Source organism: Plodia interpunctella, chromosome 25 (genome assembly GCF_027563975.2).
Source record: "Plodia interpunctella isolate USDA-ARS_2022_Savannah chromosome 25, ilPloInte3.2, whole genome shotgun sequence".
In the NCBI taxonomy this organism is placed as follows: Eukaryota; Metazoa; Arthropoda; class Insecta; order Lepidoptera; family Pyralidae; genus Plodia; species Plodia interpunctella.
The window spans coordinates 5,314,752-5,458,930 of NC_071318.1; the positions used below are offsets into that span (position 1 = coordinate 5,314,752).

General features: G+C 34.3%; 2 protein-coding genes across 2 annotated transcripts; one reads left to right on the forward strand and one right to left on the reverse strand.

Annotated features, from left to right (window-relative positions):
• The first annotated feature begins 7,115 nt into the window (after positions 1–7,115).
• On the forward strand, positions 7,116–121,020 carry LOC128680889 (zwei Ig domain protein zig-8-like). The gene is made up of 8 exons (XM_053764366.1): positions 7,116–7,195; positions 79,690–79,849; positions 101,704–101,837; positions 107,333–107,410; positions 108,610–108,742; positions 112,170–112,289; positions 116,523–116,717; positions 118,427–121,020. The coding sequence occupies exons 2-8, from the start codon at positions 79,762–79,764 to the stop codon at positions 118,558–118,560; spliced, it is 882 nt and encodes a 293-aa protein (XP_053620341.1). The 5' UTR covers positions 7,116–7,195; positions 79,690–79,761; the 3' UTR covers positions 118,561–121,020.
• A 13,809-nt stretch (positions 121,021–134,829) lies between these two features.
• LOC128680823 (uncharacterized) lies at positions 134,830–141,460 on the reverse strand. Its single transcript, XM_053764259.2, has 2 exons — positions 140,763–141,460; positions 134,830–140,057 (listed from the first exon to the last, which is right to left on the reverse strand). The coding sequence occupies exons 1-2, from the start codon at positions 141,065–141,067 to the stop codon at positions 135,848–135,850; spliced, it is 4,515 nt and encodes a 1,504-aa protein (XP_053620234.1). The 5' UTR covers positions 141,068–141,460; the 3' UTR covers positions 134,830–135,847.
• Positions 141,461–144,179: the final 2,719 nt, after the last annotated feature.

Genomic DNA, 144,179 nt, shown 5'->3' on the forward strand with positions numbered 1-144,179 from the left:
TTTTCGCAGCTACTTGCTTCTGGTGAAGGAAAACTTTGTGAGGAAATCTCTGCGCACTGGTAGACTGATAAGTACAGAGATAATGGAGTGGTTCCATTTTGTACTACACGCCATTTTTTTATTTTATGTAGCCCTCTGGTCCCACTGCTGGGCAAAAGCCTCCCTTCTTATGTTTATTTATTTATTCAAACTATATATAGATATGTACAAAAGGCGGACTTAACGCTAAAAGGAAACCTTCAGGAAAAATTATTGATTATTGTAAGGTCTTAACGCTTTGCACAAAATAAATATTATCTATACTATTATTATAAAGAGGTAAGCGTTTGTGAATTTGTATGTTTGAGGTACTAAGGTAATCTCTGAAACTATAGAACAGATTTCAAAAATTCTTTCACGATTAGAAAGGTAGGTACATTATCCAAGATTGCTATAGGCTATATTTTATCTCAAAATTCCTACAGGAGCGAGCCCCGGGTATCATATAGTTCCTAAATAAATTGATGTATGCTATGGTTCAGGTGAACAAAAATTTCATTCATTCATAATTTCGTTCATTCGTTCCTTCATTCATTTTCTTGTTTTCTGTTTTATATTGAAATATTAAACTAGTTACCATATCCAATCCATTCATTATCATGTACATTTATTATGAAAGTCCGTACGTAGCGTTATAATGACCTTAATAAGGATATGATTATATCTGAACTCATAGTCTCACCATATTATAGTTTTGACTGCTATATGTAAATACACAATTATTGACATTATGTAAATGTTTTCAAAACAGTGAACATTTTTATATATGAATTAGGATTAAATTTGTAATAATAATAAATCTTTATTGCAGACACATAGATCCATAAGTATAATAAAAGATAAATATAAAATTAAAAATTAAAATAGTTACTATTACAATAAAAATATTGTAAAAAGGTACATTTAAGTGGCGGCTACAGCCAGCCATTGTCTTATAAGTGTCAGAGCACACCAGTCTTTCAGCCAGACTCTTTACTATACTGTTTTTACAAATGGCAATCCCGGACATAAAGTTAGCTACACGCAGCCGATGTATGGCATTAAAAGTGTTAATACGCGCCTCTGTGAACATTCCCGAGGCGCTGCACCATGGTTTCAGTCCCATATAATGAAATTATTACAAGTCATACATGTCTGGACCATAACGAACCGGAGCGGAGTTTTAAAACAATCATTTCTAGCGCGATTCAGGACATCGTAAAATGTACAGCGCCATCTATGATAGAAAAACTCAAACTAAATCAAACAAATATTACCATAGATTATTTATTATGCCAGCTCCACACTGTCGCCGAATTCAGACACATGCCGACGCGAATGCGTGAACATTGCGTAGTTAGTATAGGTGCTTTTATTTACCGCAATAAAAAACCGGCAATGTATACCGAATCCGCCAATGTTTGGCAGACTGTTCGAAGACAGTGTGGAGCCGGCATAATACCGCCATCTATGATAGAAGGACTCAATCTAAACCTAACAAATAATTTTAATAATGTATTTTTAATACAATAATTTATCTTAATATTCGTTTTCCCTTTCCCCAAACATTTTGTATCGCGTGTTATACCCTCATTAGTGGTAAGGTATGATTTTGATGTTATCACCACGTAATTATAATAATTGTCACCGTAGACTTTACACATTATCTTTATGAACAAAATATGTATAGGTTTGTAATTATATTTTTTATTTTGCTTAAACATGACTGTGTGGCGTGCAGGCAACAATAGTATCGCTAAGGAGGGTTGACGTCGAGCTGGCAGCCGGTTTTAAAATTTTCCAAATTTTTAATTAACTTATCTCTGATTTTTTACGCTTTGTCGTAAAGTAATCAATGTAATTAATATTTATTGATTTTTTTAACAAAACTATATTAATATGTTTGGAAATATTGAAAAACTCCTATTTGCTATGTTTTCCTTGGCCAGTCGTAATATAACAGCCAAATCAGCATAATTCAAAGGTTTATTTTTAATACGGTGTCTGGGCTACGTGGCATCACAATCAACAATGCAGCTAAGAACATCACTTACCATGTCCAATCATTCGAGTTCGACGTAATATATCTTTAACATGCAAAGATAATAAATGAGTACTTAAATTTTTGTATCCTGAAATTCCAAAAATCTATAAAAAAAAAACATTTACATTCTTACAAGAGCGGAGTCTGGGAGCTATTAGTTGAAATATTTGGTTGAATTTGCAATACTCTCGAAATTTCCCCAAAAATCTCGTTTCTCATAAAACCTTCAAAGAAACGTGTTCTTCTCATAACATGATGGCTTAGTTAATTAAATTAACACGGAGAGGGGATAAAAACAACATCAATCATCTAGACTGGGGAAGAACGTTGTGTTGACAAGACACCAGACCTTAGCAACCATTTTAGTTAACTGTGTTTTAAAAGGGCGTTTATTGGACTATGTTTAATTAAAAAGTTTTTCGATTCTTCAATCCCAACTAAGGATTTTGAGGAATTTTGTTGTTAATTTTTGGTGATTTAAATACTATACTATTACTAAGTGAAGCAATTTTTGATACATGCAATATATAAAGTATAAATAAGTAGTAACTAGTCAAAATGTATGTGTAACCAACTTTAAATTTAATTAAGAATTTATAAAATGTAAAGAAAACAAAAATTCATTTAAGTCAGATTGAAAAAAAAAACTTTTCACTTGCATAGTTTTTAAAAATAGTAATTTTTGTCATGTGACCTCTCCGACTAACACTGTAACAAGACAGAATATTATTTTTTCCAAGTTCAGTGGGCCGGTCGTAAAATAACAGCCGATACTTCAAAATCAACGGTATCATTCCGCGAACCACGGGTTTTTCAAAGCGCCACATCCGCTAAAGAAACACATACGCTGTATATGATAGAAACCTATCTTTGAAAATAACAATGAGGTGAAAAATTCTGGATTCGAGCGGGAATTGAACCCGCGCCCCTGTCTATCCGCTCGTCTGTCTATGCTCACATCGCCCTGCCTATGCTCGATACCAGAATTTTTTCATCTTATTATTATTTTCAAAAATAAAGTAAAAGCATGTGTGTCATGTATAACAAATCCATTTGAAAATAAACCTATCTGTACTATTATAAAAATTCAATTTTCACGGGTCTCCTGGAAATAGCTATATAAATAAGTACCTTTCTATGTAGTACCACGTCAATGGTCAAACCGGTGGCGGCGTCGTGGATCGGGTCGGGAGGTTCCCTCTATTGTGGTTGAGCTTCGCGATGGCTGTCACGCGTCACCTCGTGAACGGGTGCTGCCGGGGGAATTGGTCAGCTCGATCTTTTATTAACATTTACATATATATATATATTTCCTTTCATCAGCACTTGATCACAATCATAATATGTTTCAGTATACCTTTTGACCATGTACTTTATTGTGTACTTACATTGTTATATTACTGATAAAAAATTATACATAAATTTATATTTAAAAAATGGTAAGCCCTTCTGGCATAATAGGGACCAACACTGTTTCAATGAGTTTCTTTCGGCATTTCTTTTCAGCAGTGGTCGTTCCGAAATGCTAGTAGTTTGTAGTTTTGGTAAACATCATTTAATTTAGAACATGACGTGAAAAAGTGCCTGTGAAGGCCTAATTTCTGAATAAATTATTTGATTTGATTTGTATTTAATATCCTATTTGTAAGTTTCATATTTACACTGTTATATTGTGTACGTAAATATATAAGTATAAAAATGTTTGCGTTCATGTTTATTTTTAATTAATCCCTCTATCAATATCCTCTTTGTAACTCAATAACGATCTCGGTAAACAATAGGGGCGGGGGAGGGGGGACAGGTCTTGTCAACAAGATTTTCCTGTATGTGTCGATGTTAAGTATAATAATCAATTTATCAATTTGGGGGCTTTCGTCTTGTGGAGAATAGAGATACAAGATATTTTATGTGTGCATCCATCAAAAACTTCTTTTCTCAATAATATGGCAGGTGACCGAACTCTTTGCAATAGCCCATTCTCAGTCCATCCAAATTTCATTCTATAGACCAGTACTTCTATCCATTATTCAGCAATAGTTCACACTCCCGCCGAGACCTGCTCATGGGCATATCATTTTATTGGTATATCCGCGAGCGGGTTTTGGCGGGAGACCTACACAACATCAAAACTCTCCAAAGGGCCTCTACGTGTTGGATCCACGCAAGCCTCTCAAAGGACCGGATTTGTAGTAATAATAATATTATATCTATGGCGCGAAAAAAAAATCCCAATCGATGTTAAATCCTATGGAAAAGGCTATATATATATATTATATATATATATATATATATATATACACATATATATTTTTATTCAATTTAATTATTTTTTATTGTTTTGTGGTAACATGCTCCACATTGATTTATTTTTACATAAATATTGTTAAAACATTGAAACACAGTTTTTAACGCTATCTGCTATATAAATTACATTAGCTGTTGCCCTCAGCTTCGCCTGCGATATCCTATTTTGTTTTAGATCTTCTTCTTAGCGCAATGAATAAAATTAGTGAAGACAAAAAAGATACCATCAGTACAGCACTATCGATTAAAATATATGACAATTGTAGCTGCGTCCCGGGGCTTCGCTCCCGTGGGAATTTCGGGATAAAAAGTACCCTATGTGTTAATCCAGGTTATGTTCTACCCGTGTACCAAATTTCATAACAATCCGTTCAATAGGTTTTGCGTGAAAAAGTTACCAACATACATATATATATATATATACAATAAAAAATCAAAATCAAATAATTTATTCAGAAATTAGGCCTATATACATACACACACATCCTCACAAACTTTCTCATTAATAATATTAATATAATAAATAAATAAGGACAAATATCCGACAATAGTTAAACCAAATGCCCCAAAGTAAATTCGAGACTTGTGTTATGGGATTCTAACTCAACGATGCTATTCTACTAATATTATAACACGAAAGTTTGTGAGGCTCACAAACTTTCGCATTTATAATATTAATATAGACTATCAGATACTTTATCAGCAAGTATAAGACCCTTAGAGTAACATAGGCCTATACATATTTCATCGAACTGGGCGAAACAAATTCTCTCTCTTATCTGAACTCTTTTCCGGTTACTTCCTCAGTCGTTGATCGTCGAAGCCACGTCCACTTTCCTACTTTTTCGGCGAAAAAATTGTTTGTATTAAATAATCGAAATTTAATTACTTATCTATAGAAATTTAATACCACCAGCTAAAGCCTGTTGACCAGTGAGATACTAGACACTAAACACTTTGGGACCTCGTTAAGCGAACCCAGCTACTAATTTCAAGATCCTTGGATAGACCACACAGGAGGATAACTGACAGAGACAAATCATTATCACAATAGCTGGAACAGTCATGAGAGCATCAGGAAAATGTAATTACGTGATTGTTGATTGAACTTGGGTAACATGTAATAACGTTCACGATGACTGAAATTTGATAGGTAAACTATTTTAATAACTGGTTGAGTGGTACATTGGAAAAATTGTGTATGACACATTATACACCACATATCATGGTGTGTGTTTGTTTATTAACTGTTTAATGAGTTAATTTCAGTTCCATCAATTTAAATATAATGTACAATTATTTATTGCGGGTTGTCCATTACCAAATTAAATTGAAATATAATATTTCAATGTTGCTTAAACAGCAATTAATTTTTGCAATGCAACGAAGATGAACACGTGTATTTTTGTAATAATATAAGCGGCTAAGTACGAGTCGGACTCGAGCTCGAAGAGTTGCGTTTATATGAAAACGGCAAAAAAATCTCGTTTGTTACCCTTTTCAGTATTTGTTATATTCTAATATCTTATTTTTTACCTCTTTAAATATTTGTATTATTCAGAGTTTTAGTATTTGTTGTCATAGCGGCAACTGAAATACATTATCTGTGAAATTTCATCTGTCTATCACGTGTCATAAGATGCAGTACAGTCTGGCGACAGACGGACAGATATACGGAGCCAAGTAATGAGGTTTCGTGTTACCCTTTGAGTATGGAACGCGAAAAGTGAACAGATGAATGTAACTGTGACTCTGTTGTTTAGATACTTTATGATTAGAGGTAGTTAGTGCCGCCATAAAGTGTTCGCACGTTATGGCTTGTCGTGAGTGGATAATATGGAGTTAAAACTTGAACCATAGTTAGTATCAACACTGTATCAAATGTGATAAAATTTTAATTGCCCAAAGTGCAAAAATTTAACTTCGATATGCATTTATCTGATAATTTGACATAACCTGTCATTATGTAATTTAATTTTAGACTAAAATGATAACTCACATTTAACAATTCATATAATGACATAATTTTTTAAATGTACCTTCAAAGTGGAAATCATTTGAGACATTTTATTTATCAATTGCCTGAAGGTACAAAGGAAAAATCACGTGATGTTAATAAAAAACCCATTCATAAAACACAAAAAGCAAGATCTAACAAAATGCCAGCGAATTTCTGGATACGCCAATACAAAAAGTCCCTCCACCGAAACAGGGGAAATCATAAAAAAAAAAATAATGAAAAACCCATTTGGTAAATTACCTCTTTTGTCGTCAACACATCGGATTTATAATCTCTACTCTCACATAAGTATTTAAATAGCGCCAAACACGATTTTTCAGATTTCGAGCATGCGCCCTGAAATTCCGTAGGACCGTCCCGGTGACTCACACGTCGACAACCCTAGGTGTTCGGACACAACTACACGCGCAATACTGTATCTCGATTGCGCAAAATCACAGACATCCCCGTCTAAATCACTCACACACCGCCATTACTGTGTAAATACGTTCGTTTAGGAATAGGGTTGGCACACGCACACATAGTCACTCTCAACCCTGGCGATACTGCGTACGTTAGTTTTGCTCTGGGTTCCGTGGGCGGGTGACGTGCGTCAGTGAAGCTGTTTGGCGTATTGTGAATTCGCGTGTTGATATGTTAAGTGTTACCAGTATAGGAGTAATTACAAAACGTTATTAGTAAAGTTTTTTCATTGTGATCGGGTAAACTTGGATTTTTCGTAGTGAAGTGTTTTGTTTTAATACTTTTTAAGTGGAAGTTAGAGTTTGGGAAGAAATAACTAGATAAATGTTAAAGGATATATTTATGAGGTAAGATAAAATTAAGTTTGGATGTTTATTGAAATTATAAACATTAACGATTTTCTACAATGAAATTATTCAACTATTCATTAAATATAGAGAGAAAAATTATACGTATGAAAAAATAAGTTTCGATCGGTCAAAGTATAGAATTTAAAATATTTAATTAAATCTTTTGCACTTGTTTTCTTTATTAGAAGCTACATAATAAATACTTTTGATTAAATGGGACTACATTATATTTTATCATCAAATAATGATGTCTAAAATGACATAAATCGAATAGAAATCACTAAAAAGTTATGAATTTTTATTCCATCGTTATCGAGTGGCTCTCATTTGGACTTAAGTGATTTCGAAAAATATTGCGTAGGATAACACTCAAATTATAATTATATACTTTAAAAAAAATATGATTGCGTATTTTAACCTTTATGTTTTATGCTAAATGCTTTGAAGGGTTGAGTGTACGAAATTGATCCAACAATTTTTAGAGTCGGTAGTCTAATGATAGATATAGATAAATAGAAGAAAATGGAGAAAATTCTCCAGAGAAAACGAGATTAGTACAGAAGTTAGAAGAGTAGATTGATTTGAACAGAACATAACAAAAATGGTAGGTTAATTTGTAATAGTAAATAAATAAAAAATATTCAAAATTATATAAATTGTAATCAAAGAGTTTGTCTTTTAAATAAAAAATATTATACAAGAAATTAATTTAAAAAAAATATTTTTTTTTTACAATTTTTATTGTAATACAAATTAAACAATTTTTAATTTGTTGTCTCGCACTTTCCTTATACGAAAAATAGAGTTCATAAAAATATTGACTGATATGAAATTAAACTAACGTAAATTTAGACAAAAAAAAAATCTTATTTTTCTTTGTACGAAGTGTATGAAGAGCAGTCGCTGCAATCTGTACGAACTCGTCTCTTATACATGCACTTTCGATTTCCGGAGAGGACATTCAGGAAATTAATCCATTTTACTCCTGGAATTTGACTGCCTATAGAAATTCAAGGCTTTTAAACATTAAGAATTTGTGTGGTAACATTTCATTTTATAATTCATGCTCTTGATATTTTGATCTTTGATTAATATATATGTTTTGATCTAAAATATTGTATCGTTGAATTGGTATCCCACCTTGAAGTAACTTTGGGGTTAACTTAATATGTTTATTTAAATTTTGTAGTTTGTTGCTTGTAAGAAATTACTATTTAATATAAAAATTGACGTGAAAAAGTGCCTGTGAAAGTCAAATTTCTGAATAAATGATTTGAATTTGTACAATCCGGTATTTTTGAATGAGACCTTAATGTATTTTAGAATTATGAAATGGCTCAGTATAGAGACCTTTGGAAGACAGAAGGGGAGGCCTTCACCCAGCAGTGGGACACAAAATACAGGCTATAAAAAAAAGTATTATCAAATGCAGATACTAGAGGCTAGATGAGGGAAAAGAAAGTCAAGATTTATAGACGTAATTAATGACGAGGCACAGCTCATGTCTTATAGGGAGGTAAAATCTATGGAATGTAACAGCGTAGAATGGACAATAGTCTATTCTACGCTGTTACATACTCCATCGACAAGAACCTAGTGTTGAAATTTATTGATTGAAATATATATATATATAATAGTTTATACATATAACCTGAATATACTACAAACTCAGTTAGAATATTAATTAAAATCCATCAAAATATAGAGAATTGTATTCGAGAGATCATTTGGCCTAATTCATTCTTTCAGAGTATAATAATCTACTTAGTTGTCTACGGCTTTAAAATTTTGGGCTATGATTAATTTTCACTCAATCCAATACTATATTTTTCATTGAATAAATTTTGTAACATCAAGTGAACCGCGTTCTTCCGTTGCGTCACGATAAGGTTTGTAACATTGTAATTCAATTTTAGAATCGCATGTAATTTTTTTCCCAATGTAGTGTTTTCAGTTACTTACTGGAAAAAATGTGTTCCAGTTGATCGATTTATTACAAAGTAAATATCAGATAAGACAACAATATTGACAAATATTTATTTTGATGACTATTGAAATGAATCGCCCTTATATTAATAGAAACACCAGTAAAATTACTGTGGCAATGATAATAACTTCAAATATATGACTGATAAAAAATGATACATAAAATTATATTTAAAAAATGGCATCCATTCATCCATCCTTCATTCATCCCTTCCGGCCTGATAGGGACCAACACTGGTTCAATGAGTTTCTTTCGGCATTTCTTCTCAGCAGTGGTCGTTCCGATATGCTAGTAGTTTGTACGTTTGTAGCTTTGGTAAATATCATTTAATTTAGAATATTATGTGAAAAAGTAACTGTGAAAGCCCAATTTCTGAATAATTGATTTTTATTTTGACAAAAATAAATTCGTATAGTTTTTAACTCGTCCAAACACTCCGTAAGTGACACGAACAAGTGACGTTAGAACATGCTAAAATGTACGCAAATAAGATATGTTTGTTCGACAGCTACATTAAATATTACTTTTATAAAGTTGTGACAAATTTGTATTTTTCATGTTGGTTGAGTTTGTTAGTATAATGTTATATTTTATGAAAATGAAGTCATCCCATCAACTTTAAGTCTTCGTATTATGTACTATGATTTTTCATAAAATTATAATTAAAAAAATATGCTATCAAAATACAGAGATTTTAGAGAAATTCCGAAATAAATGACCATTTACTAATTCAACGTGTACAACGAGTCTTTAACCTTTCAATAAAACCAAAAAGGTCTACCTAACGACCAGTGTACATACAACATCCTGACCCGTCGACATCAATCCACGTTAATAAATACCCCAATAAAAAACCGGGTTATTCTGTATGAGATCGTGTGGTCAATTGATTTTTTCATAAAATCACACCATTGGTATACTTCTACCTATGTATAATATGTGTGTTTATGATATTCTGTCTGATTTATTGAATTCTCGTGTCACAATTCTCATGTCAGATTTGCAACCATAATACTTGTTAAGCTAGACCGATTTTGATGAAATTGTATATGTATAGTTCAATGGGTCTGAGAATATGTTATCTATTTCTTATACCACATTTAGAAACATACGTTGTATCTTCTGTCGACTGTACCATAAAAAATGGTGTGTGTTCACATGGTGAGTGTATTAATTTTCGATTAAATTAAATTTCGGTTTTTAGAGGTTAGCACAAAAATTCGCAACTCCAACTAAGGTCACAAGTGGCATAATAGTATCACAACTCTATCTAAACTATAAAGGGATAATTCACACAGATTGTTTGAGGTTTATGTTATGGTATAATCAATTTTACTATATTCTATAACATTATGTACGTCATCATCCAAGACCCAGGTCAATCTGAAAAAGATCATTTTCCATCATGACTCGACCGGAGTTCGATCCACGGACCTCCATTGTAGCAGTCGAGATCGTCGACTGGTAATATTAAAGACGTGAGACTGTATATAGTATCATTTATCCAGTTTCGTGTGGTCTCGCCGTGAATAACCCAAAAAACCCAACGGCTTCATCCAGATCATATCCTATTTAAATTAAAAATTAAACGGGTGTAGATTGAAATATTTTTGGAATTTTCCGTCGACAAACAAGAGGTTTTATTATTTGAAATATCTGTCAGGAAAACAATGTGATTTGGGCTTTACAATTAAGGTCTTGATTCTTGATGTAATCGGGTTTTATAGACTGTCTAATATTATTTGAATTATTTGCTTAATTCAAATAATATTAGATTCGAGCGGATAAGATATTTTTTACGCTTAGAAAAATATGTGATTCGCTGCTTTACTTTCGTAGAAGAATGTCCATCCTTTTCATTAGAATCCGTTCAGTGATATTGTGTGATTTTGTAACAGAATAAAACATGATCTCAATCTACTTCTCTCTCTTTCTAATCATTATTTTTTTTTTAGAATTATTTATTTCTATCCATAAATCATTCCCATATTTTAAAAATTATAATCTCAAGAATTATTTTCTCTAATAATCACAACGACGAAATCTATACTACCTATTATTATAAAGAGATAAGTGTTTGTGACTTTATATATTAAGGCGGGTAATCTTCGAAACTATTGAACTGATTTCAAATCTGTTAAAATTGACCATTAGGAAGGTACGTTATCCAAGATTGCTATAGGCTATATTGTATCTCAAAATTCATACTGGAGCGAAGCCCCGGGCAACATCTAGTGAATAATAAATATGTCTCGTGGACCGAATACCGAAACCGAATATTTAGTTTAAAAATGTGTATGTGTTTTATTATGTTTTTTATAAAATCATTCAAATTCAAAGTTTATTTATTAGACAAATTAAAAAACCCCCGACTTTTTATATTCATTTCGCTACAACTTTTGTACGGCTGAACCGATTTTCATGAACCATGGCTAAGAATACTCGGGTTAAAATTATTTATGACACAAAGAAAAACTAAACGAAAATAGGTTCATCCGTTTGGGAGCTATGATGACACAGACAGATACACAGACAGACATGTTAAACTTATAACACCCCTCTTTTTGCGTCGGGGTGAAAAATAAGGCTTTATGACCCCATTTTATTGGGTTAAAAATAAATTATTCAAATACCTAGCTTACTAACGACCATCTCCTGTAAAAGACAAAGAGCATAATCGGAAACCAATACTCGGAATATCGAGGGCACTTTTTACTGGAAAAGCAATCTGAATATTTAAATCTAGAGATATTTCCGCAACAAGGGTTAATATGCTCGTGTCATTTCATTTGCTTTGTATATGATCAATTACTGAAATATCACAAACTCCAAAGCTGTTGAACCTGTTGTATTTCAGGTTGTAAAAACATGTGCTATGGTATATTATAAAATATATATGTATATCTTTCGGATATTGAAATTTTCAGAGTTTTCTTAACTTATTTTATTAAAATTATTATCAACATGGCTCGATTTTTTGAAACCAAAAATAAGGTGATAAGTTGATATAGGTATATTAAAATTTTTAAAAAGTTATTCTTTCAATTTCAAATTCAAATTCAAAATTCTTTATTCAATTTAGGATGATATACATCACTTATTGACGTCAAAAAAAAAAAAACTTAAACTAAGTCTACTGCCGGCTTCCAAAGCGCAAGTGAAGAAGAAGCGGCGCAACAAACTTCACCGCAGCCTTTTCTCCAAGGACGTCAATTAACAAATATAGGTCTTATATTTCTATAACATTATGTACGTCATCATCCAAGACCCAGGTCAATCTGAAAAAGATCATTTTCCATCATGACTCGACCGGAGTTCGATCCACGGACCTCCATTGTAGCAGTCGAGATCGTCGACTGGTAATATTAAAGACGTGAGACTGTATATAGTATCATTTATCCAGTTTCGTGTGGTCTCGCCGTGAATAACCCAAAAAACCCAACGGCTTCATCCAGATCATATCCTATTTAAATTAAAAATTAAACGGGTGTAGATTGAAATATTTTTGGAATTTTCCGTCGACAAACAAGAGGTTTTATTATTTGAAATATCTGTCAGGAAAACAATGTGATTTGGGCTTTACAATTAAGGTCTTGATTCTTGATGTAATCGGGTTTTATAGACTGTCTAATATTATTTGAATTATTTGCTTAATTCAAATAATATTAGATTCGAGCGGATAAGATATTTTTTACGCTTAGAAAAATATGTGATTCGCTGCTTTACTTTCGTAGAAGAATGTCCATCCTTTTCATTAGAATCCGTTCAGTGATATTGTGTGATTTTGTAACAGAATAAAACATGATCTCAATCTACTTCTCTCTCTTTCTAATCATTATTTTTTTTTTAGAATTATTTATTTCTATCCATAAATCATTCCCATATTTTAAAAATTATAATCTCAAGAATTATTTTCTCTAATAATCACAACGACGAAATCTATACTACCTATTATTATAAAGAGATAAGTGTTTGTGACTTTATATATTAAGGCGGGTAATCTTCGAAACTATTGAACTGATTTCAAATCTGTTAAAATTGACCATTAGGAAGGTACGTTATCCAAGATTGCTATAGGCTATATTGTATCTCAAAATTCATACTGGAGCGAAGCCCCGGGCAACATCTAGTGAATAATAAATATGTCTCGTGGACCGAATACCGAAACCGAATATTTAGTTTAAAAATGTGTATGTGTTTTATTATGTTTTTTATAAAATCATTCAAATTCAAAGTTTATTTATTAGACAAATTAAAAAACCCCCGACTTTTTATATTCATTTCGCTACAACTTTTGTACGGCTGAACCGATTTTCATGAACCATGGCTAAGAATACTCGGGTTAAAATTATTTATGACACAAAGAAAAACTAAACGAAAATAGGTTCATCCGTTTGGGAGCTATGATGACACAGACAGATACACAGACAGACATGTTAAACTTATAACACCCCTCTTTTTGCGTCGGGGTGAAAAATAAGGCTTTATGACCCCATTTTATTGGGTTAAAAATAAATTATTCAAATACCTAGCTTACTAACGACCATCTCCTGTAAAAGACAAAGAGCATAATCGGAAACCAATACTCGGAATATCGAGGGCACTTTTTACTGGAAAAGCAATCTGAATATTTAAATCTAGAGGTATTTCCGCAACAAGGGTTAATATGCTCGTGTCATTTCATTTGCTTTGTATATAATCAATTACTGAAATATCACAAACTCCAAAGCTGTTGAACCTGTTGTATTTCAGGTTGTAAAAACATGTGCTATGGTATATTATAAAATATATATGTATATCTTTCGGATATTGAAATTTTCAGAGTTTTCTTAACTTATTTTATTGAAATTATTATGAACATGGCTCGATTTTTTGATACCAAAACGAAGTTGATAAGTTGATATAGGTATATTAAAATTATAAAAAAGTGTTATTATAGGTTATATTCTTTCAAATTCAAATTCAAAATTCTTTATTCAATTTAGGATGATATACATCACTTATTGACGTCAGAAAAATTACTTAAACTAAGTCTACTGCCGGCTTCCAAAGCGCAGGTGAAGAAGAAGCGGCGCAACAAACTTCACCGCAGCCTTTTCTCCAAGGACGTCAATTAACAAATATAGGTCTTATATTTCTATAAATATAGGTCTTATATTCTACCCGTGTAGGTACCAAATTTCATAAAAATCCGTCCAGCAGATTTACGTGAAAGAGTAACAAATATATACAAATACATCCTGACAAACATTCGCATTTATAATACTAGTAGAATAATAAAGTAGTGAAAGTTGGAATTAGATTCTGTGAAAACCAAATAAGTGAGTCACGATGTTTTAAGAAGGGCCCTCAACCTAAACTTTCTCAGTAATGACACACTGTCTATCGGTGAACACCAAATTCAGTCAAAAGGCTTGGAGTTTATCACGTTCATACAAACAAAAGCGACAATATAATGATTTAGTTCCCGGGTTCGAGCCCCGGTTGGGTAATGATGGAAAATGATCTTTTTCTGATTGGCCCGGGGTCTTGGATGTTTATCTATATAATGTATTTGTTGTAAAATATAGTATCGTTCAGTTAGAATCCCATAACACAAGTCCCGAACTTACTTTGGGGCCAACTCATTGTGTGTTATTTGCGCTTATTTCTCGCTTATGTCTGTCTGTCTGTCTCGAGACTATCTCTCGTTAGACAGTTACAGCACGAATAAAAGCGCATTTTTATGCCGTAATTTCAAAATGTTCGTACGTGATCTGCTGAAATTTTGCACACATAACGCTATGGTATGTTACTTAACAAACAATTAGGTTTGTGACCTTCACGGTAGCTGAGTTTTGGCCGAAGGGTGGCTATTTTAAGGGACACCTGGGTGACGCGTGCAAAATGAAACCCTTTAGATATAATGAAACCTCATTTTTAACCCCCGACACAAAAAGACGTCAGGAACATGCTTGTTAATTTGTATAATTTGATCGGTCTTAGTTACATGAAACCATATTATATTATGTTAATATTATTAGCTAGTTATGTAATTATTTACAACAATAACAGGTTCATACAATTACATAAATCTTTTGAAGTATTATATATTCCTTGCATGGAATGGAGCAGAATATGGAGTGCAGCCAAATCGCTAAAGACAATAATAGTCAAAATTAATCTTAATCCCTGCTTTATATAAAATTGATTAGTTAATAACCACGGCTTTGCATGGTTTAAAATGTTATTTGTTAAAAGTCGTTTTGTTTCTATTACTATTAAAAAATCGCAGCTTTACGAATGGTTCGCGACATTTTTCAGATTATCCCCAAATTAAATTATGTAATTGTATTATTATGAAATTATTTCTCGGTATTATTATATCTATATTCACATTTTTTGGAGGTTAATCGGATTTCTATTTTAATTATAGAATAGAATGGAAATACGTTTATTAAAAAAAACTACAGACACACACATAATAACCAAAAAAGAAAATTAAGATAAAATAAAAATAAAACGTGGGTAAGTACAAAAAGTGACTATGTGTGTGTGTGTGCTGCAGTAATCTAAACAGGCCACAACTCAGTGATGTTATTACTCTAGGAGCAAATATACTGATTTTCAGTTTATCTATATATTATCGTGGCACGTTTACGTAATACGAGTATCGATTCAATTTCTTGGGACCAGACCGCAGCAGCAGAATGAAAAACTTCACGGGTCGATGCACATGTCAAAAGCAGAAAAATATATCTTTTTGTTCGTTTATTATTTGACTCCGACATTGATACCGTTGGAGATGTCCATTTTAAACCCCCGACGCAAAAATAGGGATGTTATAAGTTTGACCGCTAAGTGTGTCTGTCTGTCTGTGTGTGTGCCACCGTAGCTCATATACGTGTGTACCGATTTGGATGCGGTTTTTTTTATAAGAAATTTGTATGCGGTGGTTCTTAGGTATGTTTGATCAAAATTGGGGTTCAGCCGTTCAAAATATATAATAGTTCGAATATTGAAAGACGTGGGATTTTTTAATTTGTCTAACAAATAAACTTATAGACAACTAGATGTTTCCCGAGCTTCGCTCCGATGGGAATTTTGAGATAAAATTTAGCCTTTTGCAATCTTGGATAATGTACCTTTCTAATGGTGAAAGATTTTTTGAAATCTAGTTCTATAGTTTCGGAGATTACCCGCCTCAAACATTACAAACTCACAAACACTTACGTCTTTATAATAGATTATACATATAGTATAGATTGTCTATGTAAAAAGCGTAATTGTATATACTTACAACGTACGCCGTTGTAAGTTTATAAAATTACGCTTTTGACATGACTGCCCAAAAAAAGGAGTGTATGTTTACAAGATTCATTTATTTGTATGTGAGTTTATTTGTTCTGTCATTTTTTTGCACCTTATGAGATGTTTATAACTTTTGGATGTTCAGAATGTATCAGTATATTTTTGAAATTGTCTATCCATAATTTTGAGGCAGGAAATCTAATTCTTGCATTTAATAGAAGCATTATCTGTGGTGGATTTTAATTGGCTGTTCGACTAGGTAAAAAAGAAAATCTTTGAAGGTATTTAAGTATACAAACATGATAATTAACTCGTCACTGTAATTAATCAGTTTTATTGATCACGTAATTTACTATTGTTTGCTCTCATTAAAGTATAATATAATAAACGCATTTTGACACTAAAAATCGTGACGTCATAACACATCTTTGTCATACAAGCTATATTATATTAAAAAAATTGACATTAGAATGTATTAAAGTTGTGATTTGACTAGTTCCCACTAGTTCCCATTCACATTCCCATGTTGCCAACTCATATTTGAAAATATTACGAAACGCCTCGAAGTGTTGCCTTCGTAGAATATTCCTTTTATATATCAAAGGCAATCACATAAATTCTAGTAATATTATGAATGCGAATGTCTGTGGGGATGTTCGTTACTATTTCACGCGAAAACCACTAGACGGATTATTATGAAATTTGGTAAACGAGTAGGATATAACCTGGAATAACACGTAGGGTACTTTTTATCCCGAAATTCGAACAGGAGCGAAGCCTCTGAAAAGAAGACAAAAAATCGGTAGTAAATGTATTACCTACAAATATTAAAAGTTAGGTAATTTACAAGTATCTTAGTTACTGATTTATGTCGATCTGCAGAAAAAATAACACGGTCAACGAACCAGCGTAATCCGATAAAAAAAGGAATATTTACCGTAAAACTGTCAGCCTGGTTTTTATCGTGCCAAAAACATTACTCCCGATTCTTGGTACAGATAAAACTTTATCAGCGATTTTATTGTTACCTCTACAAGATATAAAATGTTTTACGTCTTAACTTCTGTCAGTCTGCGTCAGGAAAAATACGTTTCTGTGCGAGCCATGAAACTGAATAATTGTCTAGAAATCGGAGTTAAAGGAAGACTTGGAAGTCTGTCATTTTACAAGCTACACCTGCCCATAATATATAAGTCTAACCTCTTAATATAAAAGTAAAACTTGCAAGAATTGATAAGAGACAAATAGTGGTGCCTATTTGTCTTTTATCAATTCTTGCAAAATTTACCTGCTTCCTCTTGCTATGCAGAGTTTGGTTTCTCCAAGTAGCTTCATTTTTCATGCGTTATTATGATTGGTAAATATGACCAATTGGTGCATTATTCCAAAGCTACAAATGACTAACATTTCGTAACGGCCACTGCTGAGAAGAAATGCCGAAAGAAACTCATTTGAACAGCGTTGGATTGTATTTTTTTCTCTGTTCAAATGCCCACAGATCGGTTTATACAATGTTTTCATTTTCTATTGGCATATTCTAAGGTGATACAAAAACATGTTTTGATATAATTTACGTTTGTATGCATATAGTGAATATATTTCAAAGTAAATTGATTGATTGAAACCCAACAAAAGGTCAAAATCAGAGCGAAGCGAGCGACATATAAGAAATATTTAATTAAAATTGTAGAAAAGTTCATTAAGTATTGGTAAGCTGGTGTCGTGGAACATTTTCCCAGTTGCGTCAGTCAACTTTGACGTTAACTTTAACATGTGCTGAAAAACGAAAAGTACAACATTTTACCTAAACGACAGCCGGCGCGCAGGTTAAAGTTAGTGTCAAACTCGACTGGTGCAACTCACCCTAAATACGTATGGATGTCATTCCTCATTCATCCGAAAGAATGCAATCATGAAATCGCTCTTTATTTCAATTCAAACGAGCCATTAAGCTAACATACGCTTCATCAAACAGATTTCATTCATGTTCTAACATCAAATAGAACAATATTTGTACAAACTACATTATTTGCATAGACAATGCGCTTTTGAAATCCTACAAAGGGATATGATGAGTATTGTTTATCTATTCAGACTGTATTAAAGGTATTCCAAGAAACGAAACTAAAGTAATTTTAGAATGAAATCACCATTACGGCCAGTACTATATTGGAAGCGGTGGTGGTGTAATGGTTAAAGACCTGTGGACCAAACGGTCTCAGTTTCGTATCCTACTCGTGCCATATGAATTTGTATACCAATCTGACTCATTTAGTAGTTTTCATAAACCACAACTTGCTTTGAGTGAAACAATAATATCGTGAGGAAACCTGCACACTGGTTGACAGTTTAGTTCACTAGTGTGTATGAGACTACCTGCCACTAGATGGAGGTAAGTAAAAGTCATGTCAAATGCCTTTAGGCGACTTGAATTAAATCCGACACCAGTATTAGCAATAACACACTCGATATAGTACAATATTCGAGTGGTTTGTATCTGTTAACTTTAAACTGCGCAGAAATATGAAAAGTCCGCCATTTTTATCTAATCAGCGGCAGCGCGCATTTTAAAGTTAACGTCAAAGTTAACTGATAGTAAATTTTTTTATTGACATTACCATTTGTGTAAATTATCATAAAAATCACAGTTGTTCTATGAAAACTATCATACATGAGTCAGATTGGTATACAAACTCACCTGACCCGAGTAGGATTCGAACCTGGGACCTTTCGAGCACCCACCCGTTTCAAAAGTACTATATTATGATACGTGGACGTCACAGTTGACGCAACCAAAAATACGGATACTTAAGAGAGTATTCTTATCTATATACAAAAGCGGGAATGAAGAATTTTCACCGCGGTTCATATTAAGCTGGTCTACGACAGGGTTCGCCATCAATCAAATTAATTTTTTATTCAACTAGTACTTACAACACTTATTGATGTCAAAAAATTACTTAAAACGTCTACTGCTGTAGCGATGCAATAACTTCGCCTTTTGTTCAAAGACGTCAATTAACAAATGTAGGTCTTGATAAGTATATTATAGCGTTTACATAATAATACATAATTGTATAGTACTAATAAAGATGAAAAATAATTATCTGTCCGTCTTTAATTTGTATGTGTTCTTGAATGCGCATACGGCTATGAAGCCACGGAGATACGCGTAAAAACAAACTTTAAAATTTTGAAAACTCGTCTCTGATATTATTACCCTCTTTGGCAATGTTAGCTATCAACTGTCAAAGCTATGTAAAGCTTTGGCAACTAATAAGCATACCGAAAAGACAAGGAGTGATTTTATTTTAGGGCGGGACCACACGCTAGGATTTTTGGAACTATTAATAAAATTATATTAATATTTTGTAATTTAGGGGGAAGTATGAAGATATTTTTTTAGAATATAAAAACTATGATGTTCTAGTGATTAGGGGCTCGCCTATAGTTGAAAGGTTCCAGGTGCGAATCGATTCCCACTTGACAAAAATAAATAAAAAGGATAAGGACAAATTACACAGATTAAGCTAGCCCCAAAGTAAGTTCTAGACTTGTGTTATGGGATATTAACTCAACGATACTATATTTTATAACAAATACATTATATAGATAAACATCCATGGCCCGGGCCAATCAGAAAATTATCATTTTCCATCATTACCCGACCGGGGATAGAACCCGGGACCTAAAATCATTATATTATTACAAAGAAGTCCCCCTGTCGCTTCTGTTTGTATGAACGCGATAAATTCCAAACCTTTTGACTTTTGTACGATGTTCACCGATATACGGTGTGATTCTTCGGTACTTAAAACATCGTAACTCGGTTATTTGGCTTTCACAAAATCTAATTCCAACTTTCACAATTCTTCTGGAGTTCTCACTGAATCCCAATTTATAGAATTTCAAGAAGTGGGCCCTCAGACAACACGCACATTAATTTGTTATGGTTTCACACTAGTGAAAGCCGGATTCGCTAGTTTAATATATATTTTAGGAAAGGTTGCCCCACCCTTATTCTTGACATAAAGAGATTTATATCTCATTTTTGTGTGACAGTCATGACACCCGGTTCCGGGTAATACGTAGGGAAGAAATAAGAAACATATCGATACATTATCAAAAGAGAATAGTAATATGTAGGAAAGAGACGGAAAAAAGGTTCAGTTATTATCTTGATACGTGTCAGCTTATCTGTGATATCCCTTTAGTAGGAAAGCGTTGGGTTGATATTTTGGTGGCTACTTTAACAATATGGAACTCAAATTCAAATTCAAAATTCTTTATTCAATTTAGGATGATATACATCAGTTATTGAGGTCAAAAAATTACTTAAACTAAGTCTACTGCCGGCTTCCAAAGCGCAGGTGTAGAAGAAGCGCCGCAACAAACTTCACCGCAACCTTTTCTCCAAGGATTAACAAATATGTGTCTTATACATATATTAAAAATTAGGAGGACGAATTTACATCATTATTAAAAATGTCAAAATTTGAATGAATAAATAAAATAAAAATTGTATTTCCAATAAAAGTATTGAAAATTGTCCGTGAATTTCTCACTGGAATATGGATTTTTCCGGGATGAAAGGTACTATGTACTTAAAACTATGTATATGAAAAATTTCAAGAAGATCGGTTTAATACATAAAGCGTGAAGAGCGTGCTTATTTTCGCATTTATAATATTAAGTAGTTAGTATTAGGATTGTGATGAATGAAGCGATTGTGATCCAAGGTCTAGGGTTCGAATACTACTCGTGCCATATTATATATAAATATCTGCTTCAAGATTCTACATACTTACATATGTTGCAAGTCATATAAAAGCTTGTTAAAATGTCTTTCTGGATCTAAATAAGACTCAGGTTGAAGAAATATAAGGGAAATTGCCGCATCGCTGTTTAATATTTTTAAACCCAATCCCGTTGAAAGCATCTGAAATAAAAATAAAATTTAACACAGTAATCAACTTTTGAAATGTTGGTGCACTATTGTTCGATTTTCAATATTTCTTTATGGAACATAGTATAAAATTTTATATCTTATACAAAAATGGATTAAATTTTGGGTTGCATAAAAGTTTTACATGTTTTAAAATTTTAAATATTACGAAAATTAATTTACGTAAATTTTAAAACATATATTTTGGTTTATTATCTTGATATACAATATCGGCATCGGAAAATAAAATATGTTTTTATACACTGAAATAAAATTTTAGTGTTTAAAGTACTATCATACTTTCGGATTATTGGAGTGTGCAAATCGTTCGTTGTTCGTTGTACATTCGTTGTACTAATATAGTCGCTAAATAAAATATGCTATAAAATAAAATAATTTATACGAAACTTTTGAACAAATTTGAATGAAAAGAGAAAGTATCCAAAATTTTTGTCACGCGCAATCATCATCTAATTGTGAACTTAAAAGCTTTTAAAAATATAAGTAGACAATCTAAAAATCAGTCTTAAATTAGTTAAAAAAGTGTCTTGTTCAAAGCTATCGTATTCTGCCGAGTGTGCCCTGCTAAGGGCAGACACAAGGACAGGCGCTAGGTATTTGACCTTCAAATGCACTTTGCAATGCGTCTGCGCTGGGTTGACTCAGTACAAATCATCAAAATTGTCAACGGTATCAATCGACCAATTCAAAATATTAGGTCGATTGATCCTGCGGGTTTAAAGGTGGGATTAATCGAACAAAGAGACAAAACAGTAGTTTAATTTACAAGCGTGACTTAAATTGCAACTGAGCTAATAAAACGAAGGATTTCTTTTGAAATATTGTTGCTTATCGATAGAGTTTCGAGATAGATAAAGAAAATAGCAATTCTGTCGATGGTCGATAGTAAAAAAAACATACTATCGAAACTTTCTAGCTGTACTATCGATATAGTATGGCCTTTTTTGAATGAAATTATCGATTGTTAAATAGATAGTTCGGTAACAGTACTTTGAAAGCACAGTGGAATTTATCTTGTTACTAAAGCACATTTTACCAGATAAACCTCAAATTGCAATAGACGTAAGGTAGCCAATGAAATCTAAATCAGGTTTGTGGGAAGTCTGATTGGCCTAGTTCTTGAGAAAGAGAGTCTTAACGAACACACTGTTCGTATTTCGATATTGTTGCGCTAAAAGTTTTAAAATATCAAGTAGTTTTTGACTCGGGTTAACGATGCTCTCAAAAAACAAGGCTCTAGATAAACTAGTTTTTACCCGCGTCTTTACCCGCATGATTTTCGCTTCAGTGAAATATTTGGACTCTTCTAGTTTACCCATACAAACTTTGAACCCCATTTTTACCCCCTCAGAGGATGAATTTCCAAAAATCCTTTCTTAGTGCACGTTCTAGACCACATAAGGAATATACGTGCTAAATTTGAAGTTTCCAGACCCAGCTGTATGTTAATATGTCAGTTAATTAGTCATTCAGTGTCTTCTTTTATATATACAGATGGACAACACTCAACGGCCAACACAAAGCATTGAGCTTGTATCGCGAGTCCAATGAAAACAAACACAGAGACGAGCACTGCACGCCCAATATTTGCCCTCGTTGAGAATCGGAGGACTTACAGATAGCTGACGGGCGGATTCAGTCACGTCTTTATCTTTTACGAGTTAGACAGAGTCGAATCAGAGTTGCTAGAATCAAAAATCAAACAATAAGTTGCTTACCTATTCTTAAATATTATGTAATAAAGTCCTCTGCTGCATCTGTCTATCTGTTCGCGATAAACTCAAATACTAACAGCACCGATTTTCATTTGGTTTGCAAAAATATATAGTGTAATTTCTGCGGAAAGTTAAGGTGTAATTTATTATGTTTCTACCCAAGCGAAGACGGGACGGGCCGTTAGTTACTAATAAGAAGTATATCAAGTAGAAAAAGCAGCTCAGACACTTTACGACTGAGGAAGTAACCAGAAAACACACATAAGAGAAAACAAATTGTAATTTTTGTAAATATACAGCCTATTGTCTTTCGTAAAGGGAACTGAAGATTTTTCATATAAATGTTGTCGATATCCATATACGATACGTTTTCACTAAATCTCATAGTAACGTGCGTACTGCGACTTTGCTATTTACATATTACCATCGAGTCGATTCGCAGTGAGACGCAGCTAACCAATCACAGTGCGCCATTGTGACGTACGACAACCACACTGCAATGTGATTAGTTATTTGCGTCTCACTTCGCATCGATTACGTAGTGTTAAAGTAAAATGAAAACCCGTACTTGTCTCGAGAGAAAATAAATATGTCTCTGTCATATTTTATCTTGTACATAAAGGTGCACGATAGCAAGCAATCTGTATTTATGACCAACAAGGCGATCTTGAAGCTTTTATTTGGCCTCTTAATAAAATATCTTCAGAATAGCCCAAATTTATAGCCCAATAAAGCTGTTACACGTCACATAAGCAATTTAATCTGCGCTGTGTGATGGGTGAATGATTTGCGATAAAATAAGATTAATATTTGGTATATGTCAGCGAGGATGGTTCAGACTTTTTTTGGGTGAGTTGCACCAACTTTGACGTTAACTTTAACCTGCGTGCCGCCACTAATAAGACAAAACGGAGAGTATCCTACTGAGATCCTAGTGAGAAGTATGCGTGTGTATTTATTACCCTTTCACACAAATATAGCGTACTGGATTGTTATGAAATTTGGTGAACGGGTAGAATATAACCTGAAATAACTCATAGGATACTTTTATCCCGAAATTCCCCGGGGAGCAACGCCCCGGAGCGCAGCTAGTATTGTATCAATTTTGAAGCAAATATCTAGTAACTGATTGAGCTGAAGTGTTGTGTTGTGTGTGTGTGTAGTTTGTAGTTTGTGAGAAATTACTAGTCTAATTCCTGATTAAATGATTTGAATTTGAATTTGGATTAGTAGTATGGCACCGCTGTCTAAATACAAGAAATATCAGTCATCACCCAAAACTAAAACTAAGCCACAAAGAAGCCTATAATAAACAAGAACAATCAATATCGAACTAGGGGCGAACTCTGCGAAATATTCGCAACTACACCCACTACACATTTCATTTGCCACGCACCGCGATCCGTGAATGCCTGCAAATGTTCCCGGTTTAGCCCAATTTATGGGGGGACGTGAGCGGATTTCCACGAAAACTTTCGAAGCCATGGCCACCTGCAAGTAAGTGGAGAATAACGAGTGCATAGAGAAACCACTCTGTTACTAATACATACTGCACTAGAACATTTATAGCAACAAAAATTTGGTGATTCAGCTATTTTAGGGCACACCTACGAAGACAAGGCGATTGATTCGCCAGTCCATAAATTGACCATCTAACATCTTGGACCTACACAAATGCTGAAAATGTATTGTTGACAAAATATCTTAGTCTTGGCCAACTTGTAAACGAGCAACGATTCCAATAATTGAAATTTTTTATTTAATATATTTTCGCCAATAGTGTATAAGAATCGGAAAACAATTAATTGTATAATTATTATTATTTTCATTTTAAGGTAATTATTTTAATTTTATTGATTGGATTATATATATTCGTCGCGCCACGTTACTGATTAATTTAATTTTGTTATAATGAGCCTAGTGTGAGATCATATGCCTCTGTGATATTTATAAATCATACTTTTGAGTAAATACTTTAATTATTTATTTATTTAGTCTATATAGCGGTTATTGACCGAGAACATATCGGTATATCCCCGAATCCGGCCTTATGCCGGATACCGAGAATAAACGAACATTGCGTAATTTTTATGATTCTTATTATTTACTTCCGCAAGGAAAACCAGCAATGTACGTCAAATACGCCAAATTTTGTCGACATTTCTACGAACGTTCTCAGCGGACGGGGTGTCATTTTTATTTATTTATAATTTTAAACTTTATTGTTCTAAATAAGATCATACCTATAAACAAATGGTGAACTTAATGCTCAAACATATTCCCCAACAAACTATAATATTAGGACAAATTCGGATATTAGGAAATTATGCGACGCAAAAAAGTGACATAATATAATATCGTCAAAACATTTTATTATCATATTTGATAATAAAATCTCGAGTGAGAATCGAAAAGTGTGAATCTCGCTTAGGTAAATATTCAGTATGGATTCTCGTAAATAACGTACGAAGCTTTATTTCTATACCCCGATGTGTATCTATACGGGCCCATTGAAAACTTTTCCTGTATCGTCCTTGACGAAAACATTTTACTTCGCAAACTGTGAATAGAGTTATGACGCGTATTCATGTATCGGCTTTCCATTAATTTCGATTCCTTTTCTTTGTTTTAGACTGCAATAGGAAGGGCTTTGGAAAAGGTCTTACTTAAATTTGTTGTGATACTTTTTTGCCCTTTTCGCTGTGAACGTGTGAAGTTTATTCACTTGAAACAGTTTTGAATGAAATGAATTTTTTATGTAGCTCTCAGGTCCCACTGCTGGGCAAAAGCCTCCCCTCTTTGTTTCCAACCACTTCTATTCCTCGACAGTTGTTGCCAATCCTTATCGAAAGCCGACAGTTCGTCAGACCATTGCACCTTCGGCTTGCCTTGCGATCTTTTCCCATTAGTCGGGACCCAGGTAGTAACTCTTCTGGACCATCTTTCCGGCGCCATGCGGCTCACATGACCCGCCCAATCCCACTTCAGTTTCGCAGACTTTCTACCGACGTCAGTTATTTGTGTATTATATACAAAGCCTTATAATAAACTGAAAAGATAAGATTAATTTGCTAGTCACCATAGCGGATATCGGCCAGGGTTATATAAATACCTTCCCACCAAACCGATGTCTTGTAATGTAACCTTTTAAAACGCGAATCTCGACTAATATTATAGTTACATTTATTTAATTACTAGCTTCCACCCGCGGACTCGCCCGCGTTAATTTCCAAAATGAAAGACACCCTATATCCTTCTCTATACTTCAAACTATAAGTATGCAAAATTTCATCAATATTGGTTAAGTAGATAGAGCGTGAAGAGGTAACAAACAAACAAACTTTCGCGCAACAGATTATAATCAATTTAAACACTACAGTTACATAAATCTCGATTTTTCTTCAAAATCTGTTATCATTCCCGTATATCTCGATTTTTCTTCAAGATTATTTTGTGTAATCTGTTATCATTCCCGATGATAACATTTCATCGCAATCATTTACAGTTTATGCAATAAATTTTTGTCCATTTGTGTATGCGACAGCGCTCAATTAGGACATTCTATAGTTTCAAAGCAATTCAGTGCAGTTAATGAATATAGAGGACTATGGCGGCCCGAGTTTAGAGTAATGCTCAGTATTGTGGTAGACCAGTGACATTCTGAAGCAGTTAAGTTCAATTTCAGTCCATAAGGTTTAATTTTGATGTTGGTTACTATAAGATAGACGGATGAAAATCTTTATTTGTTACTATACTCGTACAATACAATAACTATAAAAGAAATACAGAAGAGAAAATACTGAAATAAATAAATGGTAATAAATAAATATATAAGGACAGATCACACAAATTGAGCTAGCCCCAAAGTAAGTTCGAGACTTGTGTTATGGGATACTAACTCAACGATACTATATTTTATAACAAATACATATATAGATAAACATCCAAGACCCGGGCCAATCAGAAAAAGATAATTTTCCATCATGACCCGACCGGGCATCGAACCCGGGACCTCTCGGTTAAGAGGCAAGCACTTTACCACTGCGCCACCGAGGTTGTAGACTTAAAAATTAAGTACAATGACATGTTGACAAAACTAAATTACAAATTTAAGAAGAACCGCCGACGCCGAAGTTGTTACTCTCCTGTCTCGAACTTACTTTAGGTCTAACTCAATCTGTGTGATTTGTTGATTTGTTGTATGGAGTAAGTGTAAATAGATATATATGTGATATCGAAACGCCTTGTATCTAAGAAAATCAGGTCAAATCTTGTTTATTTTTCGCCATCTTTACAAACGGTCATGCTAAGCGATTCTCTGATTCGAAGATATCCATACATCAGGGAACAAAGGTCTGATGAATGATGACCAAAGAAACTGGGTCGTAACAAAAACAAGGGTGGAAAGGGAAGGAAATCTGACCGGTTTTGGGGGAGTAAACAAGCGTAGTCATTTGCGGGTAAGGGCTAAATCCATTGACGCGTAGATACGACTTTCCTAAAGCATATATACGAGTATTTTTAGGATTCATTAACTTAAAAGTAAAAAAAAGGCTCATAAAACCATGTCTGTCTCTCATCGGAGCGATTTCCCGGTACCTTCCTCAGCCGTTGAGCGTCGGAGCCCAGGATCTGCTTCCCTACTTTTGCGTCTCCACTTCGCACGTTCGTCGGCATCCCTAGTTATTCAGACCAACGTCACCCAAAGACCAAAATCGTATCTGAGCTATAAACAAGGTACGACGCCCTCACCACGCGAGATTAATTTACACTTGGCCAATTGTTTATACAGGGTTACTGGTATCTAACGCATAACCTTCCAAAGACGTGTAAGGTACATAGAGAGTAATCTCTTTTGTTCTACGATTTTTATCTAAACGTAAATACAAAAAAAAACTTTTTTTTTTGGTTTTAATGTCATTTCTATAAAACGTTATTTCTATGTTCGATCCCGGTACATAATGCTACTGTACTGTCTTGTGGTGGTCTGGCTATTACATAAAGTAAAGATCTGTATTGTATGTTTTTTATCTGAAAAAAAAAAAAAACTACGAATCACGAAAAGTCGTAGGATAAAACTTGTTTTGATGTACAGAAGTTAGTATTTAGGAGGTTATGCGTTAGATATTAAGACCGAAACAAGTGATAATAAGATCTACTATTGAAAAGTTTTGAATTAAAATTAGTAGTCGCTAAGCAAAGTTTCGGATCAATGGAATCACACCTTAATTATCTATAGCTTAGCTAATAAAGAGGTAATTCTAGTGAATTTTAATTATGCTGGATTGCTTCCACAAACTTCAATTATTATCCGTGTTAGAAGGGTTTCATTAAAACAATACGGTAATATGATTTTTTAATTAAATTACGATTTTCATTTCCACGATTGGTAATAAAGTTTCAATTTAATATCTTATAGAAGTTACAGCGTTAAGAGTTAAGAAACAAACAATGTTACCTTACATTTTATAATAATGTTATTTTAACTTCAATCGATACATAGATATATAGATATACACCATGTACTATTGTACGAGTATTACATACGTCATTATATTGCTAACTAGGATTAAGAATATAATAACTTGTTATGTAAAGTATGTTGGATTAAAAAAAATGTCTTAAAACAGTAGGCTGTTTTTTTATTTGTTTATTCCAAAGAAATTAATAAATATTAATTTTAGGATTCTAATTTCAAAAGTTAACGTTTTTCTCGAAATACAATCTTTCTTATCGAGTGTGTTATTGCTATCAATGACGTCAAATTAATTTAAGTGACCTAAAGGCATCTGACTACTATCTATTGCCATGCAATCAAGGCGTATGTACATTACACTAGAAAACGATATAGTCAAAAGTGAGCAGGTTTCCTCATGAATCCTATATATTACTAGCTTTTGTCCGCGGCTTTGCCCACGTAAATTTTCTCGGATGTAAGGTACCCAATGTCCTTCTCCATTCTTCAAGCTACATGTATGAAACATTTTAAGAAGATTGGTTGAGTTGATAGAGCGTGAAGAGGTAATGAACGAATGAACGAACGAACGAACGAACGAACGAACAAACAAACAAACTTTCGTATGTATTAGTTAGGAAGTTACGATAAGTCATATTGTTATACAAATACATGTGGCACAAGTAAGATTCGAACTTGGTACATATTCGGTCAGCAAGCGTTTTAACCGAACTATCATAGCTTCAAAATACAATGAAAATCTTTATCAAAACAGATGGGTAGCAAATAATTAGCGGCCACATAAACGCAAGTCGATTTTAACTCCCAAAATTGAGGAATGCTGCCACACATATCCGTGAAACAGATGTCTGTGAAATTATGGCGCCTATTATCACTAACGCATATTGGGCCCGAAAATTTGAATATCAATGACCGCAGTCAGCCCTCAAACAAAACATCGTGTACAGAGACAAAGCAAAGGTTAGAAGTGACCATCATAAATTAAGCATATTCTGCCTACTATCCTACTAATATTATAAAAGCGAAAGTTTGTGAGGATTTATATTTGTTACTCTTTCACGCAAAATCCACTGGACGGATTGTTATGCAATTTGGTACACCAGTAGAATATAACCTGGAATAACACATAGGGTACTTTTTATCCCTAAAATCCCACAGGAACTGGAAGAGGGACTCTTCAGTAAAACGTGCTAGATTTTGCTATTTTGATCTGCACTTAATCGCCCACGTCTTGCGGAAACTGGCAAATTGCGTCGATATCAAAGGTCTGGCCACGAGCCTTTTACCCGATCCTGGAAAATCTAAAAGTGCTGAATTGATGTCGTCCAGAATTTGACTGCAGAATACAGTGCACAGTGGAAAAGAGAAAATATAACTCACTCAATAAAAAGAAAGACTTAAAAATCTGTAAAAAAGAGAGACGACACAAAAACGCCCTCCGCTTAAAACTATTGCGAATCCTTAATTTTATTATGAAAAAAATACATCAAATTATGAATTTTATGGTGTAACAAATAGATCAAATCAAAGCTTGGTCATTGGCTGAAGTATAAACCGGTAAAACGCTCAAATAAGAGAGAGATATATTATATGTAAGTTATTTATTTATATAAAGGATTTAACATACAATTTAAACAAAATGCCACTCCGAATGGTAGCCGATGTAAAAATGTCAATACTCTAGCGTTCATCTCTGAACATTAGTAAAGTTATGTGAGATAATAAAATAAAGTGTTTATTTTTAATAATCACTTATATCATATAGCTTTATTTCTGTACTATTTCCGATTTATGCCTCCACTAACAAAGGCGGCCCTAAAAGGCCAATCGATGGCCCAAACAATCGTCGGCGTATATAAAATATACATTGAATATCTATGTAGCATATTGGCCAATATTGGCGCGACACAACTGTCTCGGTTGTTCAGTTTTCATCCCATTCCATACTCATCACAATCGATATATTTTTTTCTTCAACCGTATTTTCAGTATTCTCTCTTTCTCTCATTCACGCAAATTCTTAGTTCCAACTTTGACTCATACACTCAAAGGTGTATGAAAAAATATTGAACTTTTAAAAATTTGACTGGCCGTCATTTAACGATCGACCACCACATACCTAACATCAGTCTACTTTTGGAATGATTTTGTTGCTTATCAGCTGTTATGGTATTTATTTTTTTAATGACCTTGTACGACATCCACGGGTTTTTTTAGAAGTTATTTTTGGATGAGTAAAGAATACAATAAGAAAATAAAAGTAATAATTAAATTACTTTTATCAATCCTATGACGTTTTATCTCATATTTTTATTTTCCTGAACTAGTATTCCTAAATCAACCGCAATATATTGAATAAGGAATATGCCATAGGATGAGTTCGGAACAACAACAAGCCATCTGTCTATGTGCAAACTTTCGTTATGATTATTTACAATGGCTTAGTTCTTTAGCTAATATCGAATAAACGTAGGTAATATTATGAGATCTCAGAGATTGTAATAAGAATTAACTTGACAAAGTTTTGCCTTACATTATTACACAAGGTTACTTGTAAAATATCAACAACTCGCAGGAGAAGCTAACATTATAAACAACAACAATTGTTTAGCAATAAAAATTTGAGTTTTGAAAAATCCAAACTTTTTTACTACAATAATATTTCTTGATTTTGCATTTCAATGGGTAATTCCAATTTTACGCAACTATGCAACGGGTTTTGATGAAATTATCACTGTAATTTAGACAATATTCCCATTTAAAAGGTTTATATATACCTCGTGTGAAGTGTCGCTAGTGTAAAAGTTGACTAATCTCGCTCAGAGTTCCGAAAATCAAATATCCATTTATCTTTTTGTTTTGATTATTTACTAACGGCCCACCCCGGCTTCGCTTGACACTTCAGGAATAAACACTACCTATCGGTGAAAACCGCATGAAAATCCGTGCAGTAGTTTATGAGTTTATCGCGAACAGCCAGACGCGACAGAGGACTAGGTTTCATAAAATGTAAGCTTTCCGTTTTATTAAATTTATATTCAGAAAACTTAGATATCATTAGTTAAAATGTAATATCATTAGTTGAAATAAAAACTAAATAATCTAATATTATTTTATTAAAGTGTAAAATGAACAAAATATAATATTATATTTCACAACAAATCACTGAATCAGCCGATTTATTCATCTAGTTCTGTTATATTCGTTTATTTCAAAACTGAAACATTTTACGAAACCAATTTTATCCACAAACTCATTCGTTTATTGTAAATATTTCGGCAGTTTTTTATAATGATCCGATTAGAATGAGTCTGTTACATTTTTTTTGCAAACATTGTAATTATTTGAAACTATCAAATTCAACAAACGCACCGAAAAGTATTTTAAAAACAATTCAGCTTCGGGGCTCACTATGCAACGAGGAATTGCTGCCAGCATTCTTGGATTCCTGCCTCGTGCGGACGCGCTGGACGAAATCTAATTTTAATATTTCTTTAACTGAAATTAATTTAAAAAATGTCGTAATAGAAACGATTACAATATTTAAATCAATATATCGAATTGCTTTCCAAAATCATCACACTTCTTAACCTTCACTGTATATGCAACAACTTGTCACTAGATGGCGGTAGGTAGCCGTGAAAGTCATGTCACACTATAATACATCCTTCCATACTAATAGGTATTATAAAGAGAAAAGATTTTGATTTTTGTTTGTAAAGAATAAACACAAAAAATGTGAAATTTGAAGAAATTTTGTATATATAGGTATTATACAAAACGTTCGGGAGTAACATATAGGACGGGCCGCTAATCTATATATATCTATCTATATGTAATTTTAATAATTTGTTTTCATTAGTAGTTGTCGACCTCGGTGGCACAGTGGTAAAGTGCTTGCCTCTGAACAGTGAGGTTCGATCCCCGGTCGGGTCACGATGGAAAATGATCTTTTTCTGATTGGCCCGGGTCTTGGATGTTTATCTATATATATATATATATTTGTTATAAAATATAGTATCGTTGAGTTAGTATCCCATAACACAAGTCTCAAACTTACTTTGGGGTTAGCTCGATCTGTGTGATTTGTCCTTATTTATTTATTATTTACTTAGTAATATTTATTAGTGTTAATTTCTTTTAGTTGTAAAATGTTAAACATATTATAGTCAGATTGATCAATAAATATTAACTAGGTATATCTATACTAGAGTTAAGCGTTTGTGAGTATGTATGTTTGAGGCGGGTAATCTCTAAACCTACAGAACCGATTTCAAATATTCTTGCACCATTAAAAAGGTACATTATCCAAGATTACCATAGGCTATATTTTATCTCAAAATTCCCACGGGAGCGAAGCCCCGGACAACATGTAGTCTATACTAATATTATAAAGAGAAAAGATTTGTATTTTTGTTATTTTGTTTGCAATCAAACTCAAAAACTACTATGCAGATTTTGTTGAAATTTGGTTTACCCTCGAGCGAAGCCGGGGTTGGCAGCTAGTATTTTATAATTCGGTTGTTGTAACAGACTGATACCTAAAAGACGAGCAATAACAGATTTAAACATACCCGTCTCTGATGCAAATGAAGGATGTAAAGGGTTGGTCCTCAGGGCCATCAGAGCTAATCTCGGCAAATAGATCGTTATAGGCTGAATTCCTATCACAAAATGTTGATTAATTTCATGGCAGTACAGTTTCTATAGAACCTTATGATCATAAGCAATGATGGTCCAAGGTTGCCGTTTGCGCCGGGTTGACGTCAGGCAGTCCCCTGATTGCAAAATAAATATAAAAATATATATCAAACAGATTGAGCTAGCCCCAAAGTAAGTTCGAGACTTGTGTTATGGGATACTAACTCCACGATACTATATTTTATAATGAATAAGTACATATATAGATAAACATCCAAGACAAGGATCAGAAAAAGATCATTTTTCATCATGACCCCACCGGGGATCAAAACCTGGGACCTCTCGGTTCAGAGGCAAGCACTTTACCACTACCACCGCCACAGAGGTCGTCAAAAAAATCACAGCCATATTTTCAACATTTTAAATACATATTTAGTAAGTACAAAGCCGAACACAACCAGGAACAAGTGGAAATTAAAGAAAGCGTCTAGTCCCCGCCCTATAATAGGAATATTCTTGCATGAGAACGGTAATTTGGCCCACCTGATGGTAAGTGTTCACCACAACCTATCAACGCCTGCAACACCAGGGTTGTCACTTGGTTGTCCTAGGATCTTTTGCCACAGTGCCCTGTAATCACACCGCACTCTCTCGCCCTTCAAACCGGAACACAACAATGCTAGCTGCACTGCTGTTAGAAATATATGAGAGCGAGGTACTAATACAGACGATCTTTGCGCTTAAGTCTACTCTAATCTGACATTCTGTGACTAATCAGAAAAGTTAAGTGAAAAAAAATCACAATCTAATGATGGAACCAGAGCTTTTGTCATTTTATTCTGTTATCTATATTGTAATGGTACAAACTTCAACGAGTTTTCTGTTTGTGACGTACTAAAAGTATTACTTTTCGCGGCGGCGAATGACAAAAACATTCAGAAAGTAAATTAAAGTTTTTCCTTATTAAAGTAAGTGGAGCCATTGCCTGTTTACTGTTGGGTTCTCTTTAGTTTCTCAAAGGAAAATGTACAATTTAGTTGGCATTGTATTTTCGTAAGTTTTTTTTTTACTTTATTTTATACTTTATCGCACAATATATTTTTCGTGTGTTCAACATTTCAGCTACGTAAATTGACAGATATCCTAGTCTAGACAAAACTTGTTTATGTATATTAGCATCTTATCCAAGCATTCTAGTTATGACGTCAAACATAGAATATATGCCTATAATTCTTAACAAAAACTTGTGACTTCACAGACGAGCGACATGGTTCAACCGCAAGTCTTCAACAGCAAAAACTTCGACGACAGTTTCTAATGATAGTTGCTGCTCGTTTGTTTAGTACTTAAATATATTAGGACAAATCACACAGATTGAGCTAGCCCCAAAGTAAGTTCGAGACTTGTGTTATGGGATACTAACTCAACGATACTATATTTTATAATAAATACATATATAGATAAATATCCAAGACCCTGGCCAATCAGAAAAAGATCATTTCCATCATGATCCGACCGGGGTTCGAACCCGGGACCTCTCGGTTCAGTGGCAAGAATCTTACCACTGCGCCACCGAGGTCGTCAAAAATAAATAATTAAGAGAAATATAATGTCTTTTTGTTAAAATCTAAATTTTTATTTAAATTAAAGAAACTCGCATATAAAAATTCAACAAATATTCGATTAGTAGACAATCTCGAATTCGAATTCAAAATTCTTTGCATGATTTACATCACATAGTGACGTCAAATTTTTACGTATAACTTAAGTCTACTGCAGACTTTCAAAGGTCAGGTGAAGAAGAAGCGACGCAAACAAGCTACGACTTGTTTTGCTTAAATTAATAGTCGACTTGCAGTGCAGTTAAAATGGTTCGTCTGCAAGAGGCTTTAGATGCGAAAATATACCGATATGATTTGGCTCCAAGCCAAACCTGGCTTCTGCGAGCAAGATTTATACCCTTAACGTAGTAGGCGTTCTTCAGACAACACTTTAATAAGCCTTATAAAGATCATAGCACACCAGACCTCTCCCATCCGGCAAGATGAATTTAATTGAAACTGAACTCTAAAGCGTCCGCGGTAAACACAATTTACATTGACAACGAATTAGCGTACTGCTCGCTGTCAGATCTCGTCATGTCAATGCAAAGTATGTCTAAAGAGGACGCATTAAAACTCAGTTTCAATTAACATCATCTTTCCGGTTTTGTGCGTTGTACAATTGCGATAAGACCTCAAAAGCCATAGCCAACTTCCTCACTTATCTTCTGAGTTTTTGCAACACTATCAGATTTATTCAAGTCGCCTAAAGGCATCTGAAATGCCCACCTACCCCGCCATCTATCGGTAGATAGTCGGGTACATACTAGTGAACTAAACTGTCCACCAGTGCAGGTTTCCACAAGATGATTCCGCAAGCGGTGGTCTATGAAAACTACTATGAGTCAGATTGCTATACAAACTCATTATGACACGAGTAGGATTCGAACCTGGGACTTATCGACCACAGACGGAACAACTTAACCACTGGGCCACCACCGCAACTTTACAACAATGGGTTGACAACAAGCAGTCCGTCAATAGTAAAATATGTCTTCAGCGGAAGAAATAAAGATCAGTTTCAATGAACATATTCTTTTTGCAACGCCATCGTACTACAACCTTTATTTAAGACGTTTTTCAGACAATACTATAATATAAGCCTAATAATTCTTCTTTTTAACTTAATTAACAACTGTTAAAAAGATTCTTTTAAAGAGTTTCATTTCATTTATACAGTACTAAGTACGAATAATATTTCACTTGGTAGATTAGCTGGACTTGGTAGTAGCGGTGGTGGTGTAATGGTTAAGACGCCCGCTTGTGGATCGAAAGGACCCAGGTTCGAATCCTACTCGTGCCACATGACATTGTATATCAATGTGACTCATAGTAGTTTTCATCGACCACCACTTGCTTCCGGTGAAGGAAAACGTCGTGAGGAAACCTGCACACTGGTTGATTCTTATTAACTTGTGTGTGAAATGGAGAAGGCAATGGCAAACCACTCCATTAATAATGCCAAAAAAGTTGTTGTGTGTGTTTCATTCCACGTAATGACCACGACCCTCAGCCATGAGGAATACGACTAAGAAGACTAAGAAAAAAAAGAAGAAGATTAGCTTATATTTTCTTATTATAGCTTGTTTTTTTTTTGCTTATTTATACAGATAATGTTCGCTTTTTTCAAACAATCAAAACGGACCAATAAATTGGCTACTTGACTCCTAACTAATATTATAAATGCGAAAGTATGTTTGTTTATTTGTTAGCTCTTCACGCTGTATCTACTCAACCAATCTTCTTGAACTTTTGCGTACATGTAGTTTGAAGTGTGGACCTTTCCATCTCGGAAAAATAACTGTTCCCGTGGGAAAACACGCGGGCGAAACCGCGGGCTAAAGCATAAATTGAAAAACCTTAGGGGGCGAGTTTTGTAACATTATTGTATGACGAACTTATGTGAAATAATATTGATACATTTTATTAATTAGGTAATTTACTAAAAAAGCTACTATATCAACGAATTGCAGGGGGATTAGCATTTTTGTAAATATTGTTTATATATTATTTTGGAAGTATATTTGAGTAGTGTATATATTATTTTTGACAGTTTGTTTATGACAGGAAATATATTTGAGTAGTGTGCATTTAATTTAATAATTCGTGAAAATATAAATATCTGTATACTAAATTTACATTTATATGATTACTGGCAGCCCGTCCCGGCTTCGCTCGGGTAACATAATACATTATATACGCCTAAACCTTGCTCAGGAATCACATCTATCTAGTGGTGAAAACCTTATAAAAATCATGCAGTGCTTTAAGAGTTTATCACGAACAAACAGAATGTAAGGTTATTATTTATGTAAGGTTCATATTTCGATTTAGTTTTTAAATATATGTGTAGTGTAAGTTAATGTACCAAAATCAATTATACTTTTTTTGTCTTATAGAATTTTATGAACAGATACATATATCCATAATTTTTCAGCACTGCCTTAAAATATGGGGTAAATTTAAACCGTTATTGTTTTTCAGATTAAGACTTCGACATAAAACGGTAATAAACTTTTTATCCCCGTTAAGTTTTAACGATTCTATCTCACAAACCGTTAATATCAAACTTGGGGGAGAAGCGGTGCCGGTTTAAGAATTACCGAAACCCTGGGCAGAATTTATACGACGCGCCCCATATCTGAATTGTTTCAGCGAATGAGTTATTAAGTCAGGTATGTAATACAGTAAAAATAGCAAATGAGACATTTTTATTTACATATTAATGATTTAAATATTATATAATAACGCACGCCCATTATATCCAATTCATCTAAAATTCTAGGGCAACTATTATTTTTTTTACCTTAAAAATTACCTTTTTCGTACCAGTGAGCATATCTTTTCCATCAAGCCTCTCTCTCTCAATGAGTGTCATATTCAGTCTTCTTAATTGGAGTCAGTTTTTCTTACTTTTTCTCCCTTTGGAAAGCAATTGTCAGATTATGAGGCGGCCGCGTATTGTGCAACCAAAAAAAAAAAAAACGGGTTGCACTTCGGTAGCAGAAGTGAAAACTTGAATATTAACGTTGTGCATTTTTGAAGTCTTACGAATTTTCGATCAGGTCACATGTCCCGAAATTTATCATTCTTTACCCATCACCAAAAACTGCACAACGCCGCTAAAGAAGTTTCCACTTTAAAAATTAAAATGGGGGCGCCTTTTTGTATCCCGCGCCCTGGGAGCGATCACCCTTTTTCCACCGCTAGGTATTGGTAAAAAGTTGAAATCTTTTTTCATTATGTGCTATTAGGCAACTCTTTAATTATGAGATCCGAAAGTTTATTTCAAAGAAAATTTCACTCTTTTTCGGTAGTATACTTTTGTTCATAACAAGCGCGGATTTTGAATTTTTAATGAATTATCTTGATAATAATACTCTTTATCGCAGAGAAAATTTTAACTTGGGATTGTAATCAAATTTTGAATAAAAAATTATATAATTAGTTTAGTAAACTGTTCCTCGATTGTTTCTTCAGTAAACGAGTGTAGTCTGAACGTGAAACGATTTCCTATTTAATATTTGCACGACCTTTAGTATCTTTTTAAGAATATTGACACGAATGTCATCCTTGACAACACAAAGCCAGCACTTTTTGGATTTCCTCCATCTGCCAGGCGGAATCAAAAAATACAACACGTACAAATGGAGACAAAATAGAAAATATTTATTTAAATTCATTCTTAATAGGACACCGTGTGAGGTATCATAGTCTTTTTCCTGTCGTGGATCGTGGTCATTACGTGGAATGAAACACACACAACAACTGATTTCTTTAATGATAGACTCGGATAGAATTTAGTGCTAGTATACATTATAATTCTTTTTTTGTTTTGTTATTTGTAGTGGATAGCATGCTCCTCTTTATTTATTTATATTTGCATAGGTACACAACATTCAACATCAACATTCGGTAAAACATGTATGTTTATCAATTTGTATATTTGTACTCATGTTTTTGGCAAATAAATGTTTTCTTTCTTTATAATAATGACTCACCAAGTAGTATATTCGATGTGCACAGGTCGACAACGAAGGAACGAATGACGCTTGGACGTCGCGCTCTTAGCTTTAAATAGTGAGACGTAAACAACAAGATGGCGCCCGACCGAGTGTCATCGTTTTACAATTTTATTTGTAAGTAAATTTGAATTAGATTTTATTACCTACATTAAGTTATGGCAGATTATGGTATTTATACAAAAATATATAATATATACAATACATGTATATGCTAACAGATGTAAAAATCGTTATATAAATGTTAAATTAGCTCTCTAGACCATATTGCCGTGCCTATACTAGGCCCATAATATTATACTGTAAAATGTTTTTCACTACCAACAATTATATTACTTATCTGAATAATTAATAATATGGAAATGCTTAAAATAGTGCAGTTCTGCATTCCTAATAGATACGTGGAGCTTCGAAGGCAGCCGTGCCTATTGGTGGTACCTCAGAGGAGGACCAATTTGGTGAACAGGTCTCCGCTGGCGCGCGCCATACGCACTCTCAATGTGATCGCGGACAGGATAGACATCTTCCAGTGTATTCTGTGTGAATTTACAAAGATTGCAGTTAGGGTAATAAGTTATAGTGCAAATAATTGAATTATATTTAATATTGCTTTTTCTGTTGCATTTGGGTTTAAATCTGTAAAAATAGAATAAGTTTGGATAATAAATAAATAAATAAAAATGATGGAATGCAATAAAATGTTTGAATTTTAATTTAAGAACCCGGATTCGATCGGAACTCTTTCAGATTGACCTGAGTCATGTGTGTTGTATAGTTGAGTTAGTATCCCATAACACAAGTTCGAACTTACTTTAGGGCTAGATCGATCTGTGTGATTTGTGCTTATATATTTATATTTATTTATTTACTATTTTTGCTATGTGGGCCGGAGGGGATGTCCGGATGTCCGTCATTGCTGGTCGAGCCCACCGCTAGGAGCAATCTATTGACAAATACATCAGTCACGCGGTGGTGCATAAAATAGTGGATATATTCAAGTGTGTGAGTTCACAAAGGTCAGGTATTTGTGATCTGTTATGTGTAAAAATAATTTTGGATTTAAGTCTATATCGCATTAGGTGTAAACCTGTAATGTTAGATGTAGGTATGTAATAAAATATTTTTTTTGCTTATTATTATACACGTAGTTAATTTTATTTGCGACTAGATAAATAAATGACTATATTAGGACAAATCACACAGATTAAGCTAGCCCCAAAGTAAGTTTGAGACTTGTGTTATGGGATACTAACTCAACGATACTATATTTTATAATAAATACATATTATATAGATAAACATCCAAGACCCGGGCCAATCAGAAAAAGATCATTTTCCATCATGACCCGACCGGAGATCGAACCCGGGACCTCTCGGTTCAGTAGCAAGATGTGGTCCGGGACTTCGCTCCCGTGGGAATTTTGAGATAAAATATAGCCTATTTTATAACAATTATGGATAATGTTACCTTTCTAATGGTGAAACAACTTTTAAAATCGGCTCGGTAGTTTCAGAGATTACCCGGCTCAAACATCAAACTCACAAACGCTTACCTCTTTATAATAGTGATCAAACTTTGTGCGGAACTCTATTTTTGTTAATAACGACAAAATTGCCCAAAAATGTGATTTTTTTTGACGTGACAACGTCTTAAATTAGGTTGCGGCTGGGAGTCACTTATGAAAAAGTGTAACGCCCGGTAACGTTACGATGAGTCACCGAACGAGAGAGAGGTCCGCCGAATGCCTTGCGTCTCTCTCCCACTCAACTATGATCGGTCTGCCGCGCGCGTAAAAAGACGTTGTCACGTAAAATCTTCGCCCGTAAAACCGACTTTACAGGCAACCATTTTTTTATATCTTGGTAAGAAGTATCAAAGATGCCCGTCACAAAATTTTGTCCAATCGCCTATGATGGGTTACACAAACAACCAAACCAATTAAATTCAATAACATTGCGGCGAAACAAAAACTAATTCATTACCCGACCATAAGCCCTAAAATTGATATGGGTATCGCTGATTCAGTAAGGGTTAGTCCTCGCTTATATCACCCTGTATTAATAGCTGTAATTTATACATATAATATATACATATAATTGGGGTAGGCTTTGGCCTGAAGCGTTTTGTTGATGTAAGTTATGATTTGTTACGGCATTTGGCGCCAAGTTATCATAAGTGGGATGTAGCTTATGTAATCTGACTGTACGATATAATGTAATAAAGTATGTAATGAAACTAACTAAGTACTCGAATATATAACATACAGGTTATTTTTTTGCACTGCACAATTTTTTTTTGAGTCAGATAATGTAAATATAAGATAGTTATTCAAAACTGGACTATTACAAGATCAGATTATCGTTTCAAATGAAATCAAATCAAAAATTCCTTATTTTCTCTCATCATCATATCGAGTGTGTTATTGCTAACACTGGTGTCAGATTTTATTCAAGTCGCCTAAAGGCATCTGACATGACTTTTACGACTACTTTTGTACCTCCATCTCATGGCAGGTAGTCGCATACACGCTAGGGAGGAAACCATGCCTAGAAGAATCGTGACCACTTGAGATTTCTTAGAGAGAGAGAGAAACAAAACCGGCCGCTTGCTGATTTCATTCCTCCTTGGGAATGCTATCGTTGCCTACAGCTGCCTAGGCTGCGTGTCCCTTAGTCGCGTACGACATCCACGGGATGATATGGAGTGGTCCTATTCTAGGGTGGAACCACACGCCACCATCTGAGATGTCTTATCTCACAGATTTGGAACTCGAAACGTCTGATAAATCTCTAAAGTTTACCATGACAAAGTGGCTGCAATGAATTTTGTCTGTTATCAATATAATACTTTGAATCTTGATAAGTTATCGGACGCTTTTATTTAGGTTTCAAGTTTAATCGATTAGAAAATACAGACAGTTTGACAGTTAGACATAAAGTACGATTATAGAAAAAGCGTGTAAACGTAAGCATGTATGTATGTTTGTTTACTCTTTCACGCAAAATGATTGTTATGAAACTTGATACACGGGTAGAATATAACCTGTACACTTATTGCACTTTTTATCCAGAAATTTTCACGGGAGCGGGAGCAAAGCCTCGGGGCGCAGCTAGTGATTCATAATTATAAAAAGAACATATACATACTACATACATTAATTACGATTTGTTATTTTTCCATACTATTATTATAAAGGGAAAATAATTGTATTTTTGTAAAAACTCGAAACTACTTGGCCGAATTTGTTGTTATTCGGCACAGAGATATGTGTAAACTTCAGGAATGACATAGGCTAATTTTTATTATGGTTTTATTCGAGCGAATCCAGGGCGAGCGGCTAGTTGTAGATACATTCACTACCAATCAGTAAATAAAATAAATAAATATATTAGGACAAATCACACAGATTGAGCTAACCCCAATGTAAATTCGAGACTTGTGTTATGGGATACTAGCTCAACGATACTATATTTTATAACAAATACATATATAGATAAACATCCAAGACCCGGGCCAATCAGTAAAGGATCATTTTCCATCATGACCCGACCGGGGACCGAACACGGGACCTCTCGGTTCATAGGCAAAAACCTTACCACTGCGCCACCGAGGTCGTCGGTGTCATTTTACAAGCTTTTAGTCAACTTGCAATGTATATAAATATATATACAAACATAGTTACACTGCGAGAGCATGGCTCTTGAAATCACTATAACTAAAACCAACATTATATAAAATGAACAATACTTAAATGGATCTACAAGAGGCACTATATCAAAATTTATCATCCGCGATATAAAATTGTATTTGGCACAATGTTGTAAAGGATGTCTTGTGAATTTATGAAAGTATCCGTTTTAGAGCCACGGTACACTTAACTTCACATAGATCTACAAAACATCATCGGAAACTCGCCTTTATTCCCGACACATAAAGGTGTATATCCAATAAAATGACACGTAGTGGTCTGTAGTATAAAATGAAACGTTATATTCTTTATTCGAGCTCAAATGCAGTACAAAATTGTGTATGAAATGTTTGCACTTCGTGAAATTAAAATTTATAGAGACATTAAAAGTGTTAGATTATTATATTTGTAGGATATATTATTGGAATATAATAATATTAATACCACGATATCTAATTAAACCTTAAGACATATAATAAAACTGTAACTGGGCCTATGAGGAGATTTTAAAGAAAAATAATTAAGGATCCCTTTTAGGGACTAATAGAAGCCAAAACCCTTTTTTCCAATTTTTGTCTGTCTATCGGTCTGTATGTTTGTTCGTGCATCACGCAAAAACTACTGCATGAAATTTGATACGGTTATACTATGATAATTTAATTTTTAAATCAGATTTTAATTTAGACCATTCGCTATACATATATATTTATAGCGAATGGTCTAAATTAAAATCTGTTAAAGGTTAAATCGCGATACGTTGTTTATAACCAGATGTAATGACAATTGACATTAATAATAATTTACGAGCAGACGCTCGCATTTAAATAAATACATATTTTATACAATAAAAATATTAAATTAAATGTCAAAGATACAGAGCAATCTGGAAAATATCCTCCTTCGTCGTGACCAGGGATCAAAACCAGGACTATGTATATAACTGTCTAACAAGATGACGTAATTGATAACAGGCTGCGTTGAAGTTTGTTGCTGACTCACGCGTCAACTCGTGAACGGGTGCTGCCAGGGAGAACTGGTCAGCTCGATCTTTTATTAATCTGCATTGGCATGAATATAATGTTGCCAGAATAAAAATGAGTTGATTATTTATTTATGAGATAAGGGAAATAGGCCTAACGAGGTTATTACAGGTTTTTTAAAAGTTTTTTGATTCCTGTATAAATTTTAACCCCCAACCCAAAAAGGTGGGTGTTATATGTTTGACCAGTAAGTGTGTCTGTCTGTCTGTGCATGTGGCACCGTAAGTCATCGACGGCGGAACCGATTCGGATGCGGTTTTTTTTAATTTGATATTTGATCAAAATCGGTTTAGTCGTTCAAAAGTTGTAGCGAAATGAATATTGAAGGTCGGGGTTTTATCCTACGGGGACTTAAAAATCTAAAATTTTACATTAATATTTGATATCGAAAGTTCCCAGGTTCGAATACTTCTCGTTCACCTGTTGATGAGATTTACGGTGCCACGTACACAGACAGACAGACACACTTATCGGTCAAACTTATAACAGCCCTCTTTTTGCGTCGGGGGTTAATCAGATTGCCTGCCACTTTAAAGTAATATCAGCTCAAAAGGCCGACTTAACATCCGGTTTAGCACAAGTTGGCTCGTGCACTGCCCTACTTGGCTGATGTAGCTAATGCCATGTTTCCCTTTGCTGCCCAATAGCTGTGCTATACGAATGGTAGTGACTTGGCTCCTCTTTCACTTGTTATGAACTTGATGTGTTCATGGTTGTGTCGCCTTTCGACTTTGGTAAAGGTCAATGGTTTGAATTTGAAGAATCGACGCGTAGATATTTTCCGAATTCGAATACAATACAATTTACGAATCTTTCATAAATAAGTGTTCTTTTTTTAAATTGAGTTTGCGACCAGTGGCCATTTTTGTATTTCGAGGAATCTCATTGGTTGATTGCATATTTTATACACAAGATAGACCTAGAATAAATCACATACCACCATTACTCATAGTCTATGCTCGCTGTAGCAATAAATTCCAGCCAGTTAGTCTAGCTAGACGAACGTATTTTAGTCTTTCCATTAGTGATGGTGATCGGAAATCCGTTGTCGATATTTCATCGATAGACTATCGATAGTTTAATCTAAAGCAATATAATTTTGATAGACTATTTATTTATCTGTACATAACATAATATAATTGTAAGTAGCTTATATCATTTAGCTATAGGAATAGAACTTTTTGTACGTTCATTTCATGTTTCTTGCTCGTAAAAACAAGGTCGAATATAAACTAAACTATTATTATTAATATAAGTAATTCCGAAGTTGCTGGCATCGTTTTGATGATGAAAAAATTCTGGGAATCGAGCGGGAATTGAACCCGCGCGCCCCTGCCTATCCGGGACAGTGCTCTTGACCACTGAGCTATAGAGACCATGTCAGTTCGGCCGAATTAATTCATCTCTTTCGTCTTACCCCGACGTACAGTATTTTCATTAGAGAGTAGTAGGTAGTCTTAACTAACATTTTTCATCTCATTCTTGTCATCATCTCATTCTCGCAGAATTATTCAAAATTTTTACTAAATATAATCAATTACTACTATCGGATTATTATTTGAATTGGCTCTAGTATCGATATAAAAGATTTCTTTTTCAGATGAAAATTATCGATTGCTCGGCAACACTACAAAGCATAGATTTATCTAACATATTGTCCATTTTGATTTATTTGACGTAACCAATCCTGTGCAATACTGGACTATTGAATATCCATTTACTGGTAAATTGAATTCTGTGCACTACCTACAATTTATTTTTTAAGCTTAAAATTTTGGTTATCGTAAAATAATCAGCACATGAACACAACTTATGAAAATACTAGCGGCCAAGTCCTGGCTTCGCTCGGGTAAAACCATAATAAATTCTACATTTAAACCTTCCCTTTGATAAAAATTAGCTATCAAACAAAATAAAAACCCATCCAAATCGGTTCACCTGTTGCTGAGCTACGGTGCCACGTACACAGACAGACACACTTAGCGGTCAAACTTATAACACCGACGGGCGTTATTGCGTCGGTGTTTAAAAATAGCGAAAATTCGTGTAGAAAAATTTACTTCAAGTCTAAGAAAGGTCGAGATTTATCCAAATAATAGTCTTGTTTGTTACAACAACAGTGTGGTGATATCCTTTATTTATTTGCACGCAATTGGGTAGTGTAATGATCGTAGTGTGAAATATGGCAGACACTTCAGAAATAATATCTGAACTACACCGAACAGGGGGCGATAGAAGATAATATTTTGAATCGGAATTATTCGCGGAATCGGAATTATGAGAAGGTTTTTTATTTGTAATTTTTGTGTTATTTTAATTTTATGTATTTATAAAATTGTCTGTTACTATATAAATAAATGTATAATTTTTGAATGCTAACTAATATTATAAACGCGAAAGTGAGTTTGTTTGTTTGCTTGCTACTTCTGCACGCTCTATCTGCTCAACTAATCTTCTTAAAATTTTGCACACATTACATATTGAAGAACGGAAAATGACATATGGTACTTTTCATCCCAGAAAAATAGCTCCTACCGTGAGAAATAACGCGGGCGAAGGCGCTGGCAAAAGCTAGTAAGATATATAATAGGCACTTTTTTATTTGGAGCAAAATGAAGATAAAGTAGGAACGACGACGAATCCTCGGCTCTTTACGGAGAAGTGAGACAAAGCCAGTTAGGCCACGCAATTAATTTTTCAGAATAGATTAAATTATATTAATCAAATTTCGATTCAAATTAGATTTTAATGTGAAAACTTAAACAAAATTAAAAACTTTAAATTCATTCCTATTTATTATTTCAGGTTATATTCAACCCGTGTTATAACAATTATAATTAATTAATTAATTAATTAATTAATTAATTAAATTATAATTATAACAATTGCTCCAGTAGATTTTGCGTAAAAGACTAACAAACATACAGACATCCTAACAAACTTTCGCATTTATAATATCAGTAGGATTTTTCGAAAGCTACAAACTACTGGTAAATATTCTAGTGGAGTCACGACCTAAAATCTCGCTTACAATGATAAACAGATCGGGGTAAAATTTCCTTGTATATTTTTGCCTTTGTGTGTCATTAACTATTCAATGGATCGTGACGTGACCTTGTGTTTCATTCCTCTTTCGTGTTTACGTTCTAAACTTGGAAAACAACTGAAGATGTACTTATTAAAAAAAAAAAAAGCGATCGAAAACAAATTTTGTTTTTCAGGAGAGAAATTAACGCCTATTGTTGTAGTTTGGATTTGTCCAAATTGAATTCTGAACGCGGTGTTGTGAACCCGAAGACCAACAAAGAGAATTTTCACGCCAAATTTCAAATTATATAATACTAATTCTAACAATTAACAATCCTAACTAACATTATATATATATAGAACATTATATATTACTATTAACATTATACTACTACTATTAACATTATATATATATATATATATATATATATAAGAGACTAACTTTCGCATATATATATATATATATACATATATATATATATATAAATGCGAAAGTTAGTCTGTTTGTTACCTCTTCACGTTCAATTTACTCAACTTCTTGAAATGTTGCGTACATGTAGTTTTAATAATGGAGAAGGACATAGGGTACGTTTCATTACGCAAAAAAACTTTTCACATGAAAAAATTACGCGGGCGAAGCCGCGAGCGAAGGCTAGTTAATTGTAAAAATATTATAAGTGAATGGAGCTAAAACACAAGTCTATGATGATTATTCTGTAAATTATCGTCTTTGTTATATTGTAAAATATTTACAATATAATAAAGACCATTGCTTTTTAAAGGGTTGAATTGCGTGAAATGAAATTTATTTCGAACCAGTCGTGATCGTGAGGCCTTCCTAAACAAACTTACTAATGGAGTTCGATGCAAGTTACAAGCTGAAGCGGCAACGACTTTATATAGACTAGTTTTCGCGCGCGGCTCCGCCTGCGTTTATTTCCTACGAGAGCAGTTACATTTCCGAGATGGAAGGTACTCTATGTCCTTCTAAGTACATCAAACTACATGTATGCAAATTGTCAAGAAGATTGGTTGAGTAGATAGTGCATTAAGAGGTAATAAACAAACAAACTTACTTTGGCACTTATAATATTAGTTGTGATTCCGTTTCCTTAGTAATTTCGGTACTCAAAACACAAAAGTTCTGACTAAACGTCAGCGGCGCGCCAGTTAAAATCAACGTCAAAATTGACGTTACAACTTATCTTTAACATATAATAACATTTCGAAACGGCCACTGCTAAGAAAAACTTTCAAAAAATCTTCTTCAAATTTAATAATGACATATATTTTCATTGTTATATGTAAAAGAACAAAAATATTCGGTCACAAATTACAAATAACTCGTGAAAATCTTCACATAATATTTTACAAACCGCTTAATGCTTTCACTTATGCCATCCAGACAGTATTTCCAGCAAAGAGTTATTGAATTACCCGATCTTGGGAGTGTGTAAATTGCCAAATTTATCGGCGACTGTGTGTCCAAGCTCAAAGTGGTCAACACCAAGTTGCGGCGTTTCAAAGCGGCCATTTTGTTTGTTTTGGCGGAAACTCAGCCTGACAGGTTTTCAGGGCAGTTTCAAAATTGGTTTTCAATCTCAGCAGTTTAAAAGCTAGGTCTGATTGCGTTGTGCTTCATTGCGACGTCTGCACAGCGCGTTGTCCGTCCGTTTGTGTTGTGTGTTGTTTTTGTTTTGATAACGACGTACGTCAAAACTCCGTCCAATTTCTGCGTTGATCTGTCGACGTACGAGTAGTGATGGAGTCGGACTTTCAAGACTAGAGCGATCTAGCGATTCGATTTTAGCAAAATATTATTTGAATTTTTTGCAAGTTTAGAAAAATGAAAACTTACAAACCTAGTTTTGAATGGTGTCAATAAAATACTATTAATATTAATTAATATTAATAATATAAACATCCGAGACTCGGGCCAATCAGAAAAAGATCATTTTCCATTATGAACCGACCGGGGATCGAACCCGGGACCTCTCGATTCAGAGGCAAGCACTTTACCACTGCAAAAAAAAATCATAAAGTTATTTTATGAATTTTATTTTATACTAAATCTAATTGGGACGTGTTATTTTATATCCATATAGGTTATAAAAAAAACATAAATGTATTCACATAACGAAACAAGATAATCAAATTTCACTTTAATCGATCAATTTTAGTATTTCACAGTAATTTTACTACTTCTTTAACATCCTCGAATCTAAAACAGAAAAACAATTAGAACTTGTGACGTCCGTCTGGACATGTAGTCATATATGACTACATACTTATGACGTCCGTCAGGATATGTAGTCATATATGACTACCCACATACTATACCCACCTACTACATATATGACCCGCGCGTCACCTTTTAAATCGTATGATTGAAACGCCTTATGCCTCCAAAATTATTGTCACTTGTACTCGCTTTCATACAAGCAATATATATTTTTTGGAAAAGAAGAATCTAATTTGACTTGGTGGCAACTACCTACCCTAGTATAAGACCTATATTTGTTAATTGACGTTTGAAGAAAAGGCTGCGGTGAAGTTTGTTGCGCCGCGTCTTCTTCACCTGCGCTTTGGAAGCCGGCAGTGGACTTAGTTTAAGTAATTTTTTGACGTCAATAAGTGATGTATATCATCCTAAATTGAATAAAGAATTTTGAATTTGAATTTAAATTTGAATGTAACAGATCAAATTTTCAAAATCTTTTGACTTTGACCCATATTTTCACGTGTTTACATAGTGTTTACATTCACGATGACCCAGAAGAAATCGGCACAAACAAATGCTCGTAAACCTACATTAATCCAAGTTTTAACCTATCCAAGTCGGTCAACAAATTTTTATTTGTGTACCGAAAGACTCCCTCAGGCAATTTTGTTGACGATAAAACTTTTCTCAAGGTAAAAGGGCGAAAAAATAAGGATTTTTTTTTCATTTCTATTCGTTGTTATGTCTATTATTATATGAAGTAGGCAATTACATTTTATTCCTTTCTTTTTCATGTGTTGCATTTAATCTGGTTGTAACTAGATTATCCGCCTGTTTCCCGCCCTACAATAGGACCAGTCCATATGCTCACGTGTATAGGAGGCATATATGTCGTACGAGGCGACTAAGGGATAACCTTGGCAGCTAACAAAGAAATAATATTCCCAATAAATTTATTTACAAAAATGTCATTTTTGCCACAAGCTTTTAATGTCGTCAGAGAGATGTTGTGGCCTTTAACGCCTGACAAAAAAAACATGACCGTGCTGTAAACCGTTGAGGAGTTCCTCTTATTCATTTGGAGCCGATCCGGGCTGCACCATTATGTAATTTTTATCATAATAATGCATTGTCATGGAAACTGAAGCGACGTGGGAAATTTCAACTTTGTAGCTCAACTGGAAGTAGGAGAAATCTAACTTGCAAGATTTTATTACAGACAGACAACGGGACAGGTGAAACTAAATAAGTACAAAGCTTGTAAAAAGGATTGACGTCATCACAGCCGAATTTCTGGTATTATAACGTGTTTGTCCGATAAATAACATTACTAAACAGTTACCCTATTGAAGTGGTGGTGGTGTAATGGCTAAGACGCCCGCCTGTGGATCGAAAGTTCTCAGGTTCGTATCCTACTCGTGCCATATGAGTTTGTATACCAATCTGACTCATATATAGTAGTTTTCATAGACCACCACTTGTTTCCGATGAAGGAAAACATTGTGAACCTGCACACTGGTAGACAGTTTAGTTCACTATTGTGTATGTGACTGCCTGCCACTAGATGGCGGTAAGTAGTCGTAAAAGTCATGTCAGATGCCTTTAGGAGAGTTGAATAAAATCTGACACCAGTGTTAGCAATAATACACTCGATATGTTGATGAGTTACCTTATAGTAAATCTTTAACCAAGCAATGAACGCGCTCGACTAGAACTTTATAATTTCTTCACAATCTGTTTTCAATCTAAAAGCAAAATCTGTTGAATCCTTTAAATCCTCGGATGAAAGTTTGAATCCAAGTATAAGACAGGCTTAGGTACACGGCACGAAGTTCCTACACACAGTCCGTATCAGAACACTTGCGCGAAATAATTTGGGCGAAAGACACATGTGCGAAAGACATTTGCGCGCAAAGACACTAGCGCACAAAGACATTTGCGCGCAAAAGATACATGCGCGAAAGACTTTTGCGCGCAAGACCTATGCGTAAAAAGCAAAAAAGTGGTTAAGGGATGACTTTTTGAAAAAATGTTCCTTACAAACGTTGCTTCCCTTGGACGTATCTATCCACTGAGGTAATAAAAAGGGGGGGTTATAGTGGCAAGATGTATTTTGAAAAAAAAAATCAATCAAGTCTAAACTTTTTATGTTTTCAATTGGATTCTCAATTATGACACCCGAAACTGACTTGCAGGTGGCTTTCACACATGATTTTTGCGCGCAAATGTCTTTCGCGCATGTTTCTTTGCGCGCAAGTGTCTTTGCGGGCAAAAGGATTCACGTAAGAGTCTTTCGCGCAAAAGTACCAGATCCCACACAGTCAACAGCACATCAACCTAACTAAATTCATAGCAAACCCACCCCTATTACCGCGGCACAAAGATCCATATTGAGCAATTGGACGTGCTGTCTATACGTATATACTATATGTAGTCCATTTTGTGATGCTGTTTTTTTTAGTCTTTCAACTAAGTAAGTATTTTAGTGTTAAGTTTTTAAAGCGCTTGTGATTTTAAAAACATTGCTGGATTTAAATTTTTACTATTCTAATAGTTATTTATAAATAGTATTTCATTAGGACTCTGCTCACAATCATAACCTGTTTTGATATACTTTTTAACTATGTACTTTAATATGTTATTAGAAAAAATATGCAAAGAACATGCGAAGATGAGAGAGAGAGAGAGAGAGAGAGAGAGAGAGTTCTAAATTACTTAATTTTCAATTAAATTCAAAATAACAAACTGTACTCCAATATTACAATACAATGTTACAATACAACACGTGGTCTCTCGACGTTCAAGTTTGGAACTAAAGTGTAATATTATTGTAGAACACAGATATCTGAAAGAAATCATGTAGAAGTGGCAGCGAAATTTTAAATTCATAGAAGTAGCAACATGACATAATTAACCGCCATTTAAAACCGCTGAGGCATTGAGACGTTATTTCGTGCGTTCGCTCATAACATATTATCGTCAATATCTCGGGTTCTAAGCAATATATCGCGATGAAACCTATACCAGATTTTAAATTAGACCATCCGTTATACATCTGAGAAAACCGCATCAAATCCCATCCAGTAGCTTTTACGTTTTGCGCGAACAAACAGTTAAAAACATAGCCCACTTCACTGACAGTTTAATAATGTGTAGTATATATATATATATATATATATATATATATATATATATATATATATATATATATATATATAGAACTTCTGTCAGATTTAGTTATTTTATTCACATTTCTGTGTTGTACAATCTGTGTTAGACTATAATTGTTGCTTAGATATACCTGTTACTAAATGAACAACTGTAATGCTTCATTTTGGTTCCCGAAGGAGATTTCTTGCATATCCTAACAGTTACTACCAAAGTTTTGTTTGGGAAACAGCTTTTGAATTGTTAATACACTACAAATACAAGTATTCATTTCGTACAGTTAACAGCACATCAACCTACTCGAATTCATTGCAAACTCGCCGCTATTAGCGTACCATAAAAGTTCATGCCGTGCAACTTAACAGACTGTACTCACTCAAAATCAATTAAATCATGTTCATCACATTGTTGAGCAGACCACCACACAAAAAACAGAATTTTCCATTTAAAATTTGAATTATGGAACACGCAAGTCATATGACGTGCAGGCCACCTTATTAAGATATATTTTTAATCAACACTGGCTGTTCAGAAACAGAACCGCAGCAGATGGTATTTGTTTTTTTTTTTTTTCATTAAATTATTTTTTACATGGTCAAATTTTATGAAGCCGACCAATGAATTCTATTTTTAAAATTCACTTTCAATCAACCTGTCATATCTTCAAAATCGCCTATATACAAGAAAGAGATGTGCAAATGTAATACATGAGAAGAAACGAGACAGAGCGCTGACATCTTTTGTCCCTCATCACGTGCCTAGCCCAATATACAATTTTATATGAGTTCAGCAGGATTGGGCCGGAAAGTTGTATGGAAATCTTTCATCTCATTTGGTTACACTTTTTCTTGGTCTTTAACTTCAGTCCCTTGATCGGGATGTAATTACTATGAGTTTTTCCTGATCGAAAGTGGGATTTTGCACCACTTTCCTCATAGATCAAACGAAAGTATGAGAAATGAAAAATATTTTCCTCCACGTAACTCAATGGAATGAAACACATCACCCTTACTCTTTTTATCCAAACAAACAATTTTCTGCGCGCCCGAGTCTAATACTTGTGTCAATATTAATTTAGGCAGGTTTACTACATTTATGTTAGGGCCCTTTGTTGATTTTCATATTTCCCTTAACATTTTTATACGACCGTTTTTCAGGTGAAAGAGAAATTTTGGTCTCCATTTGATTTTACAACTTTATTATTATATTGACAAAATTTAGAAGAAAAAATATTTTTTCAAATAACACATTCGAAAATTTGAGCATAAATTTAAATGAAAAAACGAATGCCTTAATGTTTTTAAAAAATAATATCGAATTCCGAAATGCTGACTGGTAAAATCGCGGGCTCAATTTCATTGAATTTTCTTTTTATTTCAAAATGATAAACGATTATTTATATAGAATGAACTGGCCGCTGAGAACTATTGTAAAAAAAAAATATAAAAATATACAGCTCACAATGTCAATTATAGCTGTATGGGCTTAGATGCCTTTCCATATATGGATGAACTAAATTAAAAAAATATATATGCATTATAACATTTATAATGTAACTGTATTTTTTCCTTTCTCGAGAAATTGCATTGAGATGATTTTTGGTGCTTTCTTATTTTAATAATCGAAGCTGAATTTATCATTAATATTATTATTTTAATATGTAAAGATAAGGATACCATCCAACATCGAACATCATCAAATGTCAAAGATCAAACGTATATACTCTGTGATTGATGAGTGAGCGTTTTACTTTTATTTTCCTAACCTCAAAAAGAGCAAGGGCGTGCAAATTGGATGTGTATGTGATAAATGACAACTTTGACCTATTAACCGACGACACACTCGTTTCATCTTCGTGTCTTTTTACCCGACTGCCCAAAACAGGGAGTGAAATGTTATCTATCATTTTTATAAGTGCACACATATAAACGTAGATTAGAGAGAGAGATACAGTGAGAGAGAGATAACGAAACTTGGACAAGTTTCATTATATTTCTCTCTCTCTCTCTCTAATATACGTAGGTAAGTTTTCGGTTTCGTTCGGAGCTGAGGCGTCGCGAAGCTACGTCAGCGTAAAAATTACCGTGAAATTTTCTGGAATCGGCTGTGATTACGAAACCGGGCGCTTGCCTGACGCGAACTCTTTTTTGGGAATGCTATTGTTACCTATCAGATACTGGTCGGTATCGTAAAGTCGAAATCTAGGTTTAACTGAAAATAAGTCCGGTACACCTAGATACATAGATAAAATAAATATATGTATATTCTAGATGAAAGTAGGTCAAGTCGAAATGATAAAGAATAAAAACTTAGGAATAGCCGAACAATAATACCTATTATTGTACTGTACCTAGATTTAGCTGGCTATTGACCTCAATAGCCAGCTAAATCTAGGTACAGCTGCACTTCGAAGTTTACCCGTATAAAATACCTTCTTGATTTTTTCGAGTACCATATAGACACAATGATCGAATGAGTTTCTTTAGGCATATTCTAATAATATCTTCTAGTCGTTCAGATTTTGCAAGTACTTCGTAGCTTTTAGAATAGATAATTAATTTAATATTAAATTTGATGTGAAAAATAGGACTATTTTTAGAAAACAAGATATAATATTAGGTCCTTACATATGAAACTGGCGTTTGTTATAGAACAAAAAGTCGAATATTTTTTTAATATAATGTATTTATTTAATCAAAGTAAGAACCATTATTATATATGCTCTTTTGTCACCTCATAGGTAGTTCATTGATCCCTTTATTAAAAGAAACATTCGGACGGGAATCAATAAAATCTTTGAAGGAGGTTTGGACTGCCCTATCGGAGTGGATATTTTCCCTTGGAAGAAGTTATCCAAATTTCGAAAAATTGGTAATCTGTTGGAGCAAGGTCCGGGGAGTACGGTGGATGTCTTAGACATTCCAATTGAAGCTCCTCTAATTTGGTAGCCGTTTGTTGTGCAGTGTATGGTCTAGCTTGTCGTGAAGCAGCAGTGGCGTGGAGCGATTGACCAGCCTCGGTTGTTTAGCAGCTAGCTTTTCCATCATAGTTTGCAATTGCTGACAATAGTCGTCTGCCGTAATCGTCTGGCCAGATTTGAGAAAACTGTAATGAACAACACTGGCTTCCAAGTAACTGTTTTTGGGTAAATTTTCGCTTGGGGCAGGATTTGGCTGGCTGACCAATGTCCAGCTATTGCGATGAGCGTTTCCGATTATCGTAGAGTATCCACTTTTCATCACAGGTAATGATTTGATTTAAGAACCCTTCATTATTGTGCCGGTTAATGTAACGCAGCAGACGACACGCGTTTGCTAGTTTGCTTCACTCAATTCGTGAGGTACCCACCTTTCAAGTTTCTTAATCTTCCCAATTTGCTTCAAGTGGATTAAAATAGTTTTATCACTAACACCGAAGCCTGAAGCTAACTCGGACGTGGTTTGCGATAGATCCGCTTCCACAATAGCCTTCAATACTTCATTATCAACTAGGGTCTCCGGCCGTCCACGGGGCTTGTTCTACAGGTCGAAATTTCCAGAACGAAAACGTTGAAACCAAAAGCGCACTGTATTTTCTTTTGCTACACGACCTCCATACACATCATTAACCCTTGGAGCCGTTTCCGCAGCACTGGTGCCACGGTGGAACTCGTACTCGTAAATAACGCGATATTTCAAGTGTTCCATTTTGTAAACTGAGTGACGCAAACAGAAAAATCAGAAGAAAAAAAAACAAATAGATGACGATTAACAAAACACAAATACACGTGTAAATAGCTGTATAAATTTGAATTCGGAATTCCTAACCAAAGAGGAAAAATTTGTGATTTAAGTGGCCAGTACAACAAAGCGCCAATTTCATATGTAAGGACCTAATATTTATCACGTGAAAAATGTTTTATTTTTAGAAAATTAGATATTTATCACGAAATCTAAACTCATTCAGATAAAAATTTGATTTTGCCTTCGTAATATTATTTTGTGTATTTAAAAAGTATTTATCGCATTTTTTGTGACGATAAAATCTTAAGAGACCAGCAAACCAATCACTCAAATTGACTGGCGTCTCAAAATTTCAATTTCGCGGAGACTCCCGGCCGTTGACGGCTTATTGCCATTCTTTTTAATTTGTTTTCGTAAGTCCAACGTTTTCCTACAAATCAATCATAATAATTTTATGTCCTTTTCTGAGAAAACAGGTAACACAGTGGATGATATTGATTAATTAGAATGTTTCACCGCGTGATAGGAGAGCGTTAGGAATGATATTGAAATTTGAAAATATAAATAAAATATGATAGGTAACAGACAGTTGTTATAGGAAATGGCATTATGCGCCAATCTTATATAATATGGGATTTGTTAAAAAGAAGATCTTTATTTTTTTTTAAATAATAATGAGATGAAAAAATTCTGGAATCGAGCGGGAATTGAACCCGCGCCCCTGCCTATCCGGTGCCCTTGACCACTATTGAGACATGCCAGTTCAGCTGAATTAATTCATCTACTTACGTCTTACGCCGACGTTCATTCTTCATTCGGCCGAACTGGCATGGTCTCTATAGCTCAGTGATCAAGAGCACTGTCCCGGATAGACAGGGGCGCGGATTTGAATTTGAATTTGAATTCATTTAATTTAGAATATGACGTGAAAAAGTGCCTGCCCAAAAAATAACAAACATTTTGAAAGACAATGAAGTTGATGACACGCCGAAATAGGATCGCTGTTAGCAACGTTCGCTTTTTATCAGATATTATTTGCAATTTTGTGTAAGTTGTTGCAGCGGTGGTGGTGTAATGGTTAAGACGCCCGCCTGTAGATCGAAAGGTCCAAGGCTCGAATCCTACTCGTGCCACATGAGTTTGTATACCAATCTGACTAATGTATAGTTGTTTCCATCGACCACCACTTGCTTCCGGTGAAGGAAAACATCTTGAGGAAACCTGCACACTGGTTGATTATTAACTTGTGTGTGAAATGGAGAAGGCAATGACAAACCACTCCGTTACTAATGCCAAGAAAGTTGTCATGTGTGTTTAATTACCCGTAATGACCACGACCCTCAGCCATGAGGAATACGACTATGAAGATTTGCAATGTTAGAACAAATGCGATGTTTTAACATTCTTGAGTGTGGAGCACGGTAAATACAGAATTATTTCGAGTATATAGAACTTTTAATTAAAGATCTGTGTACTGTAAACGTCGTTTAATTATGTCTGTCTGGGCGTAGTAGACATATACCTATATATACTAAGTCTATGTATAAATACGACTTCATTAAAAGTTAATAAGTTGAATCAGGTTTCAACTTGTTAACATTTAATCTTTTGTTATCAGGATAACATAAAACTTTTGTACATAAATTTATTAACTTTATCGAATTGCATGATAATAACTTAAGAATAAATTTTGACAAAACCAATTTGATATACTTTTTAGTCAAAGATATTTTAGTATGAATTAATATTTTACGGTGGTTGAAAATTTTTCATGTATAAGTATTGTTTTAAATTGACTTTCCAAATTTAAATGTTCGTATAATGATCCAACAGCATTGAATTATCACAATGATCTTAAATATATCTATTTTATCTAGAGCATGCAATATTCTATACAAATGTGTGATGTATACTGACAGTAATATGTAATCAAAGACATTATATTGTGTTGTGCAATTTTTTAATTTAAAATAGCGCAATTAATTTTTTTTACAGTGTTTTATTTGGGCAAATGTAACATTTTTTTATTTCTTGTTTCAGGTATAATTTAATCTCATCACATCATAAATGAGGATATACAGGAAGATATTATGGTATTAATTCGTAAAAATATAAATGTTTGATATTTTTGTCTGTAATCAATTACGATCTTGTTAATTTTTAATTCTAAAATCTAATTTAAATCTATAATCTTCTAAAAATCATTATTTTAATTAAAATTTAGTGTTCTCTCATGATTATAAAAAAATAACTATTTTTTTCGAATTAAATAATACTAATATAGACAAACAGGCAAGACATTTTTATTTATTGTTTTAAACTTTTTGTAAAATATGTTAAAAATAAAATATTTTAGAATAGCTTTTTCTTTAAACAGAAAATAAATTAATATGCGTAAACTATCTGAGGTATTTAAAAATTACATTTTCCAGTCTTAATAAACATTTAGTAAGGCAATCCGATAGGTAATAGATTCTAAGAATCCTCTCTTAACAATTACATATTTATCACATATAATTTTGAATTTAATTTCAGAATATTGCGCTAATTACGTATAAAAATAAAGTTCATATAAATTATGTTCTGCGTTTGACAGCCCTAAATTGTTTCTAGAAATTTCTAAGGAAAGATTCCGACGGAAAATATTGTGCTCCAATTTTGTTCCAAGTTTAAAAATATTTTTGTTTCATAAAATTCAATGTTCATTATTCTTAGATTAGACGGTAGTTTAGACCCGGGTTTTTTTCTTTTTTGTCGATTATTGGAACTTTAAACCTTTTTGGATATTTTTTTCTTCTTAGCGTGTTGACTTTGCGATGCGCTTTATACACACTTAATAATTTCATAATTGGTATAGATCTATTAATACTTCTGTTACCATTATATATAGGTCTAAGACTGTACCTATATAGTTTAAATAGTATTTTAAAAGTTCTGTTAGTCTAAAGATTTATATGTACTTAAACTGCCTGCAACTTGTGGTTCTGCCCAGAATAGGACCACTATCCATCCATGGATCTTATATTAAGTGACAAGGTAACATAAAGTCTTGGCAGCTGATAGGTAATTACATCATTCCCAAAGAGGGTTGATGTCAGGCAGATCAAAATCACAAAAAAAAACTTCAAAATAAAGAATGAATTTGGAACATCACGAACACGAATTAAAGCCAAAAAAATAAAAATATTACGTTCCAATTTTTAAATTTAAAAGACTTTAATAAAAAATATTATTATTGTTCTAGAACGTACTGGCAACACAACATAAATTGTACGTCGTGTACAACATAATGAATAGTTTAACTCCCCTGGTGTAGGAGGCAGGTGGTCCTGCGAGCATCATCAATTTTGCTGTATTGCTGGCAATGTTCCAGTCTTTAGATATTCGTGCATGAAATTTAAATGTATTTGATAACCTGATTTTAAGTCGGGAAATGATTTATATTTGGAAATAATTTAACAACAACAATTAAATTTAACAGCAATAAACTTTTATTGCTGAATCACGGCGGCGCTGCTTTCGATTTCATTTGACAGAAAATTTAAATTATTTATATTTTCAATTTTGGACACCATTTAATTATAAATAGATTTCTCAATTTGAACAAGAAACCGGCAATTTGGCTTTATAATATAATTATTATTACTAAATTCACTGGTCGAAAACAAATTAAAAAGTAATTCCCACGCAATAAAAAAGAAATCAGTATTCTCTATTACACATTACACGTAACATTCCATTTCAAAAACAGAACTGCCAATTGGAATTTCGAATATAAGTGAGATGAGAATTGATAGCAACCGAAAATGTCGGAAAATGGTCTCAGATAATATTTCTTCCTTACCTTTATCATATTTCTAGGATATATTGTGCCGACGCGGCGACGTAACGTGTTTTCTGAGAGGAAATGATGTATGCAAGTGATAGTTTGTTAGAAGTGTTTGTTTTACCAAGTTTTAAATGGGGTTCGCTATATTATGGCTGTATTTTCGTGGGGAAAACAAACACATGATTTTTAAAATATTTTATTTAGCTTGCAATGTATGTAAGTATGTATTTTATTTTTATTTACCATCGCCTCTATTTCGACTCGCCCTATACATAAATCTATTGTTAATCACCTCTCACCCATTTATATTTTTTTGTGGTTATAATCATAAACGCCCAAGCCCAATGTCCCCTTCGCTAAGTATTTAAGTACTCAATTTCAAAACAATACAATACAATACATCACACTTTTATTTATTTTATTTTTTTAGTTTACTTGGGACAATAAAAGACAGTACCATTTATATATTCATAAGTAAATAAATAAATAATAAATAAATATATAAGGAAAAATCACACAGATTGAGCTAGCCCCAAAGTAGGTTCGAGACTTGTGTTATGGGATACTAACTCAACGCTATCATATTTTATAACATATACATATAGAGATAAATATCCAAGACCCGGGCCAATCAGAAAAAGATCATTTTCCATCATGACCCGACCGGGGATCGAACCCGGGACCTCTCGGTTCAGTGGCAAGAACTTTACCACAGCGCCACCGAGGTGGTCATTATATTATTACAGTCATCTCAATGTAGGTCATAAACCAATATAGGTAGATCATAGCCTACATTTAGAGGACTGTACAAATATAGGGACCTATAGATATATAGTAGCTTTTTGTGGGGATTAATTTGTCAAGTTTTGGGCACCAATCTTAGAGGGGCTAAAACCCGGGTCCAAAATCATCTACATAGTTCAGTCCAATAAATTTTATGTAATTCTTCGTTCGTTCATTGAATTTCTATTAAATTACAAATCACATAGTATAACTTACAAATTATAGTCCTCGTATTGAATACAATAAATAATACACTACAAGGACTTAGAAAATATAAGTATTATAAATAGCAAGATGATGAAAAAAATTAAAAAAATAAAAAATAAAAAAAAAATAAAAAAAAATTAAAAAAAATTAAAAAAATTAAAAAAAATTTAAAAAAAAATTTAAAAAAATTAAAAAAAATTAAAAAATATATATGTGAAGACCGAAAAGTTGCTACTTACAAAATATGTATAAGTAGTAATACAAGTTTTACTATTGTAGGATGGCCGGGAACATGGCAAATAAATTTAAAGGTTCATTGGGCATATTTGAAATTGTCAACTATTCCCGCGTTACACAAGTGAAATGTACTTAGATTTACTTGAATTTTCTAATAACGAGTGTTATGTAATGAATATGCGTGATGATAAACAATTATTCATTATAATAGAGCTGAATTAGACAAATTTGCGGGACGAGACACGCAGCGGTAAACAGCAAATTGAACTAAAGATGAGAAAAATGCCAATTTGAATCATATATGTTTACCAGTCTTACAGAGTACGCGATAAAAAATTACTAAGATTTTGCTATGAAATTCACGCGGGCGAATCCGCGGGCAAAAACTAGTTAAATAATAAAACGTACTTACATTTCAACAGCGTTTATTCTCCTTTCTTTTCTTAACCATACAGGCTCACCAAAATGGCGGCAAATTTATCACCGGTCATAATAACTACTTTAAAATATATACACAATGCGACCAGTCCGAATTAATCATACAAGTAATATATTATTTATTTATTTATGTATTAATACAATATTAATTTATTGTGTTTAATATAATAATAAGCATGAGTTTGTTTTATAATATTTAATTACCTTTATATATAATACGGACGTTTTAAACTTAGAGACTGATAAATTAAAAATGTTTTACGCCTTCAATGTGTCGTGTTTTCATTGAAAATAGACCATGTTTTGCTACGGAATAAACTAACTTCATATTCAGCTATCAGTACTGTTTTACATAATAAAATAACAGCATGCTTATAATTCTATGGATAACCATCGCAAATTCAATCACTGTCTTGTATGAATGATAAAATAGTGAGAATACAGAAGTTTAACTATGACTAGATCGGGCGAAGTGGTCACGAAAATGGTTGGAAAGCGAACTCTGGGCGAGCGAACGATCAATGGCTTAGTAATAAACGCGAAACCGAAAAACTGAGAAAAGGAAGTGAGAGACAGAAGTAAAACTTTGATTCAGCACTCAAGACCAACCACAGTAAAGGCCAATACAGTTTAGCAAGGCAATTTATTATGTTTATAGTAAACTATCAATATATTTTTTTTTACAACGTCGGTGGCGCAGTGGTAAGGTTCTTGCCACTGAACCGAGAGGTCCCGGGTTCGAACCCCGGTCGGGTCATGATGAAAAATGATCTTTTTCTGTTTGGTCCGGGTCTTTGATGTTTATTTATATATGTATTTATTATAAAATATAATATCGTTGAGTTAGTATCTCATAACACAAGTCTCGAACTTACTTTGGGACTAGCTCAATCTGTGTGATTTGTCCCAATATATTTATTTATTTATTTTCTTTAGTAGAAGAATATGCAGTTAATGAAATAAAGAATGTGTAGGAGATGGTAAAAACTATTGTTAAATGTGAATACAAGGATATCGTTCTAATAATACAAATACGAATAGTTTGTGAGAACGTATGTTTGTAACTGTTTCACGCAAAATCTACTGGACGGATTGTTATGAAATCTGGACCACGTATAACCTGAAATAATACATAGGGTACTTTTTATGCCGAAATTCCCACTGGAGTGAAGTCCTAGAGCGCAGGGAGTTCTACGTAGTTGTCTTTGTTTATAGTAAAAAATTACTGAATAGTATTTTCGTAATTTGCGTATAAAATAGGTGGAAGTAGTACTTCTGTGTTTTTTTTATTTTTCTGCTAAAATTATCATATTTGTCGCGTGTCCGATTTAGACGCTGATAATTTTAATGTTTCCGCGAATATATCTAATATACCTAATTTATAAGGTTTTGTCAGCAAATGAATTTGAATATTTTAGAATTTTAATATAATGCACGTCTAGCAGAACAGGAATATTGTTTGTCCCTCTCTCTTATTTGAGTAAATGTAAGTATACTATTGGATTGTTTTCGACTTAAAGTTAAACGGTATTTATAAATTTCCGCTGCAGTTTGCCGGACGCCTGCCTGATGTCAACCCTCTTTGGACATGCTATTGTAACCTATCAAAGCTGTCAAAGCTTTTTTATTCCTTAGTCGCCTTGTACGATATCCGCCTCTGCCTGGCAGTGATTACTATTATTTGATCACAAGATCGAGTGTGAGATATTAATATGTTGTTAAAGTGTTGAATATTTTTGTTAAAATGATACGAGTGTATACACTTAGGGCGAGGTGCACCAGTCAACTTTGACGTTGACTTTAACCGAGAGCAGGAAAACGGAAAATACGCCATTTTGTCTAAACGTAGGCGGCGCGAGGATTAAAGTCAACGTTAACATTGACTGATGCAACTCACCCTCATCGTAGAATATCATTTTGAATACTACCATGTCATATTTTTTTAATTTACATCTAAATGTGTATGATAACTCATTTAGATAGGTAATCAAAAATGTCTATATTAAGGAAATCGAACCGAATTTCATAAAAATATATTATTTTTTAATCATTTATCATCATCTTTTAACAATTGAAATGATACCACATGCTTTTACCACTTTCTGATAACGTAACATATTGTAATCTGACAGATAAACTAAGCGCTTGATATACATGCCTGATGTGATTGGCCAGTTTGTGTTGTCAAACACTTTTGAAACACAATGTTAAATGCTATCTGTTTGTTAAGTTACATAATTATATAAGTTAGAAATTATAAGGGCAAGTTACAAATCATACCACTTGGTTTAACCACTTTCTGATAACATAACATATTGTAATCTGACAGATAAAATTAAAGTTTGGCAAACTGTACACTTGGAGGTACCGGGTTAGATCCCCGGTCAGGTCACCATATAAATAAATATAAATATTATAGGACAAATCACAAAGATTGAGCTACTATACTAAATCAACGCTACTATATTTTATAACAAATATTATATACAGATAAACAACCAAGACCGGGGCCAATCAGAAAAAGATCATTTTCCCATCATGACCTGACCGGGGATCGAACACGGGACCTCTCGGTTCTGTGGAAAGCAAAATTTACCACTGCGCCACCGAGGTCGACAAAGAAAATGATCTTTTGCAGATTGATAAAATAGTTTTTACTAAAGCTTTTTAAAGTCGGTCAGTAATTAAACAAATACAAATAAACACGATCGATAATAACACTAATACCTACATCAGACATAATACAACATTCTGTTGGCTTCCACGCGACCCAATCTCAACATAACATGTAATTGTACAGTTGTAATTTTACAGCTATACATTAAGTATCGCTGAACAGTGAATACCGAGAAGTTCCCTCATTGGTAGCCGATCTTGGTTGCACCATTAGGTCATGCTTATCATTATAATTCACTGTCATCCAAACTAAACGTATTAACGAAATTTTATGTGAATCGGTTGAAGTTTATTAGCAGATTTTGTTTCGAAATTTGAGTTGCAAGAGTTGTATCTTTTTCTTTTTCTGCCTGCGAAAGTCTATCTGTGGGGGATGAAAGTTTGTATGAAAATAATGTTTAAAAGGGGACCAAAAATCTAAATAAGTCATTTTTATACTAGTAATTAGTAATCTGGCATAGGTATTATTATATTAATCACAAAAAGTTTAACTATACTATCACAAGTAACTATTCTACGTTGACGAAGTCGCGGGTGAACAGCTAATATAAAATAATCCGATAATACACACGTTAAATTTGAAAAGTCTCATAACACTTCATTTCATTTAACTTGAACAGAAACTTCGTCAATCCAATTCCATTTCCGGATACCGTTCTCCGCTCATTCAATTTCATTCACTCATTTTCATTCGTTCATAAATGCTTTCGGTTCAATGAAGGCATATTTGATTTTCTTATTTCGATATGTTTTTGTTTCCATCTGGATGTACATATAACTGCATTTAAATTTACATATACAAAAGGCGCGATTAGCAAAGTCATGTCAGATACTTTTAGGTGACTGAAATAAAATTTCAGTGTTAACAATAACGATAAGCAAGCTGCTATTGGACAATACAAACCATATAAACTTTCAAATTGGTTGGTAACTTTGTATAAATACAGACTTTCATTATGTCAATAACAAAACCCTTGATCCACTTTAATATTCCGCGGTTCAAAGCATAATATGTGTTGCTAGAATTTAAAATAGAAACAGAAATAGAAGTGTCATTCAGAGTATTTTACGAATTTTAATAGAGAGAGAGCTCTGAGCCTTTTCCTGGTTTTTTCTGCAGCCATTGAGCATTCCGATGGACAATGGCTGCAGAAAGCAATGCAAAGCAAAGCGGACCCTGGGCTCCGACCCAGGGTCCGCTTTATTACTTTTTCGTGTCCACTTCGCACGGTCGTCGGCATCCCTAGTTGTCACACCACGCACGCATATCATCTGTGACCACATCAAGCCTACATTGAGTTTGAGCGGGTATAACACGAGAATAGCAATGGGAGCAGCATATATAGACATTTGTTAAATACTATTCAATATACTTGTACAAGTTGTATTTTGCACTCCGGGAGTGCCGGCAGAAGTGAAATTTGAATGTTAACGTTGTGCATTTGTGACTTATGTCTTAACATATTTACCCATCACAAAAAGTGCACAACGCCGCTAAAGAAGTTTTCACTTCAAATATATCTTGTGTCTACGCCAGTCCCGCCCGCGACCCCTCGCGCAGCAGCCAATGGCTATCGAACACGACAATTTAAATTTGGTTCCTGCGCGCGCACCACAAATCTAGTCTTTTTCTATTGTTTTTTTCCCGTCATTCGATTTCTGTTTCAATACACCAATTTGTAAGAACAAAGAAAAATATAATTATCTAATTCTTAGCTCCAAGTATTTATTTTCACTACCTATTAGTTCCGCAAAGAACATTTTGCTTTAACTTAAAATCAGAATGCGTATCTCTCATTTTCGTTTTCTTCGGGGCTGTGAAGTCATATTTAATGCAATTAAAGGAAAAGAAAATATTATATACTTTGAAGACCAAGGTCGGCACAAAAAATAATAATGTTTAAAACAATAATTTATAGTTTACAACTTCGTAGAAACAGCGATTCCTGTTCTGTCACTATAAAAATCGGTAAATCTAATATCAATCCTTACGTGACATTATCATCCACAGACAGGTAATCACGTCGAATTTAGACACACCACTTCTATTGTCTTAACGTTTTCAATTCTACGCTTGCCACATTATTTGCTTTCACCCGCTGTTTTTGTTATAAAATTCAGGTGAGATGGAGCTCGTACGTTGAGTAAATCCGTTGTATTTTTGTAACTCACATCTGAATTTGTTACGTTTATTTATGGGCGTTTCTCGTTTTCTAATATTGTCTTTGGATATTATTTAGGTGTCTATGGTTTAAAGTTTGTGTGAAAATATATTGAACGAAATAAAGAGCTTTAGTTTTTACTCAGTAGCTATGGGTGGTTTGCAGAGTGTTTCGACCGCTGCGGTCGCGCTGTCAGTACAATTTTTCAAATTTTAACAACACAAGAATAAGTTTTAATATATGACTGTACATTAATTACTCTGTACTGTAGTAATGTCAATTTTATGAATGATTGATTTTGGAAATGATCCCTTCCTCACGACGCGAGTTTAACATTTTTTACCCATCACAAAAAGTGCACAACGCCGCTAAAGAAGTTTTCACTTCGAAAACTATGTAATTAGAGAAAAAAAAAACATTTTGATACTACACGAATATTTTCAACCACTGTTCCCGTTCAAATAAGATTTTCATGCCCAATTATGGCCCCATTCATCAGTTAGAATTAAGTATTCATTAGCGAGTTGAGAGCAAATATTTCTTAGGTTTTTTGTTAACTTCCATTAAAAAAATATATTAACCATTAAACGTCGTCTGTTGGTTGATTTGGATCTTAAAATATTTGCACGATATTTGGAGCATCTGGGAAAACGCTCATATCACATAGGTACATGTTTTAAATATATGAATGAAGTTATTCTGTTTTCATAAAATCATCAAAATTAACACAACAACAAAGAAAATTGGATTTTATGTAGAACACATTATATTGTAATACTATTTTCTGCTATTGTAATCTTCAGATTTCTATGCAACTTGTGTAATGTTGGAACAAAATAATTTATCTTTGTAATGTATTATAATACCATTATAATTATATTATGAAATTCTATGAAATTTGTTGTTTTCTTAATCACTGTGCAGAGTTTTGTTTTTTGTTATATCAGTCATTAACTTGATCCATGTCACTATCTATTTACCAGACTCTAGTAACAAAACCCATCTTTTACTGTAAATAGCGTGTAACCTATAATATTCGCATAAAATGCACTATCTAGCAAAATATAAATCTTTGGCATTACGTAATAGAATTCATCAGCTCTTAAAATAATGACGCGAGCAATTTGCGGCCTAATTTCGAAGGCGGAAGGTAGAAAACCCTATAAAAATAATTCAATTAGGAGGACGCCGGGAATGAAATTGAATTTTCATACAATTAATTAAATTGCTAATCATTAATTAGAATATTGTCAATCGTGTCAACATCTTGACGTCAACAAGCCGTGTTTTGCTACACACTGTCGCGGAACTCAAAAACATGCATTAAAATGCATGGATAGTGCTTAGTTTGTGTGAGAGCTTTTATTTACAAGCAATTGACGACCTCGGTGGCGCAGTGGTAAAGTGCTTGCCTCTGAACCGAGAGGTCTCGGGTTCGATCCCCGGTCGGGTCATGATGGAAAATGATATTTTTGTGATTGGCCCGGGTCTTTATCTACATATGTATGTTATAAAATATAGTATCGTTGAGTTAGTATCCCATAACACATGTCTCGAACTTACTATGGGGCCTAGCTCCATCTGTGTGATTTGTCCTAATTTATTTATTTATTATTTAATTTATGCCGATTACATTACATACAAATATCTGCTTTACACTTTTATAATTATGATTCAATTCTAATATTTTATGACTGTTGACTGTTGAACTACAAATTCTTCATTCTTCATAGTCGTATTCCTCATGGCTGAGGGTCGTGGTCATTACGTGGAACAAAACACACACAACAACTTTCTTGGCATTATTAATGGAGTGGTTTGCCATTGCCTTCTCTATTTCACACACAAGTTAATAATAATCAACCAGTGTGCAGGTTTCCTCGCGATGTTTTTCTTCACCGGAAGCAAGTGGTGGTCTAGGAAAACTACTATACATGAGTCAGATTGGTATACAAACTCATGTGGCACGAGTAGCATTCGAAACACAGGCGAGCGTGTTAACCATTACACCACCACCGCTTCTACTACTACAAATATATTGACGAGAACAAAAAGTCAACTCAAAGTTGAAAAATCTAAATTAAAACTTGAATTGTCAAGGATTTCATTCGGGGCTGCGACATCGCGAATCCCGGGGTTAGCGTACAAAAATTATTAATCATTTTAAAACATAATTTTACAAGTAGACGCTGAGAAATTGCCAGACATATGATTGATGGCAGCGCTGAAGCTCAAAACCGATTCGGATGCTTAATTTTTATGTCACCAGATGTCGCCAATGTCACAAGTTGATGGATCGAGCTTAGTGCCCTGAACGGCAAAGAATATTCTGACATGGGTCCTTAGTTTGCATAACATAATGGGATTTTAGCATAATACTAGATAGGATTTAAGCATTGTTAGATTTGTTTTTTGGTTGGCTGAATGTTTAAGGCGTTTAACATAGATTTATATCGTAGTCGTAGGCGTAATAAATTTATTTGTTAGACAAATTAAAAATAATAACTTTCAAATTCAAATTCAAATTCAAAATTCTTTATTCAATTTAGGATGATATACATCACTTATTGACGTCAAAAATTACTTAAACTAAGTCTACTGCCGGCTTCCAAAGCGCAGGTGAAGAAGAAACGGCGCAACAAACTTCACCGCAGCCTTTTCTCCAAGGACGTCAATTAACAAATATAGGTCTTATACATATATTAAAAATTAGGAGGACGAATTTACATCATTATTAAAAATGTCAGTTTGTGTTTTGTTTATCAAAATTTGAATGAATAAATAAAATAAAAGTTGAATTTCCAATAAAATGATTGAAAATTGTCAAACAATATATATATATAAAGCTAAATGTACACACGTACGTAATAATATCATAAACCAATTACGTATGTTATGAGGATACTGCACCATGCTTGGGCCAAACATTATTGTCGTTCACATAATCGTCAGTCTTGTAATATGCCTTTTTACAAAGTACTTCTTTTATATAATTTCTAAATTTTTTGTCCGGCAAATCAAGAATCCATTTAGGCAATTTGTTATAAAAACGTAATAAACAAATAAAAACTTTCAATATTCATTTCGCTACAACTTATGAACGACTGAACCGATTTTCATGAAACATGGCTAAGAACACGCGGGATAAATTTATCTATGACACATTTTTGTGAAACTAAACGAAAATCGGTTCATCCGTTTGGTAGCTACGATGCCACAGACAGACACGTTAGACTTATAACATCCCTCTTCTTGCGTCGGGGGTTAAAAATATATTTTGTTTGACTTATTTTTTAATGGATTTGGGTAAGATTTCTCCGTGAAATCCGTGCTTTTTTGTTTAAATAATTAAGACTGTATGTCAGCTAAGCTAAATATTGATTTTATTTCAATAAAGTTTTTACTTTTTACCGATATAGCTGCAAAAGAAAAAAAAAACAAATAGATGAGAGATCGAAGCGAAGCCCCGGCGCGTAGCTGGAGAGTTTTTTCTTACTTTTCCTTAAATAAGCTTCGAGAATCTGGCAAAAACCCTCGAGCAAACATTGTAATATTTCCACTATTATTTTCTCATATATCGTTAAAATTCTCGAGTGTAAAATATTCAGTCGTAAATAAAAACCGTCGACCCATTTGGAGTGTCTCCAAACATGAATAAAATAAGGGATCGTTATGCAAATTTGTTAGGTTTCGGTTTTATTTTTGGTATACATAGTGTCGGTTAGTATTCTCTCAATAGGCCACCAAAATATTACCAAAAAAATTATTCCTTTTCGAAAAGTCATACAATGATAGAAATCATCAGATTTGAATCGCATTAACAATGAAAAAGTTTTTTGTATATAACAAAAAAGAAATCACATTTCTTAGAACGTATTTAGACTTGACAAAAAGCCATTTACTTATGACGTAACTGGTAGGAAATTAACTTTTTTCCCAGATCGTTCCCAAATCGTTAACAATCAGTTTGCCTTTGCAATCAAACCATACCAAACTATAACTAAATATGTTTCCTAAATATCAAATAATAAAGTAAAAATATTATAAATACTGTTTATTTGTTCAAAGCTCACAATATTGCGATATCGGAAAGTATTTAACGATTATTTTTGCAATTTGTATAGCTACACTTTTTCTTGTCTTTGCGTGCGCGTTTGCTGGATTCTTGACGGCCCAGAACAGAGATGGTTGGCGGAGACGGAAGGAGGCCTATGCCCAGCAGTGGGTCACGGAGGGCTGCAGATGATGATGATGATGATTACTGGAATCAGGTGGACCGATGCCAAGATAATTTCTGTTCAGACGGGGTATGCTCAACGACTTCAAAAACACATGTGACTGTATTGTAGGTAACCCAGCAAATATAAGCTCTTCTGAGTGCCCAAACACCTGCACTCAGGCTGACCTGTAATTTTTTGAGAATAAATTTAAAAAAAGAAATACTAGAAATCCTTATCTTGACGAGTGACAAGACTGTGTGTCTATAAATACCTACTAAAACACTTCTTACATAACTTAACAAAACTGTAATTAAGTCTTCCCGTGCCTAACCAAAGGTGCCTTTGGGAAAACGAGGCCAAAAAGTTAATGAAAACTTCGCCGTCACGTTTTTATATTCAAGAATTAACACTTTTTCACCACGCTTTAGAACATCGCATAAAATATACGTGAAAAGAGCCATTACAGCTTCCAAGTGGCCATGTTTGAAGGTTTGAGACGAGACTGCCATAATAATTACGAAAAATTTTCTTGAATAGTAACAAAGTTTTGTGCAGCAGTTTCTATAAAAAAGGAAATTACTTAATGACAAAAGCAAAAATTCAAAAGTCTTAATTTATTTTCCAGTTTTATAGTATGATAAAAAGTGTATATACTATGCAGATGTAGCATATCCCCCTTTGATATTTGCATCGCACTTACATAGTTAGACATTTTGTAATAAAAAATTAACACTAGTTCATGATTTTTATAACCCGTTTATCCTTTTACTAATATTATAAATTCGAAAATAAGTTTGTTTGTTTGTTACTTCTTCACGCTCTATCAACTTAACCAATCTTCTTGAAATTTTGCATACATGTAGTTTGAAGTATGGAGAAGGATATTGGGTTCCATCACGGAAAATTAACGCGAGCGAAAACGCGGGCAAAAGCTAGTTAATTACAAATGGTGATTTTCAAATGGAATATCGGTAGCACGATACAGAGCAGCGCGGGAAGAGCGCGAAAGAAGGCGGGAAAAACAACAAACTTGAAGTTTGACAGTTCTCTATTGACAGAATTGGTTGTGTTCTATATTTCAACAGAATATAATATATTTTTATCAGAAAGTGATGAAACAGATCCTAAAGCAAAAGTTTTTATATATCCACTAAATAAATTAAAGTATAATACGATAGAATATACATCACCAACCTGAATGTTACCTATTTCAACTTTTGAAACAGATGCAATATTTATAAGAATTCCTATACTGCAGGGAATTCTTATGAATAATGTATCGATACATAGAATCGGTGTAAATATCGATATCTGAAGTTTACTCCCCTTACCCCGTGTCCATCAGGGGTGGGAAAAAAATATTTCCCAAGGCTTTGTTGGGTTTCATCATGAATAAATTCAGCTAAAACGACTTACGAGCAGACCCTTTTAAAGGCGAGAATATACTAGAGGCATTTTTTAAGCAGGCAAAAAACCCTATTGATATTACAATGTATTGAAATGTTTGAATTAGTTTTATGAATACAAGCTTCTGTAAGGAAGAAAACACTTCCAAAGACATTATTAATGAAAACACGAGTATTATTGGAAGAAAAGTCGACCATAGTTTCGCTTTCGCTCGGGCTCGGAGAGGTTTGTCTAACTCGTGCCAAATTTATCAAAATCAGCTCAGTAGTTTTTTCAGTTCAGTTCAAACAAAAATACAAATGATTTCCGTATATAGTATTAGTATGGATATGGATAGTATGAAAGTATGGATTGAACAAATAAACCATTTCAATAATTCACTTCCAAAGAATGCGACAAGTTGATGCACACCTTAACATTTCCTCCCAATAGCATTTTCTATGTGCCAAGCCCTTGAGCGGGATACTGAAAGAATTTATAAACAAAGCGAATTCTGGCTTATGCTGTTGATTAAATTTCGTTAGCCCATAAAGATTGGATGTTGGAAATTGAAGAGATTTAGACAAACAACAAAATTGTGAAACAATTTTGACGAACTCATTTTGATTATAAAAGACTTTTTTTGCGCCACACTGTTGTTATCTTGTTCGTCACGAACAAGATGGAGCGACGATTCAGAAAGAACTTGGTTGCGCAAGATAGAGAGAAATAGAAGGGGATAAATATATAAATATATTAGGACAAATTACACAGATTGAGCTAGCCCCAAAGAAAGTTCAAGACTTGTGTTATGGGATACTAACTCAACATTACTATATTTTATAACATATACATATACAAATACAAGTACTTTACCACTGCCCCACCCAGGTCGTCATAGACTCTGAAGGATGGGAGAGACCTTTGCCCAGCAGTGAAACAATAAGACAATAAGGGTTAGCAAAAAAAAATCTTTTTTTATTTTAGCAAGCAGGCAAATAAGCTAAGCTATCAACGCCTGCAACGCGCGTTGCCTACTTTGTGGCCTAGTGTCTTTTCCCACAGCATCTTGTAAATTCATTGCCTCTCTCGCCCTACAAACCAGAATACAACAATGTAAGCACCGCTGTTTGGCGCCAGATATATAAAAGAGAGTGAGGTACTTAACCCATGTAGATGACATTTGCACCAAGGTCTAGAACTAAAACACTTACTTCGCTGTTTTCTAAACTTTATTTAGATTCATAAATTAACGATGTAACTCTGATAAGTTTTCAGTAAGGTAAACTAAAAAATCAAATGTAATGAACTTGATGAACCGTTTGCGTGTCTAACTGGAAATCCAGAATCCTTTTGCTCTGTGTGAATTTGGAGCATCGAATTCGACTTTAGGATATAAAATAAATTAAATTTTATTAATATCACAACTGACCTAATAACCTGGTATTAGGGCAGTTGTGTTATTAATAAAATTTAATTTATTTACACAATTATCTAAATATCTAATGCATTAGTGTTCAATTTTCGAGTAGACAATATAATACGAGTAGAGAGTAATATTATAATATCTAAATAAAAAGAAAAAATATATTAGACAAACATCGAAATAGGATGTTTGAACTCCAAAGTTGACCTAAATTTTACCGATTTGGATGAAAAACACAAGACGTTTTGTATTTATAAAACCAAATAGAGGTTTAAAATGTAAAATATTCTAAAGTTCCTAAGAAAATAAAACGCCAAGTTGCAATTAGTAAGTAAACACAATTTGATAGAACGCTGTGTTCATATCTACCCTTGAAAAGATTTGTTTTTAATCAAGTGAGTCCGTCACATCAGCTTCTAAATGTCAGCAAATCTCAACATAACTATCATTGACGTTTATACATTTAACTTAAGCTTCAAGATGAATATCAGTTCTTGGTTAAGTCATGCTGAGTCAAATGTATTTGCCAAGAAATTTCAGATCACTTTAAGCGGATACATTATCAAGACATATTGTGCTTGTATCTGTTAAATGTTAGGGATTTTTAAAATTGTTTGGACATTGTGCCACTGATTTCTTGTGCACTGTCTTAAATAATTTAGGGTGTAGAATCACGATTAGAAAGATCAAAAAGTTTTATAGTTAAAATGTTTATAAAAATCTTTTATATCTGTTCTAAAAAAATTGATTGAAATTGAAATAATGTGTACATATTTTTTTAGTTGTCTATCGATAATATTATGTGTGTGTGGTCTGAGGGCCCACTTCTTGAAATTCTAATAAATTATTCTTGGGATTTAGTGAACATTTCAAAAGAATTGTGAAAGTTTTAATTAGATTTTGTGAAAGCCAAATAAGCGAGTTACCAAGTTTTACGAAAGGCCCTCAGTCCTCATAGTGTCGTCTGAGGGCCCATATTATCGTTCAGTTGTTCATACACACACATTTTATTAAATAAAATAAAGACGATCACTGGTCAACTGCAAGAGATCCTTCATGGGATAAGTTCATCATTGTTTGTGTTATTACATTGTTTCTATTTTTCATCTATTTTAGCATATACATCGTGTTACGACTATCAGTGAGACAATAACATTATCTTCATCAAGATTCGTCCCGCATCAGAACTCAAAGCCAACTGTTACCAAATATATTATGAGATACAGAACTATTGGTACTATTGACGTTTTATATACAAAGAAATCTATAACAAAGACGCAACGCCAGTAATATTATTTACCATTTACTTTCGGTTGAAAGATGGCTAACATTATTAGATAATATTATTATTTGTTTAACTTTTTCAATTCGTCAAATATTTTAGACTTAAACATGCACATTTTTGTTATCTATATTTTTTTAATTTACAATTCAACCAATTTGACTTGAGATAGCAACACTGGTACATTTTGAACAAAGCGTTTCTGTGGCATAGTTATCGACAAATTAAATTAGTAACTCTTCACTCAGATTGATCTATATACCCAAAGATAAGTCTCAGGATACACAAAATTTTAAACCTACGCCCTTTGGGTGCAAATAAACAGTAAATCAGCTCTGACAAGCATTTCTAACTAAATTAAAGAACAAATGGCTTATATCATTATTTACTTTTACTAAACACACGATAACTAACCCTCCACAAATACTGTATTGGGAAGAACAAACGAGTTCTCGTAAGGGTACATTTGCACCGAACGATTATAGATCAAGAAAACGGAGCATTCCAAGAGCATTATTTTATTCCAGCATCGTTTACATCAAATAAACAATGAACTAAAGTATTTTTAGGGTTCTGTACCTGCTGAGCGGCTGCTGACCTATGACTCTGCTCATCTGTCTGTCCGTCTGTTACGTTACCAGGCTATATTGAGATACAGCCTAGTAACAGACGGACAGACAGATTGAATGATGGAGCGTGATTGGTTAAAAGTTAATTAAAATTTTCACAGATGATGTATTTACAAATACAAAAAAAAAAATCTGAATAAAATTAATACCTATTTACGAAGGTTCTTAATGCCGTTTTTCTCTTAGTCCAACTTGTACTTGGCCAGTTTTATAACAATAATTCTTCCAAAGTCCAACGGCTAATTTACACCAAACAAGCGAATTTAATTTTATTCCTACTCTGGCATACACACAAGAATAATAAAGTAATTCGTAACACAGTCTCAAGTATCATTTACATCAAGTAAACGAACTTAAAATATTCCAATAATCTGACAGCATAACAAAAAATGCTCGATATCTGTTTACACCAAAAGAAACTGCAGAGTGGGAACAAAATGAGCATTCACTCGTTTGGTGTAAACGCGCCTTAAGGCGAAAAGAATGACTAGCTCTAATACGACACGAAAGAGATCAATTGTGTGATCTAAATCTGTTTTCTTCTATTGCCCTGATTTAGTTTTATCACCTTCAACAAGAGATATAGGTGCTTTAGCTTTATTGCTTTAAGTTCCTTTCATCTTCTCAACAGTTTTGACATTGTTAGTATTTAATATCCGAATTAAAATAATCCAATAGATTTACGACTACGGGACCTTATTACTAGGACTCCGCTGTCCGTCTGTCTGTCCATCTGTCTCCATCACATACTCCCAACACGATAAACTCATGAACCGAAATAGTTCCATAATGGAAACTGTCACAGATTATAAAGCTGGCGAAATACCAAATGCTAACTAACTAAAATAAATATTTAATGGGCTCTCCACAATAACAGCCGTGATTTTTTTTCATTTTTATAAATTATTTCGACCAATCTTTTTGAATTGTGCAAAAAAGTTGAAATAAATAAAATTACAGGTACGGAATCCTTCGAGCGCGAGACCTCGACTCGTATTTGCCCGGTTTTATTAGTTTTACAAACTGGACAACTAAAAAGGAAACAAGAATAAATATCCTATTCAATTTCTGCAACAGTAATACTAGCAATTAAAACGGTTGCGAAAGTGAGAATAACAAACTGTCCTAAGTTTACTTTGGGAGCCTTCAGAGATGAAAGTTCATAGCGGCGCTGGGCTGGAGTAACAGTCATTTGTTTTTTTGCTTTGTGCACCACCGTCTCTTGTGACCGACTCTGGTGTAACATTTTTTATATAACTTCAAGGCTTTGCTTTTAGATTGTACATATTTTTACAAGCTTTTATTCAACTTGCGATATACTGTGTACATTCGGGAGGAATCTTGCAACTTTTTGATCTAGTACTATTATGATAGGACCGATAGTGTGGGTTTATTTCGATATTTCTTCTTAGCAACGGTTGTTTCGAAATGCCAGTAGTTTGTAGCCTTTTGAGAAATGTTATACTTATTATTTAAAATTTTAAAGTGCCTGTGAAGGTATAATTTCTGAATATAATATGTTTCAACATCGTATTAATTTTGAAAGGGCGTATCTTCAATCGATTGAGTTGTTTCTTTTTTGCATATAGTTTTAGTTTCGATGATAATATATTTATTGGGATAATTTCTCTGATAACGATCAATGCTCGTGTTAAAAATGTATTTCTTTATTTTTTTTTTAATTCACGAGTATACTGGTTTACTTAAAGCAATCAAGAGACAGTTCCAAGATTATATCGTCGTCGATAAAAGTCGTACAAAGTATTTTTCAACAAAATCATATACAGGAATATGTCATGAGTAATTTTGAGAACCTATACCTTGAAGAATTCTGTATTAAATAAATTAATATATATATTAGGACAAATCACACTGATTGAGCTTGCCCCAAAGTAAGTTCGAGACTTGTGTTATTAGATAAACATCCAAGACCCGGGCCATTCAGAAAAAAAAACATTTTCCATCATGACCTGACCCGGGATCGTAACCGGGACCTCTCGGTTCAGAGGCAAGCACTTTACCACTGCGCCACCGTGGTCACCAAAACTATTAACTACATAAAGAACAGATGTAAACTATCATGTCCAAAGAATAAAACGTAACATTATTTACTGAAATTTTCAGAAGAATCCGATTTGCAAATATCCGAGACCCTTTTCTCTCATTCGCATAAGTAAATGCATCATACGCTTGGCATAAAGAAAATTCGCAAGTTCTACATAATACCATCCCCTGTCGGGTGGCTGGGTAGTAATTTTTTTTTCTCACAAAATTCTATGTCAGAGACGCGTTGGGAAAGATTTCATCTTCACATTTATATGTAATTTTTCACTCCCGCTTTGTCATTAGAATCAAGGCCGGGCGTTTTATATGAAGAGAAGAAGTAATATAGCGTTATGTAATAATATATTGAGGCCACATGCTTCCAGAATTTCAGCTTGTAAAATGTGTAATTCCAGCGGTTTAGCCGTGCAAGCGGAACAGACAGACAAACAGACCGACAGACAGACAGACTAGTTAAAAGCATCTTCGAAAATAAAATTTAAAAACTATAAGTGAACCCGTTATTTACTTAAGATTTTTTTAAGCTTGTTAAATATATTTTCTTTAAAAAAAAATACAAAAAAATATCTTTAAAAAGAAAAGACAAACCGATATTACCGCGATATCAACTTAAAACAAATTGAAAACTGAACCCCACATTAATTTGTTACACCTTCTTCTTCATAGTCGTATTCCTCATGGCTGTGGGTCGTGGTCATTACGTGTAATGGTTTCATTACACGTAATTGTGTGTTTACACACAACAACTTTCTCGGCGTTATTAATGGAGTGGTTTGCCATTGCCTTCTCCATTTCACACATAAGTTAATAATGATCAACCAGTGTGCAGGTTTCCTCACGATGTTTTCCTTCACCGGAAGCAAGTGGTGGTCGAGGAAAACTACTATACATGAGTCAGATTGGTTTACAAACTTATGTGGCACAAGTAGGATTCGAACCTGGGACCTTTCGATCCACAGATGGGCGTCTTAACCATTACACCACCACCGCTTCACGCTTGTTATACCTATCCCACAAATTAAAACTCTTAGGGGATGGTTTATATGACATATCCGTAATGACCCTCATTAGGCAATGTTGAGTAAAAGCCATTAGTCCGATACACTCAGATTACAGAAAAAGGAGATGTTAAAATAGGTTACAAAATGAGCTGTGACGCTTCGAATCCCGCGTACACGAAAAAACCAATCTTACTATTTTGAAATTTGGCTAGGCTTTTACAACCGGTTGCCTGTCTGACATCAACCCTCTTTGAGGATGCTATCGTTGCCTATCAACTATTAAGGCATGTATCCCTTAGTTGTATTGCAAGACGTTCACAGGAGGATTTGCAGTGCTCCTATTTTAGGGCGGTACCACACGCCACAAATATGAGAAGATACATTAACACTAATGAAGAACATAATTCCTGTCTATAGCTAGATGAGGCGAAGACCCGCGAAAGATTGAAGGATACTGATTTTGAATGACTGTTACAAATAGCTCATTTCCTAATTACTATTCTGTGAATACAAACACTCAATGGAAATAGGTTATTCTCATTTACTCGACCCGGAATAGCATTATCCTTTCTTTATTTTGGTAGATGAATGAGCCACTTAAATACAAGTTCATTAATCATTTCCTTCATCTGTGCCACGTGGTTGTGCCCGCATTTTCATACATGTCAAACAAGAACGAATTTTACTTACAAAAAAAAAATGAACTGACTGAAACTGACAAAAGAAATAAAAATTCGAATCTAGAATACCTATTTGAGCATTGTAACTTTTTATTTGATTTTTCTATTTTTTTTTTAATTGTGTTCGATCTACACTCGCATGCAAGCGTAAATTGAGGACAGAATATCAGTTTAAAAATTATGAATAAATTTATCAGTGGCCAGTGTTCAAAATTCACATTTTACCAGTCCTAAAAATCAAGCATATCTTTTACTCCAAGCATAACTTTTCCATGATTTTAGACTTCGTATTTTGCGCCTTCAAACACTGTTGCTACAAAGAATACTCAGAACACATTAAAACTTGCTCGCTCTAAGGATATTTTAATGGCACAGCCTCTTTGTGCCCACAACTTGCTAATTGAGAAGTTTCCTTTCGGATGAGCAAGCGCCCTAAAAATTTAGGGTTGTATATAACTTTGTTGTTTATTTCTTAAACATAGTAGGTACATCCTATTAATATTATAAATACAAAAGTTTGTCAGGATGTATGTATGTTTGTTTTTCACGGAAAATCTACTGGACAGTGTTATAAAATTTGGTACACGGGTACCTGGAACAACATATAGGGTACTTTTTAAGTCCAAATTGTTATAACTAATAATAAGGTTTTTCAGATAAAATCATGTATCTTTAAATGGCTTTAATACAAATTTTTTATTGTTGATTACTAAAATGATTTGTGTGAAATATGGACACAAACTTAAGTACTACAATTTGTATGCTTAGATGATGATTGTGACCCGGGGTTTTAATTTATCTCGAGGATAATTTAGGTGTGTTATGTTTAGATATGGACTGGCCATATGTAGGTATAAAAATGACAAAATATTCTCATATTTTTCAACAACGAATTATTTTTTTCCAGAAAATGCATCTTCGAAGAAACCAGTGTCCAGAACAGATGAGCCAGTTGGAATGGCCTGGTCACCGCTGAGCCATGCCGCAGACCATGTCAGTCAGCCACCGGCTCCAGATCGGGCTGCTTCTCGTGGTTGTGGAGCTCGGGTGCCTCAATCAGACTCAAGGTTAGAAAACAAAAACTTCCTATAAAACTTGTCCAGTGACCGACCATTGCAATGATTTGATCGTGTTCAACCGACCGTTGTATTGTTTGATTTCTATGTTACTCTTTTCTGCGCTGTTCTATCTTTCTCCCTCTTTTATCTGAGTGTGTTTGAGACAAAAAACGAACAGATAAATGAGACAGCAGCAGCAACAATAGCTATTATTGCATCGATAGCAATGAATATAATATAAAAATTTGACGGCATCGGTGGCGCAGTGGTAAAGTGCTTGCCTCTGAACCGAGAGGTCCCGGGTTCGATCTCCGGTCGGGTTACGATGGAAAATAATCTTTTTCTGATTGGCCCGGGTCTTGAATGTTTATCTATAATATGTATTTGTTATATAATATAGTATCGTTGAGTTAGTATCCCATAGTATTATACAAGTCTCGAACTTACTTTGAGGCTGGCTCATTCTATGTGATTTGAGGTATTTATATTTCATTTATATATTAATATTACCTATATATTTTTATTTCAATTAAGAATTCGTTGTTTTTGAATTTTACAATCAATTCGTTGATTACGTCATAAAATGTAACATTTTCCGTATTGTGTTCACATATTTTATTAAGTGAAAAACTGATCTGGATTCTCAATTAAAACTGATTTATAATCTGTGTTCGTAACAGAAAATTGAAAATTATAACTGCGACACGACCTAACGTATATTGTTGGGAAACTGAACTAGACATTCAATTTGCTTTAACGTTGTATACGGAACTAAAATGCTTTTTGTGTACTTTTTAATAGGGATATTGACAATATTTAATAATGAATTTATTTTTTTGTCAAATGGCAGGTGGTCGTTCCGAAATGCTAGCAGTTTTGATAAATATTATTTAATTTAGAATATGTCGTGAAAAGGTATTTGTGAAGGCCTAATTTTTGAATAAATGATTTAGATTTTTTTGACAAAACGTCAGAATTATATTCCACAAAATAAAAATAAAAAACCGAGCATAGAGCATGTAATTCTAGTATATTATTTTCTACTCTTAGTACAAATACCTAACACAGTGTTGATTAATCATTGATTAACCAAGAGTGGGTTCACCAGTCAGTCGTTATTGTGCACTTTAACCTGAGCAAAGTACGCCAATTCGTCTAAAATTCGGTGGTGCGCCGGTTAAAGTTAATTATTTACGTTAAAGTGACTAGTGCAACTCGCCCTAAGAGGTCGCTGTGACAACAGTTATATTTAGTTAATGGATTAGCCAGCCGAGTGATAGGCGTAGTTCACCACAAAATTAATGGTTCGTCGGGTCAGAGAATCAAAGCGTGTGACGTCATTTACTATATTTTGTCAACCATACGTAAATCTATACAAATTCATTGAAAATTCAGCCCTATTACTGCAGAATTAAATTCCATGCGGAGTTTGTTTAGGAAAACTATTATTTTAACTACTATTAGATTTCTATACAAACGTGGCTTATGTAGGATTAACGTGGATCTTTTTGATGACAGGCGGACATATCAACCACTGAACTATTACCTCGGTCGAAAATTTCAAATTGACGAAACGAACAGACAAACTTACATAAAGATTGGTCAACAATAAACATACGAAACTTGGACAGCTCAAGGGAGATCAAATTGACGTAAACAGACAGACAAACTTACATAATGTCGATATAGGTAGATTTGGTGCATACCCGTAAGAGCATGTTCCCATTGCTCCGTCGTGCTCTGTTGTTTTCTAAAAGCATTTGACACTGATATGCGTTGACAGAAGGATTTACTATTAATCTTTATTAAATATATAATGTTTCTTATAATACTTGGTCGAAAATTATACAAAACATGTTGTGATTTTGTTCCAATGCTGATAATTAAAATATACGATAATAATTTTAAATCATTCATTAATATCCATTTAACATAGACACCGGATATGTTATTATTTATTCATTAAAATATGAATGCATTTCGTTAAAATAATTTGAAATTCTATTTTTAAAACAGCCAATATATATATTTTTTTTTTTTAAATTTTAAAATGTCAATTTATTTTTCTTTAATATCTGCGATGTTCAGACAAAGCCCACGCACAGTTTCCTCTAAGACAGTTTTTTTTTTTGTTCGTATCTCTTTCTCTCTCACTATATGTATTAGCTTTTGCCCGAGGCTTGAGTTTTCCATACTTCAAACTAATTGTATGCAAAATTTCAAGAAGATTGGTTGAGTAGATACAGCGTGAAGAGGCAATTTACTTATTTTCGCATTAATAATATTAATTAATTTAAATAATTGACTCGACCAATTATAATAAATTTACAGACAAATTCAGAGGTTATAATATTTTAATTCAACATCATATCTGCTGTAAGAAAATTTTACTAACTTTTAAATTTAATAAAGCCACAAGAAAATAGAAAATGTTTACTTTCCGCTTGCAACTGAATTTTGCTATTAATCAAACTTTGTTTTCATGTGTTTCAAAATCAAGTTACATTGAGCTTAACTTGTTCTACGCTAACTACGTAAGTTAAAGTAGAATTTTAACTGGATTCATATCCAGTTAGTTGAAATATTCATATGAATTTTGAATTTTAACTATTATTTTTATATTATTTTATAAGTTTACTATCTGTTCGATTTCGGTCATGTTACGTCATGTTCGGTCGGTTTGTACATGTTATAAAATATAGTATAGTTGAGTTAGTATCCCATGAAACAAGTCTAGAACTTACTTTGTAGCTAACTCAAACTGTGTTAATTCTCCATGTATATAGATAATTAATTATTATTTTTTTGGAATAAATCTTGTTTTGTTGAAGAATTTCGACGAACCTTTTTTTGTATCAAGTAATATACATAACTTGCAATACCTTACTTAGGTAACTGTTAAATTAACTGTTCAGTAAAAATCAGTTGGAGAAAATTAAAACTGATAAACTATTGTAGACTTATTGTTGATCTACATTCGCAAAGCCATACTGTGAAGTATTTCAACGCCATTCTGTGTGAAGTATTGGTGAGTTTACATTAAATTCAAATTTAGTTTAATTCTAGACTGAAAGATATCCTTTTCTGGGATAAATCCGCCTTTCTCCTCTCATTTATTATTGTTTTTTCTACATGTAATTTCTTTAAAGAGTTTACAAAAAACGTACCTAGTTAGGTTACAAAAATTTCCAACGTTTTGTTCATTGATTCTTCGAACAATATAAGATTTTTCTTTTTTTGTGAAATTTCAATTGGGAATTCCCTACTTGTTTATTGTTAACGGCCAGTCCAAGCCTCTATTTTGCAAACACGAATCTTTTTTGCAAAAAATATTTCTTACATTAGGGCCGATTTACAAATGCAAATAAAAGTGTCTAAGCGGCTAGCTAGCAAAGGAAGTGGGAGGCCTTTGCCCAGCAGTGGGACACTAGGGGAGGCTACATAAAGAAACAGCTAGCATATGTAACTTTGCCTACGTTCACTTTAGTAACGAAATTACCTAACCAGTAATATTTGTCGCTGTCTTTCTATGACTTCACTGCGTCGGAGTCCAGCGGCCGTAGCCTGGCTCGCGCGATAGATAAGAGTCGCATCGCTTAAACTTTTTAAACTCACGCCATTTCTATCTAATTTGCCAGCATGGAATTTATCTGGGTGTCGAAAATCGCAGATAAATTTAAGCCATTAAACTGTCAAAAGTCGATAATTTCTCTTCAAAACACGGCAGGTATCTTGTAGCCATGCTCGCACTTGAGACAAATAATCGCGGTCTAAAATAAAATTGGTGAAGCGGTGGTGGTGTAATGGTTAAGACGCCCTGCCCTGGTTTGCCTGTGGATCGAAAGTTTCCAGGTTCGAATCCTACTCGTACCACATGAGTTTGTATACCAATCTGACTCATGTATAGTAGTTTTCATCGTGAAAGAAAACATCGTGAGGAAACCTGCACACTGATTGATTCTTATTAACTTGTGTGTGAAATGGAGAAGGCAATGGAAAACCACTCCATTAATAATGCCGAGAAAATTGTTGTGTGTGCTTCATTCCACGTAATAACCACGACCCTCAGCCATGAGGAATACGACTATGAAGATACAATTACAGGTCGATTGCAAAGTTTAAACCAATGTATAAAACCCATGCTCACAACGTTAGAGAACGCGGAAGTGCGATAAAATCATAGGATAAAACAGTTGTCGCGCGAGCCAGGTTCCGCTAATCATCAAACATCATTCAACAATAACATAGGCCTCTCCTCGGCACGTCATCATAACAATAAATTAAACTGGAAAATGACTTCAGTCAACTTTTACTTGTGTTTCACAGTCACTTTTCGTCTTCGACTTGATCCATGAAGTAAACTTTCCAAATTGTACATTAATTATGAATTTACTTAGTTGAGTCGACAAAAGATTTAGCGCATTACAAAGTTTATATAAATATTGAATAGGCGCAAAAACATTCATTCAGTTTATACGCAGAATAATTAATTATTCAACGACTTTTGCGTATACTCAAATTGGATTCCTTCATTCTATTTTTATATCGTTCCTGTCTTTGTCTTGAGGCGACTTGAAAAAATCTGACACTATCAGCAATAACATACGAAAACGGAAGAATGAAAGCAGATTTCACAAGCGCGATCACGTAGTGCGATTACCAGAAAATTACCGCTTGATCGTCAAGGATGATACGCTGTGGTGGTGTAATGGTTAAGACGGCAGTCTGTGGATCGAAAAGTCTCAGGTTCGTATCCTACTCGCGCCATATAAGTTTTTATACCAATCTGACTCATATAGTTAGTTTTCATAAACCACCACTTGCTTCGGTGAAGGAAAACATCGTGAGGAAACCTGCACACTGATTGACAGTTTAGTTCCCTAGTCTGCATGCGACTACCTGCCACTAGATGGCGGTAAGTAGTCGTAAAAGTCATATCAGATGCCTTTAGGTGATATGATGAATGGTCTGACAACCGAAGACCATGCGAAGTTGAATAGAAAAAGTTTTAATGATAATAATAATAATTATGTCTTTAAAATGTTTAATTATTACAATTATAGGCATTTGGCAGATGAAAAGTTAGGAACAGCATTCCCAAAGAGAGTTGACATATTAGGTCGTAAAATCACTGATGAATGTTCAAAAGTTTTAAGGTTTATTTTTTACCACGGTCTTTGCACCTGCACAGCTTCGAATACAACCAAATGACAGAGGGAAGTCTCATCTAACCCCGAGGAGTTAAGATATGAATTATACTTGACTAGACCAACTTCAGTCCCGTAACTGTCCAAGTTAGTCTTGCAATTAAATCTTAAACCCAAGCACCAAGTTTCTTGCCTTATACGTGACCCTTGATATCTTGAGTTATATGTGATAGCTTACGTGTCCAGTAATATGTAGTGTAGGTCATTATATTTGTGTTGCTACTAGCTCTTGCCCGCGGCTTCGCCGGTGCAACTTTCTCACGCGAAAAGTGACTTTTCCGAGATAAAAGGTAAAGGTACTCTATGTCCTTATTCATATTTTATTTTATTTATTTATTCAATACATAATACAGAGATACTCCAATGCAATATAATTGGAATTGGAATTATTAATAATTGGAAAAAGTATTCGAAGCGCTATTTTTATATAACTGCTACAGTCACACGCTGTCATCCCACAAAACAAAAAATAACTACTAAATAAAAGTATGTGTTACTTTTGCAATTAACATCATTGCCATTTTTATTTAAGTTTGTCGTTAAAAAGAAATCATTTAAAATTATAATAACATTTATGAATCAATAAGGATCTGAGGTGATGTTAATAAATTTAAAATCATCGACGTTAATAAATTTAAAATCATTTGACGACCTCAGTGGCGCAGTGGTAAAGTTCTTGCCACTGAACCGAGAGGTCCCGGGTTCGATCCCCGGTCGGGTCAAGATGTAAAATGATCTTTTTCTGATTGGCCCGGGTCTTGGATGTTTATCTATATATGTATTTGTTATAAAATATAGTATCGTTGAGTTAGTATCCCATAACACAAGTCTCGAACTTACTTTGGGGCTAGCTCAATCTGTGTGATTTGTCCTAATATATTTATTTATTTATTTTATTTTTATTTATAAAATCAAATCTTTGTATCGTTGAGGAATTCTTCCTAACTTATATAATAATATTAATATTATAAATGCGAAAATAAGTTTGTTAGTTACCTGCGTGAAATTTTGCATACATTTAGTTTGAACTACCGACGGAGAAGTGCATATGGTACCTTTTATTCCGAAAAAGGAAAAGTTAAATAAATGTGGGGAATTCACGTGGGCGAAGCCGGGGGCATAAGCTAATTTTCTTATAAATTCTAGGTGCAATTAGGTAGACGATTTTCAGTGTTGAGTGAATCAAATAAAATCCTCATTTCGAGTCCGACCGGCGAACGAAATCCTGTAATTAGGCAGTCGTCAACTTATGGATTGTTGTGCTCCCATGATTATTGTTTCAACATAGAATTAGGGTTGATTGAACTGTCAAATAAGTGAAGTATTGCTTTAAAAGAGATTTCCTTCCGCGTACTCCGAGATTGTGGAATGAACAACCTGCCGTGGTTTTCTCTAAAGACCACAATATGGACTTCTTAAAAAAAGTGCGTGAAAAGATTTATTTAGGGCCGGCCGCGCGCGTGTGACACTGGTCTCTGGTGTTGAAGGTATTCATAAATTGCGGTGACCACTTACCATCAGGTGAGCCGCATGCTTATTTACATGCTCAGTATTATAAAGAAGTTATTTGCAGAAATGTTTTTGCCTTTAGCCTTCAGCTTTTTGCCTAAGCTTTTATTGTTGTCAAAGAGATCTTGTGGCATTTAACGCCTGAAAAAATAACCATATCTATTAATCGTTGAGGAGTCTCGTATCGGATAGTCGGGAGCCGAACCTGGGTACATCATCATGCTTAACATAATTATGTATTGTCATGGAAACTGCAGCGTCGTCGGAAATTTGAACTCAGTAGGACAACTGGAAGTAGGGAAATAGAACTTGTAAGATTTGGTTACAAACAACGGGACAGTTGAAAGTAAAATAAAAGTTAGTAAAAAGGAATAAGAACAGGGTTTACAGCTGACAAACAACTGTTGTACGGCATTAGCGGTAATAGAGGAAAAAATGCGAAATTTATTGAAAGTAAATATTACCAATCGAGATAGATCTTTTACGACTACTTACCGCCATCTAGTGGCAGGTAGTCGCATGCAGACTAGGGAACTAAACTGTCAACCAGTGTGCAGGTTTCCTCACGATGTTTTCCTTCACCGAAGCAAGTGGTGGTTTATGAAAACTAACTATATGAGTCAGATTGGTATAAAAACTTATATGGCACGAGTAGGATACGAACCTGAGACTTTTCGATCCACAGACTGATCCCTCAGGTGCAGCCATCAAACAAGGCGTTTTTTATATTATTTTTTATATTATTATTTTATAATCGATTGATGGCTGCACCTGAGGGATGGACAACCTGCGGTGCACTTTTATAATGTACTTACTGACCTATCTCATTTGTTTGTTAGAAACTGTAAATCAATGCTTTTTTGTTTCAAAAAGAAACTGTCAAAATAGTTAGTTAAATAGTAGAAAAGTTTAGTTTAGTTTAACACCAACAATTTCAGAATGCCGACTCCCTGTCACAATATTTTTGTTACACTAGTGTGAAAACAAAATATTTTTTTTTCTGCAAAGTTACATTAGTGACGCACAGAAGAATTTTCTCTTCACAGTAACATTTGTACTTCAAGATTTTTTTTTTTTATTTACTACTTTCAAACAGACACATAATAATTTTCTTCTTCAGTAATAAAACTGAAGATGTCTTTTCGTCACAGTGTTTTGACGTCAAAGACAAGTATTTTCGCTCAGCGCCGAGCTAATTCAGCCAGTTTTTAATTTCCTCCAAGCTGTGTCGCTCATAACCTTTATTTCTGTGCCACCTCCATCCAGACGTATCCGTGTCGTAGCGTTTTAATGAAACGCATTAATAACATCTGTGCACGCTAAAATGTCTTTTGTTTCTTGTACGATTTTCCTGGGGAATATAAAGGATACAGAGCTAACACTTTACGTGAACGAACATAGTAATTCATCCCTACGAATCCCACTAATATTATAAAGGCGAAAATTTGTGAGTCACGCTCAAACGGTTGGTGAATTTCGGTCGGATGAGCTTATATTCGGTAAGAGATGGACAAGGGAAAGGTATTTATGGGAAGAGAGTAGGAGTGTTCATTCCCTAGCAGTAGGACATGCAATAGATATTAAACTAATAAATAAACCATTAACTTGCTTCTTGCTTGCAAAACTTATGGTAGGTCCAAAACTAGGTAGGTCTACTAGTATGTATGCATGTACTGCCACAAGATGGCGGTATTCAGGTATGTATTTTCTTAACTTTAATAGAACTTGATAAGAAAAAAAAAACGTAATAAAATTGCAAACGAAACGCCGAATAAAAGTGTAAGTAAATAAATTTCGCGGAGAGTTGTCGTGATAGTCTAATATTTTTTAAGTTTGTCTTCTGTCATGGAAACATTTTACACTTTCGGATCGCCAACTTTAGTCACCATATTCAGTTTATTATAAACAATTCATAATTTTAAAAGTTTTATAATAGTACAACAAAAAGGAAAGTTTAATTTTAAATTTAAAAACAGAACTTGTTTGAATTGTTTAGATAATTTCAAAATTTTTGTCACTCTGACTATATTTGAATTAGTGATGTTGGAAATGAATATGTAGATACAGTATCACATGTTTATCCTTTAAACAGAGTCGAAAGTTACGAAACTCACATCTAGTTTAGCTATACTGGTGTAATAAATTGAGATTAAATGTAAATAGTGACAACCCATCGACTTTGAGAAAAAACTCTTCTTTTCCTTTTCTCCTTGTCCTTCCTTCTTCCTTTCCCCCTTCTTCTGATCTTTTCTTTGAAATTCAAACTCGCAATTCGCGACGATTCGATACATATTCGAATTCAATCAATACAAACATCGATAAATAAATAAATATATTAGGGTAAGTAACACAGATTCAGCTAGCCCCGAAGTAAGTTCTAGACTCGTGTTATGGGAGACTAACGATACTATATTTTATAACAAATACATATATAGATAAACATCCAAGACCCGGGCCTATAAAAAAAAAATATAATTTTCTATAATGATTGACACGACCGATTTTTCTTATTTTAATTTAATAATTGGACAGTTTTATTATATGTATAGATTTATTATTAAATACTATTTACAACTGATATAGTGGCATATCAACACAAGCTTACCCGCAAACCACACATTATAATATATGAGATACGATCGCTCTCATCTCAAACGCCCATATCCTGAGTTCCGTTCAATTTATTTAATCGTTCCTAATTGTTACTTGGCAGATCGTAAATGCAATTAACGTGTAACGAAACGTTTCTGAGGGCTTGAGGGTGTTACTGATGGGGTCTGTTTGGGGCAGTACGGTGTGAATTGTATGACTGCAAGAACGGATATGGTGTCGCGTGTGTTACCACTCATACGTTTCGTAAATAGCTTTTGATTACGATTTTGTTCGATTTATCAATTAAGCCTAATATTATTTAGGTTACAACAGTGCTTGTATTGTTGTATTCCGGTTTTAAGGGTGAGGACAGGTGTTAATTGGTTGTGGTTCTTCTTCTTAATATGTCGACTCCGCTAAATTTGTATGGACCAATATGACGCCAATAAAATGGCATTATCTGTGACGAAATATAGGTCCTTCAGTGTGCAGGTGCTGTGGTGAGTGCTTAGCATCATGTGGGCCGCATGTCTGCAGTATTAAAAATGGTTTTCAATCACCTATCTCGACTCAAACAATCCTACGGAAAAAAATAAGAAAGAGAGAAAAATAGTCCGTGATCCTTGTCATGTACGTGTTGGAATCCACCAGGTTAATCGACCTGGTTGATTGCAACGTACACACATATTTTTACATTAATTTTGGAATAGTGTTCAGCTTGGAACAGATCATTACATCAGATTACCAATAACTTGATAAAAACATTTTTAAACCAGATTAAAAAAATACCGGTTTTTAGAATGAGGGCAGATATTGATAGGCTTTGGTGATCTTTAATAACCAGGTTCATCGACCTGGTTGATTTCAATATACATTTATGGAAAATTGTTCCGCTCGGAACGGAGCAATTACCATTGACTTGGTTAAACCGTTACTAAACCAGATAAAAAATACCGGTTTCGAACCATCTTTTTTTGTTCACACCAAATTTTTTTATACATTCGAATTACGTATTTTAGACACAAGGAACTTCCTCCCCTATAATCCCAGAGATCTTTATTCGATTTCCAGTGCAAATATTTGTCTTCTTTTCGCAGACATTTGTTTGCGGTTGTCTCGGTTCGATTCCGTTGCGGTTTACTATATGTTGCGGTATACTATATGTTGCGGTATACTATATGTTGCGGTATACTATATGTTGCGGTATACTATATGTTGCGGTATACTATATGTTACGGTATACTATATGTTGCGGTATACTATATGTTGCGGTATACTATATGTTGCGGTATACTATATGTTGCGGTATACTATATGTTGCGGTATACTATATGTTGCGGTATACTATATGTTGCGGTATACTATATGTTGCGGTATACTATATGTTGCGGTATACTATATGTTACGGTATACTATATGTTGCGGTATACTATATGTTGCGGTATACTATATGTTGCGGTTTACTATATGTTGCGGTTTACTATATGTTGTGGTATACTATATGTTGCGGTATACTATATGTTGCGGTATACTATATGTTGCGGTATACTATATGTTGCGGTATACTATATGTTGCGGTATACTATATGTTGCGGTATACTATATGTTGCGGTATACTATATGTTGCGGTATACTATATGTTGCGGTATACTATATGTTGCGGTATACTATATATTGCGGTATACTATATGTTGCGGTATACTATATGTTGCGGTATACTATATGTTGCGGTATACTATATGTTGCGGTATACTATATGTTGCGGTATACTATATGTTGCGGTATACTATATGTTGCGGTATACTATATGTTGCGGTATACTATATGTTGCGGTATACTATATGTTGCGGTATACTATATGTTGCGGTATACTATATGTTGCGGTATACTATATGTTGTGGTATACTATATGTTGCGGTATACTATATGTTGCGGTATACTATATGTTGCGGTATACTATATGTTGCGGTATACTATATGTTGCGGTATACTATATGTTGTGGTATACTATATGTTGCGGTATACTATATGTTGCGGTATACTATATGTTGCGGTATACTATATGTTGCGGTATACTATATGTTGCGGTATACTATATGTTACGTGTACGTATGTGTTAAAATATACGATAGAAGCTTAGGACAAAGCTGTTAGGAATCATTTATTTATTGTTGGGTTAAACGAGACTGTGGGTTGATGAAACATCTGACATGGAACTGTACGATTAGATGATGTAACTTGACGATCTTTTGATGACCTCCGTGGTCATCATGCCGGACTGCTACAGTGGAGGCGTTCGATCCCCGGTCAGGTCAACATGGAAAATGGATATTTCTCAGATTGACCTGGGTCTTGGATGTTTATCTATAGGTATTTATGTATATGTTAGAGAATATAGTATCGTCGAGTTAGTATCCCATAACACAAGTTTCGAACTTACTTTGGGGCTAACTCTATCTGTGTGATTTGTTCCTATGTGTTTATATTTATTTAAAAGTCACGAGCATCAAGTATATATTCAATTTGAGCTATAATTTAAATAGCTTAATTTGTGGCGTCTGTTATTGATTGCACCTTTTTTTACCGGCCGCCTGCCTGATGCCAACACTCTTTGGGAATGCTATTGTAGCCCATTAGCTGTCGCTATCCACGGGGGCATGTGGAATGATCCTATTCTAGGGCGGAACCACACTCTGTGATAGAGTTGTAATCGGTTACATACGCAGTAAATGTTAAACTCGGTTGCTCCAGTTAATTGTACGTTAGCTTTAACGTGCACACAGCAAAGTACGCCATTTTGTCTTATCGATGGTGGGAGGTTAAGGTAAACGTCAAAGTTGAGTGGAGCAACCGAGCCGCAGTTGTTACATTTTCTGCTAATCCTAGCTAATATTATAAATGCGAAAGTAAGTTTTTTTGTTACCTCTCCACGCTCTATCTACTCAACCAATCTTATTAAAATTGTGCATACATGTAGTTTGAAGTTTGGAGAAGGACATGATGTTTCGTCCCGGAAAATAACTGTTCCCGTGGGAAAACGCGGGAGAAGCCGCGGGCAAAAAGATAGTGTTAACTAAATAAGTAAGTCGGTTAACAGAGTACTTCAACTTAATTCAAACAGGATATCATTTCTCGCTCTAAGGCGTCATGGGGTGAATCAAATTAGATTCCATCTCAGGCACTCTATCTCAAAGAGATTAATTATTTCACAACCACAAGAGTGTCACAAAACTTTTCTTTCTTACTCAGAATATTTCACGGTGAGAAACTCCTTACTTATACGTCTGTGTCTACATTGGTTCCGTATACCAATCACATAACATTTTAAAACTTAACATGGCATATTTTGGCGTGTGTTCCCACCCTATAATAGGGCACAACGGTATAAGGCATACGCTTTCACTGTGCAATGCAATAAGATATAAACGGCAAAATATTATATTTTAAAAAATTACAATTTTTTTAAGAAAAATTTTAGCTGTGTACGGGCCTTAACTCTTGATGGCGTACGAAGGTAACGACGCCTATTCTCACGTATACACACACACATACATAACACAACATATGGGCTACAATTTACATCAAAAGAGGTCACACGACTTAATTTTACGTCGCTTAATTTTCTTGATTAATATTGACATTGGTGAATGATAACGAAGTGTTTAATGTACTCAAAGTACAGTCGACAGTCAAATCTAGATGTCAAATTTATAGCAAACAAACCTTTATAACTCCTATAAAAAGAGTTATAAAGAGAGTTCAAGTAGTCTTACTTGAAATGCGATCAACTGTACTCGAAATCATGACTTTAATGTATTCTGTTAATGATAAAATAATTTTAATGGACTCGTCTCATAATTGTTGCTCGAGACGTGATATGTCAAATATATTTTACATTACAGATGTCTGAAATGTCTACATATTATTTCGGCGAATTGGAATGCATTAATTAATATTTTTTTTCTAGCTAGCTTCTCTAGCTTCTAAACTAGCTTTTGTCCGTGGCTTCGCGCGTATATATTTCCCGCGTCCGCTCATAACTTTTTATTGTCAACTAGCTGATGCCCCGCATCTTCGTTTGCGTGGCCAAACAACTTTTGTTAAGTCGTTATTTCTATATTTCCTATAGTTTAGCTGTACCATCATGGGTCTACATCAGGTGTTCCAGATCTTCGATTTTTATATCTCGACAGAAAATGCTCATCAGGCTAAATAACTTTTGTTAAGGCGTAATTTCTATATTTCCTATAGTTTAGCTGTACCATCATTGTTCTCCATCAGGTGTTCCAGTTTTCAAGATCATTTATACCTATATGTTGTCCAGGCTTAATAGCTATATAACAAAAAAGTTTCATTCAAATCCATCCAGTAGTTCCGAAGATTAGCGCGTGTAAACAGACAAAGAGACAGGCATACAGCCAAACAGACAGAGATTTTTTTCAAATTCTTTCTCGCTTACTATGACTCTATCGCCTAATTTTCTTTTTATGTAAATATATTCAATGTACAGGATTTTTTTCTACTGTATGTATATAATAAATATATGTATTGATTGATATTAGTTACGACAGATTTGAAGAAAATATTTATTTACTCTGCAAATCTGTGTTGGAGTCAGAGGATTCATCTTACCAAATTTCATCTGATTTGGCGCAGTAGATTTGGAGCAAATTGGTTGTGACAGACGGACGGACAGACAGACAGACACGAGTGATCCTATAAGGGTTCCTTTTGTTATTTTTATATAGGGAACCCTATACAGGGTTACTGGTATCTAACGCATAACTTCCAAAAGCGTATAAGGTATATAGAGATAGTCATCCTAATAAAAAAAAAACCTTTTTTTCTTTTAATGTCGTTTCTATAAAACGTTAACTCTATATTCGATTCCGCTACATAACGCTCCTGTACTTTCTCGTGTTGCTTGGCTATTACATAGAGTTAAGATGTGTAGAATCGCAAATTAGATTGTATTTTTTTTATATGAAAAATAAAATAATCACGAAAAGTCGTAGAATAAAAGTTGCTTGTTTTGATGTACCCGAGTAATCTTTAGGAGGTTTTGCGTTTGATAGCTGTAGCCGTGTATGTGTATAATATCAAAAATTTACGTGAAAGCGCGCCAACACGTATTGTGTACCTATTTATGGGAATAACCATCTGCCAGGTGGCTATCATGGCCGCGATAAGAAATATAAGCACATTCAATAAAGACTAAATTACGGTTTTCAACGGTGTTCGGCCTTTATGAGGAAAATAAGGGTAACCGTACATCCAAGACATAAAAGTCGCATTGTAACGACGTTTGTCGCAATGAAAAAGTAAATGGAATTATTGTGTGTGGGTAATCATTTTTAACCCCGACTCAAAAAGAGGGGTGTTAAAAGTTTGACCGCTAAGTGTATCTATCTGTTTGTATGTGTACATGACACTGTGGCTCATCAACGGGTGAACCGATTTGGATGTGGTTTTTTATTTGATAGCGAATTTTTGTGCGGTGGTTCTTAGATATGTTTGATCAAAATCGTTTTAGCAGTTCAAAAGTTGTAGCGAAATGAATAATATCGGGGTATTTTTTATTTAAAAAAAAAAGGAAAAAAATCCTAACAAATAAACTAGTTTATATCTCAAGTTACTACAAGTTTATAAACATATTATTAGCTATTCTAAGTTTGAATTAAAATAATCGGTAAATTCAGTTCTGCTTGACATAATTAGGTTAAATTATGTCAAGCAGAACTGAATTTACCGAATATTTTAAATCAAACTTGTCTAGATTTTGAGAAACCAAAAAAAAATTTTTCGCTGCGAAACTTGCTTTCGGTGATGAGTGTTTCTGTGAACTGTAGATAACCAGTTTAATGGAAAAGGGGTGAAAATTACTCCATAAGAGATCCAATATGTAGTCATGAACCAAACTGAATTACAAACTTGATCAAAATACGTTCAGTGCTTATTTAGTTAGGGTGTAACTGAGTAAACAACACACGAACTTTTCCATATAAGTCCCTAGAGATAAATTTCCTACATCGTATTGATCTTTAACAGTTTTCTGTGATATTGAAAATTTTATTTTGTTTCGTTACAAACCTATATATGAAATAAAACTGTGAGTGAGCTATGTTTGTACATACATACATACATATGCACAAAATAAATTATGTGACACTAATAAGCCAACATATTTTTTTTACAATTTTTGTCTGTCTGTCTGTATGTTTATTTTTTTAATTTGTTATTAATATAATTTCTACAATAAACGTGTCGTTGACATGAGCTTTTTCAAACTTGCTATATGTACTTAAGCGATATCCACAAGGACAGTGGTTCCCAATTCATTGCGTATTCTTCCGCGACATTGCTCTTCAAACTTTAAGACGACATTTTGAATTGGCAACGTCTGTACATGCTACGTGCCAGTGAAGATGTCAAGTGAAATTGAACTTTGAACGTTGTATTTGAGAGATGAAATTTGCTTGATTTTGTAAAGTGAAGCTACGCACGGTAGCATTGGCAACTTTACAATAAGGTAACGGTTATACACAAAGCTAAGCTAAGCTTAGTTCGGTTGCTAAACTTTAATTGCTTATATGTTTGATTTTGTTAGTTCTATGCTCAACTTAGCTGTTTATGATAGTTTGAAGAATTATATTTTTCATAATATAATTCCACTACCTTATAAAATTCTGTCAAAATATACTTTACTGTTCTTTTGTTGGAAACATTTAAACCAAAAAGACGTCATTTTCACCATGAAACCATAATATATAATGAATGGGTCGAGGAATGAAATGTTTATTCGCTTGAAACATAGTAGAAATATATATTATGTATAAATTGATTTTGTGAATTGCATGTTCCGCCAGAAGTATGGCATGTAAATCTAAATATACTTATGTTTAGCACAATTGAATAGGCGTTAATTTAGAAATAAAGTTTATTTTATTCGCTAAATATCAGCACTCTACTAAATCTACAAAAAGCCTTATCCTTTACTACTAAAAGCCTGTATCCTGAAGAACGCTATGTTGGATTTTTACGACACATACTTGACCTAAAAAAGTTATTAAGAGGTAATAAATAACAGACAATAATGGAATTCTATTGAATTCTATTGAATTCCATTCTTTTTAATTTCACAGAAATATTATTTTATTGAAAAATAACACAGTTACATAAAATATAACAAACATTATTGTCATGTAAAACTACAAGAAATTCAATGTTAAAAGGCACAGAATATGTTATGGCGTAAAATTATATTCTCGCTTAGTTATATCTCTCTTATCAGAATTATTTTCTGGTTTCTTTCTCAGCCTTTGAGCATCTGCCCTGGTTTCCAGTAGTCTCTCACAAAATTATATAACTTAGTCTAACTTCAACACACCACTGGAACTACACCTTAACAATCAAGACGTGATTCGTATTCAAACATCGTCCCGATACCGCGAGTATTTCACTCGATGCGACTAAAATCATTACTGGAAGGTGTCGAAGTTAGCTTGCGGTCGGCCTTACTCCGTGAGTTGGGTGAGACGATATTAGCAACTATTTTTAGAAATATTATGAGTAGGAATAAAAATAAATATTAGGAATAAAATGGGAAAAAGTATTACAATACTTAATAATATACATATTATACACAGGAAAATATAAATATGGCCATTCCATATTCCAGTCCTATTTTAGAACGGGACCTTACGATACCGTAATATTACTCGTACATACAGAAATACGTAATATGTATTCGTAGATATATAAAGATTTTTCAGACAAAAATAAACAAAGTCGAAATTTTATATTTTGTTATAAATTCCTTATTTAACTCCACACAATACCATATGCAATAATATTGGTTATATACCTGTAACAAAAAGACGGGTATCAAAAACAAAATGGCGCCTTCGAATGGGCATGTTGTTAATGGGTCACGAACTTGTACCATCTCGAAAATAGCCCAAAACTATATTAATTTATTGAAATAACCCAAGAAACCTCAATATAGACCTTTCATTGTCCATCTGTGCAAATTTCACACACAAAATTAAACTATAAACCCTTCTTTTAGAATTTATTTTTGAGTATAATTAAAGGGTTAAAACGTAATTGAAATGCATGGAAAATTAATCTATAACATGTTGTAGTAAGGTGCATTTTTGAGCGGAACAAGCGGTTTAAAACATTATCATAAAAAGCAGTAAATGAGATGTGAACCTAGCGATTCAAGCGAGCAATCTACTAAATGACGGTGGTTTGCTGTAAAAGGACTTTGCTAGGCGTAGTGTGGACTTCTATAATTAGACATGTTATAACAGCTGAATATTAGTGCTTTGGTTATAATAAATATGAGAATGATTATTATTTTTATGTATGATGTTAGGTACGATAAACTTTACACATGTTTGAAATAATATTAAACAATAATTTGATCTAGAATATATGGTTAAATCAAAACTTTCCTGTTTATTTTTCGGTTTCTGTACAAAAAAATAATAATGAAAAAATGCAACCCTGATAGGATCACTATCACGCCAGCAACGCCCCCTGATCTCCGAAACTAGTTAACATAAAATTTTGAAGAAAAAAAAAAGTACAAAATATGCTTCATAATCATCGCTTGTAGATTACAGAAAAATCTATAAGAAATTTAAACATTGTACGTAACCTTCTTCACGCGAGTTCAATTCGCACTTGATCGTTTTTTTTTTTTTTTTTAATATGCAAAGTACTTGAAAATTGCAATATTTTTTTTAGGTTAGTCGAAATACTGGCCATTTCGATCAACTTAAAAATAATATTGCAATTTTCCGAAGGCATTATCATCATGATATACTCCGGACAAACCATCCTAAAACGCCGCGTCCAATCCAAAGGGCTCAAGGCTTAAAAGGGTTGGCCGAATGACGTGCCCTAAGTACGCACTGTCGACCGCACGTCAAATTACTCTGTACTCATCTCTATGGTGTGATAATAGAGGCGAATTTGCCATGATTTGTGGACAGGTTGTATGAGCTGTCGACTGTACATCAGAGCCATTGTGGGTAATTTCTTAATCAGCACACCTTTTGTAGGTTTAATTGCGAATTTCGAAATTCACTTTGAGCTCAAACAGCATTTTGCAAATGGTTGAAAAGTAGCTAACTACCTATTATTTTGTGGATTAAATTCCAGTTAGTAAACGAGGAAATCCTAAGAACTATATTTTAATTATTTTCGCATGTATAAATTGCATTTTTCAGGTAATTAATTTTCGTTTTTTTATTTTAAGACACAGTTTTTCAAAACCTCTGTGCCAGACATAATAAGGGGCAGAGACTTTGGAACAATTTCGGATCAAGCTTATTGTGGAAAATATTACGTGTTTAAAATTAACGAAGTATGTTGACGATATTTTTTGGTTAATAAATTTTTATTTTATTTTTTAACATTTACTGTACAAAATTACAAAATATATATACAAAATATATTCTCAAATATTTAACCATACAGAGATAGCAATATTGCGACGAAGTTCGAGTATAAGGTGTATTTCTTTTTCCTGTGATATTATCAAACTCAAAACTACTGCACGGGTTTGATGTGATATTCACCATTATATAGGTGTGTTTAATGAGGAACCTTCAGGTGTATATTATCAGTTTTTACCTGACCAAAGCCGGGACGAGCCGCTAGTAATATAATAACCGACAGAACCTTTTTTTTCCTAAACGACAAAAAATATCAAGGTTTTTCAAAAGAAACAAAACGTCTGACCTCTCTGGCTGTTTGTTCCGCTTGTCTCCGAAACTATTACAGGGTTGTTAGCGGACATTAAATATTTAGCATTTTAAGAAAGTTCGTTCCATTTTCAGATTCTCTAGGGTTGGGATGAATCCAAAGCAAACAATATTTGAGTCTAATTTAGACTTAAATTTTGTTTGCTTTTTTGCAATAACTTTATTGTATGGAAATAAGTATAAATGTACAGTGGAATGTACGCATTTAAAATAGCAATAAATTAAAACCTTATATTATTAATTTAGTGTCTATTTTAGGGAAAGTTTAATTTAGTATATTTCGGTTTTAGTTTTTATTATAATTATTTGTAATGTTTCATTGTAAAAAAATCCTTTTTTTTTGTTAGCCTGTTGTCCCACTACTGGGCAAAGGTACTTTACTCCTCTATACTTTTTCATCTGGCTAGAGCCATGACAGTTTTTCACTTTCGAAGTTTTTCAATTTTATTGAAGTTTCATTTAGTTATTAAAAAAAATGTTATAATGTTTTTTAACAAACTAAATTCTTACATAAATATTTACATTGTTCATTTAGTAGTTTATTCAAAATCAAATCAAATCAAAATCAAATCATTAATTCAGAAATTAAGCCTTCACAGGCACTTTTTCACGTCGTATTCTAAATTAAATGATGTTTACCAAAGCTACAAACTACTAGCATTTCGAAATTACCACTGCTGAGAAGAAATGCCGAAAGAAATTCATTCAAACAGTGTTGGTCCCCATTATGCCAGAAGCGCTTACCATTTTTTAAATATAAATTTATGTATAATTATTTAAGCACGCTGTTTTATTTGTTAAATATTTCTAGACTTAAACTATTTAGAGTAAGGTCTTTGAAGAAAATTCTATAGTATGTTTCCTGTTTCTCCAATCGTGTTTAGTATACAGATATGATAATTGTCTCAATATTGGAAAACTGTAAAATATTACAAAATTTATATTCAGTATCTCTGTTTTATATTCTTAAAACCCATTACACTATTAAGGCATTATTACACTATGAGTCTATTTTGAAAACAATTTTAAAATGTGAAAAAACATAAAGCCATCAGTTTGAATAACAATAAAATTCCGGAAATAATTTCGAAGTAGAAATTCGGACTAGAGTCTAAATTTTGAGACTAAAGTCTCGAGTTTTCCCAACATTACGTTACCATTAGTTAGGATTGCTCCTTTTAAAACGTTAAGAAGCTTACAGAGCTATCGGGTCAAGTGGCTTGCACCGGCTTCCTCGTAAGCTGGTTATGTTATTAACCCATACGGGTTAAAGTACACACGTACATAGAGAGATTTAAATGAAACTAGGGCTTTATCGCAATTACATCTACTCTTGTGTATAATACAAAACAAATAAATCTTATTAAAAAAAGCAATAGAAAAACATGTCGGGTCTTGAATCAGATTTCCGCCGAATGCCGCGTGCCGTCGGCCAATCAAGGCACAGCATTAGTGCTGTGACCACCCCGTAGAGATGGGACATCTAATGTAGATATTGTATTCTTGTCATTTTCGCGTTTAACAGTACTGAATATATCATGTGCAATTTTTGGTATTTCAGGCTTGTATTCTAAAACAGCAACGATATGGCAAAGTCGCTGGAAAAATAAAACTTGAAAGAATAAAAAAATTTTAGAATCTTATCTTAGCTGCGGAACGTAGCATACAGAGTTCCTGGTATCTAACGCATAACCTTCCAAAGGCGCATAAGTTACATAGAGAGTAACGACTTTTGTCTTAAACATAATAAATCCAAAAAAAAAATAGTTTTAATGTCGTTTCTATAAAACGTTAACTCTATGTTAGATTCCGCTACATAACGCTACTGTACTGTCTCGTGTTGCTCGGCTATTACATAGAGTTACGATGCGTAGAATCGCAAATTAGTTTTTTTTATATATGAAAAAAAACTACGAATCACGAAAGGTCCTAGAATAAAAGTTCCTTGTATGTATACAACTAGTGTCTTTAGGAGGTTCTTCGTTTGATATCAGTAATTCTGTATAAGCATACTTTGGTCACATCAGACGAAAAGGACTGTAATGCTTGCTAGATTACGACTGCGCCTGATTCACCGTCATAATAGAATAGAAAAAGAATAAGAATTATTTATTCCTCGAAAACAATTACATTCATACAAAATAGTAAATGAAACACAAAGCCGCTGCTGGCACGCCGTATAGAGGATATGCGGCTCGCAGAAATATTTGCGAACGAGCAGCGAGGATCGCTTTCTCCTCCAGCGTTAGATTATTGTTATGCTGGTCTAGATCGAAGGGTAGTAGAGGTGAACGTAAGTAGTGCTGTTCCGCCAACAGGCCTGTGTCGTGAGCATCGAATACAAATCGTTACATTTAATAGACAAAAACATGGCGCGACAATATTTAATGTAATAAAATCTAATAAATAAATATATTAGGACAAAACCCCCAAAGTAAGTTCTAGACTTGTGTTATGGGATACTAACGTTATTATATTTTATAACAAATACATATATAGATAAACATCCAAGACCCGGGCCAATCAGAAAAAGATCATTTTCCATCATGACCCGACCGGGGATCGAACCCGGGACCTCTCGGTTCAGTGGCAAGAACTTTACCACTGCGCCACCGAGGTCGTCAATCAAATCTAAATCAATAAATCAATCAATAAATTAAGATAAATGCAATTCAGAATCACATAATAGTAAAAATAGAAAACAGTAAATACATATGCTTTAAAATCAAATACAATACTAGTGTAACCCTGTATATCTATTTGTTTGTCTTTGTCTCAGGTACTGCTCACTATGGCGAGGACAGTGTCGGCTCATTCCCGTACTTCGAGTATAACGTGCCTCGAAACGTGACCACCGTGGTCGGTCAGACTGCGTTTCTGCATTGCCGGGTTGAACAACTGGGAGACAAGGCGGTAAGACATTCAAATAGAATCCTTATGTCTTTTACTGTAAGGTTGAATATCGAATATGAGTGACACAGATGTTCCTAATGTAATATAAAACAAATGCATTGAGCGGAAACCATAGATAAAATAAATATAATATGGCAGAAACGCTATATTTTTGACCTAGATAAATTTAAAAAACCGATAAAATACAGAATCAGTCATATTAATTCCTTTATCGAAAATTCCCAAGTGACGATACATGAGATTTTTTTATCTGTTCAAATCTGATTTTTTTTAATTTATTTTGAGAACAGAGACATTTTTTTGACTAATTATATTATTGTTATTATTTATGAGTAATTTTATGACGTGATAGTAGGCATTATGCCAACGAATTTTACCAAACAGGACTCCTTAAATATCTCTTGGATATCTATACTTATAATAAAACTTGTAACTGGATTACCTATGTCGTGTGTACATAGAAGATATTTACGAAAATATAATAGGAGAATACTATTTAGGGTCAGTAGAAGCCGAAACAATGTTTTGTAGAATAAATAAAAATAAATAAATAAATTAGGACAAATCACACAGATTGAGCTTGCCCCAAAGTAAGTTCGAGACTTGTGTTATGGGATACTAACTCAACGATACTATATTTTATAACATATACATATATAGATAAACATCCAAGACCCGGGCTAATCAGAAAAAGATAATTTTCCATCATGACCCGACCGGGGATCGAACCCGGGACCTCTCGGTTCAGAGGCAAGCACTTTACCACTTCGCCACCGAGGTCGTCTTTTGTGTCGAATTTTTGTCTGTCTGTATGTTTGTACGCGCATCACACAAAATCAACTGGACGGATCTGAATAAAATTCGGCACAGAGATAGATTGTGATCTGGATTAGAATATAGGCTCCCAAAATTCTATCCCAGGGGAAAAATAGGGAGTGTAAGTTTGTATGAAACTTCGTTATTTTTGTAGTAACACATGTATATTTTTTATATTATACAAACTTTTATATAACTGGCAATGTATGTTCGGGTGGGATCTTGTCACTCAATTTTGAAGCAGACATCTTAAACCGATTGAGCTGAAATTTTATAAACACGTTTAGTTTGGACGACAATGCATTATTATGATAGGCAAGACCTAATGGCGCACCCAGGAACGACTCTCGACGAGGAAACTCCTTAAAGGTTTACTGCACCTGCAGATCTAAAAGAAAGAAAATGCTTGTGTCAAAATGTAAAAGATTGTCACACAATAAAACCAATTATGCGTATTTTTCTTATTGAAATTAAGTATTTTTTTCGAATCTCATTAAAAAAACAATAACCACAGATATATTTTTGAAATTCCAACCTAAGGATGAACGTTAATCTAAAATTATACGTGTCTTGCTTCTAAATAACGAAGTTTCATACACGCTTACATTCCCTATTTCACCCCTTTGGAAAAAAATTTCGGGATAAATAGTAGCCTACATTCTAATCCAGGTAATCTATCTGTGTGCCGAATTTGAGCGATGCGCGTACAAACATATAGACAGACAGACAAAAATTCTAAAAAACATTGTTTTGACTTCTATAGACCCTAAATAGTCCTCTCCCATTTATTTTTCGTAAATATCTCCTATGTACAGGCTCAGTCCAGTTACAGTTTTATTATAAGTATAGATATGAATCCAAACATTTCACGATTGCGTAGCAGTAAATTCCTATTTTATCACTCACAAACTCAAAATTAACCTAAAGGTTAATTGAAATTGATTAGCTCACCTCGATTTGTATTCATAATCCGTTCTAAGATGTGTTACAATAGACCCTTCGGAATTGAATCACAGACGCCTCAATTTAAATGGGACGAATCGAAGATATAAAGTCGACTGCGAATTATGAGTAGAGACCCGCTTTAATATTTTTGTTTTGTATTTTTATTACTAGGTATATACCTTTAAAAGCGATGGTTCAGTGATTTGGACGAAAATATCTCGAGGAAGCTTGCACTTTTTAACTACTTATTTCTCTTATGCGTATGCGCAAAACTATGTATAAGTATAATTAAATATACATTTAATTTACTGTAAATGAGCTATATATTTTTTAATTTGTTTAGCTATGATAAGTCCCACTGCTGGGCAAAAGCTCTCTCTTTCCACGCGTCCCTTTCAAGGAGATATTAAAGAAAATTAATTATAGGGGTATATATTTTTTTAAATTTTTGTCTGTAAATACTAAATGCAAAAACTAATACATGGAATTTGATGCGTTTGTTGTTGTTTATTGATTCACAGTTGTATAGCGGATGATCTAACTTAAAATCTGGTATAGGTTTCATACGACACGTTGCTTAGAACCCGAGATATTGACAATAACAAGTTTTGAGCGGACAAAGCCACAGAGTTACGCGAGCGATGCCCCGGGCGTAAGCTAGTTTCTAAATAAATGTTTAGACTTTGACTGTATTGAAATCAGTACAGTTTTCAATTTTTGAATACGTTATGTATGATATTGCATGGGAAATATATTTTGCAAATGATCTTTGTAATTGATTCGGTTATTTTTAGATCAATATAAGGGACGAGAAAAGTTTATTGTCATGACGGCTAAAGCCATTTTCTCTTAAATGATTAGTTTTACCCTTTTCAATCAAAATAAACATTACGAAGTTGTGTTTCGGTATTTTGGATTCAGATTCAGATTTTATTGCAAGTCACAAGTTATATAGATTGGTTACATCATAAGTTGATAGCAAGATACAAGCGACACCCTGCAAGGGCACACTAAACATAGTGGGTGCTAGATTTCTGTTTTACTTATGAATTAATATTACGAATAGGTACATCACTTTGCTATACCATAGTGGTTTTGGGACGAAAATTTCTCTATGTCACATTACAAAATGTATTTTTAAATTACATCAAAATCCGTTGGAAACAGAAACAGATTTTGTATGATCGAGTAACAAATAACCTTTGTATAATATTAAAACTCTTCAAAGGGCATCTGCGTGTTGGATCTATATGCCCACGCAAGCCTCTCAAAGGAGAATCATATAATAATAATAATAATAAATAAATACCGAACTCTTTGCAATAGCCCATTCTCAGTCCATCCAAATTTCATTCTATAGACCAGTACTTCTATCCATTATTCTGCAATAGTTCACACTCCCGCCGAGACCTGCTCATGGGCATATCATTTTATTGGTATATCCGCGAGCGGGTTTTGGCGGGAGACCTACACAACATCAAAACTCTCTCCTCTACGTGTTGGATCCTTATCCCCACGCAAGCCTCTCGAAGGACCGGACTTAGTGCCGTGAATTTATAAAAGGAGATACATAATAATAATATTTATAAGTATGTTAATAATTAAAATACAATAATCATTTATTCCTCTTCACATGGAAACATAGTAAAAATACATAAGATTGTTACAAAGTATAATGTATTAACCTGTATTGTAAGAGAGTGGTGTCTGAAAGAGGCTCCAAACGGAATCTGTAATACAGATCAACAAAACAAATTACACAAGTTTGATACTATAAATTGTGTAGATATTATGTTTAAATTTATTATGCGTGTCGTAGCTCTTCAACGATTTCCACGCTAAAAAATATCATCTCAATACAAATGCTCCGTTTTAACGTGCAAGTAGAATAACGTGGTTTAAGTATTAAGTATATACTTACGTTAAAACGGATTTGTGTTGTGAAATGATATTTTTTATAATATTATAGAAGTATGAATATCAGTATAAGAATAGAATAACTATTTACGATATGTCTTTTCCGGCTTCGCTCGGGTAAAACTATAATAAAAATTAGCCTATGTCACTCCTGAAGGTTTCACCTCTCTGTGCCAAATTCCATTAAAATTGGTAGTTTTTGAGTTTATCCATTACAAAGGAAAAAGCATAAATACAAATCTTTACTCTTTATAAAATTAGTATGGATTTCAGTAAATTTGCGACATCTAATCTCGACTATCCTCGTCAGTATTGATCAGTCTGTTTTGAGAACAATCCGTTTGGATGAGAATAGATCAGGCGACCCCGCCGTGTTTGATGCAACTGGTAAACCTAGTTTCTATTTAGGATAGCGCCAAGCAAGATCTAGATACATTATGTACATATGATGGTAGTACAAACATATAGATAAACTCTTTATTGCACAAGGTGTTGTAAGTTATAAAAATATATTCAAACGTGTGAGTGCAAAGGCGGACTTATCGCTAATGCAATTTCTACGAGTACCAGCCAACCTTTCAGTGGAAAGAGAAAATCTAAATAAAATATTTAATTTAATTGCAAATATTTAATTTACATTGAAATTATAAAACACTAGATGTTGCCCGGGGCTACGCTACCGTGAGAATTTTGATATAAAATATAGCCTATAGCAATCTTGAATAATGTACCTTTCTAATAGTGAAAGATTTTTTTAAATCGTTTCGTTAGTTTCGGAGACTATCCGCCTCAAATATACAAACTCACGAACGCTTACCTCTTTGTAATAATAGTAAATATAGATTGAATCATCACTGACAGCATATAAATGCGAAAGTTTGTGAGGATGAATGTGTGTGTGTGTATAAGTGTATGTTTGTTACTCTTTCACGCAAAATCTACTAGACGGATTATTATGAAATTTGGTACACTAATAGAATATAACCTGGAATAACACATAGGGTACTTTTATTCCGAAATTCTCACGGGAGCGAAGCCCCGGGGTGCAAGTAGTTGAACATAACTTCAATGAAATTGTGATGTAAACCTTTCAATATTTGACTATTTCATATAACCAAATATTGAGATCAATTTCTATGACCTATCTAGACATATAAGTAGGCATTCGCCTAAACTAAATCCAGACAATTTATTAGTCTTGATAGTTCACTGCCCAGCTTAATCATGAGATATGGAGGTATAACTAAGCAAAACTTATAGAACTTCAAAAGTTCCCGCTAAGTTCGAAACAAGGTTGAGTTATGGTTTACGTTGAATCAGAGATTAAAGTCCTATCCATAGAGAGATTTCTCTTTTAAATTATATCTATGTGAGTGAGTCATTTGTTAAATCAATGGAAAAAACAAATAAAAGTTTTCGCAATTTTATGAAATGATTTTACCGTCGCTTCTGTCCAAGGTTTCGTCTGCGTGAATTTGAAACAAACACGAAGTCGGCACTAACCGTAGTTTTAAGTAAATTTATGACATCAACAAATGTAATGTAGGTAGGTATATAGTACAAATGTTAATAAAAAATAATAATTTGAATTTATAAAGAGTTTGTGAGTTTGTATGTTTAAGGCGAGTAATCTCCGAAACTGCCGAACCGATTTCAAAAATTCTTTCACCATTAGAATGGTACATTATCCAAACTACTGTTACAGACTATATTTTATCACAAAATTTCAACGGGAGCGCAGCCACGGGCAACATCTAGTAATCCAATAAATTTACAACCAGATATGAAAAAAAATAACATATTTGGTATAATTACAGGTATCATGGATAAGGAAGAGGGATCTACACATATTGACTGCAGGAATATTAACATATACATCGGATCAAAGGTTTCAGGTAATATAAAACATTATTCACGTTGAGATGTACAAGCGAAGACAAGATTTGAATAAGAGAGGTAATGGAAATCAACAAACCATTTATGAAAGAACGGAAAGCCAAGAACCAATGTAACTGAAGTTATTTAATGTTTAAACGATAATTAACGAAAGATCTAGCTGAAACAGGATAAAGTTAATTACGAACTGAAGACAATGTTACATTTAACGGTCATCATTTAAATTTTTTTTGTGAATTTAGAAGCTGGCTCGACGTCAATATATTCCGACCGTAATGAATCTATATATACACGTATGTATGTGAGGTGCACTGAGGTGAGGTACACTTGTCGACTTAGATGACAATAATAACTAGGTTAAATATTATTTATGTGTTAGGTGACGATGACTTTGATGGCGCAGTGGTAAAGTTCTCGCCACTGAACCGATAGGTCCCGGGTTCAATCCCCGGTCGGGTCATGATGGAAAATGATCTTTTTCTAATTGACTCGGGTCTTGGATGTTTATCTATTTATGTATTTGTTATAAAATATGGTATTGTTGAGTTAGTATCCCATAACACAAGTCTCGAACTTACTTTGGGGCTAGCTCAATCTGTGTGATTTGTCCTTATATATTTATTTATTATAGTTATATATATTTTTATAGAGAACCAACAGCATACAATCTCTAGACAAAAACAATACATTACAAGAAGCCAATTACAGTACAGATTCCTTCTGATAGTAACATGATTATAGTACTTATAAAATTTTTTGATCATCACATTTTAACCATACACAAGTACACAAGTTACAAAGTATGCACATAAGCAGCGATAAGCACTATAAAATACTGCATTAATAAAGAATTGCCTTGAAAAATGACATCGTAACGAAGACACACTAGTGTTAAACATATCAATACTAGAATTCCTAACAAGATTATTTACACTGCTATTATTATTATTATTATCATTATTGTATGCATTATGAGACCTAGGAAGCTTTGAGGTGGTCTGCGAATCTTTAGCAAGAAATGGTTGGATTTGGAATCAAATAGAGTGACTTGAAAGGAGCTGGCAAAGAGCTTTGCCCCTAGCAGTGGGACGGAATAGATTACAAAAAGAAATGTTTTACGATATATTGAAGTTCATGATTCTTGTAATAATATCGTCACGATCAATAATTCAGTTCACCTTAATTATAATTTCACCAGGTCATCAGACCAGACAAATCAGAGAACTGGACGCTTCAGATCAAGTTCCCGCAGGAGCGAGACGCGGGTATCTATGAGTGTCAAGTGAACACAGAGCCGAAGATGTCTCTAGCCTTCCAGCTGAATATTGTTGGTGAGTTGGCAATTTTATTTTGTAGTTTGTTGTTAAAACATGTAACATACAGATTACCCCAATAGGAACGAACCGAGACAACCGCAAACAAAAGTCTGTGAAAATAAGACAAATATTTGCACTGGAAATCGAATAATGACCTCTGAGATTGTAGGTGAGTTGTGTTTATATTTACACTATGGTCTTATTTGTGTTTAAAAGTGATAGAAGTATAGTACCTAATTTGAAGTAATTCAAATACGTATGGACGTATGCTGGCCACTAACAAAAAAGTAAATAAAAAATGGAACACGCGAAAAAAATATGACAGTTGATATGGCGTTGTAAAGGCATGCGTTGTACTTGTCAACTTCGATTTTATCTAAAACGGCGGCTCGCATATTAAAGTTAATGTCAAAGCAGGATTTATCATCGAATTGCTTTGTTTAGACCTGTTTAGTGTTTGCATGTGAGAATCGACTCCCTGGTTAACCATAGTCAATATGACTCTATGGCTGTCTGTTAGATAATGCTTTTAGCATTTATTCCATCTGTGGTGATTTTACAAATTTTATTTTGTGCCTTAAAATAAACGACTAAATCTGGAAGGTGAATCTCACATAAATTCTCTCCATTTTTTCAGGGTTTCAAACAGTTTCTGCGTTCACAGAAATTCATATTCGAAAAAGTTCAATGGGACACATCTATCGATCGAATTTTTTCGATTTTGAATTTACAAACTTCACAAAAAAAGATGGAGTTTGATAAAATTAACGTAATGCGGAAAAATCGTCTCCAATACAACCTACAGGGGACTGTTAAAAATATTGACAAGAAAAAAAAATATATATATATTTATATACGGTGTATAAGGTTTCTAACGTCTTAATATAAAATGAGTAATCTTTATTTATATTATGTATACTTATCCTTACATTATTATAAAACAAAGTCATCTGACCCGTCTCTCTGTTTGCGATAAATTCAAAAACCGTCTTAGATTTTCATGCAGAGGTTTAGGTGTATGATTTACCCGAGCGAAACCGGGACGGGCAGCTAGTCTTTACTAAGGTACTTTTAAGAAGTCGAATGAGTATTTTCTTCCATTCTCTCCAACAGATTTTACAGTAAATCTAACAACGTCTAACAACCAAAGACAACAATGTATTGACGTGTAAATCCAGTAAGCAAGCTTCTTCAACTACGAAGTTACTAATTGTTAAACATTCAGCTGGAAGTGGTTGGCAAAATATGAAATTGCATTGTCGTGAGCCGCACGAAACTTAGACAAGAAACTTGCAACTCGTTCAATTTGTACGGAGTTTGGTGTTATTGAAATTGTTATGGAATTATGTCAAACTAAATTGCGCATACGTAACTTAATGTTACACACTACCTATCAACAGATGAATGAGCGAACTATCTGCCGCCAAACAGCACAGCAGCAGTGCTTACATTGTTGTGTTTCGGTTTGAAGGGCGAGAGAGTACTTACGTACTACGAGTACTGTGTCAAAAGATCCTGAGCCACAAAATAGGCATCGCGCGTGCGCAACCTTTGATATTACTTAGTAATGACAACTTGCCATCAGGTGGACCGTTAGCCTGTTTGTCTGCTTGTTAGCATAAAAAAAGTACGCAGCTACTATCGGTGTAAAAACTCTAGCCAGAGTAAAGTGCGTAAGTCAATTTTAGGAGGAGGCTCGTTTCAGTATTCTAAATTGGTAAATGCCTGTTAAGATATTGAAGACAAAAAGTGTGTGTCGATGATACAGCACGTTTTCTGACGGGGAGACTTTCGACGCAATATAAAAATATTACAGATATATAGTTGTTTGTTTACAGTTTCTATGATCGTAATAAATAAAACTCTTGTGTTGTGGCAATTAAAATGTGAATACATATATTGAAAATCAAAAAATGCAACTGTTCACAACCAAACGATCGGCGGCAATTTATTTGACAGCGAAAAATATTTAAAATTAGAACAACAACATTTTCAACTTCTTTGTCTATGGTAATCTTGGTGGCCAGTGCAGTTGATTTACTCTGAACAATTGACTGATTTAACAAATTTGAGATTTTATTTAATTTGTTTTACTAATACAGTGTTAATAGGAGTAGAAATATGCAAAACAATATATTATCAGTTGCACTAATAATGGAGTCGTTCGCAATTGCATTTTCCATTTAACACGCAAGTTGATAATCAACCAGTTTGCAGGTTTCCTCACGATGTTTTCCTTCACCGGTAGCAAGTGGTGGTCTATGAAAACCAATCTGACTCATATATAGTGATATATGAGTCAGATTGGTTTACAAACTCATGTGGCACGAGTAGGTATCGAATCTGCTACCTTTTTGCTTTACAGGCGGGTGTCTTATCTGTTACACACCACCTTGTTACAATGTTAAGTAGGATCAATTAGTGTTTTTATTATTCTTGGAAATAATATTCTTATAGTTTTTTCATATAGTTGGCATGTGGCAAAAACTGTAATGAATCGTTTCATTTTCAAATCTCTAAAATTTTGGCGCGTTTTCACGACATAAAATAAATCGCATGACACTTTTAACAAAGTATTTAGCTTGTTTTCTGTAATCTCATTGTTTTACACTTGTAGTGCTTGAGAAAAAATTGATGAGATTAAATCGTAAAGCCTTTTAGAATGTCGGGGCTTATCGGCGCCGAAATTGTTTTTTGGAAGAGGGACTTTGTAAATTGTTTTTGATCGTTTCTAGTGATTTAAAAATAAATTTCCTCACAATAATAGCATTTAGGATGGTATTATTTCAAAATGTACATTACTAGATGTTGCCCGGGGCTTCGCTCCCGTGGGAATTTTGAGATAAGATATAGCTTGTAGCAATCTTGGATAATGTACCTTTCTAATGGTGAAAGAATTTTTCAAATCGGTTCAGTATTTTCGGAGATTACCCGCCTCAAACATATAAACTCACAAACGCTTATCTCTTTATAATAATAGTATAGATTAAAACATTATAATTGCCTTTTCCGTTTTGAATTTGATTATTATCAAATTTAAATATTCACAGGAGCTAACTCAATCCGTGTCATTCGTTATTTGTAGGGTTCCGTAACCGAATAGCAATTTTTATTTATTGCTATGTTCTTATGACGATCTCGGTGGCGCAGTGGTAAAGTACTTGTCCCTGAAGCGAGTGGGACCACTCGGTTCAGGGGCAAGTACTTTACCGAGTTCGATCCCCGGTCGGGTCATGATGGAAAATAATCTTTTTCTAATTGGCCCGGGTCTTGGATGCTTATCTATATATGTATTTGTTATAAATATGGTATTGTTGAGTTAGTATATCATATCACAAGTCTCGAACTTACTTTGGGGCTAGCTCAATCTGTGTGATTTGTCCTAATATTTATTTATTTATATTATTTATTTAGATATATTTTCATGTTATTTTGTTCACAGAGGCCAAAGCACACATCCCTGGACCAGTGGATCTCTACGTGAAGACCGGCAGCTCCCTGTCTCTCACTTGCATCCTCAGTCAGGGCCCACACGACCTAGGCACCATATTCTGGTATAAGGGTACGTGTCTCCGTTGCACAATCGTGTTCTAAGTAAGATTTTATTAAATTGAACCGGCTAAATGCATGTCTGGCAGCAGTTGAAGGATTCCATACTATTATTTGTAAAAACAGCAAATATCACGTTTGTTATATGGCATGTAATATTCATTTTTTTGTATTTGCTGTTATAGCGGCAACAGAAATATGTCATCTGTGAAAATGTCAACTGTCAGATACAGCCTGATGACAAACGGACAGACAAACAGATGGACAGCGTAGTCTTATTCATAGGTCGTTCACATTTTGTGTACGGAACACTATAATAATTACGCATTTACTTACACTTTTTCACGATAAAGTTAATTACAGTTATAAAACATTTTTCTATGCTACGGCATAGAAAAGAGTTCAGTTTCAGAGAGTGAGTTTCATACTCACTAAATATATGGACTGTTCCACAATACACTAGAACCAATGCACTGATAGCATGATACAGGTACTCGAAAAGAAGACTCAGCGATGATTATTTGGTGGTAAGTAGTCGTAAAAGTCACGTCAGATGCCTTTAGGTGACTTGGATAAAATCACCACCAGTTTTAGCAATAGCACACTCGATGTGAATGAATGAGTGAATGAATGAATGACCATTCTATCGCTGGTATTTGTGGAGGTGGAACAAAAGAGCCATATTGTTACGATCAATACTGGCACTGCATAGTTCAGTCCCTCGTGTTTGTTTGAAACTTTGATATTTTCTTAGCTCACGATGTCATTTGGATAGTTGCTTTTGTTAGTGTGACGACATATTTATTAGAATTTACCATTGGTTTAGTTTAGTGTACTAGAATAATAAATTATTTCTACAAATTCCCAAAATACAGATATTCTAGTTTGGGAATTATCGATACAAATATCTGTTCATTGGGTAACTGTTTCTTTAGTCAAGTCACTTGACACTTGCGTAAGCTCACATGATGCTTCACGCGAATCGAAATACAGGTTAGCACCTAGCTCGATCGCGAGCCGCTAATTGTGGACCGAGCGGGTTTGCACATTTGTTGTTCATTTTGTAACTTAGTTCTAAGGAACATTATCAATAAATTTATTTTTATTTATTTTATTTAATGTATTTCCAATTCTATCCAGTTTTTATCAAACAGTATTTTGATTTTGTGTCTATTTTTCATCTCTGTTTCACATCTTTATCTTTTGACGACCTCGGTGGCGCAGTGGTAAGGTTCTTGCCACTGAACCGAGAAGACCCGGGTTCGATCCCCGGTCGGGTCATGATGGAAAATGATCTTTTTCTGATTGGCCCGGGTCTTGGATGTTTATCTATATATGTATTTGTTATAAAATATAGTATCGTTGAGTTAGTATCCCATAACACAAGTCTCGAACTTACTTTGGGGCTAGCTCAGTCTGTGTGACTTACTTTGGGGCTAGCTCAGTCTGTGTGATTTGTCCTAATATATTTATTTATTTATTTATATTTATATCTTCACTGCTTAGTGCTCATTTTTTAGATTATTTAATTCGATTTAATATCTGAATGTGAATAATAATTATATATCGAATATGATATTATATTCCTATAGACTTGCTAATAATAAAAGGAATAAAGATTAGATTTTATGTGTTAAATATACTTGAACCTTTAAAATATTACTATATTAATTTAAAATCTGCCACATAGTAGAGACTAACGTCGCGTCCCGGCTTCGCTCGGATAAAAACATAATAAAAAAAGTAGCCTATATAATCTCTGTGCCAAATTTCATCTAAATTGGCCTGGTAGTTTTTGAGTTTATTCATTACAAACAAAAAATAATATTGTAATAATTACTTTGGAATAGAATGGATAAAATATCACATACAGAAAAATCTGTAGGAGATAGACTGTGTACAGTCAACGGCACATCAACCTTCCCGAATTTATTGCAAACTCGCCTCTATTGTCGCGGCATAAAGATCAATGCAGAATAACTTGATTTGCGCTCGACTGTACACATTATTGAATAAATCTTGATTACAAAATGCTACTTAAGCAGGACATCCGATGTTCCCAATATTAAATCGACTGCCTCATTTCCTGGGTCAATTGACCCGAAATTTCATAATAACCCTTGATTGGGTTCGTAACCTACATATTACATTAAGTCTACGGAAATAACTATACTAATAGATCACATATCACATAAGCCCCTTAAGCCCTAACACCAGTGAAAAAATTGTTGTGATAATTACAATACTTTCAAAGATATGACAAAAATAAAATCACACATTTTTCGACTCGTCAAAACGCTCCATTTATATATACTAAATATATTATTGAGTTAGTGTAATCTGTGTGATTTGTCTATACATATTTATTTATTTGTTCATTTATTATGTACTTCATTACAAACTGTCATTCTGTTTATTAAATTAATCCCTCGAATCTGACTTTCAAAAGGATTATAAATATTTGTTACTTATGATTTAATCCGTTTCGAGATTTGGATCCTATTAAGAAGTTTTATTGAAGCTTTCATTTAACTTTACATAAATCTAAAATTAGGAATAGTATTTATATTTATATATAAAAACTGTTAGCTCGCTTCTCAGACGCTTCGCTCGTATAAAAACTGTTAGCTCGCTTCTCAGACGCTTCGCTCGTATAAAAACGATAATAATTACTTAAAATATAGTAATGAGATGAAAAAATTCTGGAATCGAGCGGGAATTGAACCCGCGCCCCTGTCTATCCGGGTTCAATTCCCGCTCGATTCCAGATTTTTTTTCATCACAATATTTTTATCCGAGTTTACCCGAGCGAGGCCGCTAGTATTGTGAACATATGTAAAAATATATTATATTATATAAACAAATGAAAAAGCAAAGTCGCATACAACATTCAGTGTTTGTGAAAAAGGTTAACTGTAAGGTCAGATCAGCTTGTTTAAACAAAAAATGGTATATTCCCTTCCTCGACTATGTTAAGTGCCCTTTTGCGTGTAAGCCAGCGTCCTAGGTGAGCGACAAAAGGCAGTACACGGCGCGATGCCGTTCTCTTCTTGTATCAGCGATTACAATCTGGCAGGATCGCCATGTAAAAGACGGAGTGACAGATTGAATCGATGTTCATGTTAGACTTATTTATTTATACTATCTGTGCCCGCGCTCCCATAGGAATTTCTAAATAAAATGTATCCAATGTGTTATTCCAGGAATAGAATATAAATTCTACCCGTGCACCAAATATCAATCTAGCTAGGTTTTGCGTGAAAAAGTAACAATTATACACAAATACATCATCCTCAACAATTTTCGCATTTATAATATTAAATTCAAATTCAAATCATTTATTCAGAAATTAGACCTTCACAGGCACTTTTTCTCGTCAATCTTTATATTTATAAGTTATTTCTCACAAGCCACAAACTACTGGCATTTCGGAACGACCACTGCTGAGAAGAAATGCCGAAAGAAACTCATTTGAACAGTGTCGGTCCCTATCATGCCAGATTAGTAGGAAGAAGGATACTTAGCGGCCAGTCTGGGCTTTGTTTGTGTAAACTTATTCAAATTATCTTATAGACGTGAAAAGAAACAGAGTATTCTTAATATTAGAGCGTTATTTTCTGCATCACTTTCATACAGGACGGCGGTAACTAAATCTTAATTTATCTGCGTTCGACGCGTAGTGTACCTAATAGCATTTTACGTTAAACCAGGACGCCGTTTTATGCTATTTTCGTTCTTAGAAACATAATACTGAGTCAATCAACCAAGTTTTTCTGAGAAATCGCGTATCGATTACAGGAATTTGAATATTTTATGGCACCGTATTGTGTACTCGGTTGTAAATTGCACGGCTTAGCAGGATAATATAGCTATAATTCATTTGTAGGAGCATTCACGTTGTGTTTACAACTTTATTGAGTAACTAGCTGTGCCCCGGGGTTTCGCTCCCGTGGGAATTTCTGGATAAAAGTACCCTATGTGCTATTTCGTGTTATATTCAAATCGTATAAGTCAAATTGACAGAGGGCGTAGCCATATTCATATAATATCATCCAAACTAATATTATACATACGAATATAAGTTTGTTTGTTTGCTTTTTATTACGCCCCGATTTTTATTGCCCGGGCAAAAGCTACTAGACAATATATAATAGTAAGGGACCCTTGCGCGAGCTCCACTCGTGCCTGACCTAATATTTATCATATATATTAACTGAATTTAATAACCTCAATTCATTGTCTCCAGGATCAAAACTCATAGAGTATAAGGAACTAGAGGGGAATGACATAGAAGAGCCACGGGTGCGTCTCAAGACAGAGTGGACAGAGCAGTTGACGTCACGACTCATCATAGACCGACTGCTGCCGGGAGACAGCGGGAACTACAGCTGTGTGCCCACCATGGCAGAAGCTACTTCGGTCAATGTTCACGTCATTAATGGTACCTATAATATTCACTAGAGTTGGCAAACAGGCGGTGAAGCGGTGGTGGTGTAATGGTTAAGACGCCCGCCTATGGATCGAAAGGTCTCAGGTTCGTATCCTACTCGTGCCACATGAGTTTGTATACCAATCTGATTCATGTGTAGTTTTCATAGACCACCACTTGCTTCCGGTGAAGGGAAACATCTGAGGAATCCTGCACACTTGCAGTATAGTTGCTGCGGTTGACAGTTTAGTTCGCAAGTGTGTATGGGATTACCTGCCACTAGATGCAGGTAAGTAGTAGTAAAAGTCATGTCAGATGCCTTTCTAATGTGACACAGTGTAAGCAATACACACTCGACATAATGAGCAAACAGGCATGCGGCTCACTTCATGAGAAATCACTGCAGCCTATGGACGCCTGTAATACAAGAAATATTTCCCGCGTAGTGACAGACAAGAACGAATGAACATTGCGTATTTTGTATTAGAGTTTTTATTTGCCGCAAGGAAAACCCAGCAATGTGTAACCGAATCCTTGACGCATTTGCTTTGGCAGTACGCCAAACTTGGCGTATTTGCTATGGAGTTGGTTTGCCGATTGTGTGTAGCCGGCGTTACAAGAAAAAAATAAATTTAATCAAATTATGTTCAATAAATTGCAAACTGGTTTCGTTTCAGCTATTTTTCCAAACTAAGTTATTTACTAAAGGTGGAACTGGAACACTGGAAACTATGACATTAACTTTAAATGCAAAAAGGCAAATCACGCCATTTTGTCTAAACGTCAGCGGTGCAGGGGTTAAAGACAACCACAAACTTGACGATGCAACATATTTTTCACCGGCTTAAATACCGATCTTCGCTGGCTGTACAGTACAAGAGAGGTATTTTCATTTAGATTTCAAAAAGGCTAATCTCACGGCAGCGTTGCATTCTGTAGAACACAGTCTTTGACGGCAAAGGAACTATACAAAATAGTTCAACAAAAGATTGTAAGAAAATTCAAATAAGATTCACCTTCTGTTCAATTGATCAATGAATAAAAATCACGTCGAACGTCATTTTTGACAATGACAATGTTTTTCCAAAATTAAATTTAAATTGTATATTTAAATTACATACCTGTCTTTAAATAAAATTAATTTTATTCGTGTCAAATAAAATATTTATAATTGTATCAAATTTAGCTTATATAGATTTCAGGTTTATTCATTTGAACATCAACAATCTTAAGGTATTTTTGGTAAATACTAATTTGAACAAAACTTCGTTGTTTTGCAGAATGAATTGCCGAAAATAAAATACAATATTTTTTTTGTAATACTAATTCAGACAAACTTCGTTGTTTTGTTAGTTACTTTAGATTTAATAATGAATTACTGAAAATAAAATATTATTTTGTTTTCATAAAATGTGGCCTACATTTTTTTTTTTTTATTAAAAGGTTAAAATAAATTTACTTTTTATTATAAACTATACATTTTGTGTTTAGAAACTCAAATCAATTTATCAAATTATTCTTTTAGTACCTATTTTTGGTAATTAATTATTGAACTGTGCTTTTAGCACTTTTTATGACAATAATATTTTTGAGAGAGAGAGAGAGAGAGAGTTGATTTGTAATAAATAAATTATTACATAATTTTCGTAGTGGTATATATGCATCATCCTCACCTCACCAAGTCCCTCTTCTGGATATAAATGTGACATTTTTTTCTGCAGGTGAACACCCCGCGGCCATGCAACATGGAAACGCGAACACCGCTTCGCCGTGTGCGCTGTCGGTTAATCTTCTCATCTCACTCTATTGTACTATTGCAACTCTATACACAAGCACGGTCGACGGTTTTAGATGAAAAATAACCTGAGCTTACAATGTATGGAGCTATAGTGAAAACCATAGATGTACATTTATATAGATACCGCATTGAAAATTGATTTCATTGGTTCATTGATTGCATGATTGCAACATCCCCGATTCGATCCCCGGTTGGAAAATAATTTCTGATTGGCCCGGGTCTTGGATGTTACCATATTTGAGTTAGTATCCCATAACACAAGTCTCGAAATTATTTATGATTATTTGAATAATATATATATATATATATATATATATATATATATATATAATGATGATGTTTTTTTTTTGTCATATTCTAATTAATGATTTCTATTTTATACAAAAGATCGGAATTTTTGTCTCATATTTCATATTTAGCAATGACTAGATGTTGCCCGCGGCTTCGCTGCCGTGGGCATTTTGAGATGAAATATTGCCTATAGCAATCTTGGATAATGTTGGGATAATAAAACTTTCTAATGGTGAAAGAATTTTTGAAATCGGTTCGGTAGTTTCGGAGATTACCCGCCTCAAACATACAAACTCACAAAGTCACAAACTCACAAACGCTTACCTCTTTATAATAATAGCAGTATAGATTTATAAATTATTTTTCACAGAATTTTGTTCTTTTTTATATAAAATAAATACTAAATTACTAAAAAGATATAGTATCTTCTCAGATGTATATCTATGGTTCAAACAGTAAAGTAGTATTTGTGTTGAAATTAAATTAAGATACTTAAAATATTTTATGACATTTGTAAGAAAAACTTGCCGAAATAATAGGATATAGGTATAGTTTCATTAACTTTTTCTATGAGAATAAATAAATATAATTCATATCAAATACAATTATTTACAAATGTAATACAGAATACTTATAATGTAATATGTATGGTACAATAATTTAAAACACGTAAAAATTTTAATGACATTAATTTAATACCATGTTAATAAACTCAAACACTGGCCACTAATAATTTGTCACAAAAAAAAAACTAACCAATTAGTTCAAAATTCAAATTGTAGCAAAATAATGTACATATTACAATTTGAAATTCAGAAGCCGCGTTCCAAATTCAAATGTTGTTTTGTCTGACTCGCTTTTGTAAATAATAATAAAGTGGAAACTGTACCTATGTCAAATGGCCTTCTTATTTCGGCAAAGGGATAAATGTAAATAAATTTTAATTAAATTTTAGATAGATATTCAAATGAGCAAGATGACAAAACGACGAATAATTTCACTTTGTATTGTCTTCGTTAGCACGTGTATAAACTTGTCTTGAATTAATTTTTCATTTTAAAATAATATTTATGTTTTTTTATTTGGATAAAATGAGTATTTTAAGAAACGAAATTATATCAAGGCCTATTAATATTGACTTAGAAAAGTTAGTACTACAAATTAGTACAATTTTATTATGAAAATTTCAAAATTTTATTATGGCACAGATAATAAACTTATCATTATTTACGCAGTGACAGTAACAGATTTAGGAGTAGAGAGTGTTAATTTAAAAAAATAACACGTAAAGATTTTATAAAAGCAATATTATATGGTTTTTCTTTAACGTTTTATATTAATCTATGGCGCACGTTGCACAGATATTTTTTACGAAAATTGTGATTGTTTTAGGTTAGTTTATATTAAGAAACAGTTTAATAAAAAGAAAAGTATTTTGTGAACAAATACAATTAAATTTAGTATCTTTATTCCAAACAATCGAGACAATACATAAAGTATTGTTATCAGAGGCGTTAGTGTGGGTAGCCATTCACATTACAGTGTGATTGTCGTTGCGTCACAATGGCCCAATATCATTGGTTCATTGCGTCTCACTTCGAATTCGATGGTGAGAAGTGAAAAGCAAATCCGCACTTCGCCCACAGGTCGGCTAACGACCAATAGGCGACGGGTTCGAATGTACATCAAAGTTTAAATCATTGACATAAAATTAAGTCTTATTTTGTGAATTTACCGAATGGACAAATAGTTGGGAAGATTTGATAATCAATAAATCTCGTAATTATTTATAAAAAGGGATATAATTAAAATTTTATTTTAATTTTGAAAATAATGGTTTTTTATTCTATTTAAATACCTAGTAAGTCACAATATTATTTAAACGGGTTTTAAGCAATTTAGCACGTATTTTTGCAAATTAAAAAAAGCTAACACGATTATTATTTAATTTTTAAATAAATAAAGATATTCGAAACGTATTTTCTTTTTGTTAAAAAAAAAAAAACTGTAAATCATTTAAAATTATTCAAAGATTTTTTTTTGTAGAAATGTAGAAAGGACATATAAATTAGAACGATTGTATGTAAATGTAAATATGTTGTAAATAAATTTTAAATCTAATTTTCAAAAATTTCAAATTCATTTCAGTTGAAGGATTTGTTCTTATGTTACGTTTATAAAGCAAATGATTTTACAAATTTACGGTAATAGGCAATATAAAAAGAGATTATTATTATTATATTATTATTATTACTAATAAATAAGGTAAATTTGACAAATAAAGATAGTAACACTCACATAAGTGTTTTTAATTTTCCCCTTCTAGAACATATGCATGCTTCGATGCTTCTTCTTCTTCTTCGCCGAGTCGACTCATAACATGCTGACTTCTAAAAATATTACATTTAATTGACATTTTAAATTCAATATGATTTATTTAATAGGATATCTAACCTATTGAATAAATCATAAGATCAAGGTAAAGAAAGTTGTAACAGAACTGTGCGCTCCTAATAAAATTAGATATATTTTAGATCATTTTGATAATCAAAAATCAAAATCAAATCATTTATTCAGAAATTAGGCCTTCACGGGCAAGCTTACAATATAACATTTTATCTGAAAGTGGTGAAACTGGCTCTTGCTATTTTTAATTTACATGAACATAGAATGGACCTAGCTTTTAACCGCGGTTTTCTCTTTCTTTCTCTGTGAAAGCGGACCCGACACGATTTTCATACAAACTTTCACCCCCTCATTAAATCAAATCAATCAAATCATTTATTCAGAAATTAGGCCTTCACGGACACTTTCTCACGTCATATTCTAATTTAGATGATGATTACCAAAGCTACAAACTACTAGCATTTCGGAACGACCACTGCTGAGAAGAAATGCCGAAAGAAACTCATTCAAACAGTGTTGGTCCCTATTATGCCAGAAGGGCTTACCATTTTTTTAATATAAATTGATGTATAATTTTTTATCAGTAATATAACAATAAGTACACAATAAAGTACATGGTCAAAAGGTATACTGAAACATATTATGATTGTGATCAAGTGCTGATGAAAGGAAAAAAAATATATATATATAAAGATCGAGCTGACCAGTTCCCCCCGGCAGCACATTATAACATATATATATATATATATATATATATATATTTCACTGGTGTTTCTATTAATATAAGGGCCTTTGAATTATCGGCAAAATAAAAATTTGTCATCCGCCCTATTGGATTAAATAATTTGTTATGTTATTTAACTTTTTAACTTATTCATAATATATTTAATTTTGTGATCGTTTGTGATAAGTTATACGATCATTAAATAAAAAAATGCTTTAAATAAATAATTTATCGTTATTATAATATAATTACTTGTGTGTACGATATCCACGAGAGAACATGAAGTAGTTTCTATTCTTATACGGGAACCACACGTGTCAAATCTCACTAAAGTGCAGCTGACATTTAATAATTATAACAGGGTTATTCTCTTCCAGGAATTCACCGTTTGATGTGGGCTGGGTCACTAATCTGCCAACTGGAAGTGAGGGATTAGTAGGGTAGTTAGTTCACTAAGCAGATAAGTACCCAAACGATGGGTCACTATTGTCAGAAATGGTTGAAAGATGGCATTGTTATTAAGGTAATGTGTAATGATAATTTTATAAGAGTTTTCATTTATATATTTGAAACAGTTACAAACAAAGAAATTTTAGTAAATAATATTAATAATATTATGAATATTCACTCATATTCCAGTAGATATTTAATTGACAGTGCAATCGTATTTCATTTCAATGTCAACTGCGAAAAAAAAATTGTGACAGTAAGTGCTGTCAGTACTTCGGAGTTATTTTGGACTTCCAAATAGTGTTAATTGTTTGATTGAATTCCCATTCAATTCCAAAGAAAAAATAACACACATTTTAAATTCACATCTGTTAAACAAAACGCAGATTGTTATTCTCGAAATTTCTCGAAATAGAAAAAAAAATAGTCTTTCCAGGTCACAAGCGGTCGCATTTTCCCGCAATAATGGAAAAAAAAATAAAATAAATGACCTGATAAACCAGCCAGTAATTTAGTAGAGCCGAAGTTTCAATGGTCGTGACGTGTTAACCATAGATTTATATTCAATAGGTAGTAAAAACACGAGGACAATAAAACAAAGAATCACTTTTAAGGTTATAGAAGTGTTGAAGATGGGAGATGATGTTGTTAATTAATCCTATTTCAGTTTCTTTGGTCAGTTATGTAAGGGCCAAATAGCTGTCCAACCAATGGCTCTGGTCATAATTTACCATAGCCATGAAGCTTCATATAGCTATACAAATGTTACCTGGGGCTTCGCTCCCGTGGAGATTTTGAGCTAAAACATAGCCTATAGCAATCTTGGATAGTGTACCTTTCTAATGGTGGAAGAATTTTTGAAATCGGTTCGGTAGTTTCGAAGATTACCCGCCTCAAACATACAAAGTCACAAACGCTTACCTATTTGTAATAATAGTATAGATGTAATTCTGGATTCCGAATTGCTAAGAACTTTTTGATAAAAGTATAATATGAAGATTCGTTATTTATCAAGCGAAGTGTAGAGGTGACCAATTGACCAATAAGGCGGTGTTCCAGTAGTTTCTTATTCCGATATCAATGGCGATAAAATAAGTCGTAAACCATAAGATAGAAGGCGTTTCTCTACGTGAATTTAACGACGTTTTGTCATAACACTTTTATTATATATTTGACGAAAAATAATCACGTTTTGATTTGTATCCTCACTATTGTATGTAAAGTTGATATTTTAATAAACAAGCGAAATCTATACCCAGAATTAATGGCATAAAAGGGCACATTCTTAGAATCATAAGCTTGTCCAGGATGATATGCATGTCAGTAGTCTGACAACTAGGGATGCCGACGACCGTGCGAAGTAAAGACGAAAAAGTAGGAAAGCGGACCCTGAGCTCCGACGCTCAACGGCTGGGCGGCAACAATGAAAACGCTCAGAGCTATTCTTCGAATCATTTGTTAAATCAAATTAACTATTTTGCCCAACTGAGAGACTGCAACTTTTATTTTTAAGATTTAAAGCAAGCAAATACAATCAAATTGTGAAATACCGAAAAAAGTTACAATATTTTTTTTATAAAAAAAAAAAAAAAATGAGCCGCAGGCACTGTTTCCAATTAAATGGCCAAGCTGCCAGTGATATTTTCGAATTAAAGAAAAACGAAATTACTTTTTTAATTATTATGAGCACGTGTCAGCGTTTGGAGTTAATTTTTTTTTAATTATAAATACCATGCAAATAATGTAACCTTTATTTGTTTATTAAAATGTTTGTTGTTACAACAATTTTTAATGTATCTGTGGTTGTTTTTAAGTAAGCTATGTTTTTAATAATCTTACACATAAGATTATTCCAAATTATTTTTATAAATCACTAACACTTCATTTAAAAATATTTTTCTTTAGCAAATAAGTCTCTAAAATTCTGTCTATTACAGTTGCTAAAACGCTGTACCGACTTCATAATCATTATATTTTAAATGGGTAGACCTGAAAACCTAAATGTCACCTTTTTATTTACTTGTCATTGGAGTACTCAGCACACCTCTGATTGGCTTTCCTTTATGGTTTCCATTCGACTCGTTTAACCTAACAATATAAACTAATATTGTTGTTTGAGATTAAAAAATATATGATTAATAATAATAAATTTATGTTACCTATTTTTCTAATGAAAAAAAACAAACAAAACGTTAAACGGGAGAGAGAGTATCAGAAAACAATCTCACAGTTCTTTGTTTTCCAGTCCCTAGAGTGTAATTAAAATTCAACGTAAATCTCCCAGTTGACAAAATTTTAAGCCCCAATAAAAACAAAGCCTTACTTGTTGCATTATTTAAATTAAGAACAACACAGATTAATACAATTTTGCGTTTAAGTTTCGAACACGTAGTAGGAACAAAACGAATTCCAATATTATATTTTATTATAATTTTAATTTTTGAAACAAGCTTATTGTAATATCTATCGTCAGCAGATTTGAAAACTATCGAAATTTTCTATGAAACTGGAATATTTCGAGAAACTTCTTAATTTTTTTCTTCTTAATTCTTCGTCATTTTGAAATATTTCGAAAAATTTCGAGAAAATTTCCAAAGTTAAGATAATTGTTTGCTTGTAATAACTTTATTGCACAAAAATAAGCACATTAATCAAAATTAATACAAGAAAGATACATTGTACAACGGCGGAATTATCTCACGTAGGGATCTCTTACAGTCAACCGACGATAGGTTGAGAGGACGTGTATGCAGTAGCAGGCTGGTCAGACCTAATAACGTACAACATGAACAGAGAAGACTATAAATTGTAAGAAAATAAATAAATATACTTAGGAAAAGTAAAATCTAAATAAATAAATACAGAAATATATATAACAATAACAAAAAATACATAAAATAGAAATAACATACAATTTTAAATACATATAATATAAATACATAATATAATAGCCTAAATGTTAGACGTGACAAGAGAGGACTTAAGAAGTCTTTCTTTAAACGAGTTTAAGGAAGGAACACTCTTAATATCCTTAGAAAGCGAGTTCCACAGCTTAGCGCCCAAAACCGCAAATTATTTGGAATAAGTTTGAGAAGAGCTGGCAGGTATTTCCAAGATAGGACCTCTAGACTTACGCAGACGATTGTCTAATGTGCGGAAGGAAAATTTGGACTGTAGATAAATAGGGGAAGATGGAGTAAACAGGACATTGTAGAGGAGTGATGGGATGTGGATGTCGCGCCGGATTCTGACGGGTAACCAATTGAGTTTATTACGAAACTCCGCGATATGGTAATGTTTAAGGAGACCAAAAACAAACCAAAGCAAAGGTTTTGCAAGCGATCCAAGTGGGGTCAAGAATTTTGCAAATTCAATTAGTTTAGTTGCAACAGCATCAACAAGGGTAACAAATGGTATCAGGCAAGTTCATTTGTAATATTGGAGCATCTATATTTGTCGAAAGTGTTGGTTATATCGGCTTAATTTCATTACATAGTAATAAAAAATAAAGTCACTTCCCGATGTCTGTCCATCCCTATGTATGTTTAGATCTTTTAAACTACACTAATGGATTTTCAATGTCCTGTCACGGGTTTATATATTATTATAGTGATTCAAGAGGAAAGTTTTTACTTCAAGGATGTTGGATGTATATAACATGCACAATATTGCACCCGTGCGAGCCGAGGCGAGAATAAAATGACAATCTCCTAATGACAATAATGAGCGATGAAATTTTGTATGAAAATCATGTAGAAAAGACGACCAAAGACTTAATTTACTATCACACAAAAATATTGGTCCTAACATTTAGAAATCTGCGAATGGGTAACACATAATTACAATAATTATCCTGTCGGATTCTACGCTGACGAAGTCGCGGTTAATAGCTAGTGTAAAATATGGGAAAATCGTGGTTACCCAATTTTACCTGTTTTAAATTAACCATTCAATATTTCAGATGCTATTATACAGCTTTTAGCTATTGAAAAATGTAAAGACGTTGCATTATTATTACTAAAACAGTTATTTATGTAATTATCTATACTATTATTATAAAGAGGTAAGCGTTTGTGAATAGGAACAAAACTAATTCGAATATTAATTACATCTAGATATTTTATTTTATATGTAATATTTGAAACAAACTTATTATCGTCAGCAGATTTGAAAATTTTTATACTTAACTTTGGAATATTTCGAGACTTTGTATGTTTGAGGCGAGTGTATTTCCTTTGTTGTGTGTGCTCCCACGGGAGCGAAGCCCCGGGCCAGTCTTTATGAATTCTAATTCAGTTCTAGCATGAATTTTTCTTTTTTTTGAAAATTTATCAAAAAAAATGTTTATTTGTCATCAATAATATTATTTTCGTTATTTTTTTTCGGATCATTCGGATAATAAGTATTCTGAATGTTACAAACTATAATTTGTTGTTCTTAAAAATACATTATATATTCTTTTGTTTATTTCATTATATAAAATAGACACAATATCTAAATTAAAAACACGGTAACAAATTATTTCCAAATAAATCTCAAATTCATGATTAATAAATAAATACAATCTGATATACTTTAGGTGATTATATAACTTATTTAACCCAAGGCGCGGCGTCTCATCTTTTTGTAATTTCCAATATTTAATATAGAATATTTATCGAAAATCCTTTGATTACAATTTAAATTGAATATTGTCGTCGCTGAATTGATAATAATTTGACTTTTAGTGCCTATATTAACGACCATTTAAAGATTAATTTCAATGGCCTGTCGGAAATTAAGATGCTTAGCTACTCAGTTCGCACGCGGCCCGATCGGACTGCCATCCTATTGTTGTTCAATTGTCTTTGTTATCCCCGGGCTAGAAGGGCAATATTTGATATTTCAACATTTATTGGTACACCATACAAGGGTACAAGTTTATTTGTTAATCAAATTTAAAAAAAAAAACCGACTTTCAATATTCATTTGGCTACAACTTTTGAATGGCCGAAACGATTTTGATCAAACATATCTACGAACCACCGCATAAAAATTAGCTACCAATTAAAAAAATCCGCATCCAAATCAGTTCACCCTTTGATGAGCTGTGAACGGTGCCACGAACACAGACAGACAGACACACTTAGCGGTCCAATTTATAACACCCAACAATTTACAACACCAATTTATAATTTATCAGTTTGCGTCTTTTGGGTTTAAAAATGTAAGGGACTTGAATTAATATCGATATTTAAGTAAATAATTATAGTTTTATTTGAATTGAAGCGGTGGTGGTGTAATGGTTAAAACGCCCGCCTGTGGATCGAAAGGTCCCAGGTTCGAATCTTACTCGTGCCACATGAGTTTGTATACCAATCTGACACATATATATAGTAGTTTTCATCGTCCACCAGTTGCTTCCGGTGAAGGAAAACATCGTGAGGAAACCTGCACACTGGTTGATTATTATAACTTGTGTGTGAAATGGAAAAGGCAATGGCAAACCACTCCATTAATAATGCCAAGAAAGTTGTTGTGTGTGTTTCATTCCACGTAATGACCGCGACCTTCAGTCATGAGGAATACGACTATGAAGGAAGAATTGAATTGATGGCGACTTCTGAAGATAAAATTACAACTGCTCTGGTAACAAAATAATTCGTATGAAATGATGTCTTCATAATATTTGCCTTTGATCAAAATGAAAGTCAGATCAAACTGTATATATATATATATATATATATATATATATATATATATATATATATATATATATATATATATATTATATATATCTGAAATTTTACAATAAATAGACAAAATCTTTAATAACTAGATATCAATTTGAATTTCAGCGGCTTAGTGCGTGAATTTTTATTTATGTTTTCAAATGGGGTTCAGTATTTAAACTGAAATAAGTCTATCTTATCTAATAAAATGAAATATTCACATCGAAAATAATTACATTTAGTCACTGATTTTGATAAGATTATTATATAAATATACTCTTATCTCCTTTATCATAATATATTGTTACAAAAATTCTGATCGGGTAATATTAGTTTTTTCTGTTCGCGCTGGGTCTTATTTGATCATACTCTTTCGTGACAACCGAAATGAGGAGTAAAATATATGTCGGCCTAAGTATAGGTATTAATGATATATACTTTCATTTTGATGTGCTTATACCCACGATTTGTCAATTGACGTCTTTGGAGAAGACTGCGGTGAAGTTTGTTGCGCCGATTATTCACCTGCGCTTTATAAGTCTAACGTAGATTTCGTTTTAAATAACTTTTTGACGTTAATAAATGATATAAAAATAAACGTGCCTAGTGCTAAGAGAATAGAAAGCATTTCACTTCTCACTATCGAATCGATTCGAATTGAGACGCAGCGAACCTATCAAATTGCGGTGTGGTTGTCGTTGCGTCACAATGGCACACTGTGATTGGTTAGCTGCGTCTCACTGCGAGTCGACTCGATGGTGATATGTAAATAGCAAAATCGCACTACGCACACTGATGTATTAATATGAATAGTAATAAACATTCTGAATTTGAATTTGAATATTTATCATCTGAAGTTGAATAAAGAATTTCGAATTTGAATTTCGAACATTCTCCTTTCCTCGTGAGTATAATTAACGTTAACATCTATTCTGTTCCAAAAACATAACCTTACGGGACTTACCGTACAACACGATACAACTTTCGGCCCTTGAGGGACGAAAAGTTTTGGGACAAATGGGAACTACAAAACACTGTTCCCACATGCGCCTATCATAACTAAGGTCCGTTCGATTTGTTTAAAACATGTTTTAGTTGAAGTTTTAATTACTTTGGATTTATAGATCAGTTTGTGCGTGGAGGTGTTTAGTTTAATGATACATTTTAACATATTTGTCTTTAGTTATTATTCCGTCTCTTTCTTTCCTATCTGATTGTTTTCCAAAATCAAAATCAAAGCATTTCATAAGAAATTAGAAACTTTCTATTCATGTTTTCACGTGCAATTTTAAATTACATAGTATTTAAAGAAAAACTGATAATTAATTAAGTTTAGTTTATTAGTGATAATAGAACCAGCACATTACAGACAGAGCAGCGCGGGAAGCGGGACGCAGAAGGCGGGAAAAAAATACACGACTTGACGTTTATCTATTGTCAGAATAGGGTGCGTTCTATATTTCATCAGTATTTCCTCAAAAAGGTACAAACTACTGGCATTTCGGAACGACCACTACTGAAAAAGTTTCGCGGTTGTTTTGTGTGATCATATTTTAAACATTTACTTTATTAATATTTTTATTGATTCTATTTCAAATTATTAAAATAAAGTATTCGCGACCCGTTCCAACATCGCTCTGATAAAACCATAGGAAATTATATACTTAAACCTTCCTTTTATCTTCATCTATCTATTAAAAAAACCCTCATCAAAATCCGTTGCATAGTTTTATAGATCTAAGCAGACATAGCAACTTATTTAATTACCTGAAAATATCAACGCTTTTTATTGCTCAAAGGAAAATAAAAAATAAACCACTTCTTCAATTTAAAAAGGCATAAATCTTCGGCCAATATGACAATAGGGCAAGTACAAAAGCCAGTCGTGTTCAGGAGGGAAAATTACTTCTTCAAATTGAGAGGGGAGAGGAATATAAAAGCGCTTAGCCAATATTAATTTTTTTTCCGGCCGGTTCTCGAGTATTTTCGGAATTCCGCCGAATTAAAATTACTCTCGTCTATTTTTGTATTAATTGTGTAGATATATTGGTGTCACCTATAACGATTTTGTTCGCGCTTTGGCCGCGCGGGCGCTTTTAAAACGCGCGGTTCCGAATAGAACCAAGTATAGGTTAAACATTACCTTTACAATAACGTTTTTTAATTGTAAATATTAATACATTCTTGCATATTATAAAACAAAATATTTTGCCACGTCTTTATGCGCGATAAATTCAAAAACTACTGCACAGATTCTCATTAGGTTTTCACCAATAGATAGTTTGATTTCTGAAGACGGTTTAGTCGTATAATTTATTATGTTTTTACCCTGGCGAAGACAGACCGTTAGTATTATATATATTTTTATTGCAACATTAGCGCTGTGTCGAAAAATGCGCCGCATCTGAAGTCTTTTTGTACGCCCTTGTGAACGATGGATTACGATACAAAAAAAAAATACTATATAATAGATGTTGCCCGGGGCTTCGCTCCCGTGGGAATTTTGAGATAATATATAGCCTATAGCAATCTTGGCTAATGCCTTTCTTATGGTGAATGAATTTTTGAAATCGGTTCGGTAGTTTCGGAGATTACCCGCGTCAAACATACAAACTTACAAACGCTTACCTCTTTATAATAATGGTATAGTTTTATTATGAAAAATTTAAATTAAAAAGGCACAATATCCGCTAATGCCGATTTAAAATATAATATGATTAAAAATTTAACACTCCGTTTAACGCACATTCTTGACGATCTCGGTGGCGCGGTGGTAAAGTGCTTGCCTCTGAACCGAGAAGTCCCGGGTTCGATCCCCGGACGAGTCATGATGGAAAATGATCTTTTTCTGATTGGCCCGGGTCTTGGATGTTCATCTATATAATTATTGTATTTGTTATAAAATATAGTATCCTTGAGTTAGTATCTCATAACACAAGTCTAGAACTTACTTTGGGGCTAGCTCAATCTGTGTGATTTGTCAGAATATATTCTGTGATTATTACTACACTGTGACATAGAAAACTTGAAATAAGCTCTCTGGTCATTTAATTATCAGATATATTTATTAATCAGATATTGAATGAAATGGAAATGTATCTGACAAGACGAATATCGCCATCAAATTGCAATAGCAAAACTGAACAGTCTACCAAAGTGTGGTTTTCCACATGATCATCATCATGTCGAGTGTGTTATTGCTAACACTGGTGACAGATTTTATTCAAGTCGCCTAAAGGCGTCTAACATGACTTTTACGACCACTTACCGCCATCTAGTGGCAGATAGTCGCATACACACTAGTGAACTAAACTGTCAACCAGTGTGCAGGTTTCCTCACGATATTATTGTTTCACTCAAAGCAAGTTGTGGTTTATGAAAACTACTATATGAGTCTATAGTGTATATTGGTATACAACTATATGAGTATATGACTTATGAGTATATGAGTCAGGACTATATGAGTCTAGAGAGTATATTGGTATACAAACTCATATGGCACGATTAAGATACGAACCTGAGACCTTTCGATCCACATGCGGGCTTCTTAGCCATTACAGCTTCGTGATGATTTCCTTATTATTTATGTACACATCATAACAGTGTAAAAATATATTTTTATATATTGTAAAGGTACTTCTACTTATTTCCATCACCGCTTCAAGTGAGCAGCCTATAAAACTTGAAAGTATTGCTATATAATACCTCAATTTAATAAGCAGCAGTTTAAATAAATATTTTTTTATTGAGTTATTAGATCAGCTGCTGAAGCTGCCTGTCTATTGCTCAATAAATAAATAAATAATTGTTTACCGAAGCAAGAAAGTAACGGATTTCAACGTGGGTGACACGTTAAGTCCTTGGCTGATGGCGTTAATCACACCAGTTAAGGTTCGTACTCTCTTCCGAGTGATACATAGTGCTTTCTGACACCTGCTTACAAGGATAATGAAGTAAGACTATTCCAGCATAAGGTTCTTTATCACAGCGGTGGCGGTAAAATGTCTTCAATATTGTCACTTGACGACGACATGTCGATATATTATCAAATATCCAAAGAATGCTATAAATTTGACAAAGACCAACATTTCAGTCCATCAAGCCAGTAAAATTGACCAGCTATGATGGAAGTCGGCATTCAGCTAGCAACAACTACATTTATAAGTTTTCTGTTTTTTTTTGAAGTATTTATTTAAAGAATAGGGAGTATTACTGCACATTTATCCCGCCAGAGTACAGCAGTTAGTATATGTTAGGTACACAAAAGTTTTGCCGCCTTTTGCTATGTCGATTAAAACGTTTATTTTAGAGTACTCTATTATGTAAGCATTCGTTTGTGAAAATATACAACAATCTAGCATATTCGGGTGCCGAAATATTGGGAAAAATCGTTTTCCATAAGATAAAAAACTTCGAATACTATGGGATACGCCTCATACTGTAAAATTTTCGAGCCAGTAAACGGTCGAAAAGAACACTTCACACGTGAAGACTTATTATAAAATACGGACTTCATACAGGTAAGACCTTCAGTCAAAATCAAATTTATATCAGTTTATGACCGCAGTTGACCAAATAATGCAGAACATAACCTAAAATAGTGTTATTATTTTCAGGATAATCCACTAAATCCTTCCTTTTTCCTTTAAACTCGCACCACGATTGCGTAGAAGGTATTTTTGGTCGTAAATTTGCAACAATATTGAAAATTGGCGTTTTTTGCCTCCATTTGCAATGTTTGTGTACCTTAGTTGTACCAGTAGCGTCTGCGCTGAGTTTTGCGTAATATGCCCTATTGTTTTTTATATGCTGACGTTTGTATTTATTTCAGCCAGATTACTTTTTTCTCAAGGGAACAATGGATTTTCATACAATATTTCCGCACGAATTTTTCCTTCGACTTCAATCATTTACTTTCACATTTAAATTAAAACATGTATTATTATTCTTTGTGAGCACGTGTCTTATAAAAGTATTTTAATACAAAAAAAAAAGCATCTCAAACGACAATGTTTATGTCTGAAAGAGTCAGAATTCTTTATTTCAAGTGAATTCTTTGGACACACAATTGAATGGCCGCAAAACGATTTTTTTTACTGATTAAAAAAAATGTTGCTTCAATTTTAAATGTATTTCTTAATTTAAATGTCTAGATTGATTTAAAATAAAACTTTTTGAATTTTTCGCACATGTCATCATCAATAAATATCATCAATACATGTAATAAAATTGAAGAAAGTTATAATTTGTACATTGGATTTTTTTTTTAATTTTTCATGGAATATACTTAGTTACTGATGTAGATGACGAAAATATAGTTTTGGAAATTTTCGTCTGTCTGAAGGCGCATCACTCGAAATCTACTGGACCGATTTGCTTGAAATTTTGTATATAGATACCTTATAGACCGGCAGGGCTAACATCTTAGATACATTTCATCCTGGTAAATAGTCAGGTTCCCGTAGGATCATTAAAAAACTAAATTAATATTTAACAAAACCCGACATGAAGAGTGGATTTTTTCAGTTCAAAATTGCGCAAGAGTTTAACAATGACTAATACCTATTATTATTTCATAATGGTTTTACCCGAACGAAGCCGGGTCGGGTCGCTAATACTATATAAATAAACATAACAAACTTTCACATTTATTGTTAATTTGATTATATTCGCTTTCAAAATCTCTTTGGATATACCAAATGATATAAGTATTATTTTGTCACTAACTAAACACAACATTAACCTCGAATAGTGAAAGTTTGCGAATCAAATTTAAGTGCGTAATAACTGGGATAACAACTATGTAAATATTATTTTCATTTTAGGTTTATGCATAGATTAAGTAAATGTTTAAGAATATATTAATACAAGTCATGCAAAATTTTAAACTTATAAAGAGATATTTAGAATTAGATTGCTGCCGCACCAGCTGAACGCGAAAAATATCCCCGTTCTCAGCTTTTCATAAAGTTAAGAAACAAAAATTAGATTTATACATATATTAAACGACAAATATTAAACGCGCGCACACCTTTTTATTTCTTAACAACTACCGAACCGTTTTCAAAAATTCTTTCACCATTAGAAAAGTATATTATCCAAGATTGCTATAGGCTATATTTATATATTATTTACTATATTTAACATCTAGTAAAAAAAACAAATCTTAATGATTTGAACCCCACGAGGGGCCTGGCTTGTACTATACCGCCAATGATACCTAAACTAGGTAATAATACCCTTAACTCAAGGGCATTGTAATGACTTCATTATAGCTGTAACTAGCTTAATAAACGGGCGATATGGGCCATCAAAGGATCTACTTTAATTTGATAAACTATACGTGTAAATAGATACGAAATTTCAAGCTAATTAGAACTGTGAGGGGAACCGTATCAGCAATCTGAGAATACCATATGTGTCGCGTTATATTGGCTAAAATACCCGTATCTTTCTCGTCTTCGAATGCTTCATTTGGCTGCGATGCCACGATGCCAAAATCGAAATAAAAATCAAATCATTTATTCAGAAATTCCTTCCTTCTTCCTTCAGTGCCTTCCCAGGCACTTTTTCACGTCATATTCCAAATTAAAAGATGTTTACCAAAGCTACAAACTACTAGCAAGCAATGCCGAAAGAAACTCATTCAAACAGTGTTGGTCCCTATTATTATTATTATACCTATGCCCGGGGTTTAAGTAGGTATACTTAGAGTATACTGTTAGAAATGAAAGATTAGTGGACTTAGGTAGGTACAACAGCGTTTATTATCGTACAATGAGGAGCCTTGACACTTTACAATCACGGAACATTTATCTTAGCACACACGACTGTTACAAGACGAACGACGACACAGACTGACTTGAGAGCGGGCGCGGGAAGCGGGAACGCGTGATGCTATCAACGGACTATAGCGACTGCGAGCGCCAATCACGATCGAGGACCGCGAACATTACCAAATAAGGCGCGTTATTTGCGCGTGTCCCAGTATAGTAAAGCATACGCATTGCCGCCAGCCCACAGTATAAATTAATGCAGGGAACGACTTATGTATCGGTAACATCTCTCCCGCCGTGTGAACGCAGTAAACATATAGGCAGTATTCAGCTACCGATACATGTAATCCCGTTGATGACAAGTTAATACTTAAGTGGTCCTTACTTAGCTAACTGGTACAAGTTATAGCTCGGTGTACAAGGAAATATACAATAAATGCTAACATTTACAATGACGTACACAAAACATATTCCAATGAATACAATGACTTACACAGGAACATAATTCCAATGAATACAATGACTTACACAGGAACATAATTCCAATGAATACAATGACTTACACAGGAACATAATTCCAATAAATACAATGACTTACACAGGAACATAATTCCAATGAATACAATGACTTACACAGGAACATAATTCCAATGAATAAAATGATTTACACAGGAACATAATTCCAATGAATACAATGACTTACACAGGAACATAATTTCCAATGAATACAATGACGCGCTGTACCGTAATATAAGCTTATCGATTGTAAGGAATAATTTGAGTTACTATGTCGTGACAAGCCCACGACAAAACGCGTCATGTATACAACAACTATTACAGTTCAACAACTAGTATAGTTATAGGCAGATTAAACAAATTATGAATATAACTAATAAAGTTCAATGATAACTTGAATTATTACATTGAAGTTATAGACTAAATGAATTACAAATCTGACTTTTGGAGAATTATACAAACAACGCAGCTTAACATTCTACTGGCAATATAACTAAACGCTTAGTCGGGCGACGCATTAGGCCATTCTTAGTTTTGACGTCTACGACTCGTATTACTCCGTCCGCGCCTGGATAGACCTGCTCCACCCTTCCCTTCGGCCATACGTTTCGTGGTAACGTGGAGTCCACTATGACGACCACATCGCCTACTTTTACCGCCTCGCCGTGACCATGCGGCTCCCGCCGATGATGAAGGAGAGGTAGGACTTCCCGCACCCAGCGCTGCCAGAATAGATCAGCCAATCGTTGAGCAGCTTTCCAATGCGACCGTCCAAGCTCGTCTACCTTGGTAAATGCGCCCGGTAATGGAACCTTTGAAGGACCCCCTAATAGGAAGTGGTTAGGGGTTAAGGCGGTGTCGTCTTCCGGTGCGACCGACACGTGTGACAGTGGTCGAGAATTAATCGTATGTTCGACTTCCGTAAGTAGAGTGTGGAGGACGTCTTCGTGAGGGTGACGTTCGTGCAATGTAGCCGTCAGTGCGGTTTTAACTGAACGCACTAACCGTTCCCAAGCTCCGCCCATGAACGGTGCACCTGGAGGAATGTAGTGCCAGTTTATTTGTCGAATGTCCGCTTCTTGTTTCATAGAGGTTAGGGCTGCCTTTCGTAGTTCAGCATCAGCTCCGTGGAAGTTAGAACCATTGTCACTCCATACAGTGTCGGGGCAACCACGTCTAGCCATCATACGACGTAGTGCGAGCACAGCAGCATCAGCAGAGAGTGACGACGCTATTTCTAAATGAACTGCCCTTGTCGTCAAGCAGGTAAATAAGGCAACGTAGCGCTTCTCATGGTGTCTCGCTATGGTGACTGAAAGCGGCCCGAAATAATCCAATCCTGTTTGTGTGAATGGACGCTGATGATGGGTGAGGCGACACGGTGGCAGGTTCCCCGTCAGCGGTTCAGGAGGCGTGGCACGGCGCAGTCTGCAGGGCTGGCATCGTCTGATGACTGCTCTTACTGTGGGTCTAATGCGTAGCATCCAAAATCTTTGGCGTATCTCATTTGTAACGCATTCGACGCCGCTATGATGTAACTTTCGGTGGATCCAGTTTATATACAGTCGACTGTAGGCGTGGTCTCCGTCTAACACTGCTGGGGACAGAGTTTCCTCGTTGATATCAGTCGCGGCGGCAGTTCGAGAGCGTAACCTCATTACGCCATTTTGGTCCGTAGTCAAGGATAGATGTCGAAGGCGACTGTCAGTAGATAGTCTCCTCCCGCCGGTGATGTCACGTAGCTCCGACGAAAAGCAGTCTTCCTGAAGGGCGCGTGTCCATATGAGTTCAGCGCGGCGCGTGTAAAAGGCTGCGAGGGGCACGTAGGTGCGGGAGGCGCTAGCATTGCTGTGGTTGCGCTGTGGAGTCGTTCTTGCGATAGCGCGGGATGACCGGGGTTGGACACCTGTCCAGTCAGGGTCCTCAGATGGAGTGCAGCGAGTGCGTTTTCTACGCATGGCGGTGACGGTGTGGGTTTTGCAGCGATCGATGAATTGCAGTATGCGTGCGGTTGATCTGATTAGATGGATCCAGGATGAGAATCTCGACACATCGGGTAGGGCATCTTTGAGTTGCGGGCGAATGGTGGTCGCAGCCACACGTTCTTCGCCAGTTTCTGTGGAATGGAGCGGGTCCTTGTCGTGCGGCCAGAGTTTTTCTTCTTTGTATAGAAATTCCGGGCCTCGAAACCAACGATGTGCAGCTGTGAAGTCGGTCTGTACGCGACGAGTAGCGTCGTCGGCGACGTTGTCAGCTGTGGGCACCCATCTCCACTCCGAGGTCGTTGTGGTCTCTTCCAGTTCGGCCACGCGGTGCGCTACGAAGGGTTTGAATGAACGCGAGCCCGCGCGCAGCCACGACAACACGGTGCGCGAGTCAGTCCACAGCACGCGACGATCCGGGCGACGCGAGTGATGAAGCTCGACGGCGTGCGCCAGCCGACCACCCAGAACAGCTGCCTGTAATTCAAGTCTAGGTATAGAAACAATCTTAATGGGGGCCACACGTGCCTTTGCTGCCGCGAGCGAGACCTGTACCTCGCCTTTGTCGTTTACTGACCGCCAATAAGCCGCAGCGGCGTAGGCGACTTCGCTCGCGTCAACAAAAACGTGCAGCTCAAGTGTCTCTGCTGAACTAAATAATGGGTAACATCGGGGTAGTGCTACATCCTTTAAACCTTGTAAAGAAATTAACCAAGTCTGCCAAACTTGTTCTAATTTAAATGGTAAGGGGTCATCCCACCCAACGTTACTGCGCCAAGCCTCTTGTAATATTTGTTTGCCTTGGATGGTAATTGGCGTTACAAGGCCTAAAGGATCATAGAGAGACATAACTTCTTTCAACAATTGACGTTTAGTAATACTATTGTTGAAGGAAAATTTAGATAAATTAAAACCCAGGGTGTCGTCGGCTATTCGCCAAACGAGCCCCAATATTTTTTCTTCTTCGTTGATGTTGACATTAGGAGTCATGGGCTCTACTGCGAGACCGGCGATGGCGTTGCTGTCATTCGATGCCCACTTCTGCAGCACGAAGTTGCCTCGACGGTGTACAGCATCCACTGCCTGAGCCACACGGTTCGCCTCAGCCGCGGTGTCAAAACTCTGTAAATAGTCATCCATATAGTGATTGTTTATTATAGGATCTACAGCTTCGGGAAATTCTTCTTGATGTAACAGAGCATTATGGTTCTTCACATAGATTGCAGTGCTAGGTGACGAAGTGGCACCGAAGAGAAGAGATGTCATTCTGTACTCCATGGGTGCGTGGTCTGTCTCGTCACGCCATAGAAAACGTAAAGCGTCTCTATCGCTCACTCTTATTTTTATGCGGAGGAACATGTCCTTTATGTCAGCGGCTACTGCAACTGGTTTCTGTCTAAACCGCATAAGGACACCTAGTAAAGATTGTAACAGATCGGGGCCAGTTAATAAATAATCATTAAGGCAAACACCATCGGTACGTGCGGCTGCATCTTTAACTATACGAACTTTACCGGGTTTTGAGGGGTTCACTACCGGAAAATGAGGCAGATACCAGGTGTTGCCAACAGGGGGCGCTGTCGGGGCGAGTTCGGCGTATTTATTTTCAAACAGAGAATGCATTTGTTCTTTGTATTTCTGACTCAACGCTGGATTTTTCTTAAGTCGTTTTTCTACGCCCTGTAATCTACCGAGCACAGCCTGATAATTATTAGGGAAAGGCTTACCTTCTTCTTTCCATAGTAGACCTGTTTCATAGCCACCCTCGGTTAGCGCTTTGGTTGTTTTCTGCAATATTTGCAATGCGCGGATTTCAGGGTCAGCTTGAGGTCGGCGCGGCTCTACTCCCAATGACTCCAAATCGTAGTGCTCCTTTATTAATTGTTCAAGGGCTTCGTCTTTCGTATGTGCATGGCTGCAATGAAAACGCTCTTGCAGCATGTAGCCACCGCGACCGTAGGGACATACTCTTTTTTGTCCGTGTAACACCCAGCCGAGAGGTGTGTGCGACGCCACTGGCTGTTCTAGCTTACCACGTCGTACCTCAGATGCAATGAGCAGGGACCAATTGTCTTGTCCTATTAGTATAAGTGGTTCCGCTGTTGCATAGACAAGTTGGTCACTAATGTCTTGTAGATGTTCACAATGAGCTAGGGCTTCGGTTGGCACAGACTGGGGGGAAATGTTCAAACTATCTATGGTACGTGCCTCGATATTAATTTTATTATTTGTGTACTTACCTTTAATGGAGAACTTTACTCGCTGGGAGTTAACAGCGTCGATGTGCGCTCCTGCTATGGCCTCTATGACAAAAGGTGCTGCTGGCCCAGCGACACCAATCTTGTCTGCCAGACTTGATGTCAGCAATGTAATGGTGGACCCGTCATCTAATAAGGCATAAGTATCTATCTCACCATGTGGTCCCGATAATTGAACTGGTAAAACTTTGAGGTAGGTTTGCACCGAACGCAGTGCTCCCGCCGCTGCTGTAGTCGCGTTGCTACACGACTCGAAGACAGTCGCTTGACCTCCGGCTCTGTTGCTTTGCGTTCGCTGTCGTGGTGCCGCCACGCCGTTGTCACTCTTCATTGGCTGCGCTGCGTCGTCGTGCAGCAGCTTGTGGTGGTAGTACTCGCAGCCTTGCGCTTCGCACTTCTTCCCTTTGCATCTGTGATTCCATGTCCGTTTGCCAAGGCATCTAAAACATAATTTGTTTTTACGAGCTGCCTCCCACCTTTCTGAAGCGGTTATGGATATAAATTTAGGGCATGCTGGGGTATAATGGCTTGAGGCGTTGCATATAGGGCACATGTTGACTTTTGTGTTTGTGGTGCCACAGTGATGGCGCTTGCAGTCCTTTCGCTCTTCGACTATCTCACATTTGGCATGCCTAGAATTGAGATCAGCCTCTCTGTCTAAGAAACGAGCAATGACAAGCAGCCTAGGTTCAGATGCATCCGCCAAAGCCTCAAAATCATACCACCTATGTCGTAAAACTGTCGTTAATTTATCGCATACAATGTTAGTCATTTCTGGGTTATGTAAGTACTCGATTTTATTTAGTGCCTTTATAGTAGATATAATATTATTTACTTTAGAAGCAAAAATACAGACTTCCCTTGGACTGTCTAGCAACTTTGGTAAGTGGCGTAATTTTTCCAGTTCGTTTGTAACCAAAGCGTGTGGTCGGCCGAAACGTGCTTCTAGCCTTTCCACAATTTCTAGCGCTTCAATACCTCCTACAAATAAACCCTTTACCGATTCCAAAGCTACTCCCTTTAGGCACTTGCGAAGCCGGGCCTTATTTTCCGCCTCCGTAAAGGCGGACTGTGACTCGACAAATGCACTTTTAAAATATAACCAGTCACCAGTATTTCCATTAAAGTAAGGTAAGTCAGCATACCTGTGAGTCGCGGGTGCGGGGCGAACCCCGCGAACTACCTCTAATAAAGCCGCCGTTAGGTCTCTCAACGGCTGGCTGGTGTCGTTTGGCTGTGGTACTCCCGCCGTCGTGGTGGCGTGCGACCCATTGGACGCAGTTGTGACGGGAGCGACGGGTGCCGAAGTGCCACCGGGCGGCAGTGCTGCGGCCGTGTCGTGCAGCGTTTCATCTTGAGTGCCGCCGCTAGTGACTATAGGTCGGGGTGACTCCGTGATGGACGATGGCTCCTCGAGTGGTTCCCTCGCCGTGCTTCTTGTTCCCACCATTGTGATGAAACGAGTTCACTGGTAGGTATCCTGACTGAGGCACGCGGAACGCGACGCGGTTGCACTTTAATATTAACTGTCCGACTCGAATGGACCAGATGTTAGAAATGAAAGATTAGTGGACTTAGGTAGGTACAACAGCGTTTATTATCGTACAATGAGGAGCCTTGACACTTTACAATCACGGAACATTTATCTTAGCACACACGACTGTTACAAGACGAACGACGACACAGACTGACTTGAGAGCGGGCGCGGGAAGCGGGAACGCGTGATGCTATCAACGGACTATAGCGACTGCGAGCGCCAATCACGATCGAGGACCGCGAACATTACCAAATAAGGCGCGTTATTTGCGCGTGTCCCAGTATAGTAAAGCATACGCATTGCCGCCAGCCCACAGTATAAATTAATGCAGGGAACGACTTATGTATCGGTAACATATACAGCGGGAAGAGAATTTGTTTTATATATATATATATATATATATATATATATATATATATATATATATATATATATATATATATATATATATATATATATAATAATAATATATAATATAATAATAAAATAATAATAATAATAATGTATATAATATATTATACTATGTGTTAGAGATACAAATGTATGTAAAGATCATTCAGCGAAAAAAAAATTTTAACAAGATTTCTTTAAAAACCTAGCTTTCGCCCGTGTCTTCGCCCGCGTGATTTCCCAAGTGAGGCAGTTATTTTTCCGGGATGAAAGGTACCCTATGTCCTTGTTCATACTTCAAACTATATGTATGCAAAATTTCAAGAATATCGGTTGAGCATAGAGTGTGAATAGAGATAACGAACAAACTTACTTTTGGCATTTATTAATTGGGATATAGAGCTATAAAATCACATTTTTAAAGTTCAAAAATTCTTGTTTTCTTTTTATGAATAATTTCTAAAGCGAACATTTTTAATTAAAACACTGTTAATCTGTGTCAAGGGAAGACATTTCATTTAATTAAGTGGGCTAAGAAATATTTCGCCAAGGACACAGTCTATATGATGTGTCAAATATTGATCAGCGTTTCAGCGGTGGCACCACCTACGCTGTAAAAAATTAATGTAAATAGCTTAGAAATTAGTTCGCTCATTTGCCACGTGCCAACTTGTAGCGGTGTTCCTTTTTCCCTTTGTCAATTTTTTCCCGCCCAAATTGGGTAATACTCTTGAGAGTTGACGTGTCCATTTTTTATATTTTGGTCGGAATTTCTAGTTTATTTGCTGTATCGTGGGTTTCATACTACTGAACATTTATCGGTATTAAAAAAAATATTCGTATATATGAAATTATTTAAATTGATTGATGTATTAACATACATGTGACGCGTGCTTTTTAATTCGATTTTGAAAATAATAACGAGATTGTAACAATTGAGCTGGAATCGAGCGGGAATTGATGGGCGTGGGTCCGATTCACGCTATTGCAGATAGCCACCTCATGGACCCAAAACAGACAGACGGACACCGAGCAAGTAAAGAACCAGATGGCGAGATGACTTGGACAGGTTCCGCAAAAACTGGACAACTACAACACATGACAGGACCAAATGGAAAGAATAGAAGGTCTTTGCCCAGGTGTGGGAACTAGCTTTATATAAAATGTAGCTTTTGCCCACGACTCCGTCCGAGTGAATTTCCCACGGCGAAGATTTGTTTTTCCGCGTCGATAGGTCCCCATATCCTTCTCCGTACTTCAAACTACAAATAAATGCAAAATTTCGAAAGATTGATTGGGTAGATAGAGCGTGAAGAGGTAAAAAAATTACTTTCGCATCTAAAATATTTGAATACCAATCCATGTATTGATTTCTCGTCGAATTTTCATGTTTACGCGTGACGTTAAACCGATTTCGTGTCATTCGTTTGTTTTTAAATTGGGGCTAAAAGGTAACCGTGATTCACTTGTAAATTAAAATCGGTTTTAACAAAGCATTCAATATTTTTCAACGACCGATTTCAATGGCACCTCGCAATATGGAGCGGATAAAAAAATATCCCCATTTTAATGGTTAGGGAGATCAAAATGTACAATCAGAATAATAGCATCATTTCTCTTTGGAAGTCGGTCAAAACGTTTCTTCATCTGAAATTTAATAGCGCGGAATGATCTTAAAACTTTTGGGGCGCATTGAATATTTTTTTTTTTATTAAAAAGTCCTTCGACGCTATAATTCCCAGGTGTTGTAATAGATTTTTTATTTTTGTCACTTGGGATTGTGTAATGTTTTCGACCAGTAAATGAGACAATTCTAAAAATAATTATACAAAATGACTTCACATAAAATATTGAAATCGAGTAAAAATGAAAAATAATTTTATAAAGTGCCCGTGTGACAAATAAATACTTTGTATTTAATTTTGCAGGGCAAAATACGGACAAAACGAGGAACCATTTGTTATGAACATATAATTATTTAGCAAATATTTGTTAATTTCGCTCCCGTGGGAATTTTGGGTTAAAAGTACCCTATGTGTTTTTTCAGGTAATATTCTACCCGTGTGCCAAATTTCATAACAATCCATCCAGTAGATTTTTCGTGACAGAGTAACAAATATTCACACACACACATCCTCATAAACTTTCGCATTTATAATGTTAGTAGAATACTAGCCTAAGACTGGATAGAATTTTAAACTAATCATGTCGAAAATGTATATCGATATCATCTGACCATTAAGACCCCGCCTGTGGATCAAAAGGTCTCAAGTTCATATCCTACTCGTGACATATGAGTTTGTATACCAATCTGACTCATGTATAGTAGTTTTCATAGAAAACCACTTGCTTCCGGTAAAGGAAAGCAGTGGTCGTTCCGAAATGCCAGTAGTTTGTAGCTTGTGAGAAATAACTATAAATATAAAAATTGACGAGAAAAAGTGCCTGTGAAGGTCTAATTTCTGAATAAATGATTTGAATTTGAATTTGAAAACATCGCGAGGAAACCTGCACACTGGCGGACAGTTTAGTTCACTAGTGTGCATGCGACTGCCTGCCACTAGATGGCGGTAAGTAGTCGTAAAAGTCATGTCAGATGCGTTTAGGCGACTTGAATAAAATCTGACACTAGTGT

What these genes read in the sequence shown, in the direction of transcription:
- LOC128680823 (XM_053764259.2), bottom strand. Translation starts at nt 141,067, where the DNA reads ATGGTGGGAACAAGAAGCACGGCGAGGGAACCACTCGAGGAGCCATCG. An exon ending in CCCGCACCCGCGACTCACAG is followed by an intron (nt 140,058 to 140,762) that starts GTATGCTGACTT and finishes ATTATGTTTTAG; the next exon opens with ATGCCTTGGCAAACGGACAT.
- LOC128680889 (XM_053764366.1), top strand. Translation starts at nt 79,762, where the DNA reads ATGCCGCAGACCATGTCAGTCAGCCACCGGCTCCAGATCGGGCTGCTT. An exon ending in GTGCCTCAATCAGACTCAAG is followed by an intron (nt 79,850 to 101,703) that starts GTTAGAAAACAA and finishes TCTTTGTCTCAG; the next exon opens with GTACTGCTCACTATGGCGAG. An exon ending in CAATGTTCACGTCATTAATG is followed by an intron (nt 116,718 to 118,426) that starts GTACCTATAATA and finishes TTTTTTCTGCAG; the next exon opens with GTGAACACCCCGCGGCCATG.